The following is a 144,179-nucleotide window of genomic DNA, read 5'->3' as shown; positions in this document are numbered from 1 at the left end:
GTGTATTAGAAGATATTCCCTGATGAATTTTCATGAGGACTTAAAAAAACAAAACAATAAAAATCTATGAGAAGTGAACTTGAGACGGGGGGGATGATAAACTGAGAGAGACTGAATTTGACAGACTCCCCCATACCTATCTCCCGGGGGGGGGGGTTGAGACAGCCTTCTAAAGCAGGCTTCCTCAAACTTGGCCCTCCAGATGTTTTTGGCCTACAACTCAAATGATCCCTAGCTAGCAGGACCAGTGGTCAGGGATGATGGGAATTGTAGTCTCAAAATATCTGTAGGGCCGTGTTTAAGGAAGCCTGTTCTAAAGCCATGGCTTGTCATAATATAGACATTTCGGCATAATCTATATGGTGCTGCCACTGCAAATGTATGGGGTACCTCTGTTGCTTTGTAATATTGCTGCTGACTTGCCCATTCTCCTAAAGCTGGCATTCTCATTTTCTATAATTGTGAAAACAAGAAAGTATCAAGAAAAACAAGTGGAAGCAGCTCTGTGCTGCTTCTGCAGGAAACACTGTTTTCACCTTTAAGGAAACCAATCCCTTGTATAAAGTGCCAAGTCAGCAGATCTCAAAATGGAAATGCATTCTCTACAAAAATGGGACCAGCATCGTTCCAATAGCAAATGCTTCTTATCTCTTGCTTTGCCAGAATCTGGAGGCTGCCTTGTATGCGTAACTGCTATTGTAGCTGATGGATATGATCATGTGCTGAAGAAGAAAAAAATGAGGGGAATTGTTCCGTAAACGCTGCTGCTTATTTTTTGTGATAGCCAGATAATTCTTTTTATGGCAGTATTTCTAACAGATCCATACAAAATATCTGTAGCTGGAGACAATGTAATGGTATATATGTGTAATTTGTGTTACCATCAAGATATTCAAATGCATATTTATCAGCTAGGCTGTTACAATTACTGAAACACACCAGAAGTGTGAAAAATGTATGATTTATCAATATTGATAGCATCTTTGTCCTACTGTTAGGAGGTTCTGGGATCTGTGGAAAGCTGCCCCCATGTGGTAAGCCACTGAACTGCGGCTGGCAGCTTCTCTGTGCCTTCAGGTCCGGCACAAAGCCCCCACAGGCTGTCCATTGGATCCTCTTGTACAGGACGAGGTATAAGTGGGAATCCTCTTGCAGCTGAGAAACAAGATCCTCCAGAACTCTACCCTGTCCCTCTATTGGTGGGTGTCACTTTCTTCACACAATTACATGGAAAAGAACGACTGGGGGATGCTTCTAACAGCTGTAATGTCCTATGAACTTTTCTGCACTCAGGGAAGATTAGAGTCCTTAACAGTGTATTGGTTATTACTTGCCAGAGCTCAGTTGAATTTTTTCATACAGTAAATAGGCAAGAGAAGAAGAAAGCCTGTTATTCTTTTTTTCTGATTCACCTTTAATATATTTAGTTCAGAAAACTTTCCACCAATGCAAAATTGGCTCTGAACGAGGCATGCTTACTTACTGAAAGGATTTTAATCCTAGCAAAGTCCTTTATTTTAAAACACCACGATGGAAGAAGCCATAGTTGCAGGACTTCTTTCTGCTTCAGGTCTCTTGAAGAAATTAGTTGCTCTGTCCAGGATGGACTTGGGCAGCCCCAAAGGTTGCTTGCCTTTAGTGATAAGCAATAAACAGCACAGCCCAGCCTTGTGACAACTCCATCTTCTAAGCTGTATATTCACAGCGCACACAAGTTATTAACTCAAGCTGCCAAGGTTGACTGCTTTCCACTTCAGGAGTAGACACTGCTTTGCCCCCCACCCACCCTGCTCGCTTCTCTTCTGGCAAGTCAACGGAAAGAAATGGTGAGTGCATGTTTGAAGGTTTTAACAAAAGCCGTTTAAATCACTGCTTCTTTCCCATATCTGAAAAAATGAATTGGGGTTGGGGTTGGGAATCTACATTGACGGATGGAGCTGTTCTGTCCTTGAGTTGCACCTACTGGATAGGATCATAGCTAACAATATAACACAATCCTATTCATGTTTACAGAGTCTCATTGAGTTCAAGGAGGTTTACTCCCAGGTAGGGATGGAAGAATCTGTTGATTATGGTTCTAATTTTTCCAATCTTAAGTTCAGTTCTCCACATTTTTGTGTCAGTGTGTGTGTGTTTTTAAAAGACTCGTGGAATATAATCAGCATTTTAGTGCAATTTTCTCCTAGTATACATTTTTGCTGATACACAATTTTCCTGATATATTCTGTTAGGCCATTTTCACTAATAGATGAATTTATAGGGACACTTTACCTTAGCATATGGATTTTTGTACACATTACCACCTGCCTCCTTGATCCGTGCCCGTCTTGGCTGATTAGGGAGTGTCCAGATGTTGCGCGGACCCCCCTGGTTGAAATTATCAATTTGTCCCTTGACACGGGGACATTCCCAGGGGAACTGAAGGAAGCAGTGGTGCGTCCACTCTTAAAGAAAACTTCATTAGATCCCTTAGACCTATCCAATTACCGCCCAGTTTCAAATCTTCCATACCTGGGTAAGGTAATTGAGAGAGCGGTTGCTGAACAGCTTGGTAGGTTTCTGGAGGAAACATCAGCATTAGATCCATTTCAGTCCGGTTTCCGTCCTGGTTTTGGGACGGAGACGGCTCTGGTTGCCCTAACAGATGATATCCGTAGACAACTGGATCGAGGCGGGTCAGGACTGCTGATCCTTTTAGATTTGTCAGCAGCCTTTGACATGGTCGATCATGATCTTCTGGACCATCGCCTTGCAGACGTGGGGATACAGGGCATAGCCCGTAACTGGTTGTGCTCTTTTATCTCTGGTCGGGGACAGAGGGTGGCACTAGGGAAGGAAATGTCATCACGCCACTCCTTAGTGTGTGGAGTGCCGCAGGGCGCAATTCTCTCCCCAATGCTTTTTAACATCTTTATGCGCCCTCTTGCCCAGATTATCCGGAGCTTTGGGCTGGGCTGTCATCAATATGCTGATGACACTCAGCTCTATCTACTGATGGATGGCCACACCAACTCAGCCCCTTACACACTGACCAGATGCTTGGAAGCTGTGGCTGGATGGTTTCGTGGGAGCCGATTGAAACTAAATCCTTCGAAGACAGAGGTCCTATGGCTAGGTCGGGATAGCATGGGGATGAGGGACCAACTCCCTTCTCTTGCGGGGGCCCAATTAGTGCCATTGCCTTCCGTTAAGAGTTTGGGTGTAATCCTTGACGCCTCCCTTTCCATGGAGGCGCAAGTCACAGCAACAGCCAAGGCGACATTTTTCCACCTTCGCAGCATCAAGCAGTTGGTCCCTTACCTTTCCCGCCCCGACCTGGCCACAGTGATCCATGCGACAGTCATCTCCAGGCTTGACTACTGTAACTCGCTCTACGCGGGGCTGCCCTTGAAGCTGTCCCAGAAACTCCAGCGGGTACAGAATGCTGCAGCGAGGCTCCTCACAGGGTCTCTGCCATGGGAGCATATTCATCCAGTGCTTTTCAAGCTGCACTGGCTCCCGGTGGAGTACAGGGTCAGATTTAAGGTGCTGCTTTTGACCTTTAAAGCCCTTCACGGCCTAGGACCCTCGTACCTACGGGACCGCCTCGCCTGGTATGCCCCACGGAGAGCCTCAAGGTCCATAAATAACAACACCCTAGTGGTCCCAGGCCCTAAGGAAGTTAGATTGGCTTCAACCAGAGCCAGGGCCTTTTCAGCACTGGCCCCAACTTGGTGGAACGCTCTGTCTCATGAGACCAGGGCCCTGCAGGATCTGATCTCTTTCCGCAGGGCCTGTAAGACAGAGTTGTTCCGCCTGGCCTTTGGATTGGAGCCAATTTGATTCCCTCTGCCCCCTTTTTCTTTTTTCTTTTCCTTCTCCTGCAATGAGGCTCCATTTTAATATTTTAATGTTCCATTATTTTAATGTTGTATTTTATTTTTGTTTTTAAGTTGTAATCACTCATCTTGTTTTTATTATTGCTTGTAAGCCGCTCTGAGCCCGGCCTTGGCTGGGGAGGGCGGGGTATAAATAAAAAATTATTATTATTATTATTATTATTAAAATACACAGATGTGTGAATCTTAAAGAATGGCTGTGTTTCAGTTAACATATTATTTCAGGAAGTGTGAATTTCGTAGATTCACCTTAAAATGGGAACTAACAAATTTCTCTCCAAGCCCTGCTTCCAAGCATGTGGATATAGGATTGCCACCCTTATCCTCTTGTGCTGGTGGAATACGGTACAGAAATAGAATATAAAACTTAATGCACATGTTTTTAAAAAGTATTAAGGCATAAAAGCCAACAACTATTAAAACCTACAGGATTATTTATTTCAACTGAAAAACCAAGCACGTGCTTAAACCTCTTCATTTCAAATCAATCTGACTTAACAGCACCTAACTTTAATTGACCCATGCTTGTGATATTGATAAAATAGTAACTGAAATCTATCTTGCAACCCAGGCCCTACTATGTTTACTTGGTTATTTCAGTGGAAGGTTCTCCCTAGTATGCATGCTACGGTTGCAGCTAAAGGGACTCATGTATTAGAGCTCTATAAGCAAGATATCTCAGTGACTCTCCTAAATATTCACCATCTCCCTTTGCCATGAGTATTACAGTGGTACCTCGGGTTACAGACGCTTCAGGTTACAGACACTTCAGGTTACAGACTCCACTAACCCAGAAATAGTACCTTTGCTTCAGGATGAGAACAGAAATCGTGCAGCGGCAGCGGGAGGCCCCATTACCTAAAGTGGTACCTCAGGTTAAGAACAGTTTCAGGTTAAGAACGGACCTCTGGAACGAATTAAGTTCTTAACCTGAGGTACCACTGTACAAGATTGAGTTATGTTCCTGTCTTACTAACAGAAGAAGTGAAGCACAAAAAGTTATAGCGTGGTAGGTCAGAGTACAGAGAAGCTGCAGTTGCTCTATAATTAACATTTCAAGAAGATGCATGTTCAGTACAAGCCTGATTTTGTTCCTCCTAAAATTGGCCTGACAAGGACACATCTGCTGCAGAACTTATAGCTGGATCTGGTGGAGTCAGAGCAAACTTTTGTAGAAATTTGATGCAAACCAAGGTTGCAAAGACTGAAGGACCTATCGCTGGATTCGTGAAAGGAAAGGATGCATCTCTAGAGTCCCCCAGAGTGGAGCTGAAACAAATTTGCTCCCACAAATCCTGCTCAATATTCTCTTGCCCAAATTTACATCGCCACAACAGAGCATTCTGTAGTGAGCATGCTCCGTGTAACAGCTTTGGCATGTGTGAAACATTTGTGTTAGTTGGACCAGATGTGAGCCAGTGAAGGGTGCGAATCCTGTAATGTGCAGTGTTTGATCATATAACTAGATGTGACATCTTGAAAATGAAATTTGTGCAGTTGCTGTCTCCCAGGACCATGGGGATTATCGTCCAGAGAGTCCCAATTGACTAGGCACATGCTATACTCAGCCTTGTCTGACTTCTGCATTTGGTTGATCACTGCAGCTGAATATAGATTGAAGAACTGGTGACAGAATAGCATGACTTTATACATTACTAGTAAGGGGTGAGGTTTTGCAAGCACTGAGCATAAGAATTGTCATCTCAACACAGGTTAGAAGCAGAACACAAAAGAACATATGCTAGCATATCTTTGCATTTTCTCCTTAATCTTTTCCATATATACAAAAACAACAACCACCCTCTAAATATTTGATGTCTCTGTTAGATACCCAATGACATTAATATTTGATCTCCAATATTTGATAAATTAAAATATTTAATTTTTGAATATCACTTTCTACCTTCAGAGTATCACAGTAGGTACAAATGTCCTCTAATTGTACGTACAATCCAGCTTCTTCATCTTCCAATCAAGCTGTCTCTCTTTTCATATCTATGTCACACTTTCAACAGCAATGCCTGCTATTAAAAGTCTGCACATGGCACAGGATTTTGTGGCATGTTTCACAGGGTACACCCAGTTCACAGGGGACCATGTTGGCCAATGTAGTTGCACATTGTGGACTAAGTGCCATTATGGGCTAGAAAAAGCCAACATTCCCCTGAGAGTGCGCATTGCAGAGGAAAATCAGCAGATGGCAGATTTGTCTTTTAGCTGTTGAGGAATTCCCAATAACCTTCCACAGAATATTGTTATTACTGCCTATATATCATATTTTGCAGTAGCTGGTGGTTGACATGTAACATGATAGTTAACATGTTAGGTAAGCACTTGAAAGTTAACATGAAATGGTATTTAGTATCTGACAGCATTTGATTGATACCATATAGTTGTCGTAACTTTATGAGAGTCATCTTTGAAGTCTACCAGGATCAATAGGATCAGTGAGTACTAGCAAGCACTTGCATGTTAAGGCACAAAAATTCACAGTCAGAATGTGAATTTGAAGTTTGTTTAGAAAAGTTTCATTTAAAATATAGACAGGCATATGAATATTTGAGAATGTCTGATTAGTTTAGTTGCAGTGCTTTTCTTTTTGGTATGGATTGTTTTGATTTGCATTTTTAATTATTGTAAACCACCTTATGAACAATTTTCAGCCAAAAGACATTCTATAAATATTGCAAAAACAAAATTCATGCCTGCATATTATAGCAAAGGAAAAAACAAATACTTATTTTTTTGCAGGGGGGTGATGGGCACATTCAGAGAGTAGTTGGTTTATTCCATCTGGGAAAGAGATGAGAGAACCTCAGAGTTCATGGTACAGGGTGGCTTCATGAGAGACTTGAACAACCTAGGAGCCTGACAAACTACTTGAAGCATAAGAAGCACAGTTTAAAGCTATTAATCCTGACACTACTACAGGACAACCATGATTGAGGCAAATTCCTTTGTCTAGTCCAATAAGAAGAAATGTGTAGAACAAACTGTCCTCATTATTTCAGAGGGAGGAGATCTATTTGTGGCTGCTGAGATGTAGGATGGATTCTGCTTTTGTGTTTTGCAGATGTTGTTAAGCAAGCAGCAGATATTAGACACCAGTTCATTATGAAATAGGGGAATGTATTGCAGGGTATCAGTGTTCTCAAGACTTGGGGGGAAAGTAAATCTCAGACTAAACCTAAGATTCACAAAACTCCCTGATGGACACAGCAAGGGCCAAGCCATGATATGGAGTGTGGAAGATCTTTTAAAGATTGCCAATAATGTAGGCTTATGGGGACCAATGCTACAATTTTAAGATCAACTATGCAGTTTCATAGGGACACGGGTGGTGCTGTGGTCTAAACCACAGAGTCTAGGGGTGGCCAATCGGAAGGTTGGTGGTTCAAATCCCTGCGATGGGGTAAGCTCCCATTGCTCAGTCCCAGCTCCTGCCAACCTAGCAGTTCGAAAGCATGTCAAAGTGCAAGTAGATAAATAGGTACCACACCGGCGGGAAGGTAAACAGCATTTCCGTGTGCTGCTCTGGTTTAGCCAGAGGCAGCTCAGTCATGCTGGCCACATGACCCGGAAAAACTGTCTGTGGACAAACGTCGGCTCCCTCGACCATTAAAGCGAGATGAGCGTCGCAATTCCCAGAGTCGTTCGCAACTGGACTTAACTGTCAGGGGTCCTTTACCTTTTCCTGCAGTTTCATAGTGTCATCGCTGTTGCTGTCAAATGCATGAACATTGTTTCTGGGGCCAACGCTGCAAATGATTATGCTGTGGTTTTTGAAGCATGGGGTGATCACAAATGTTGACCTAGACAACACACAGAGCTAATTATAGCATCACGGATGGGCAGATTAGATCAGAGAAACAACATGAACTGGCAGACAAATTCATGCAGAATAAGGATATCATTGGCTGTTCATTATGAGGGCTATAGACTAAGATCAGATCTCCAACAGTTTGACTTTACATACACTCCCATCCATTGTCTCTCAAGACAGATGGATGCCAACACACACATAGGTCAACAAAAGAGGTTTAAAGACTGTCTCAAGGCAAGTCTAAAAAAATGTAGTATAAACACTGACAACTGGGAAACACTGGCCTGTGAGCACTCCAGTTGGAGAAATGCCTTTACCCAAGGTGTCATGCGCTTTGAAGACACTTGAATTCAGGACACAAGGGAGAAATGTGCTAAGAGGAAGGCACGCCTGGCAAATCAACACTGTGATCAACTCCCGCCCGGAAACCAATGTCCCCACTGTGGAAGGATGTGTGGATCCAGAATTGGTCTCCACAGTCACTTACGGACTCATTGTTAAAACCGTGTTTATGGAAGACAATCTTACTCAGCTATGAGTGATTGCCAAAGAAGAAGAAGAAGAAGAGGTGAATCAAGTTGCTTTGCCCTGACCCTGCAGGGTATCAGATTAAATACCCCTTTCCTCACTGCTGCTGCTCTGATAAAATTCAGAAATCCATGACCCTATTTCAAAGCTGTTTAAATGACAACAACACCAGGAGATCCAGTTAAAAATTCCCACATTTTGTATGAATCGGCCTTTCATTTCAAGCAAGCAGAACAAGCCGTATTCTGAAGTGCCTTATAGAAACTTGCCCATGGATGAAAACAAACAGTAATCCCCATTTTCCAGATGGCTCAATTTGATTTCGTCTGACTCGGAATCTAACCATCAGTCCCTTTGAAGTAACTGATCTAAAACTAATAGAAAGTAAATGGTAGAGCTGCGTCTCCATGAACCAAAACAGGCAAATAAAGTTGACAATTTGCCGTGCTTTGCTTATATATTATTTATAAAGATATTCAATGGTTAAGATACGGCGGCAAGTTAGTTGTTTGCTGTTTTCCATAAATCTAATTAGGTTTTGACAGATTCATCCGTTTCCACTGGAATTCTTTCCGGTGAATTGAAATTGGTTCCTGCTGGGGTTTGGCGTCGTCCTAACTGATCATATGCCTGTTTAATCCACTCATGGGATATTTAACAAATTGTTCACTATTTCAATGTGCAGTGAAGTGTAGCTGTAACTATTCTTTCTCTCCATCATGCCAACGCAACAGCTTCCCTTGTGATTTATTTTGTGGAATAAATCTGAGGAGTTTTCAAAAACAACCCTACATCATCCTCTCCACCCAGTATGTAATAAGGTCAAAGACATTTTCAGGTTTGTAGGAGAAGAAAATCAGAGGCTTTGCTTTTGATTTATGGAGAATGCTGTGTGTGTTACTTACTGGAGACAATGAGCTGCTGCAGAGACAGGCATATGTCATGAGATAATTGTGTGATAATTCATTCTTGTTGTGCAAACTGAGCACCGAATTGGCGGGGGGGGGGGGAGACAAAAAACAGACACGTTTACCCAAAGTTTGATGAATGAAGATCAATTCACAGGTCACGCCGTAAAACCTGATGTTTCGTGAAGATTTTGTGGTTTGGGCTAATAATATCTAAACTGTCCGATTATAGCTTATAGATGACTGTAATGGAATTGGGGTGTGTGGACAGATGCTGATTTCATGAAGACATCTCCCTAAGTTCAGAACTGGTATCTCTAGGAGGCCATCGCTGGATGCATCATTTCACAACTGATGATCTGTTGCCTCAAACCAAGGTTGGCAGCTTGAGCAAGTGGTACTTCATGGCAAGTTCTGCTCTCTCAGTTGCAGATGGAGAACCATATAAAATGGTCCTGCATTTGCCATACACCTAGCGGCTCGCTAAGCCCACCATGTGAGACTTGCTTCCAATTAATTTTATAGCCATGCACTTGAGTGAGTCACGTACTGCATGCATTGTCCATTGTGCTTTTGATTGTTTGTCACCAGAACATGTTCAGTCCTCATTGGGCTGTTAGCTTGTTTTGTTGGGGGAGGTTGCCCACTTACTTTCCCCCCTCGTGTTCCTTTGTACTTCTGCACACCTTGGGTTTCCTCTGAGGCTGCTGATAGTATCCTCTTTTATGTATGTGGCGCCATCTTAGTTACAGAGGCATTAGCACTCACCCCATGAAGTTGGGAAATAGAGGGAGGTATCTAAATGGGGTGTCCAGCACTTGTGAATTCTGCTAGAGCCAAACAGAAGCAATGCAAGAAGAGAGCAAGCAATATTCTGAACTGGTGCAGGCTCGGGACCTCTGGAGGAGGGTGGAGAGAGAGAGAGGAGGCTTGTGGGAAAATCTAGGGCTTGTAGCTTAGAAAAGCATTTATGCCAGCCTATGTGACATGCCTTCTTGAGAGCTAAAATTCCCATAGTCTCTTAGTTCCTGGGGATATTTCCTTTGCATGTCCTGTAGCTTCCTGCTGATGTTCTGCAGCTTTTCATACCACAAAAACTTTGGGGTTCATTTGTTTGTCCTGCTTTCACTGTGTTATAGTGCAAGAGTGGCCCTCCTGCAGGCAAAAATGCTTTAACATTGGGGAAGAGCTGCAGAACAACTGATAGAGCAAAATGATGTGTAGACGATCCAGTATAAATCCACTACTAATGCACATCAATAGCACACCTGCAAACATTACACCTGTCTGGAGAAGACCCAATTCACTTTCGTAATCTGGGGGAGTCTAACAGGGTAATTGTTAGAACATTTAGAGGTCTGCGTTTACAGATCAAAACTAAGTTAAATTTTAAACTATGTCAAGCTTTTTGATGCAGAGGTAGGAAAATGAGGCCAAGGGTTTGGAAGCCACCTGCAACTTGGTGCTGTGTCCTGCAGTGGGCCATTCATTTGCTGGTAGGAGAATTGGCACATAATGTTTTTATATAAGGTCACATTTCTTTTCTGATTTCAGCGTGCATCCCTCCTCTTGAGGCAGCCCAGACAGGGGTTTTGTTTAATTAAAGGGAGCATTTGACATGCTAATGAACATTTGATTGAGCTCAAGACATTTTTACAATTCTGACATTTCTGTTTCACCAGCAGAGAGTCAATCAGGGAGCTGACCTCTTCCAATGCCCTACCATTTGAAAGAAGCAAGCACGGAGAGAGCAGTATTAATGCGCTTAGAAATGGCAACGGTAATTGTTTCGGGTGGTAGAAGGACGAAAAGGAGCCAAGGGATGAGTAAATATCCACAGGGAGTGTAATGTCCCTGACAATGTTTTAAGGAGAGTTGACTTTGTGGCATAAATGACAAAATGCTGCTTTATTCATTCATATGGTAGCACAGCGAAGGCTATTAATTGATACAGGAGCATAACGAACTAGAATGCAAGGACTCTTCTTCTCCTTGACATATAACCTTAAAAAAGGACAAGAAAATCTGCTTCAATTTTCAGAAGCGCTTCACATATCAATCCTGGATGTCATTTAAAACTATCATAGTCTTACCCTCCTTGAATTTCCCTAATCTTCTATTAAAGCCATCTAAATTGGTGGCCATCAGTATGTTTTGTGATACTAAACTCTATAGCTTAACTATGTGCTCCGTGAATAAGTACTTCCTCTTGATTGCTCTGAATCTGACTCCCACATTCTGCTTCCTTGGATCAACTCATTGGGTTTCAGTATTATGAGAGAAGGAGGAAAATGCCTTTCTATGCATACTCTCCACACCAAGAAAAAAATTGTGCGCTTCTCATGTCCTCTGGCCATTGCCTGCCTTTTTTCTGAATTAAAATGCCCAAATTCTTATGGCTCTCTTTGATTTCCGACTTAGAGAAGGCAATGGAAATTAAAGGGCACTGATTTCTGCATGTTTACATCTCTCCAGACACATGCAAAAGACTGATGCAAGGACACTTTCATGTGAAGAGCACAAAGACACACACCCCTTTATAGTTGTTTGTACGTTCCGAATGTCCATACTTTGATGTCTTTTAGGCATTCAAGATGGTCCTGTTCTTGCCTAATTTCACTATATGTCTGCAATGAATCTCTGTAATCTCCACTGCTGCCAGTGACTAAGTGGGGAGCTCTATCCAGTGCAAGTGTAGTGTTTGGAGCATCAGACTGGGTCCACTACTGTACTTGCACCACGCCAGTCTCCCTGGGGCGAAGGAAGGGGGTGATGAGGCGGCCCACCCCAGGTGTAATCACTGAGGGGGTGACATTCGGCGTGCCGCCCGCCTGCAACTCCCAAGCCTATCCTGAGCCACTGGGGGAAAGGGCAGAGCTGCGCCGCCTTGGTGATGGCCTTCCCCATTTCCCCCTTCGTTTTGACAGCTCAGGGGAGGCTTGGGAGTCGCGGGCAGGCAGCACGCCATTGCCCCCCACTCCCAGGCTGCTTCCTGGGGGAGGAAGCCTCCCCCCGAGCTGTCAAAAGGAGGGAAGGGAGGAAGGCTGCTTGCAAAGTGGCACAGCTCCCTCTCTCCCCTGCCCAGGAAGCAGCTCGCCATGGGTGGCTCGCTCCACACCCATGGGCATCTTGTCTCCTGGGACACTTGCCACGAGCGGCGCCCCCCTTGGATGCTCACTGTGGGCAGCGCCCCCCTGGGACACTGGCCCCACTGCCTAGGATGCTGGCCCCGCCCCCATGGCCTCGCCCCCCCCCGGGTACGCAGCTCCGCTTCTGCCTCCCCCTCTCTTTCTCAGAAACCAGCAGTGATACATGGGTGTTGGGAAACCACGTGAGCAGCACCAGCCTGCCTGCACTGCTCCGCTGGCTACTACTGCCACAGACCACCTTCAAAAGGGGAGGAACCAGGAGCAGGACCTCCAACATTGACATCAGTACACAGGCAACTTCATGCTGGAGAAGGAAGAGGGACCCCAAACAGCCTAATGTGGACTGAGCATGCTCAGTGGGCATGGATGTTAAGGAAGGAAGTTAACAGGTTTAATTCTCCGTGAGCCAGCAGAGATGACTGATTCCTCACAATGCACCTGCAGATATTTTGTGACTCTCTTGTCTGTGTTACCGGGCAGATCTGGCAACTAACTTTGTGTGTAAAAAGGTCAGGCTACAACATACTGTGTGGGTCACGGTAGGAGATTGCAGGAATTGTTTAAAGCTATCTGTTGGAACTGTGGATTTGAGAGAAGACTTTTTTTAAGAGATCGCCTGAGGAATAAATTGGAAAATTGCCAGACTTTAGAACTCAGAGAGCTCTATCAGTTGCAGGACTTTGAAGCAACTGAACTTAGGACTTGGCTCTGAACTTTAACACAGCAAGGACCTTTTAGCAAAGAACCCTCTCTGGGCTCAGAGAGAGAAGACAACTTGTAACATAAATAGTGTGTATATGTATAATGGTGCATGCTGGCGTTGGCCTAATAAAGACAACTCTGCTAAATGGCTGAGTTTAATCATTTGAATGAGCTTCCAAGAAACATACACCCAACGTCCCAACATGGAATACCAACTGATTGTAGTATGGGAGGGATAGTAAACCTAAGAGAGTGAAATGGATTAACATGGGAGAAGATATGGCTGGCTGAAATCTTGAAGAGGAGCACTTCACATTACAACATTTTGTTGCATGCCCTACTTGTCCTCTGCAAACACACAGGGTTTCCTCAGCAGGGGAACTGGTGTTCCTAAGGTGCCTTGAAGACACAAAGCTTGCAAATCACCTAAATGGAAGATGGATGGAGATTTAAACATAAATAAAATGAAAGCCTGATGTTTAGTTAACAGACACATTAACAAGAAAAGGGATTCTAACTGGAGTGAGCCATCAGCCATTAGTTGCCTAAAGTACTTATTAAAACAAACACAGGCAATAGGTTATGGCTAATTAAGCATCAAGGACCACATTCAGCATTAATGAGCCTTTCAACCATATCTGTGCCTTTTATATAAGGCTTCTACCTGCATACTATTTCAGTTCTAGCTTTCCAGTGCTGTGTAGTATACATATATTTTCAATTTATTTACATGTAAATTGCCCCTCTTTCCTGTGAAAACTGGTACTGGGGCTGTAGCCTAAGAGGTTTAGTTCTCATTTTGCAATTTCAGTCTCATATCTAAATTGTTAGGGAAAGGCTTTAAAAATACGCTTTATCATAGATCAAATATTTATTATAATACAAATGCACCTTGAGGTTCAACACAATACTCGAACAACCCTATGCATGTCTACTTAGAAGTAAATCACATAAGTGTATATCAGACTGCAGTAAAAAAAAAAAGAGAGTGTTCAGGAGTGCTAGTAATAATCTCTAATTTTTTATATACTGTAGCTGTGGCCAGGATATAGGGTTGTCATATGTCCTCTTTTTCCAGGGCATGTCCTTTTTTTCATGGGTATCTAAAACGAGAGTCGTCACAGCAATCCATAGTTAAAAGGAGAAGTTGGCAAATATGTCCTCTTTTTTGCTCCTCAAAATCTGGCAACCCCAGAGGACTTTAAGCAAGACCAATAATGCCATTATCCAAATCTATGGTGTGATAACATTTGGAATGCTGTATACAGTTCTGGTTGTCTCACCTCAAAAGGGATATTGTAGAGTTGGAAAAGGTTCAGAAAAAGGCAATGAAAATGATCAAGGGGATGCAAGGACTCTCCTGTGAAAAAAAGTTACAACATTTGTGACTTTTTAGTTTAGAGCAAACACAGGCAAACTCGGCCCTCCAGCTGTTTTGGGACTACAACTCCCATGATCCCTAGCTAACAGGACCAGTGGCCAGGGATGATGGGAATTGCAGTCCCAAAAACATCTGGAGGGCCGAGTTTGCCTATGCCTGGTTTAGAGAAAAAGCAAGTAAGAGTGACATGATATAAATTTATAGAATTATGCTTGGCATGGAAGAAGTGGATAGAGAAAAGTCTGTCCCTCCCATAACAAGTTGAAGGTTGAAAGATTTGTGATAGATAAAAGGACTTCTTCACACACCGCATAGTTGAACTATGGAACTCACTCCCACAGGAGGCAGAGGTGGCTTTAAAAGAGGATTAGACAAATTCATGAAGGAGAGGGCTCTTGATGACTACTAACCATGTTGACTATGCTCTGCCTCCACAGTTGGAGGCAATAATGCTTCTGAATCCTAGTTGCTGGAAACCACAGGAAGGGAGAGGGCTCTTGAGTTCGAATCCTGATTGCGGGTGTTCCACGGGGATCTGATTCGACACTGTGAGAGCAGGATGTTGGAATGGACCATTTGCCTGATCTAGCAAGCTCATCTTATTGTATTAAGAGTAACAATGCTGCCTTTGATTAGATGCCTCACTTGCATATAATATATTTTGTAAGTTATGTACAGTGGTATCTCAGGTTAAGTACTTAATTCGTTCCGGAGGTCTGTTCTTAACCTGAAACTGTTCTTAACCTGAAGCACCACTTTAGCTAATGGGGCCTCCTGCTGCTGCCGCATCTCCAGGGCCCGATTTCTGTTCTTATCCTGAAGCAAAGTTCTTAACCTGAAGCACTATTTCTGGGTTAGCGGAGTGTGTAACCTGAAGCGTATGTAACCCGAGGTACCACTGTATTTTATAAACACACACACATATGTATATATAAGCAGGTGGCTGATAGAAGTAGTGACGGGACTTTTAAACTGTTTATCTATGATTTGTAGAATGTACGCATTTTGTCTTTCATCACTGTGCATAGATGTGTATTTAAGCCCTGGGTCTGATTATGCTGAGATTATGCTAATCAGAGAGCTATAGCAAATTAGGCCAATACAAATATGTGAACATCAATATGCAGCACTGATCAAAACAAATATTTTGCTATCAAATGTATTATTATTCTCTTAAAAATATCTGTTCAATTCCAAGGGTGAATTAGGTAAATTTGACCAAATAAGGCCCACAGGGTTCATAATTAAATTCAATAGAAATTAATACTCCTGAGCAAAATCCATTCGCTTGGAATGCAAATCTGTTTCCTGCAATTCCTACCCAGTCTGGCCTCTTTTTTTTAGCCGGAATTAATCGGAACTCAGTTCTGGCACCTCTCAGCTGGGCGTCATTGCCTTTATAAGAGAACAAGGGAGGCGTTTATGTTGAGTTCCGGCACCTCTTTTTCTAGAAAAATAACACAGTACCCAGTGCTATTTCTACAGTATAACACAATAGATAACCATAAATAATTATAAAAATAAATAAAATCAGTCCCCATCACTTTCCACAAGATCAGTATTAAAATAGCTGTGTGTAGCAATTGTATACTGCATCAACACACTTTTCTTCCTTATTAACTGTTTTCTATTTTGTAATGTATGCAAACCTTTATTTTTAGCCCTTAACTGTGATTTGTGTCCAGCCCTGTTATTCGTGAAAAGGGCAACATTTCTATGCTATAGCGCAGTGCCTGTAGGCCAAAGGTTTTAGAAACCCTGCTTCAGTCCGTTTTATATGCATGTGTGTGCATGTGCGCACATGTGTGACTGACCAAGGTCCTGTGTTAACAGGAGGGCTGGCACCAGCAGCAAGCCAGGCTGAACACCTTCATCCTAGTTCTCAGTTTATGGAATGTCCCCCTTATGAAGTGCATCAGTCTCCTTCGTTATTAACTTTTAGGAGGAATTTTAAAACATCCTCGTTTACCCTGTCATTTGATAGCTGAAAAACCTGCCCCTCGCAACCCTGAGATTATTAGTTTTGAGAGCAGGTGATTGCTTTCAGAGTTTCTAAACTGTTTTTTAATTGCTTTTAGCATTTTGCTTTTAATTTTTTAAAGCAATTTTAATTGCATTGTTTTGGTGTTGACACGGTTGCTGCCTGGGCTCCTTTGGAGGAAGAGCAGGATATAAATGTAATAATGAAGCTAAAGTAAGGAGAAATGATAAATGAAAGATGGAGACTGACGTGCACTACTGAGGAAAGGGGTCCCCCCGGGGGGGAGAGGTCCCACTCACTTTCTTCAGATCCAAGCAATGCTTAATTGGGAGGTGCTAAGTACCTGAACCCCTTCATGGATCCCTGCCTTGTCGTGGCGAAGGGGCTTGAATAACTCCAAGAAGTTCTGAGCTATGCCGTGCAGGACCACCCAAGACGGGCAAGTCATAGCCGAGAGTTTAGACTAAATGTGATCCACCTGGAGAAGGAACTGGCAACCCACTCCAGTATTTTTGCCATGATAACTCCATGGACATTAAAAAGGAGAAGCTTTGAGAAGAAAGTGAGAGTTTCCAAGGCATGCTCTGGTTCATGGGGTCATGTAGAGTCGGACATGACTAAGGCGACTAAACAACAACGAAGTACCTGAAACCACAGCCTCTAAGGTCCACAAGGTTAAATGCACAAAAGAGCCATGAAAACAGCAGAACACAAAGCAAAGGTAACTTCACTATCTATATGACTAGGTTATTGATGTCTTCAAGCGATTCCTAACTAAACCAAGAGCTCCAAATTCTTCATGTACTGTACATCTTGGTATCACAAACAATTACCAAGTGTGTTGCTCTGAGCAAAGCACCTCTCCATTTTAAATATAACATTTAAAATGAAAGTGTATTCAGTAGCAGTCACTTTTCTTCCTGTATGCCACATCTCAAGAAGATGCATCTTTTAATAAGCCTTTCAGTTTCACATAATATTTTCTGGCTTTTAGCAACTAAAATCTTAAGTTTACTCTTTCTTTCTTTCTTTTTTCTGTAGTAGCTAAAGCAATTTCTGCACCACCTCCACTAATTACTGCCAAGGAGATTAGCTGCATTAGTTTTGCATGTAATTATTTGCTAATCAAAATGATTAGCACATTTTGCTAATCAATCACTCGAACCGCACTACAGCTTAACAGAATGGAAGGGAGGGAGATCAACAAAAACATACCCAGAATTCCTGGAGTCCACAGTGGAAGCAAAATTCATATAAAGTACTTCAACTGGAGATGAAATCACCAGTGCCATCAGTGCCTCTGCTCTTTGGCCAGGAGCGAATAGTGACAGCAATACCATTGCATTGGTTAATGGGTTCCAATTCCATTTTCGATTAGTGGGTGTATCTATGATCAGTAGAAGTATCTGGTTGGTTGTAAAGGGGAAAGCTGGAATGCCACATTAATTTTGTATAGGAAGACTGAGGTATACAGGTAAAGCAGTGGTTCTTAACCTTTTCGTGGTCACAGACCCTAAGCTATGGACCCCCTCCCCAGAAAAAAAGCATATGAACACATATGCACACAGTTTTGCTTAGTGTCACACACCATGGTGCAAGATTCCAGGGGTTCCAGGCCCTTACCCACGGTTTGTGTTTCCTTTTTGGAAAGGAAGCACAGCAAAGACTGTGGTGTCTTTTAGTATATATGGTTTATTTACACATATATCCAACCTGAGCCTTCGATGAGGGGTTCTAAGCATCAACACCTCAAGAGGGTGTTGCTTCTTCCATAGCTGCAGCCTTGGATTCAAACAGACATTAAACATTGCTCTCTGACATTGCACTCCCTCCCTCTCTCCAACTTGCTGCTTTCCTTCTAGGTCACATGTGGGGAGGCGAACGGGGAGGTAAAGTTCTTTTGTGCACCTGCAAACTTCACGGTTGTCCCAAGTCTGACGATGTCTCCCTCTGGTGCCTGAGTGGTGCCTTTTTGGCTACTCTAGCACACAGTGAACTGTGATTGCTATTAGTACCATATTTCATTTTCTATGCATTTTTTAAGAGGCATGAGAAAGGTATGGGAAAGCAAAAAGGAGAACATAGTGTTTCCCAAGCAAAATCATGTTAGCCACAAACTGAGTATATATGTCTTGGTTTTTTTTAAGTTTATATAAAATTATATGCATTGGCATTCACATGTATATATTTATATGGGTTAAAACTAAATTATTAAACAAAATGCATTCACTGACACCTTAAATTAATTAAAGGGGCGATTCTTAGCTATTTCCCTTTTACATAGCATAAGAAATGCGAATGAAGTATTTCAAACACCAATAAAGTGCTAGTTATGTGAGGTAATTGTAAAGATTACAGGTGCCCACTTTACATATATATACAATTAACATTTACTTCAAAGGAAATCCCGGCACTTTTATCTCCCAGCAAATTGGCAGTGAGTAGATAAGAAGGAGACTCCTGTGCTATTATCAAATTAATAAGCATTGCAAACTAGGCATATCAAGAAATGGCATGTTTTGCTAAATGCATACATTAACTTCTGCTGGTGACCTGCATGTTTAATAACTCAATTGTGAATAATTATTAGCTGCACTAGATGCTTGGCTGTATCATAGTATTAGCAGTTTAGAATTTACAACCAGCAACTGGCAAACATTTTTGGCGAGGCCCTCAATAAGATTAAGATATGTGCACATACTGCCCTCTCCCTAATGTTTTGTTATGGTTAGTGACCACACACAGAAATTAGAAGCAGCTCCTTCTAAGTAGCTCAGACTAAGAAACCAGACATGAATCAACAGCTTGATATTACCAGGTAAAACCCTATTGGACAATTGTTCTATAAGTTCCTTGCTAGCGTGTATCTGTAATACCCACTCTGACCACCAGAAGTGGTAGTGCTATTGTGCAGCTAAAACAAACCAAAGGCTCGTTTCTCCAATAAGGTGGCACAGAGTATATGGGCTGGCTGGCTGCAGAGGAGTGGTGGGAGACAGCACCTGAAGAACCCCCAAGGGGAAAAGACTCAGATCCAGGGGATTGGTGGTGGAACAAGGACAAGGGGTCAGAAGCTGAAGAGGCAGCAGGGTTTAGTGAGCAGTAAGGGGCTGGGGCAGAGAGCAGTTCAGAATCAGAGGCAGAAGAAAAGAGGGGTCAAGAGGCAGAGTAGAGTCAGACTGCTGAAGAATCCAGGGAGTCTCCCCCTCCTGCTGCAACCAACTCCCCTTGCCCTGGGTCTCCCAGAACACGCAGAGAAGGGAAGAGGGTGAAACAACGAGAGACAAGATGACAGAGCCTTAGGCTGCTGGCAAAGCAACCAAAGGAGGAGCCTTAGAGTGTGGTGGGAAGGCAGGGACCTTCAGTCCTTGCAACTTCCTCATTGGGGCAAGACCTACTGGAAAGAGTTGCTGTCATCCCTAGACCTGCACTGTTTTCGTTTCCTTGAATAAAGAGTTAACTTCACTAACACCAGTGGGGTTTTTTGTTGCTGACCTTCTCCTGACACGCAGCTGGGTCCTCTTTCTCTTATCTCCACTGTTGAGACCTCTGTTGAATTCCATCTTTTCTGCTCTCTCAACTTTATCATGGACTCATGTAAAATTTGGATTGGACCTCAAGGCTCTCTTACTCCATGCCCCTGCTGATGTAGAAAGCAAAGCAGAGCTCCCACCACATCTTGCTGTGATACCTGGTAACCCAGTTAGGACATGTTTGAATCCCTTGCCTTCTCTTACAATACTGCTTCTGCCTGTTGCGTCCATATACATTTGTATAAATGAGGGTCAAATTGCTACAAATTCCTGCCGCTTGCCTTTTCCACACCTCCCATTCCATACATATGCACATGTCATATAATATAGAAATAGCTACAGTCTCAACACCCCAGTCTTCCTGTATCTCCATCACTGCCCACGTCAGCTGGAACATCCCACTTTGTACTAAAGCAAGCACTAAAAATTAGATTTGTGCTGGTTTAGAGGTAAAGCAGCTCCAGCTGCCGTTCAGTTTTTGTTTTGCAGAGCACAGTAGGCTTCTATTGATGCAGGTTTTATGTTCATTTAATGAACACCATATGCCACAAAACCTCAGACTGAAATTGAAGAAGATTTTTATGCTAAGGGCTTGCAAACTTTTTATATTTATGAACCTCTAAAAAAAATAAGAAGTTCAGGCTCACACTCCATGTTTGCAGAAAACTTCTGCTCATTAAAGATTATCATAGAGAGTTATCGCTGCAGGTTCTAAGTTACTGTCATTTATCATCTATAAAGCAATGTCGATTGGTAAGGGCTTCTTAAATCCTTATTTTGCTTTATGCACATATAAAACACCCTCTGGGGTAAGTCAACACTCCCATTTTATAGATAAAGGCGAGAGGGAATGACTTTGCCACGGGTCCCAGTGCAGCCATGATAGAGAAAAGACTGGAACCCATGTGGCAAGGCATAAGGACCTGTGAATCTGGTGGGCTACTGAATCGACCTTCTCAGTAGAATCAGATGGCCTCAGACCTCATTATCAACAGCCAACTGTAAACATCATCCTGGCTCTGGGATTGTAGCACTGGAGAACCTACATATGCCACCCCCCAAGAGATAAATGATTGCTAGCTAATGTGCCTTATGCATACTATTGGTCTGATCCAGACTTAGTCATACAAAAAGTTCATCCACGCTGTTTTTTAATGTGGATTGTAAGTTCCCTGTACCCCCATTAATTCTCCATTGTCCATATGACATTCTCCTCTAAATCACAACCTTCCCACCCTTTCCCCCCTTCTCAGTGTTAGGTTTCTGTGTGTTGCCACTGTGCAGTGCTCTTGGAATCACAAGACTCTGATTTGCATTCCAGAGACATTCCAGGCTGTTGGAAGTCTCACGGAAGACAGGAGACGGATGTGATGTTACTGGTTTCCTGTTCCTTTGTTTTTCAGTTGCTCTCTGCTTTCACAGAGAGAGCATATATATTTCTTTTCTGTCTGCATAACTAGAATATGATGTAGCTCATATTATCTCTGCTCCTTCCCTGAGTGCTGGATACTCTGCGTAATGGGGGAACGTGCTTGGAGTCTCATCAAAGGCTCAGGTTGTTAATCATGTTGGAGGACTCGACTGGAAGAGTCGCTCGGTCAAACGCAAGTCCGACACTCAGTCTGGATTATTTCATATCAGAGATACAAAAAGGGGAGAGTATGAGAAAATCCAGACCAAGGGAGGGGAAACGGTGGAAAGGCAGTGACTTGGAGGAGAACACCATGTGGACAATGGAGAATTAATGGAGGTACAGGGAGCTTATCACCCACGTTAAACAACAGTATATCTGAGCCCTTGGAGTACACTCAGTGACTGTCTTGATTGCCACTGGTCTACTCCAAATATGACTATGTCTGGATCCAACGCTGTATTTAATAGCACTGGGCAATGTATCAATGTGTACCGGCAAATTAAATCTAAGAAAATATCCCAAATATACAGGGCAGGTGCTACTCTATGATCAAGAGCAATAATACTGGGTCACCATAAATAGCATTAAATGAAGTCATCTTGAGATTAATTTAATAAGTTATTTTCATATAGAGGAAACAGCTCAGGACCGTAGGTGGTTCTGCAAAACAGAAAGAGGAAGTTCATATATATATACAGATAGGTAGCCGTGTTGGTCTGCCATAGTCAAAATAAAAAAATTTCTTCCAGTAGCACCTTAAAGACCAACTAAGTTAGTTCTTGGTATGAGCTTTCGTGTGCATGCATGTATCTGAAGAAGTGTGCATGCACACGAAAGCTCATACCAAGAACTAACTTAGTTGGTCTTTACTGGAAGAAATTTTTTTATTTCACACACATATATATATATATATATATATATATATATATATATATATATATATCAGTTTTTTACATTTCAAAATAAACATTTTACAAACTTTAAAATATCCAATGACTTCCCTTTTTCTCCTTCCATGGTTCATATTACATATAATACATTCCTGCATATTTTACTCTAACCATTCAAATCAATTTTCCACTTTTACATCAATCAAATATTGTTTACTCTGTTGAGTTTATCTTAACGCTGCCAGCGTTTTCAGCTGTGTACAATTATTTTCCATATATTCAATAAATATTTTCCACTCTTCTTTAAATATACGTTCTTATTGCTTTCTTATTCTGTGTGTTAAGCCTGCAAGTGCTGCATATTCTAACATCTTAAGCTGCCAATCCTCTTTACATGGGACCTTGCTCACTTTCCATTTTTGGGCTAACAGAACACAGGCCGCTGTTGTTGCATACATAAATAAACTTTTCTGACACCTGGGGATTTCTGATTGCGTTAGTCCCAACGAAAAGGACTCTGGTTGCTGCTTTTTTGGAAGGTAAATTTTTTTCAACTCATTATAAATCATTTCCCAATATTCTTTTACCTTTCTACATATCCACCACATATGAAAGAAGTTCCTCCCATTTCTTTACATTTCCAACACGTTCTGCTTTATACATCTTAACTAACCTACTCAGAGTTAAATACCATCTATGAATCATTTTCAAACAGTTCTCTTTCAGAGAATAACACATGGTAAACTTCACTTTTTCAGAGTTTCTTCCAGAGATTTAGGTATATATTGTGTCCTATATCTATTGCCCAGTGTGCCATTGATGCTTTAACTGTTATTTTTCAAATTGTGAGCTTTGGTCCAAAACCCCATTTTTATTTTTATTTTGTCTACCATAAGCATATGACATATCTGGTGGTATTGTAACCAGTTCATAACTTGGCTCCTTAAGTTCTTCATAGGTTCCAGTCTGGATTTGCACCCTGCAAAGTCCAGCAATTCCCTGTAAGTCACCCATTGTCTGTCCATATTAACTCTCTTAATTGTAATTGCTTCGATGGGGGATAACCATAAAGGTGTTTTTTCTTTCTAGCAGATTTTTATATTTCTTCCAAATTCTATACAAATTCTTCCTGAGAATGTGGTTCATAAAACTCTAATAAATTTTTGCTTTCCCATACCAAAGACATGCATGCCACCCGAATTTTAAGTCATGGCCTTCCAAATCTAAAATGTCTGCATTGTCCAATACAATCCATTCCTTTAACCAACACAAACAAGCTGCCTGCAATTGCAGGTCTGGCAGGGCAAAGCCTCTTCCTTTTGTATCTATCAACATTTTAAATTTAATTATTGGCTTTTCCCCTGCCAGATAAATTTAGAAATATATTCTTTCCATTCTTTGAAGTAGTTTGCATTATTTACAATCGGAACAGAAAGAGGAAGTTCTTGAAATTGGATCTTGTTGTGCATCTCAAGCTACAGACCTTCTTGGAGGTGATACAGAGCAGCAGCCACTGCCAAATGATTAGACAGTGAAGGTTAAAAAGGACCATAAAAGATAATTGCCGAAGCCCAGCCAAGCAGTGATTAAGACAAAAGTATGGAGTTCAGCCAAGCTGGAGAGCAGATAAGGGCGACTCCTGGTCAGGATTTTGCCATTGTTGTGGTACAGAGATAATGGAGTCAGATGGTCCCAGAACTGCCACTTTGAAAGTTAAGAGATTCTGCTTAGAGGGAAGGAGATACCCTTGAGAGGTATTGCAAAAGACAACTTCAGCACAGGCCTGCACAACTTGTCACCCAGCAAGCAAAATGCAGCCCACCAACTCAGTGTATGTATGTCTATACTAAATCTGTTTTTGAAACCTTCCTAGGATGGCGAAAACACATCAGCTCTCATGTACTTGCAGGCTGAAATTAATGGCTGATGGACTCTGTTTGGCTTGGTAGGTCTTGAGTTGTGAAACCCTCACAGGGAGTCAGTAGCTCAGGACTGATTAATGTCACTGTTTTTCTTTCCACTGAGAGCTTTATAATGTAATTCAACATTATGAGTGGCTCAGAGTGTCCTCTGAACATAAAATAACCTACAGCGGTCCACCTTGCTTTTTGAAATGCCCAGCTCGGACGTTTTGGCTTTTGGGATTTGGTTTTGGGCCAGGGGGGGTCTGGAGTTGTGGGGGCTCTTAACTTTGGAGGGACTTTGAAACATGCTTTTAAATACTCTCTGGATTACAGTGCTGACTGTGGAGAATGGGCTGACCTGTCGAGGGGGGACGGAGATATTGTTGGGTTGGAGTCGCCCCGAGACCTACTCCTCAATGAGAAAGGAAAGAAATTAAGAAAAGGATCAACAAAAGACAAAGTAAAGTGCAGGTATAAACAAGAAGAAGATCTGCAGAAGGGACATGGAAAAGAATTAAGAGCCTCGGACACAAGATCACCAGGTTGATGGACTAGATGGAATGGATAGAAAGGACTGACATAACCCGAGACCAGGAAGAAGAGACGTTGGATGAAGATTGGAAGGAAGTTTTTAAAAAATTATTTTGAGAATTAGTGTAAAATTAATGAGTGTTAAAAAAAATGTTGGAATGAAACTATTTGGCTTTAGTAGAAATGATATAAGGAGTTATGTATAAATAAGTATTAAGTTTTAAGTTTTAAGGCTTTTTATGGTAAGATAAGGTTAAAATAAATTAAGGTAAATTTAGTGACAGAATATAGTGAAAGATGGAAAGGATTTGCTGAGTTAATTAATAGGTTAGACCGTTAAGATAAATTATATAATAAAAATTGAGAAAGATGGAAAGAATTTGCTGAAACAATTAATTAAACTAGAATACAAAAAGGGAGGTGTGAGGAGGTCGATGAAACAAGTAAATGAAAGATAATGATATGGAATATTGGATGTGTGTTTTAATGTTATTGGTTTTTTTTGCTGTATTGTTGTATTGTTTTTCTTTTTATATATTGTAATGTATGTCCTGTCAAATTTCTTGTTGTTTTCTTTTCTTCTTTTTTCTGTAATTTTTAAACTTCTAATAAATATCATTTAAAAAAAATAAAATGAAATGCCCAGCTCATGCTGGCCAGTGAATCAACTATGCATTTATCCATGGGCAAGGCTCTATTTGCATCCCCCAGCTATCATCTGCTGACTTGAAAAGTTCACCACAATGTAGGGAAATTTTCATTTCCCACCACCACTAGGTGGAAATGTTGAGACATGTTTTGACAGATAACCTGGGAAAACCTTCAAGTGGTCATTTCCCTTAATCTGAACTGCTCTCCATTTATGCACATAATCCAATTTGGCTCCGAAAAGATGCTGCTGTTTGACGACTTCCAATGAACAAATACAGCAACTAGCTACCTGGGACTACCAGCTATGCAGAACATCAGTTCACCTGTCCTTGAACAATGCTGCCTCCCAGTCTGTTCCCACGTGCAAATTAAAGTGCTGGTGCCACGGATGGCCCCATACACTTTCTACCCAAGGTTAACAACAAAATGGCATCTCTCTCTCAATTCCATGTACCAAAGCCAACCTGACTGACAACGGAATCTTTCTTCAACATAGGTGATGAGGTAACGTCTTCCACTGCACCTGAGCACAGCAGGCTTATTTAGGGACTCAGGCCAGGTCATGTAATGCAGATAGTTCTGCCCTCCCAACTGACACACAAACGCATACGCCTTGGGATCACACTGGCCTGGGTTGCTGCTCAACCCTAAAATCCTAAAAACCTTGGAAGCTTTCCTGAACGATGCATTCATCACCACAGTCTCTCTTCTAGATCCATCCATCCTGTCTGATATGAGCTATGTGATGATCAGCGGGAGGGCCTTTTTTGGTCAAGACCCCCAGTTTATAGAAAGTCCTCTCCATACAGTATTAGATTTGTGACTGCGTTTTTGCTAAGTATATTTTCTCCATTGATCATTTTTTGAAATAACACATAGGAGGTAGCCACATTTTAGTTTCCTGCTTATGCCGTAGGCTGCAGAGTAAGCCTGGCTGAACTGTGTAGACCTTATTTCTGAATAGACATGCAGAGCATTATACTGTTTGCTATACTTTCCACAGGGGGCCAGCACACCACCTAGCCTTGCCTTATCAATGGTGGAGAGGAAATGGCAAGAAATTGATGCACAGCCTTACCCACCACCTCCCTCTCCCCTGGCAACATAGGCCACATTCACACCAGACATTTAAACTACAGTGACACCATTTAAACACTCATGGCTTCCCCCAAAGAATGCTGGGAGCCATAGTTTGTTAAGGGTGAGAGTCTTGAGAGTCCCGTGGACTGCAAGAAGATCAAACCTCTCCATTATTAAGGAAATCAGCCCTGAGTGCTCACTGGAAGGACAGATCCTGAAGCTGAGGCTCCAATACTTTGGCCACCTCACACAGTACAATTCTGTATGTGGCTACTTATAAGTAAGTCCTGCAGAGTTCAATGGGGCCTACTCCCAGGTAAGCAGGTATAGGGTTGCATCATGAAGTAGTGATGCATATCCTGATTAACACTAGGTCCAACCATCCCTGAACACTGGCCCTTCTGGCTGGAAATTAGGGGAATTGCAGTCCAACAACAAGTGGGGAACTAAGGTTGGGGGAGGTTAATGTCTCCTCCCATATGACCTCCACATTTCTGAGACCCTACAACAGATGAACTAAAAACAGATCAGATCGTGAAGCTGAGACTCCAATACTTTGGCCACGTCATGAGAAGAGAAGACTCCCTGGAAAAGAACCTGATGTTGGGAAAGATGGAGGGCACAAGGAGAAGGGGACGACAGAGGACGAGATGGTTGGACAGTGTTCTCGAAGCTACAAACATGACTCTAACCAAACTGCGGGAGGCAGTGGAAGACAGGAGTGCCTGGCGTGCTCTGGTCCATGGGGTCATGGAGAGTCGGGCACGACTAAATGACTAAACAACAACATAGGAGCCAACTCCTAGAGGCCGAGGTTCCTTTCGGCTCCCCCAAAAAGGTTTTGAGGGGGCCAGGGCCCCCAATGTTGGTGGGCATAGCCATTCAAATGGTGTGTGCGTGCCATGTCATGTGATTGATTATGGGGGTAGGGCTTATCTGTGCGCCCCCCCCCCGGCCAATGTTTTATTCAAGTTGGCTCCCTTGACCCCTAATGAACTGCACAGTTCCCTGAACTCTTTGGGGGAATCTATGAGTGTTTCAAATGGTATCAAAGTGCTTTAAATGCAGTGCTTTTTTCTGGGGGGATGCAGGGGTACGCATACCCCTAAACAGTTTGTGAATCTTTGTACTTTTGTCCATTTACTGTATTTATTTTTCCCAATTTGAACTATAAAATGATTATTTTCTTGAGTCAAAATAAGAGTACCCCTAAACATTTTTTAAAGAAAAAAGCACTGTTTAAATGTATGGTGACTTCTACATTCTTTGAGCAAGTAAATGTTCCTTGTTCTTTTCCCACCTCTGAAATTGACCCAACCTACCAAGATCCCTCACAGGAACTACTGCGGAATGAGTGGTTGGATCCAGCATTATGTAGTATAATTGCATAAAGCATATTCTTTTTTAAAAAACCCTGCACCTTGTTTAATCCATTCACATTACCGTTAGGTGGCACAAAATCAAATGGACAAAAAGTGTTATTGTTTGGCATCCAACCCAAATCAAGTTAAATATTTTGATAAATTTGTACAGAGTCGTATTTCATGTGTGTTTTCCACATTTGTTGTTTAATATTATTATGTACTGTCAACTCCCTGGAACATTTCATTCTAACTGATGGCTTCTTTAAGACAGATCTTAGATATGCAGAGGGCCTTGGATATTACAAATGCCTAGGTGATTTGTATTGCTTTTATGAAAGAAATATAATTATTGCCATCCAGGAGAAATAACCAGTGGACAACAAATGGAACTTTGATTTCACCCGAACAGAACAGTCAGTGCCGTGTTATATTTCAGTTTGCTTTAGCAAATAATTTTTGCAGGTAACACTCCCCCCACCCACCCCAACCCCAGAGCAGCTAAATTTATTTATGACTATCACCCATTTATGGCTTCAGATCTAACTTTCCATTAGAGCGGGAACTGATCTTGCACAACAACAGACCCATCTTTACCTAAGCTTACTGACAGACTATATTCCTTGGGAGATGCCTACAGTCAATCACAGTAATTACCCCTCAGCCTTTTTCATTATGTAGGATCCGTGAATATCTATCTATCTATCTATCTATCTATCTATCTATCTATCTATCTATCATCTATCTATCTATCTATCTATCTATCTATCTATATCTATCTATATCTATCTATCTATCTATCTATCTATCTATCTATCTATCTATCATCATCATCTTCTTCCAACAATCTCAAGGTGATTCTGCCTGTCCCCATTGCATTCTCACTGCAACCCTGTGTGGTAGGTTAGGTCCAGCCTTCTCTGAGACAGGGAATGAACCTATTGAAGACCTACGCACAATTCTAAGGGAGGGAAGGCATTGAATTCAGTAAGACTTCCTTCCAAATAAACATGGATAGTGTTAAGCTGAAAGCCTTGCAGTGCCGGTGCACCATAAGGGTTTACCTGTGTCAATGTTTCATTGCACAAATCAACATATGCCCATTACATCTTTCCCCCGCATATCTTGCATTGAGGTTGCCCTGTTGCTGTGCTAGATACTGCACTACATTTTTAGACCACCACTGATGTATTGAATTTGGTGGGGCGAGAACGATGCAGGATGTTGTGAGAGAGGAATATGAAAATACAAAGCCAGCTGTTAAATAAAATACAGGAGGGGGGAGAGAGAGAAATGGAATGAGGGGAGGAAAAGGATATGAAATAGAATGATCGAATCTGATTTGCTCATTTTCTTTTGGCCACATGGGGCTATATTCACTCCAAGAGAACAAGTATTTGATTATCTCCAGTATATTCCTTTAGTGCCACCTTCAGGTTTTTTTGGTCTTCTCCTGCTACAGTTCTTCTGATTCTCTGAATAAGGGCTTGTGCCAGGAGCAGGAAACATTTTTCAGCCAGAGGGCTGCATTACCTTCCAGGCAACCTGTAGGGTTTTTTTTGGGGGGGCAGGGTGGAGAACGACATTCACCGGTGGTAGGTGGGGTTAGAAGCAACAGTGGGTGGAGAAAATGATTCCGCATGAAAATAGGGACATTCTATTCCCTCTAGAATAGAATGTCCCTATTTTAACAAGGAATGTTGGGGGGTATTTAATTAGTATTCTAATTTTACCTTTATGCAATAGGCTTTTTTCTACACACACAAATCCAGGCAAGCAAAAGGCATTACCAGAGTTCAGAGACACATTCTGGTAAGCAAAAACATTCAAGAAAGTAGCAAAGTAGGTTTAGTGAAGGTCCCACTGCCAAAATGCTCACAGGGTGTTGGGCAGATCAGGATCTGGCCCACTGGCCAGATTTTGTACTTCATCCCTTTCTCATTCTAATAATCCATCTATAACTTCTAATACATTTTATCCTTTATCCTTTCTTCTTCATGCATAGAACAAACATCTCTTTAAATATATGTTACTTCCACATGTACTTCATTTGTTGATCTTAACTGCATTTACCTGAACTCTCCCCCATTTCACTACAAAGATGGCTCTGGGAATTCCTGACCCATGGGAAAAACAGAGGCACGGACACAAACATTTTTCTCAGTTCCAGCTACTTTTTAAAAGTCTGCACCAACACTTTGCCTAATGGCAATGTAAACAAACAACAGAGTGAAGTTACTGCTATGGATAAAGGTAGTGAGAGGGGGAACCCACACTTTTGCTCAACAAAATCTATACAGGAGAAGAACAGATCAAGACAACTAGTTAAATAATGCTGTTCTATATCATTAAGAGGAGGCAGAAGAATGAATGTCCTGCTTTGATTAACTTTGTTAACTAAGTGCTGGGCTCAAGGGTTTGTTTAATTTTGCCTCTCTCTGGTGGAGAGGAGAACTGCCCATGTAATCTGTGCACCAACGCAAGAGATTAAACAGAAAGCCACAACACTTCCTTGCTTGAGTGTCAGAACCAGTTCTTACATAACAGCCATTGCTCGCCCAAGAAAGGAATGTTAAGCATTTGATGAAGCAAAGCCTGTTGAGATTTGTAAATAAGACATGTGTGCCAAAGCCTCATGCAGGAAAAATACTAGAATAAGCAGACAGTCAAGAATATGAACACAATTGTCAGAGCTGCTTGAAGATCCTAGCTCACAGAGGACCACGCTAGCCAGCGATCATTAAGTAAAAGTCTTTATTGAATTGCAGTTTCCATTCTCACGCTGCTGCGCGCAACTCTACGTCTAGTAGCTAGATCGGCGAAGCTCCGTCTGAGTCTCCGCCCCTTGTGCACCAACTTAATATCCTAGCCCTGCTCCACCTTTTCCGCCTGACTGTCCTCCTCTGGGTCCCTCTACCCCCCGGGGTTTCTTCCTTCCTGGATTCTTCTGACGCTGACCCGGACCCTCCTGCCTCCTTGCGCCGGGCTTTAGGACCTGGTTCCCTTTCCGGGCTGCTTACTGCGCCGCCTTCCTCTGCATTTGAACTTGGCGCGCGCGCCCAACCTTCCACTTTCCTCTTAACCGTTTCTTCGCTCCCCGATGGAGGTGTGGCCACTCCTGACTCATGCCCTCCCTCCTGTGGTGAGCTGCCAGCGCTTGCCCCCTGGCTCCCTTCTTCTTCCCTGCTCTCTGGCTGTGACGCTGGTCCCGATCTCCAACTGCTCTCCTCGGAGTCCCCTCTGGCTCTATCTTCCTGGGGTGCCCCCCTAGACTCCCCCCTTGCCCTGGCCACTGGTGCTCCTTTCTGTGAATCCTCTGATTCACTGGAAAGACTAGGAGATCTCGGGTCGTCGTCATCACTCATCTTTTCTTCTGCCTCCTCCCCTTCGCTCTCTGTTTCCTCCCTTGGCCTTGCCTCTGCTCCTAAACCCCTGACATCCATCCCCCCCTCGAAGCCCCCCATTCCCCCCTCCCCTCCTTCCGGTGCTGGAGCTGGGTGCTGCTGTTGCAAAGGGACGAACGTCGGATATCGTTCGCTTCCCGTGGCGGGACTCCATCTGAAGTCTCGCGGGTCTTCCTCCCTGCTCTCGTCGACGACGGTCACCTCCGCTTCCATCTCTGTGCCGCCGTGCTCGAAACCAGGGTTGTCCCCGAAAACGTCCATGTCCGTTTCTCCCTCACTTCCTCCTGGCGGCGTTGCTCGTCCTGGGCCTTCCAGCCACCTTCTGCGGAACTGCTCCTCTGGTCTATCGTCCCACCAATACGAGGGTTCTGATGCAGATCCCGAGGGTGACCCCTCCGGGGAACGGACGTCTTGTGTCGGGTCCTCTTCCGAGTCGAACCCCCGGAAAGTGCTGGCCGAAAGCGTGGGCGTGAAAAGCCAGTCGTCGAAAAAGTCTGCTGGCATAGGTCTATGTGGGAAGAGGGCATGAAACTCGTCCTTGAGTAGAGGTTCGTCCAAGGCGTAGCCCGGCACCCAGCTGTTCGCACTGGCCGGGGTGCCCTCCTTGGCGAGAAAGTATTCTACCCCCTCTTCCCCCCATCTGGAGTCCAAAATCTCTGTGACTTCGTTGATGCGCTCCTTCTGTGCCACTCCCGCGTGCCCTGTTCTGTCTCTGACTGGACTCGGCGCCGTTCCGGGTTCCTGGAACCTGTGCGGTGCCTTGTAGGGAGTGAGCACCGATCTGTGGAACACCGGATGCATTCTGGAACCCTCCGGAAGTGCCAGTCTGAAAGCAACCGGGTTGACCTGCTCTTCGACTTGGTAGGGCCCCAGTTGTTTATGCCCTAGTTTCTTCTTGGCCAACGACCTGGCCGGCACTGCGTGGGCTGCTAACCAGACCCAGTCTCCCACGTGGAGCTCTTCGCCAACCCTTCTGTGTCTGTCCGCTTGTACCTTGTATGCGTGTTTGGCCAGCTCCAGGTGGCGCCTCAGCTGATCGTGGACTTCCTGCAGCTCCGACGCGAACGCATCCGCCGTCTGCGGCTCCCCCTCCCCCATTCTTTCCAGTCCCGGGAAGGTTCTGGGGTGCCTCCCGTTGTTGGCGAAGAACGGCGTGACCCCCGTGGACACGTGCTTCGTGTTGTTGTAGGCGAACTCGGCAAGCGGCAGGTAATCCACCCACGTCGCAGGCTGTTGATTCGCATAGCATCTCAGGTACTGCTGCATGATGGCATTGACCCGCTCCGCTTGCCCGTTGGTCTGCGGGTGTCTCGCCGACGCCAGGTTGATCTTGACGTTTAGGAAGCCCATCAGCTTCTGCCAGAAATTCGAGATGAACTGCCGCCCGCGGTCGGACAGAATAGACCGTGGCAGACCGTGAACCTTGAACACGTGGTCTATGAACAGTTTGGCGGTTTGCTCCGCCGTGGCCACCTTAGCACACGGAATGAAATGGGCCATCTTGGAAAACAGGTCCACCACCACCAGCACTGCCGTCTTGCCCCTCGAGCTGGGCAGATCTGTGACAAAGTCCAGAGCCACCCTTTCCCAAGGTTCGACCGGAGTTTGCAGCGGTTCCAACAGTCCGGCCGGCGGTCTGTGCACTGGTTTGGCCCTCTGGCAGGTGTCACACCTCGCCACGTAGTCTGCGACCTCCCCTCTCATTCCAGGCCACCAGAAATCCCTGGCTACTAATTCCACCGTCTTCTCCTTGCCAAAGTGCCCGGCCGTGGGCGCGTCGTGCAGCTGCTGCAGCACCTTGGCGCGAAGGTCGTCTCCCGGCACGTAGATGGCCCCTTTACGGATGAGCAATCCATCTCGCAGCTGGAAACCGTCGGCCACAGCCTTGCCCCTTTGTACCTCTGCCATCTTTGCTTGCGCGAAGGAGTCATCCTGCAACGCTCGTCGCACCGCCTCCAGGTCCACGGTGGCCGCGGCGCACGCCCATACTGTTGGTGCGAAGATGTGCATGGCGGCCGCTGGCGTTGCGTCCTCCAGATACTGTGGCTTACGGGAGAGGGCGTCCGCCATGATGTTAGTGTCCCCCGGGACATACTCTATGCGGAAGTCGAAGTTCGCAAAAAACTCAGCCCAGCGTATCTGCCTCTGGTTTAGGAACTGTGCCGTGCGCCAGTGCTCCAGATTCTTGTGGTCCGTGCAAACCTGCACCGTGTGCTTGGCGCCGATCAGGAAGTGCCTCCACGCTTTGAACGCTGCATGAATGGCCAGCAACTCCCTGTCCCAGATGGTGTAGTTCTGCTCGGACTTGCTGAGCTTCCTGGAGTAAAACGCTCCCGGTCGCCACGCCCCCTGCTGGTCCTTTTGCAGCAGGACCGCCCCCACGGCTCTGTCCGAGGCGTCTGTCTCCACCCTCATCGGCCTGCTGGGGTTGACGTGAAGCAGCTGCTCTTCCGACGCGAAGAGACGCTTGAGTGCCTGAAAGGACTGCTCCGCCTCCTCTGTCCAAACGAACTTCTTTTTCTTGGAGCTAAGCGTGTCTGTGATGGCCGCTGTCTGCATAGCGAAGCCCTTGATAAACTTGCGATAGAAGTTCGCAAAGCCGACAAACCTTTGGACCTCTTTCCGGTTGCGTGGGCTCTTCCAGTCCAATACCGCTCGAACCTTGGCGCTGTCCATGGCGAGCCCCTTGTCAGACAACTTGTAGCCCAGAAAATCCACCTCCGTCACGTCGAATTGGCACTTCTCCAGCTTGGCGTAGAGCCTATGTTGCTTTAGTCTGGTCAGCACTTCCTTGACGTGCCTGTCATGCTCCTGCTGCGATTCCGAAAAGATCAGGATGTCATCTAAGAAACAGACGCACGTCTTGTAGAGAAGTCCCGCCAACACGTGATGCATGAAAGCTTGAAAAACGTGGGAGCCATTTTGCAGTCCAAAAGGCATAACTCTGTATGCGTAGGTACCCAGTGGCGTGAACATGGCCGTCTTCCACTCATCTCCCTCCCGCATGCGAATGAGGTTGTACGCCCCTCGCAGGTCTAATTTGGTGAACACTTTTCCCTTCCGCACCTTCGCCAGGAGGTCGTCGATTCGGGGCATGGGGAAGTCCGATGGCTTGGTCACACTGTTTAAAATGCGATAGTCCACTACCAGTCTTTTTTGGGGCGTGTCTCGCTTTTTAACAAAGAATACAGGACTGCCCCCCGCTGCCTTGGACTCTCGGATGAAACCGCGTTCCAAATTATGATCGATGAACTCTTTGAGTTCCTGCAGCTCGTCCTCCGACATGGAATACAGTTTCCCTTTAGGCAGCGCCGCCCCCGGCAGCAGGTCAATTTTGCAGTCATATGGTCTGTGAGGGGGTAGCCTGTCCGCCTCCTTCTCGCAGAAAACTTCCAAAAATTCTGCGTACTTGTGGGGAATCGCTTGCAGCGTGCCTAGTAGCAGCTGTGACTCCTCTTCCTCTCCTTCCTGCCGGTGCACGATGCAGTGTTCAGCACAAAAGGAAGAGCCGAAGACCAGCTGCCTCTGGTACCAAGCCAGCGTTGGGCTGTGCTTGTCCAGCCAACTCATTCCCAATACAATGGGCGTATCCGATAGTTGAGTGACATTGAAGCTGATGATTTCTTTGTGATTCCCAAGTCGCATCGCCATTGGCGGCGTCTGCTTCACCACTTGCCCCCCTAGCAACTCCCTGCCATCCACCGTGACAACCTGCAGGGGCAGTGTGGCCGGCAGCAACTGTATAGCGTGCTTGTCGACAAAGTCCTGCCCTATAAAGTCCACGTTGCTGCCCGAGTCCACTGTGATGGGCACGTCCATGGTGATTCCATTGGGCAGCTGGAGAGATGCGGTGAGCCTCACCACTGGTTTGGGCGGGAGGGGGTTCACGGGCTGTAAAATCTCTGGGGACTGCGGCACTAACACGTCTGGCTGGGCCCCAGGGCCTCTTCCTCCAGCCAGACTGCTTCGTTTCCCTGCTGTGTTCCTCCTTGCTGCGTTGCTGCAGTCACCATTGCCGAGGCTGCAGTGAGCTTGTGGAGCCTCTGGGGACACTCTTTCGCCATATGCCCTGGCTCCTCACAGACGTAACACTTCCTGTTCCCTCTAGGAGGCTTCGCTTTCACTGCTGCCGGTGCTAGGGCTCTGGTTGCTGACTGAGCCCTTGCACCTCCAACCTCCATAGGTTCGGCTCCTCCTCCTGGCGGAGGCGTGGATTGCGCCCGCGCTGCTTCTCTGGGAAGGAAGGAGGGGCCCCTGGCTGGTTCGCGCCCTCCACGCCCTTCGTCCCTGTTCCACGGACGTTCTTCCAGCCTCACCCCCACTGCCAGTGCCCTCTGAACGACCTCCTGGGTGGTTCGGGGTCTCTCCCCCCTCGCGATCTCATCTTTAATCGAGCTGTGCAACCCCTCCCAAAAGAGGTCTCTTACAGGGGCCGAATCTCTGTCCCATTCCAGGGCACTGACCAAGGCGAAAAAGCGGGCATGGTACTGCCTGACGCTGGCCCTCCCTTGTCTGAGCCCATGCACCTCCTTCCGGGCAAGATCCACGTCAATGCTTGATAAAAAACACCCATCCATCACTTTAATAAAGGCATCCGCATTCTGGAGTGCCGGATCCTTATCTCTCCATAAATTGCGTAGCCATGCTTTAGCATCCCCATGCAAATGAGACATGATGAATCCCACTCTCTCTTGCTCATCTCTAAAGTCTTTATGCAGCAGTTGCAGTGCGCACAGTACGTCTGCTCTAAAGTTGGGATACTGTTGCAGGTTCCCATCGAAGTGAGAGACCAGCCCGCCTGTGCGTCTCGCCAACCCAATTCCCTCCTGCCGGGGTGTCTGCTTTGTCAGCACATCTAACCTGACCTGGAGATCCCTGCAGGCGGCAGCTGCCTCCTCCTCTCTCTTCCTGGATGCGAGAGCCTCGGCATTCAGTTGTGCCACTGCTTTTCTGAGTTCCTCTATCTGCTGCTCAGCCGTCATGTCGTCTGCCGTTCGTGAGCTCGCTAGTGGGCACCTGCTTCTCTCCCCTCCTCGAGGTTGTAGATGCCCACAATTGAGTGAGACGGAGCTTACTGTCAGAGCTGCTTGAAGATCCTAGCTCACAGAGGACCACGCTAGCCAGCGATCATTAAGTAAAAGTCTTTATTGAATTGCAGTTTCCATTCTCACGCTGCTGCGCGCAACTCTACGTCTAGTAGCTAGATCGGCGAAGCTCCGTCTGAGTCTCCGCCCCTTGTGCACCAACTTAATATCCTAGCCCTGCTCCACCTTTTCCGCCTGACTGTCCTCCTCTGGGTCCCTCTACCCCCCGGGGTTTCTTCCTTCCTGGATTCTTCTGACGCTGACCCGGACCCTCCTGCCTCCTTGCGCCGGGCTTTAGGACCTGGTTCCCTTTCCGGGCTGCTTACTGCGCCGCCTTCCTCTGCATTTGAACTTGGCGCGCGCGCCCAACCTTCCACTTTCCTCTTAACCGTTTCTTCGCTCCCCGATGGAGGTGTGGCCACTCCTGACTCATGCCCTCCCTCCTGTGGTGAGCTGCCAGCGCTTGCCCCCTGGCTCCCTTCTTCTTCCCTGCTCTCTGGCTGTGACGCTGGTCCCGATCTCCAACTGCTCTCCTCGGAGTCCCCTCTGGCTCTATCTTCCTGGGGTGCCCCCCTAGACTCCCCCCTTGCCCTGGCCACTGGTGCTCCTTTCTGTGAATCCTCTGATTCACTGGAAAGACTAGGAGATCTCGGGTCGTCGTCATCACTCATCTTTTCTTCTGCCTCCTCCCCTTCGCTCTCTGTTTCCTCCCTTGGCCTTGCCTCTGCTCCTAAACCCCTGACAACAATGTACAAGAATATCTATCTACTTTGCTTTTGCTATGTTTTGTTTTGGTTTTTTGATGTCATCTAAGCTGGATTAATGAGGGTATGCACAGGAAGGAGATAGCTGGCTGGTAAAAGACCCTGTGTGAGAGGCAAGAAGAAGAAGAGGAGTTTGGGTTTGATATCCCGCTTTATGACTACCCTAAGGAGTCTCAAAGCGGCTAACATTCTCCTTTCCCTTCCTCCCCCACAACAAACACTCTGTGAGGTGAGTGAGGCTGAGAGACTTCAAAGAAGTATGACTAGCCCAAGGTCACCCAGCAGCTGCATGTGGAGGAGCGGGGACGCGAACCCGGTTCACCAGATTACGAGACTACCGCTCTTAACCACTACACCACACTGGCAAGGAAGGGATGATCTCCCAGGGTGGGGAAAAGAAAGAGACACTCCCAGGTGAGAGCTGGGAAGGTCCACCCACTTCTGTGTGAGGCAAGGGTTAAGATCTACCTTTGAAACAGGGATTTGCATTTTGTTTCCCACCTTCTCTTTTCCTTTCCCTTTTTTTTTTAAAAAGTTTGTTTTTTATTGTATTCTACAATGAAAAGTTTCAATGAAGAAGAAGAGGAGGAGGACAATGTTAATGTTTTACTGCAGTTCTGGAAGAACATTCTTCATGTATTCAAACATGACTTTGCCTACCAATCATATTTCACACACTGCCTTAGAGAAACAGCTTACACACCCTCACATTCCATTCACAACAGGAGGCTAAAGAACAGAATCCTGGCGCGATGTGTTACTGCAGCCTTGACCGCAAGCTGATGAAAGGTGAAAGTGGAGTTACTAATCAACCAAATCCTGTGAAGCGAGTTACACTTGTACAAAAGGTGGCGGGGGAGGATGGTGCACAATAACAAATCCCCAACTGACATCAGCCCAACCTCTAGAGATCATCAGGTCAGTGGGTATGTTCCCCAGACAAGATGCTCCTCTGATCTTCACTGCTGTTGCTCCTCACTGCTGTAATTGCATCCTTTTCCCTCTGAGAGGCTGCCCATCTTCAGCCCTGTCCAAATCTATTTCAGAGTAGATTTGGGGGCTTGCAGGGGACTGCAGGGGGAAGAGGGGACAGTAAAGTCCCATTGTCCAAGTAGAAGTCTATTCCATTCACACCACCAGATTTCATCCAATATAAAATACCTTTCTAATAAAACTGAAACCTCTTAGTCCTGAAAAAATGGTTATGGCTCCCCAAATGATAATGTGAACGCGTTCCAACCATCGAATATCTCAATCTGCAAGTGTTGTTTTTGAGAATTTGCCATGAAGAAAACCATATGGCATCATTTGAAAAAAATGTCGCATTGAGAGAGCCACCATGATGGCCAAAGTCCATGCAACATTAAAGAGGTAGTTTACGTGGCTAACAGAGAAGAGGAAGACTTAACCCTTTTCTCCTGTACCACAGTCCCAAGGCTTCCCTCCCTCCAATGCCAAATAGCAGCTGGTGGTGGGAAAGGCGGGATTTTAATTGGGACCACAACGAAAGGGGTGGTGTAGGGAAGGGTTGTTTCCAACAAAGTCTTAGTGCAAGTGGAATGCTTCTGCTCACACAGTGGAACTTTCACTATGCTCCCCTCACACTCCTCCCCAGATTGGATTGGAGGAAATCCCAGAGCAGATTTGGGAGGGTGCAAGTTGGGGAGGGGGAGAGGGAAGGTAAATTCCATTGTGCAAACAGAAATCATTCACCTGAAGCAATGACTTCACTGAATACAATCTTACATGTTTAACACCATGTGTTTTTTGGCTCTTGAGGTACCTTTTACAAGATTACGCTTTTAAATTATTCTACCCAATGGCTGCTATTTAAATGCCAAACCACGTGTTTAACATCATGTGTACATTGGTAAGGATCATTGTGATGTCAAGTCATGGGTGTTTCTTTCTTTTCTCCTTAACCAGCCTCTTGTGGTCCATCATATTAAATGTTCTGAAAACTTGTGGTGATGCAATATGAGAAAAGAGATTTACACTATGTTTATACAACTGACAACAGGCATATATTGCTGATAGATTTTAAATACCACACCTTCTGCACATGCAGAACTTAACAAGGAGGGCTGAGTAGATGTACCCAGGAAACACAAAACTCCCTCTCCTTTACCTGTCCTATTTGCTTCCTCTTTGCTTTGCTTCCTCTGAAATTCCTTAAGTATTTTGTCTATGGAGGAACCAATTGCCTTTATCTTCTTAAGGCAAATCTTAGAATCAGCTTTACGATGCACAGACACACACAGCTATGAGTAATTAGTCTCATTAGAGCTCTCTTTGTCTCCCGCAAAATTCCTCAGATGTTTTGCCTGAACAGGAATCTTCAAATTCACTTAAAATGTTTTTGCTTTAGGCAAAAACTGAATGGGGTGGCAACTCTACAAAGGATGGAGGCGGTTTTCTTTTGCCAACAATGTCTTCCTCAATACGAATTTGGACTTCACTGACACTGCTCTCGTTTTGCCACAGAATGTTTTGTATGAAGAGGATAGTCAAAATGGCCAATGTGGTAAAGTGACTACCAGGCGGACATACTAGGATTGGGGAGAAGTGGATTTTGATTCTGAGTTGGTCATGATGAATGGTGGGTGACACACATGGGTAGCTCAGTTGGTAGACCATGAGGCCCTTAATCTCAGAGTCATGGGTTTGAGCCCCACATTGGGCAAACAGATTCCAGAATTGCAGAGGGTTGAACTAGATGACCCTTGTGGTCCCTTCCAATTCTATGAGATACCAGTGTGACACACTTTGAAGTATGTTTACTCCGAAGTAAGTCCCACTGAGGTAAATGAGGCTCAATCTCTAGAAATGTACATAGGATTACAGGCAGATAATCACTTCCTCTCAGTCAAATTTACCTCATAGAATTGCTGCAAGGGTAAAATGGGAAGAGGGGAGACACCATCTATGGCACCTTGAAGGATAAAAAAGTAATGAATAAAAGAGAGAGAGAGAGTGATTGTTTTAGACCACCATTAATGGGAACATTTTGTTGCAGGAATCCTGCTGAAATGAATGGAAGCAGTTTGAGAGCACAGTAGTGTTTTAACTATAAATGCTTTTGCATTGTTCCAGTTAATTTCAAAGAGACTCATGCAACAGAACTTTCTGGTGAACTATGCACTCAGTGCTTATTTATAAAGAAGTATTTAGTTTTGTGTGGAGAATTATATGCGGTGGTGCTTTAATAACATTAGAAACAACAGCTGGGTAAGTTAGCCCACCTTAAGCAGCCAATTTGGGAATACAATATCATTAAAAAGGACAACAAATTGCCTGTTATTGTATTTTACGGTAACTATCGCACAAGACAGCATTCAGATTTTCTGCCAAAGTCACCAATATGACTTGAGCCATTTCTGCTGTCAATTTAAAACAAAGCCTTCAGATATTGATTTAAATATTCGGAGCACTGCTGCATACTATAATCCAACAGTAAAAGGCACTGTGTAAAGTATTCCCATTCTTACTTCAAATTTACTTCTGTTTCCCTGTTATCTGGCATTCCCTCCAGGCTAGAGACCTTCAGATGAAAGGTTAACAGTGACATTTATGGCTACTCATTTTGTTTAGATGAATATGTAACTGCATAAAAACAGAACTGTCTAATTTCTCTATCCACTGAATAGGACAACTGTCCCCCACCACATTTCTTCTACAAGGGAAAAGCACATGTTTTATCAATGCCATTCCTAGATGTGATGATAATGAGTTAGATAACCTTTAAACAGATGTATTGAAAGGAGTGCAAAGCACATTATGCAAGTGGGTGAACTTACCAATACTGGATTAATACCGCACATATAATGGTTCCTTTCTCAGCACTGCTGATGATTAGAAGACTGTTTTGTATGCAGCAACCACTCTTGGAGTACGTAAAATGTGATTTTTAGTTCCATCTTCCATCATGAGAACAATGGTTTGAAATTGAAAGCCACATGCAGTTCAGGTCTGGGCTTTTTCTGAAAATAAAATAAAGGCTTGTTTGTTTCTCTCCTTGGAAGTCAATTTTTAAAGATCTAGGTTAGAACTAGAATTTTTAAAGATCTAGGTTAGAACTAGATCTAGCAAATTTATGTTACAGTAAGTAAAACATGAGGACAAAATTCTTGATTGTAAGAGGAATTGAACGATAGAACTAACTATGTAAAGGGGTGGTGGGCTTCCCCTTGCCAGAGGTCTTCAAACAAAGGCAGGATAGCCAACTCAAGGGCCATTAAAGAAATATTATACCACTTTAAGCAGTCATGGCTTCCCCAAAGAATTCTGGGAAGTGTAGTTAAGGGTGCTGAGATTTGTTAAGAGACTCCCTATTCTCCTCACAGAGCTAGAGTTTCAGAGCAGTTTAACAATCAATCCCATTTCACAAGGAACTGAGGGAAATAATGTGCTGCAAATGTGCTTTAAAGGGTATATGCACAGCTAGAGAATTCAAATTGAAAGGGGAAGAGCTCCCAAGCAGTTTTGGGTTAACTCAGGATCAAATATCAGACACTTGAAGGGCATTTATTGTAAGATGTTTAAAAGCGTCTCATAATGATAGCAATACAAGGCGAACAGCACCTTTTCTTTTCTTTTCGTTTTAAGCAAAGGAGTTTGTGCCTGGACTTCCGGGGTGGCGCCATCGGCAATGGCGGACTCCCTCTGAACCGGAGGGACCAGCTCCGCGTGAAACGCGTCCTTTCCGCTGCGGCGAAGCGGGGACCCTTTCAGAAATCACAGGCGGATGAAGCCTGTGACCGTGGGACTCGGCGGGCACCCTTAGCGCCCCCCCAACCCGCAAAGGAACCCACTAACGGGCTCCGAAGCAAAGAGGGGGAAGTGGCGCGGTGCTGTGAGTCAATTGCTTTTCCCGTGGAGCGAAGCCGCATAGCCGTTGCCGGAGAGCGCTGCCTTTTCCCTGGGACAATTTGGCATCTAAAATAATCACCCGTGAGTACTTAAACACTGAACAATTGGACTTCAAATAAGAACTGGCGATTAGAAAGGATTTGGACTTAAAATTCACCTTAATTTGGTACTGAAACGGGAAGGTCTAAACAGGAAGTCAGCCTTCCATTTCCTTGTAGTTAGAAGAAAGCAAAGATAACGTACACTAGAGCTTAGAAAATCACTTTCAAAGGATCGGTTTTCACCATTTAAAATCGTTGAACCCCCCTTCGGTAGCAGGAGAAGAAGGGGGATCTTTATTGGACTGTTTAAACCTGCAGGAGTGAGTTTAAAGTAAAGTAACTTTCCACCGTCCTGACCCTGGAGCGGGGTGTCAGAATTGACGTTTTGAAGCTCATTGACCAGAGACAAAGGTTTTTGACAGATAGTTAAAAGAAGAGTAACATTGTGATTCCATTGTTTCCTTTCGCATCTTAAAGGAACAAATATTGACAAAATATATTTAAAAAGAAACTTTGTTGCTATTGTCCTTAAAAGAAAGAACAACCAGAAGTTTTCCCACTAGAGGGGGACCGTGAAACTGTAACCAATTCTAGGGAGCTTGCAGCTGCTACAGATTACAACCGTGGGAAAGGACTTGTGACCTTGCAGGACAATGTTTTCAGAAGCACTGTTGGGTGCTTTCTGTAAAATAAATGCCCTATTGGATCAGTTAAGTCAGAAGACGGATTTGATGACTAATGCGGCCAGAACATTTGAACAGGTAGTGGGAAACTATATGGAGCCCACCCAGGATCTTAAACAGGAGTGTGTCCTGACAGAGCAGATGAGAGAAGAGGATGTTGCAGAATCTGGGGCGCCAGAGATGGAGGGACTTTGGCCCAGCAGGAAAATGAGCTTTTGGATTTGACAAATGAACTTGGAAAAAACCAGATTTGGAAAGACAAAGTTTGGACTGATTTGGAAATGGGGGGTTGGATTGACCCCCCCCCCCCATGCAGGGATGTTTGGACTTTCCGAGTCTGGCAATGGGCCGTCAGAGGTTTGGAGCTGTTGGGACTTCCAAATTTGGAGGGAATTTGAAACATGTCTTAAAATACCACATGGAGTCTAGTCTGGACTATGGGAAAGGGGATGATTTGTTGAAAAGGGTCAAAAACACTACCAAGCTGGAGTTCCCACGAGTGAAAGGAAAATATGAAGAAGAGCTGCGGAAGGGACATGGAAGAGATTTGAAGGCCTCGGATATAAGATCACCAGGTTAATGTGCCAGACTAATGGGATAAAAAGGACTGACAATCCCGGGACTGGGGGGAGGGGACGCTGGAAGAAGATTGGATTGTTTTTATTTTCGTTTTTTATCATTAGAAATGTTTTATAAAATTGATGAACGTTGGAAAAATGTTGACATGAAATTACTTGGCTCTTGTAAAAATGTTTTAAGAATTAGGCAAAAAGGTAATGGTTATGAGAAGTTGGTAAAAATTAAGATTTAAGTCTTAAGTTTTAAGGTATTTTATAAGATAAGATGAAAATAGAGTAAGGTAATGTAATGACAGAATATTATGAATTATGGAAAGGATTTGCTGCAACAATTATTAATCAAGATACAAGAGATGGGAGGAGGAGGAGGTCGTGGAAAGAAGGTAATGAAAGTGGAGAATTTGAAAATGATGGTTTTATTTTTTATTTTTATTTTTCTGTCTTTTTTCTTTGTAACTTTAAAAAAAATTCTTTTTTCAATAAATATCTTTTTTTTAAAAAAGGAGTTTGTGCCTGGGGTTTGCACAAACCTGCAGGCCCAATAAATAGGTCTGTTTCATTAGTTTACAACAATAGTAATTACACTAAAGATGAGAATGTCAAAACCGGTGAGCTGGCAAATAACAGCACAGCACATAGGGTCAAACTGTGTGTGGGAAGGGAAAAATGACACACACACTGTTAAAAGCCAGACATATGAATTTCCCATACAGTGTAGATCTGATGTCTGTCAGCTCTTTGAGTGGGATAGGCCAGACATGGGGAGTGTGTCTTCAGGTGTTTCTGGACTGCAATTCCCACCATCCCTGGCTATTGGTCATGGTTGCTGAGGATGATGGGAGTTGGAGTCTAACTATATCTCGAGGGCCACACATTCCCCATCCTTGAGACAGACAAATGACTACTGAGGGTTGCTACTGGATGTCCTTTATATTGGGCTGAAAATAAGAAAATGAATGAGCACTATCTGAGGCTCAGGGTAAAGCTCTCAGCACTATAAAGTTAATCTGCAAAGCCAGGGCATCCATTACAGTGTGGTTCAAAGCTAGCCCAAGGCATACTGAGGTAAAAAATTCAGATGACTCTTCTGCACTTTTGCACATTGTAAAAATATATTTATACTGAATAACTTACAGTCTGCCACTCTTGAATGATTCCCCTCCCCCCCCCCAAAATATAACCTAATACTGCCTGAAGCAGCCCCTCACTTTATCTAACGGCATCAACCTCAGTTTGGGAGTCCAGCATAAAAATAAAGGGCAGCAAGTTGTCAGTTTTTTATACAGAGAGAGAGATTACTGTGTGTGAGATCATAGTTGCCAATGAAATAAACAAACAGTGAGGCAGAAGCTTCAGCTTCAAGGAGAGCTTACTCTGAAAACTCATATCTCCCTTTGAAAATTAGTCTCCTTTTGATCACCCAGACTAAGAAAAGGAAATGACAGTTATTCTTTCAAGTTAGATAAACCAGCTCTATGTGATTTTTATGAAGATGTCCCACTATTCTCCAAAGAGAAAAGTTTCTGTTAAGAAGATAAAGGAAGACGCTCACTTTTGTGGAAACACAATCATACCTGGCTTGCTAGAATATCAACTGCTGTTTTGTTATTTCAGTTCTAATGAACGGCTTCATTACAGAACCACATTTTAATTGGTAAATATTTTCTTGTCGAGAATAGGGCCAGCATACCTTTGTTGTGCATGGTTACTGCTATAGTTGCAAGTCCAGGCAACTATTATGGGTTAGGACTAGGTGGATGGGGTCATAAATATTCACCAGAGATTTTAATGGGATTAATGTTTTTTGTGATGGGCAAAAAGCAGATGGCCCAACCCTTGTGGCTCATTCTCCCTTCCAACCTCAGTTGCGAGAGAGTTAAATCATCCCAGACCTTTGTCCTCTCCTCTCCCACTCTCTGTGGGTGGCTGGAGAGGTAATCCTTGCTTGCTGGTGCCTGACCTCCTGGTCAACAAGACCTGACAGGCTTGACAGGACTCCACCCACTGACGCCTCCAGGCAATGGAGGAAGTGTCCTCATCACCATGGCAAGGGAGATGCTCACCTTCCTGCCACCTTGTTCCCTTCTAGCCTTATCTGTGGTTCTGTTGAGGCAACAACTAGGACACTATTGGGGCTGTTGGCCCAGCCCCTCTAGAGTGGCAGAGGACTCCATCCCAGATAGCAGGCAGGGAGCATTGTTTAGGGGAAGAGATAATAGCTCAGTGGTAGAGCACATACCTTGCACGCAAAATTTCCAAGAGTCAAGTCTTTGGCACCTCCAGTTTACAGGCCGCAGATGATGGGAGGACCTTTCTCTGCTGAGACACTGGAGAGCTGCTGCCTATAAGTGGAGACCATACTGGGCTATATGGACAAAAGGTGTAAGGCTGCAATCCTATCCCCACTTTCCTAGGAGTAGGATTGTATTATAAAGCACCTCCATATGTTACTCTGGCTGAATCTTGACACATCCAAGTGGTTCAGTTAAACACGTTGTAAACGTCATACAAGGAAGTTCCACTGGCAAAAAATGGAACTCCACAGCGTCATCTCGTGTCATGGTGTTATAACGCATATAAAGCATATAACGCATATAACGCATGTAGCTGAGTCGTCTGACAGAGGAGCCCCATCTTTCAGTTTCTATTTGTCTACATATCTACAATGGTGAGGAGAAAGGAAAGGACGAAGGAAGTGTTATAAATATTGCAAACCACCCTGAGCCAATGTGGTATATAATAAATTAAATCAAATGATTAAATTCCTTGTGTTGATGTTATTCTTGTCAATTTGCATATGGACTTCCACACCAAAAGTAAATTGAAGGCACAGATTTTTACCAGATGCATGGAAGGAGGAGAGGATCCAGAGGAATTTGTATTGAGTCATGTTTGGCGGCAGGTTATAGCAGGATTAATGGCTATTCCAGCAGCAGCAGGAAGAATGGGATTTACAGGCCTTCCTTTCCCTGTTGGTAATTCAATGACAGCAATGGGCAGCCTAACATTGCATGAGGAGCCTCCGTTTTAACTTGGGACATTCTTTGATTTTTGAACACCTGATACCGTCCTATCTCGGCATCTCTCTCTTACACTGTAGAACACTTGGTGTTTTATCATGCGGGGTTTTTTGGCAGTGGACCTGCTTTTTCATTCACATTTATGGTTAAAAAACATCCCCTGACTCCACCTCCAAATTACGTAAGATGATGACATAACTTTATAGGGCTTGGTTCAGCTAAACATCCTGATGACATGGCTCATCACGTTATCTGTGATACTTTAGGCAGAGCTGTAAAGAAATCAGCTCATTCTGTAATATGGCAAAATGATGTTTGTTTGCAGGGCCTGCAAGATGGAGCTGTTCTGCCAGGCCTTTGGTTGGGGTTCAGTCTGACTCCCTCTCCCCTTTCATAAGAACTTGCATGAAAGTGGCCTCCCAATTTTTCTCACAGGCCTATATAAGTTCAGCACAAACAGTTGGGCCTGGTGAGCATTTAAGGTCCCCAACCCTAATCTGCGGGTTGCCATCTGATTGGATTTTATTCTGATCCTGATCTGATTTGAGGATGTATTTTAATTGATTGTCTGATTTTATGTTAATGTGTTATACATTTGATGTTAGCCGCTCTAAGCCCGGCTTCAGCTGGGGAGGGCGGGATATAAATAAAAAAATTTATTATTATTATTATTAGTTGGAAGCTTATGAAACTTGGTCCCCACCATGCTCTTTTCAAAATCCCAGTTGACTTAACTTTCCATGCTTACAAAGTCTCGCAGATTTCAGAGAGGTCTGCTTCCAAGCATGCATAAGATCACAGTCTCAAGATGCAATTCTTTGTACACGAGAATGAATGTTGCTGGGCTCAGTGCTCTTTGGGGCAAGGGGAGCTTTTTAAATCAGGAATGCAGCATGGGGAGAAATTATTAAGTCCCCTCCCCATGGTCCCAGTCTTGATTTCCCAGACACAGCTGCAATTTAAATGTGGAAATGCTAGTAGCGATCAAATAATTAACATCCAGTTGAGCCGTAAGAGGTGGGGAAAGTGCAATACTCCATCACAGTAAGTGTGAACTCAAAGACACATAGCCAAATTCTGGATTTTGGTGTGGCAGACATGCTTTCATTGTTTTTATATCCCCTTTAGGTGTAGATGCTGAAACCAAACAATGCTACTTGGTAATCTTTGGCCAATTTGAAATATTTGGTGCAAACATTTCAGTAGCTGAGAAACCTAAAATGCTCACTCAGGAAATATAGCTGCTCTATTTAATTAATTAGTAAATCACTAGAATATCAAGCAGATCAATAATTTTATTGTAATTTGTGCAATTAACAATAGTTCCTGATGAGAACTCCAGCAATAAAATGGTTAAACTTTCCCATCCACCTCAATTATTCAGGTCCTACAACTCCCATGGGAAAAGACAACACTAAGCAAGCAGTGTACCGTATTTTTCGCCCCATAAGACGCACTTTTTCCCCTCCAAAAATGAAGGGGAAATGTGCCTGCGTCTTATGGGGCGAATGCAGGCTTTCGCTGAAGCCTGGAGAGCGAGGGGGGTCGGTGCGTACCGACCCCTCTCGCTCTCCAGGCTTCAGGAAGCTCTGCGCAACCCTCGGGAGACCGGCTCCGAGGGTTGCGCAGAGCTGCCTGCAATCCCGGAACCAGCGCAGCTCTGCCCGGCCACCGGGAGCCTGGGGAGAAGCTCCGCCCCGCTCCCGGTGGCCCTGCAGAGCTGCCTGCGCTCCTGGGACCAGCGCAGCTCTGCCCGGCCACCGGGAGCCGGGGGAGAAGCTCCGCCCCGCTCCCGGTGGCCGTGCACAGCTGCCTGCGCTCCTGGGACCAGCGCAGCTCTGCCCGGCCACCGGGAACCGGGGGAGAAGCTCCGCCCCGCTCCCGGTGGCCGTGCAGAGCTGCCTGCGCTCCTGGGACCAGCGCAGCTCTGCCCGGCCACCGGGAGCCGGGGGAGAAGCTCCGCCCCGCTCCCGGTGGCCGTGCACAGCTGCCTGCGCTCCTGGGACCAGCGCAGCTCTGCCCGGCCACCGGGAACCGGGGGAGAAGCTCCGCCCCGCTCCCGGTGGCCCTGCAGAGCTGCCTGCGCTCCTGGGACCAGCGCAGCTCTGCGCCGCCATCCCGAGCGGGGCGCTAAGTCCCGCCCCGCTCGGGATGGCGGCACAGAGCTGCCTGCCGTCGCGGGACCGCAGGCAGGTCTACGCCGCCATCCCGAGCGGGGCGCTAAGTCCCGCCCCGCTCGGGATGGCGGCAGAGATCTGCCTGCCGTCGCGGGACCGCAGGCAGGTCTACGCCGCCATCCCGAGCGGTGCGCTAAGTCCCGCCCCGCTCGGGATGGCGGCAGAGATCTGCCTGCCGTCGCGGGACCGCAGGCAGGTCTACGCCGCCATCCCGAGCGGGGCGCTAAGTCCCGCCCCGCTCGGGATGGCGGCACAGAGCTGCCTGCCATCGCGGGACTGGTGCACTTCTCCCCATCGCCAGCCCCACAAGCTCGGGGGACAGCGGGGAGGCAGAGCGTGCCTTCCCACTGTTCCCCGACCTGGTTCTTCCAGCCCCGCACCTGGGGGGGAAATAAAATTTTTTTTCTTTATTTCCCCCCAAAAAAACTAGGTGCGTCTTATGGGCCGGAGCGTCTTATGGGGCGCAAAATACGGTATATCCTTAAAGTTCTTGCCCATCAATTTATATCACTACAATGAGCTCAAGACATAACATTTCCCCTTCATGGAGTCAATAATTAATGATCCCTCGACTCCAGAGTGCTATGGTTTTAACCCCAGATTACTCAGTCAAGAAAGACAGAAACTGCAGCTATTTACAAAGGTGGCATACCTCCTCTGACAGACATGCTTCCAGTGGATCACAAAACCACCTCAGAGCATGAGGTGAAACATTGCACAGAGGGTCAAATCTATGCCATATTTATGATCAGTAGTTGTGCATAATTACTGTACAGATGTCACAGGTGTAAATCTGAATTTGAAAATATTGCCTATGCTTTGGAGGGATGCATATATTAATGTCATTTATTGGTTGTGTTGGAACATTCATTCATTCATTTAATGAATTTATGTACCACCTTACTGCCATGGCACCCAAGGTGGTTTGAAATTTCAAAACACTAAAACAAATACATTATATAGAAGGCTGACAGTACTCTCATGCCAGCTGGGAGCGGGTGGTGCAGTGGTGTAAATCACTGAGCCTCTTGGGCTTGCTGATCAGAAGGTCAGCGGTTCAAATCCGCGTGACGGAGTGAGCGCCCGTTGCTCTGTCCCAGCTTCTGCCAACCTAGAAGTTCGAAAGCACGCCAGTGCAAGTAGATAAATAGGTACCGTTGCAGCGGGAAAGTAACAGCATTTCCATGTGCTCTGACTTCCGTCATGGTGTCCTCTTGCACCAGAAGCTGTTTAGTCATGCTGGCCACATGACCCGGAAAGCTGTCTGCAGACAAACGCCAGCTCCCTCAGCCTGAAAAGCAAGATGAGCACTACACCCAATAGTCACCTTTGACAGGACTTAACCATCCAAAGGTCCTTTATCTTTACCCTTTTTTACTCTCATGCCAGCTGGGGGAGCTTCTGTCTTCCATGAGGGCATGCTGGTCTTAAGCAGCCTGAAGGAAGGGTAGGGCAGGGGCTGTCCCAACTGTTAATTCAGGCCATTGATGCTTCTGTCAAGAGCTGGTGGTCTGTGTACTGACATTGGTCAATAGGAAGTCCTATGAACAGCATTTCACAGTTCCCTATGTGCTGTCTGACAAGCAATTTCCACAGAACATGTGAGCCTTGCAAATCACAGCACAGGAAGTTATTGTGATGTAAGGTCTAGCGCCGAGGAAATTCCCTCTCTGCGAGAAGCGAAGTTACAGAGAACCAGGCAGAGGGCCTTCTCGGTAGTGGCACCCGCCCTGTGGAACACCCTCCCACCAGATGTCAAAGGAAAAAACAACCAGCCTTTTAGAAGACATCTGAAGGCAGCCCTGTATAGGGAAGCTTTTAATATCTGAAGGACTATTGTATTTTAATATTTTGTTGGAAGCCACCCAGAGTGGCTGGGGAAACCCAGCCAGATGGGCAGGGTATAAATAAATCATCATCATCATCATCATTTAAGATAGTCAATAGCTCTAACATTGCATTATTCCTAGGAAAGTGAGCTACTGAAAGCCATGACTGGCTTCTGATAAAGCTACTGATCGTGTTGTTTAGTCATGTTGAGCATATGGGAGAGCATCTTCCACATCTCCACACAGTTGTATGAATGTTAACATAGTCTGCAGCTGCAGGAAAGGACTTTAGATACACTACTGTCTACATCGTGACGGTGGCAAGAAAAAGGTTTACTCAGGCACTTCCAAGAACAAGAAGCATGCAATGAGGCATTAGCCAGGTTTGTGGAATGCCATTCAGTCAGATAATTGAAACATTTAATACAATATGGCCATGGAATCAGATGGAATCTCAGACCAGCCTACTTTGTAATGCTGGGGCCTTAGCCTTTCTCTTTCCAGCCAGCTTAGGAAGGGAAGCCCATCTTGTGTAAGATATGATGGAGAAGATAAGAGTTCAATACATGTTTGCAACACACATCTCACATCTGATTGTAGAATACCTTCAAAACGACATAGTGAGCACCTGTTTCGACATCAGTGTTGAATATGTGCATGGTGGGAGGAGTTTGTGCTCAAAAACATGCTTAGAAGTGAAATATTATCAAGAGTTGTGGATACTCCAGAAGTAATAGTGATCAATGGTTGTGTTATATTATGGACTCTCCATTGGCTTTCAGAGGGAGCAGTTGCTGGGGAAAGAGGCAAGTGTGTAAAAGTATGGAATATGTAATCTGCAAGCTTGTGAACAATAGTGTCTGTTTTTAACCCTTTTTAATTTTGCAACTATAACAGAAAAGTAAGATGTAAAACCATTGCTAGCTGATTTAACAGTAAGGCTATTCTATCCGTTCTATCTTAAACATATAGATTAACATAAGCAATTCATATGCCCAATTGGCATCTATACAACATTGATAATTATAAGCCATGAGTTCAAATGTGGAAAGGGCAGTGAGATATTCAGATCAGTGAGAAGTCAGTGGTGGGCAATTGTTTTTCCAGCCTTGCAATATAGATCTTTTTGCCACTGCTTTTTTTGTCCATCTGTTAGCCCCACCCACCTGCACCACAGGAATGTAATTTAAGAGTGTGGTTCATATTAGGACTGCAGGTATGACAGCGTCAATATACCTCAAACTTTCGGAACAGGTTCTGTTACAATAGAATGAGTTGTGTAAACAAATATTGAGAACAAAAAGCAAACGGTTCAGAATAATATGTTCAGAATTTGTACGGTATGTCAAGGGAAAAAGCATTGAAGATATGCTTGTGAAAACTGGAAATTCAGACTAGCCATGTCAGGTCCAATGCAGTACTGTATCTCAAGAGTGAGACCTTAAAACCACACACGATGAAGCAGACATTATTACATTAGAGCAAGTGATATATGGTACTACTGCGTGTCACCACAAACATATCCGGGTGATTTCAGATGAGTGATGTTTTTATTTGCTAGTATACTACCACTGGAAGTTTAATATGTCAGGGAAAGGAACTATGGAAGTGACAGGCAATGGGAAACAATTCTGTGACATAGGTCAAACTGCATAAAAATTAAAGATAAGTCTGTGAGTGGTCCATGCTGTAGCTAGCTAGGGCACCGTGACACACTGCTAAAGTATACAAAAGGAGTTATGATTAAGAAGTTGAAACAAAAGTCCAGACTTCAGAGTGTGGGAGTGGGTGGACTAAACTTGTAAGATGTTCTTAGTGAGGATGCAACACTGGCTATGAAGTGCTATGGCCACATTCATGGATGGGGAACCCTTTTTTAGCCCAAAGTCTGAATTCTCTTCTGGGCAGCCTTCCTAGAACTACATGGTAGTAGTGGGCAGTGCAAGTGGAAAAAGGGAGAGAAACAAATGCAAATTTCATTTTTTGTTCAGTATTTTATCTTTGTACAACCTCCCCACGTTCCTACAAACCACCAGCTCTTGATGCAGTGCCCATTTTTCCTTTCTGATACCTCTTCCAGCCTTTCTGTCAAATCTCTCCCACTCCTCCCATCCCCTTTCCCCTGACCACATCCTAGGTTTCTTGTGCATTCCTAGGAATGCTGATCAGAATAACTCTTATAACAGTTTTTAACTTTCCTAAATTCATACTAGTATCAACACACTGTTTATTGAATATTTTAGTATATACCAGTAAGCTAATTCCCTTTTGATATAACAACATTGACTTCTGACTTATCTCTGTGATCTGTGTTAACTGTTGGGAGTGTCAAATTCTGGTGTCCTAGTCTCAGTGCCAAAAGATCCCTAGAATTAAGTGTCGGGATTACATGATGTGCAGGATGGCACGTAGACTGCACATTTAACAATACAACCAGCTCCAAAGCAGTATTAGAACTCTTCAAGTGTTAACTGCATTCTACACAGCTTTACCATATCAACTTGTGTAAATGTTCTACAGTTAAAACTCTCTTGTACATTTCTGTACCACGGCTAGGAAAATCATGGGTTGGATCTAAGCTAAGGTTAACTTAGATTAGACCCATTTAAAATCATGGGCCTAAGTTACAGTGCAATTCTAACCATGACTACCTGAAAGCAAAATAATAAACAGGAACAAAAACAGAAGCCCTATTAAATGGAGCTAAAATTCAAGCCCATGTCGTCCATTCATTTCAATGGGACTGTGCAGTATATAAATTAACATTGGCTAGAACTCCATGACAGTTGCTCTAATGAGCACACACTTGCAGCAGCATACCCTTTATCTGGAGAAGAGGGTGAAGATGAAATTGCTTATCTGCACTACTTTGATATTCACCAGTTGAAATGTGAATTCCCTTTATGTCCTAGTTGTTTACTATGAATTCTAACTACTGTTGTTGACTGAATTGGTTTTTTTAATCTGAAGGATTTAAAAATAAATACCACCACTTGCATAGGCATTTTCAGCTTTGCTTACCAAAACGTTGCAGCCAAATGTTTCAAACTGCCGATTCTGGCACCTACACACCTATAAAGCCATGCTTGGCACACCAAAATACCAGGTTGGCCTCTTCAGCACCCAGACTAAACATGAATGAAGAGATACAAGTAGAAACAAAATGCGTGTTTTGCAAGCTTTCATTTCATTATCTGGAAAGACCCTAAGGAATTTGCAGTTGATGAAGTTCCCGAAACAAGCCAGAACAGGTTACTTGGAACTTCCAAAGCTTTTCACCGATGGGGAGGGATGGGACTGGAAAGGCTGTTTGTTCAGTTCTCCAAGTGAGCCAACAGGATGGCTGTGTTTGTTGCAAAGTATGTTCCTGCCTTGACCTACTTCCGACATAATTTATACCTGGCTCTGCAGTTGGAATTTTCTCATTAATCAATGAATAGCATGGCATCTGCCCAATGGAAAAACCTTGCAATAATGTGCAGGTAAAAAAAAAAAATTGTAGTTCTATTGTCTCTTTCTTTCACGAGAATGACAATTAAAAACCCCTCTATAATTTCAGCATACAAAATAAAACATTCCCATGCACATGTGCACATATCAACACCAGCTGGACTAGAAAAATGTCTGTTTGGTGATATGCATTGCATGAAAACATGTTACCATATTTGATTCTCCATTCATTCGAAGGGTCTCTACTGCCTAAGCAGATGGAAGAGACAGTGGCTACTTACTACAGTTGTGTGCTTCAAGAATACATCGTCCGTACCACTGCCACAAAATATTTCAAGAGCAAGTCTCACTAAACTGGATGAGACCAGCTTGGAGTAAAGCAGACTAAGACCAGACTGCATACAATTAATTAGTATTGCCCCAGCTGTGCTGCCTAAGGTTATCTGTCACATTCTGCTTATGGAAGAGCCAGTATGTGGGAAAACTGGAAGCTACCACTTCAGAAAAAAACAAGTTCATCTGATGGTTAGCATTTTTACACCAGGCTTTGACATGCTGGTTCATGTCACTTTAAAGCAGTTAATGGTGATTCAAAGGTAAGCACACACTTGGGTTGAAAACCAAGGGTGTTTTGCTTTTCTCCTGCCACAAGCCATGGTTTGGCTTAGCATTAAATCCAGGTTCGTGGTTTGTCTAAGTTAGCCACATATTGTAACCAAGGTCTTTCATGGCAGAAATAAACCACAAACTTGAGTTCAGATGTTGCTGGCTAAGTCAAACTATGGCCTGGCTCCCAACAGTATGACAGGAACAACAGACAAGCAAAGTGGCTGCGCGTTTTAGTGCCCTACTCACTAGCACACTGCATGTTCACCTTTAAATCATGGTTAAACTTTATGGCTCAAAGTGACATGCCAATGCTTCCAGCATATGAATATTTGATTTGAAAAATGACTGCCACATAGTTAAAAGAAATCTTGATTTAACTGTGTGAGTATTAACCAATGAAGCCTACATACAGTTTTGAAGGTGGGAGGGAAGCATACTTTGTTCTTAAATGATGCATGAGAGGAAAGGGACAAAATGAGTGATTATGTCTCACAATCAAGCCTGAGAAATCTACAGCTTTCCAGATGTTACTGAACTACAACCTTCATCATCCCTGACCACTGGCCATGTTGGCTGGGACTGATAGTCTAACAACATCTGGTGGGTCACACTTTTTTTTACCTTTGCTCTAATGATCAACTAAACATGGCATACACACTTGAAATACAATCTTTTTTTCTTTTCTTACATTTATATGCCCCTTTTGTACCTATGCAAGTGCTAAATATTGTTGTTTGAAGGTTGTATTTAATTTTCTCGAAGTAATCATTGTCTTAATTTATTAGTGATGGATGCCATTTTCAAAGAATCAGAAGCATAGGGGAAATATGATAAATACCTCAATCAAATAGCCAAAAAGATTCAGGACAACCAGAGTACTTATTCTTGTGCCACTCGTTAATTAATGGAATAGTAATGCCCTCTCTAACACAGATAATGTTGAAGAAGGGTTAAACAAATGCATGGAGGAAAGTTGTAAGTCAGCCTTCTAAGTAAGCCCACAAAAGCTACTGGCTTGCTAAAAGATTTGCAGCCTGCATTTCTATGCTGTCAACAGAGAAGGGAAAGCTTTTATTGGTATGGAAACATAGGCAGGCCTCTAAATAATGCTGTTCTGCCTCTACACCTCGCAGAGAACGACAGTTACAGGCAGGATGAAGCTTTCTGACCATTTCCTGCCATCCCTCAAAGGGCTAGTACAAAACATTTATTAACGTTTGTCAATTTACATACAATACTAATATATGATCAAGTATTAACATTTCAATTAATACTCTTAAAAAGGGGCTCAGTTTGAGGTGGGCTCCCCCCCCCCATTGTTTGTATGTACCATAAATGCAAAGAAAGAAGCACAAGAACAAAGAGAAACAAAATGAAATATGGTAAGGAAAGATGGTGCAGAAAGTGGCAATGGGCAAAGCAGAAAAAAAAGGTACCAGCTCAGAGGCGCAGGGGAATGGAAGCCTGAGAAGAAAAATCTCCTGGTGACATCTCCTGACCACATTTAAGCAAATGCTCACAAAATATCAGTTCATGAGCTTTATAAATGAAATGTTATAGATCTAAAATTTGTTAAAGGAGTTGCAGCCAGAAAATTTGTAAAGGTGGGAGTTCTTCCAAATTATAAAACCACTGCCAGCTCTCAATGCTTGAAGTTGGACAATTATCCTACAAATTAACTACTAATTGTAGCTTCTCCCCCTCCCCCTCCCATCTCCCATCTCCCCCTTCCCATGGCACCATAATGACCGTAAGTAAAGCATGATCTTGCTTCCAAACCTTTTGAGAAGCAAGTTTAGTGGCAAGGGAGACATTCTTCACAGAGAGGAAAGGGCTTTCTTCTCCTCTTGTGCAGCCCAGCCACCAATCTCAATTTTGAAAGGGCACACATTTTTACTCCACCCCACCCTGATTTGCAAATGTTACTCACTGACATAAATCCAAATGTAAATCCAAGCAAAACTATACATTTATTCCAGAATAGCTAAGAATATTCCTATTATACAAATACAGTATAAATTCAAGTCACACAATAAAAAAGTACAAACTCCATTACTGAATAAATATATCTAGCTATTTCATTTTAATTGGAAATTAAAGAGGGTAGCTTTTACCTTGAATGTTTGACCCAGCAAACCATACAAACTTAGTATAAATACATTTTTACATAATACCAGAGTAAACCCATTATTAATGATTAGAAAACGTCTAAAGAACAGAATGTGATAAAATAAGCCTGCTGGTGCACTGTCAGAAGGCAGGCAGCAAGCATGTAAATTCATTAAAAGAACAAGACCACAAATCAAGGCCATTCTTATGGAGTGATTTAACCATGTCTTAACATTCTAAACCAGATAATACTAAAAAGGAAAAAGATGGCACTAACCAGGCAATAAAATGAAAAGCCAGCTTACACTAGTCAACAACTGAACACAGAAGAGTCACAATTGCTCTCTGTATCATTCTTGAAAAAGCCATGTTCCAATTGTCTGAAGAAATCCTGCCCTGCAGAGTGGTCAATTTACTTTAAAACTTGCGACTTAAAAGTTAACTGCATGTTGTTGTTGCTGCTGCTGCTGTTGTTTTAAGCAGCTGAATGTTCTTTGCTTTCATTTAATGAGGAAGAGTGGGAAGTCAGTGAACTAACACACATTCCCCCCCCCCCTTTGTTAGAATGTGTGTAGGTTTCAAAATGCAGCATAAAACTACTGTTAAACCATAAGCCGTATTAGCACAGAAACCCTAACAAACCTCTTACTAACTTATTTTTGGCGGTAAGTCAGAGGTAACAGGTTAAAAAATGTTGTGCAAAAAGGGAAAAAACCAACCCTTATAGAAAAGAAAGAGTGTACTGGAAATAGAACAAACATATACAAAAGAACAGAATGGTAAATAACCAGGATCTGAAGGTATATACACAAAGCACTCATTGCAAATCTCAGTCTAGGTTTGTTCCCCTTCACGTTCTTGCTCAGCTTAGGGCACGAATGCTGGATGGAGAACGATAAGGCACCAGGACAGCAGGCAACTGATGCTGTGCCCATCTCAGGAGCAGGCATTCTGCTCAATGTACATCTTCGACAGAGATATGGCCATGGATTTGGCCAGCTCCTCGTCCCTCCTGCGCTGCACCTGAGTCTGCCGGCACCATTCCTCATACTCCGGATTGGGGCACTGGCGATCAAGCACAGCGTCGTAATGCCCGTTGCTAAGCCAGCTCAGCCAGATGCTGCGCCGGCTGGGGTCCTCGGGCCCCAGGTAGTGGGCCATGGTGGAGACGGTGGGGCTCTCGGGCCGGCCGCCGGTGGTGAGGTGGATGTTGACGTTCAGCATCTGTCCCATGGCCAGCAACTCCGGGTAGCCGGCCCAGGCGCCGTCCTGGGCGGCGTTGATGAGGAACTCGCCCACATCGCCCTCAATGATGGGGCTGAAGTGGTCCAGGTGGTCGGCGATGTAGTGCACCGTCTGCTCTCGGAGCTCGCCGTGCAGCCGCTGGTCCCCGTTGACGGCCTTGCAGACGGCGCGGTACAAGCAGTTGCCATCGGGGATGATGTGGAAGCGGAAGCGGTCCTTGTGCCGAAGGTACTTGTCCTGTTTCTCCACCTCGGCCAGGTAAAGCGCCAGCTTCTCGCAGCGCTCCGTCGGGCGCACCTGGTAGGGGCTCTCCTCCTCGGCGGCGGCCTCCAGCTCGGCCTCCCGCCGGCAACCGCCAGGCTCCAAGACCCCGGCAGCGGCGGAGGGCGCCTGGCAGGCGGGACGGGCCTCAACGGAGACGCCCGGGTAGGCGCTGGCGGCAGCAGCAGCCGCCGCCGCCGCCGCCTGCATGGCCTGGCAATGCTCGCTGAAGCGGAGGCCGTGGTTGCTGGGCTCCTGCTGCAAGCCGGGCTGGGCGGCGGCGGCAACGGCCGCGCTGGCATCGCCCCCGCCGCCGGTTTCCAGCAGCAGCCACTGGTGGGCGTGCGCCGCGGCCGCCGCCGGGCCCAGCTCGGCCGCCACGACGACGGGCTCCGGGCGCGGCACCAGCCGGATAGGCACGACCCTTTCCAACGGCCTGCGGCGGATCATCTGCGCGCCGGGGCTGTAGCACTGCGGCGCCGACTGGTGCTGCGCCGGCTTCCTCTGGCCGGGCCCCGCCGGGGGCAGCAGCTCCAGGCAGGAGAAGGCGGGCATGGCGGCGGCTGCTCCCGCTCCGACGACGGCGCTCGAAGTCACTCCTCCTCCGCCTCCTCCAACCGAGTCGCTCTCGACTCCCACCGGACCTTGTCCCGAGGGCTCCGGCGAAGGCAAGACCTTGAAGACGACGCCCGTCGGCCCACTCGCTGCGCTGCTCGCCGCTGCTGTGGCTGCGGCCGCCGGGTAGTGAGTGACGATGGTGCTGTAGAGCTGCATCCTCGGCTCTTTATAGGCGGCGGCGGCCGTAACAGCAGCCCGGGGAAGGCCGCAGGGGCCGGACCAGGGAGCGACCACGGGGCCCGCCGCCGCCGCCCCTCCTCCTCCTCGCAGGAAGCCAGAAAGGATGAGGCGCCAGAGTAAAAATAAACACGGGCATCACCCTCCTGTCGTCACCGGCCTGCAACTGCCGCCCCTCTGCCCTTGCTCCTCACAGAGGCCGCGACGGAGCCCCAAGGCAGCGGCCCCCACTCTCTTCCCGCTCAGGCCGCGCCGGAGCGGGAATTCCTTCTGCGCCACAGCTCCGGGCGGGTTCCCTCCTCCTCTCTCTCCTAGGCCCAGAGCCTCCTGGAAGGTACTGGAGGCCTTGTCGCTCACTCGCGCGGGCGGGGGGGGGGGAGGAGGCCGGGCCTTGTTTACTTCCCTCCCTTCAGCACGTTGGAAGACACACGTCGTCAAGGCGCGAGGGAGAGGGCGTGGCTTGGCGCTGAGCTCTATGGCTGCGCCGCTGCGTCGCCGTAGGACGACAATTTGAAAAATGAAAATAAAGCCTTTTGCGCATGCGTGTCTGTCTTACCCTCTGCTCGGGTCAGTCCGTCTGTCAGCGACGTTACCCCGTGGACGTGGTTCAGTGCGTACCTAGCTGTACTCAAACGTTAGGAGTCTGATCGAGTAATAAAGATCTTTATTAGGAATTGGGGGTACCCGTTGGTGCAAGCGTAGCATATATTTGAAATGCATAAGCATTTCGCGTTTCATATTTTTTTAAATACAGTAAGTGAATTAAATAGTATTGCCTATTTAAGACAGTGGCTCTTAATTAACATTCAGTCAGTGCATATTCAGTGCACAGGGCTCATCCACACACAACTACAGTGCCCACCACCCTTAACAAAATACAACCCCCGGGATTCTTTGGTGGGAGCAATGTGCATGAAACGTCCTTTAAATGTATGGTTTTGGATCGTCCCTCAGTTTTATCGTGGGATGGGTACTCCTTATCCATGCATTATTTTTTTCCACAGCATCTGCATGACGTTGGCATCAAAATGCCAGCTCATATTCCCTGCAGGATTTATCATTTCTGTTAAAAATAAGTTAAGCTAAAAAAGAAAACACCTGCTCTAATTACTTGTTTGCAATATTTGAACAACCCATTAATAATATTAAGCATCTGGAAGCACCATGAAATTACTTAACGGTTCCACTGACTGAAATGTAAGACAGCAGTGAGCAACGTTTTTAGTTTGGGCATGATATCAAAGCCCCAAAGTCTTCAGATTGGTAGTAGTCATAGGTAAAATGAATCACTACGCAAACTTGCTTCTAAGCCAGCAGTCACCAGTATTTTTGGACCAGTGGGTACATCTCTAATTTTGAGAGGGTCTTCTGGGTGCCAGTCACAAAATGGCTGCCATGAGGGGGGCATAACATAACACATAATGAGACAGTACAGTCATGGTGAAACTTTCCCCACAGTTATATTTCCATACTACAGAAGACTTTACCTGCTGAATTTCTGCCTGCTGTTAAAGGCACAGCAACCTTCTTTTCCCATAATGCCAACCCTAACCTTTAGCTCATGGATAGGCAAACTAATGCCTGGGGGCTGGATCAATCTAGCCTGCAGACGGTCCGGGAATCAGTGTGTTTTTACATGAGTAGAATGTGCCCTTTTATTTAAAATGCATCTCTGGGCTATTTGTGGGGCATAGGAAATCATTCATATATTTTTTTTAAAATATAGTCCGGCCCCCCACAAGGTCTGAGGGACAGTGGACCGGCCCCCTGCTGAAAAAGTTTGCTGACCCCTGCTGTAGCTCTTACACAACAGGAGGCATGCCCAAGCCTCTTTGACTTTTGCATGGAGGAGAGATTATGTAACAGCCAGCTCATACTTCCTGTGGGAAAGAGAGCAGGCAAAAGAGAAAGGGGGTGCCTCTCTCTAGTTCAGGTTTTAGCTCCACCCATTGCTGCTCTGACATTTCCCACCCCTACTCTTGAGGTCCCCAGCCTCAGATGAATGTCCCTCACAGCCCTGCCATTAAAAGAAATCCATGGGGAAAAGGGCATTCACGATATCCTAATCCATATATGAATTAATAGCCAATGATTCTTAGGGTTACATGTAGCACCCAGTATTATAGTACTTATCAACACAATAAGCCTACAAAGAGTGCCTTGACAGACTGGTCACCAAGCTAGAGTTTAGCGCTGTCCTTGAAGAACCATTCCTTCAGTGACAACAACAGTGGAATGATATTGATGTGAATATTTAAGTTTCCGTTCTAGTGATTCATAGTTAGCTTAACTGCCTCTGCGGTGTTCATGAATCAAGTTACAGCTTTTAACACACCAATATATTAATAGACATTTACCTAAATCACTTGTGATCAGAAACAGGTGCCATGCAGAGTGCAACCCGATTCTATTCTGACATAAACTAGCTGAGCAATTATTTTTTGTTCACAGAAAGAGCTGGCGCAAACATTTTAATCCTTTTAACTGCTGAATTGGAACCAGATATTGACATAAAGTCATTTTCCTTGAAAGACAAGTCATGCATTACTGAGGGAGAGACATAAGGATTAAATATTATATATATTTAATTATATATAATTACATTATATAATAAAATTATATATATATTCAAAATAAAGGTTTTTAAATTATATTCATTTTACTGTTTACAATGGTTTTCCCATGTCATCTCACAAATCTTCCGTTGTCCTAGAATGCAGCTGAATCAGAACAACACATCAGAATTCTGAAATGCAGAATTTCTCTTCCATTTTTACAGAGCAAACCTATGCATATTTATTCAGTATTGAGACCCACTGCATTCAATGAGACTCCCATTGCATGTAAGCATGCACAGGATTGCACCCTAAATCCCTGACTTATGCAACAAGATCCCCAGTCTTTATACACCCACTGAACAACCAAATGTCTATTGAGTAACCGGATTTGGAATTATGGATGTGGGCGGTAATTCTACAATTATTAACAACCCTGAAGTTGCTTTTGTTAAAAAAAGAAGTTCAGCCTCCTATCACTAAAATGATCTTAAGACTGGATGTTCAAGTTGTTGCTGTACTGGGACAAAGGCAAAGAGAAAGGAAATCAGGCTTTAGTGGTAGGTGGTTTGGTGATTTGCAGATGATCAGCAAGGTTTTCTTACTCCCAGTAATTTTCCAACAGCAAGTAAAACTGAATGAAGAAGAAAAAAAATCTCTGCTGTTGTTCACCTTGTGCTAATAGCTTATCTCTTAGCAGGAGCAGCCAACACCCTTCAGATGTTTCTGGACTATAAATCCCATTATCTCCAGCCATTGGCCATGCTCCCTCTGGTTGATGGGAGTTGTAGTGCCACACTGGTTACAGCTGTGGCCATACTTGTAAAATAAGACTATTAATTCGAACAGATCTTAGTGCAACTCTTCTGACCACATTGTGACTTTTGCTTTGGATCACAAGTAACTCTCAAGATGCACATTTGTATTTGTACAGCTTAAGGGGCACAGTAGGTAATTGATGCCACTCCCCTCCTTACCTACTGTTCCACATTCCTTAGATTTCTGAACCTGGTGGTCCTAACGAAAGAAAACTGCAGATTTTGCAAGTCTGGAGGTTGCCCACCTCTAACCCAGGAGGAACCAAAGATGCTCAAGTCTAAGCATTTGTTGCCATCTTAAAGCCTTCACTTTGGCAAGGAGATGTCAACTGACAGTGCACAGCGGCAGGCAGTGCTGACTACCCTGACCCTAGTTTCACTCTTCCAGGTTACCTTCTTCTCAAGCACTTCAGTCTTTCAGTGCTCTGATCCCAGTGGCCTGAGAGAGGGGGGAGGGGGAGAGATACTGGGAAATGGGAAGGGGCTGCAGCTCAATGGCAGAACATCTGCTTTGCATGCAGGTTCAGTCTCTGGGAGAAACCCCTGTCTGAAATCCTGGAGAACTGCTGCCAGTCATTGAAGACCATGTTGAACCAGCTGTACCTATGACCTGACTCGGTATAAGGTAAGCTCCTGTGTTTAAAGCAGGGAAATGAAGGGTATCTCAGAGCACTAATTCAGCCACGTTCCTATCTATGTCACTTGCTGTGTCCAGCGGCCCTCCATTTCTATCACACATCAGATGTAACAGGACAGAAATAGAAACACAGGAGCATGAGAATCAAATATAAATTATTATCTCACAGGTCTACTGTGAGGCTGAACGGTAAGGCTGTAATTCACTCCACTTAGAGGTGTTATATAACTGGCTAACAGCAAATATTTCATAAGTTAAATTCTACCTTTGAGTAGAAGTTAAATTACTTAACATAATTCTCAATTTCAAAAGGAATAATTTAGTCACCTGCGCTGCAGTTGAGGGCATTCTAGTTCTAATACATCAGGAGGAATTTCAGCTGTGGATGAGCTTTGGAGCCAAGTTCTTTGGTTACATTTCTTTGAGCAAAGGCAAGAGGGTGAATCAAAGGAAGAGTGTGGAATTTGTAATGCTTTAAAAATTTCCACTCTTTAAAGCTTCTGTATAATCTTTTAAAACTGGAAAACATTAACACATTTGTCACATTTAAGGAATTCAAAGTAGTACTTGATGTGACTTCATTGAAAGCATACGGTGACATTATGTTCCCCCTTGAATATCTATCTGAATGATTCAGTGTAAAAGTGATCCTCGACATTCCACTGTCTCTTAGCAACTGTCCTGACTGAGCTGACAGACTTGGCATCTCTAGGAAAGCGATACTTTCAGAATGAGCGTCAATGACATCACAGTACCTCACTCAAACTGAAGGCAACATTGGCTTTTTTTTTAAAGCAGCATACGCATGCTACCTTTTTTTACATGTTAAAAATAGGAAATGCACAACAGTAATTATTTTGGGTTTTTCACATCTTGTGTAACTAAAAGAAAAAGAAAAAAGAGTATACATTTCCTCCCCAGGGGACAGCGCGCACACCTAAACTCACAAACTTACTTTGAGTATTTCACAAGCATGAAAACAGGAATCATAATAATAGAATCAGAGACTCTTAGAGCTGGAAGCTACCAGGAAGGACATCTAGTCCAACCCCCTGCAATGCAGGAATCTTTCACCCAGCATGGAGCTCGAATCCACAAGTGTCTCATGCTCTACCAACTGAGCTATCTATGGTTAGGAGTTTCAATTTACCTGTGCATCTTGTTTGGGGGCTCCTTAGAATATTCCAACACTCTAACTGCTAGACAGCAGACTAGATTATCCTATGAACAGGTTCCTTGGTAAAGGATGGACTACGAGAGTCGGTTAGGGTGGCCAGATGCAGAAGAGGACAGAGGTCTTAACACTTTTCTACAGCTGTGCAGAAGAGGGGATTTAAGCATGTGTATCTTGGGCTGGGGTTCAAAGTGATGAACAATGCTGACCTGAATTCAGACCCTGTTGACTTCCCTTACACTCAAACAGGGTGTGAGGAAGGCCAAAAAAAGCGAGTGACCTTAAAATGGACTCTCCTGTTTTTATACAAATGCAGTACAATCATTGCTGGTTGCATTGCCAGGTCTCCTGTGTTGCATTGCCACAGATCCTGTGCTCACTTGCTGTCTCTTCTATGGATGTGAAAGGGAAATTTGGGGGCCTACTTAGAGTAGTGTATGTTGACTGTCAAAAGTCTTCAAAGCCACCATCTGGACAGGCCAACTAGGTATCTGAATGAATCTGCTGGATCAAAGAATTGTCTCAGAACAGACCAAAATATAAACACTCTATACAGAAGTTGCTCCTTTTACACAGTAGTCAAAGCATGTCAGAAATGTGAAGCTGGACATTTTAAAGAAATTGTGTATGGTTCCGCAATTCGTTGAATTTATTTACATTTATTCTTATGGCTTTGCAATCCATAAGACCTATAGCCTTAAACATATAAAATCTCTGAACAACTCAGCGCTCGCCGCAACGTAGCGTTCATGAAGGGACGCAGTGACTGCCAGCAATGCCATTGAAATGTCACTGCCTGTCAGCTCGCCAGACATTCTTTGTGACACTGCAACTATGCTACGCATATACTTAGAATCAGCATTCCCACAAATGATGTAAGTTACATACTCGGTGGCAATATGCGTGTGCCAGTATCAAGAACTGGTCTTTTACGAGAAGATGCGCTTTTTATTTCTAAAGCACAAGTAAGTTAGACTGGGCTTCCAGTAACATTTAAGAGTAACGGGGCAAGGATGGAAATAGGGTGAATTAAATAAATAAAACCACTTCTAGCCTGCATTTCCTCAATAAGCCCAACATGGCTCACAGCACAAGTTTTTTTTTTAAAAAAGAGCAACTTAACCATTTTAAAAACAATTTGGTATCAGAAATAAGTAACTGGCTTCCTATCTCCCTGCCAGGGAGAAGGTTCAACTCCAATTACCTGGTGCCCGGGGACTGCAGGAGAAAGGGAAAAGGACACTCTGGTCCTGTCCATCAGCCAAAGGACCCTGAGCAAACATTTGTTATTGAAGCAAGAACAGCAGCCAGGGAAGATCAGCTGGAGAAATAAGACCCACTTACAGCATACGGCTTCATTTTGGTCTCCTTTCTCCTCCTTTGTGTGTCTTTTCAAGTTTGCAGCTAGACTGACAACAGGGCCAGCCTCTCTTGCTTGATGTCAGCCACTTTTCGGAGTTAATGGTTGTCTGAAAAATGGGATAAAACAAGATAAAAATAAATAAATTCAATAAAGCAGCCATAAAAGATGAAAACAACAGAGCGACAAAAGATAAAAAAGGCAGTAACCATTAGAGGGCTTGTCCACAGGCTCTGCTCACCCATCATCCATCCTGATTCCCTTGCACAAAGCCTAGGTGGGGCTCCAGTTTATATGGAACATTCGCTCTTGAGCTGTTTACAGGGAGGCTGTATGACAATGAGCACTCATCCTGCATTGATCCTGATTTGCTAGTAGGGTGTGTATTACACATCTTCCCATTAATCGCTCAATTGTCCCATATAGTTCAATGCATTTTCTCATCCCTTTCCAAACCACAAAAAAAACCATTCGGAAAAAGTGGATGTGTTGCGCTAGAGCAAAGTATCACTTTAATTGTGCAAAGCTAAAGTTCCAGTATGCACTTGAATGCATCCTGCAAAACATAGTGTAGAGCAGTGTTTCCCAACCGGTGTTCCGCGGCACACTAGTGTGCCGCGGAACGTTGCCTTGTGTTCCGTGGGAGGGAGGCGGGCGAGGCGGGCGGCGAGAGGCGGGGCGGCGGCGGCGAGCACACGCGGGGCGGCGAGCGAGCTCCCTCCCACATCCCATCGCCGCTCGCTTCGCCTGGGACAGCCCAGTAGGCCGGCCGAAGCGAGCGGCGATGGGATGCGGGAGGGAGCTCGCTCGTCGCCCCGCGTGTGCTCACCGCCCGACTCGCCCGCCTCCCTCCCACGGCACACCAGCCTACGTCCGTGGGAGGGAGGCGGGCGAGTCGGGCGGCGAGAGGCGGGGCGGTGGCGGCGAGGAGAGGCCGCCCAGCGCGGGGCTCTCGCCGTCTGCCTGCCTGGCTGCCTGCGAGCTCGGCGGGCAGCGCTTCCGTCCACAGCGCCCGCCTCGCGGCTCTCATTCCCTGCCCCGCCAAAGCTCACCCAGCCAAGCCGCGCTCTCCTTCCTGCCTCGCTTTGCTGCCTCCTCCCCCCCCCCCACCCCCAAAGCTTGGAGGTTCCCCGGCAGGAAGGAGGGAACTTAATCCTCTCCAAGGGCTGCGGAAAACAGACATGCAAATGGGGGCTTGCCAGCTCTTCAAGCGCCGCCGGCTTTCTTCGGGAATTACCGCCCGCCGAGCCCGGTAACGCTGACAGGCCGAGCCGCGGGGCTTGGCAGCGCAGCCGGCAGAGTGTGGGAAAGGGCGGCCGCCACGCGCCGGGCAAGGCGAGACTCGACGGGGAGGACACCGGCAGCAGCGCCCCCCCCCCCAGAAACCCGCTCCGGGCAGGTAATTCACAGAGAGTGGACAGAAGGAAGCCTTAAAGGGCTTCAGCCTCCCAGAGTGGCGGGGAATAATAAATAATAATAATAATAATAATAATAATAATAATAATAATAATAATAATAATAAAATTGACAGGTGGTGTTTTTCTAGGTGAGGGGGTGGGGACTGTAATAACAAAAAAATCAGCTGTATATCAACCGCTGTTTTGCAATGAGGAATTGCAAATAAGGAAGATCAAAAGGAGAATGTTTTTTTGGGGGGGGACTCTCTTCCTCTTCTTCCTCCTCCTCTCGTTCTTGCTCCTCTTCCTGGCAAAAGGGCTGCTGAGACCCCTTCACTCTTGGGTGCCGGTGGGTGCTGTGACGTTGACGCTGCTGTGGCAAGTGCCTTTACTTAGCAGAGTGCATTCCCCTTTACACAGGAGGGGAGGGGAAAAAATTGAAACTTACACTTTCGTGCGTCCCTCCCGGCGCGACGCTGCGCGCTGACGTCACGGGGCTGTAATGGTGGTGTGCCTCGAGATTTTTTTCATCAAACAAGTGTGCCTTTGCCCAAAAAAGGTTGGGAAACACTGGTGTAGAGGTAGCTTAACCACAACAATTCAAAATGCTTCCCCCCAAAAGGGAGCAATCGTTCTACATCTTGCCATACACCTTTATATCTTCTATGAACATGCATGAAAATATCCATGCTGTAGTCACTAGAAGGGCCACAGAAAATACTGGATTTTGTGAAAAGCGATTTCTCTGATGTATGCCACCTGCCTCTCCACCCCACCCCTGCCATTTATGCAAAAAGTCTACTTCTCTGCTGCAGTCAGGGAAAGAAAGCATATTATGTGCGTAGGCGCAGTCTCATGGTTCTGCTAATAAAGAAAAATGTCTCCCACACTTCAAAGTTTCTGGTGGTTTAGTAATCATTGATTGCTGGGCACATTCCAAGGAGCATTTGGATTATACAGGAGGAAAACCACAACAGAGCAAACAACTCTGGCAAAACACTGGTATCCAATGACGCCAGCCGCAATGCTGCGCTAACAGCTACTTTACTAAATATAAGACGGGCAAAGACTACAAGTGGAACATTTGCAAATAGTGAAGGAGGGAGCTATACTTTCCTTCACTCTGCCTGCTCCCTTGATGAATCCTGACTTACGCCAACCCTTTTCCCTTAGCAGTTGTTATTTTTGCTTATCCAGCCTATCTAATTTATATTGCAAATAAACAGCTTGGACAGAGATGTGTCATCTGTGTTCTGTAACTACCTTGCACAGTGTTGCAAGCAATTGAATGTTGAGCAGCAGTTATCACACCAGCAAGGAATGTTACGTATTGTTTTGTGATATACCCACTTCCACAAAGGGCAACAAGCTCCTGGAGCCACTGTATATTGCAACCATTTTCTTGTGTTTTACAAATAAAAGTACAGGGCCCTAATGAAAGGAAGGGAAAGAGTGAGACTTGCATTAGAAGAGGCATCTGCAACAAAATGTTGCATTGTGGATGTAGTGTTCTCTTGCCCAGGAATTCAGCAATGCCCCTTGCATGGATACAGTGGTACCTCAGGTTAAGTACTTAATTCGTTCCGGAGGTCCGTACTTAACCTGAAACTGTTCTTAACCTGAAGCACCACTTTAGCTAATGGGGCTTCCTGCTGCTGCTGCTGCTGCTGCTGCTGCTGCTGCTGCGCCGCCGGAGCCCAATTTCTGTTCTTATCCTGAAGCAAAGTTCTTAACCTGAAGCACTATTTCTGGGTTAGCAGAGTCTGTAACCTGAAGCGTATGTAACCCGAGGTACCACTGTACTCCATTCTATTCACTCTCAATCTGACCTTCTATTTTCCTGCCCTCTGCCTGCCAGCTAGCATGAACTTTATTAGCCCTCATTGGGCTTTGGGGGTTTTCCCCTGCCCCAAATATCATGTAGGTTTCTTTTTCTCTAAAGGTTTTTATGTGCTCCTGCAAAGCCAGGGATTTCCAGCCGGCTCTTCCTCAGTGCATCTGGCTTTCAACCAGAAGGTTGGTGGTTTGAGCCCAGCCAGGGATGGCTGTGGGCAGGAATCCCTCGGGATCCCCTGCAACTCTACAATTCTATGATTTAATGCTGATGCCTCTTTTTGGACATGGATGATGCTGTTCTGGCTACAAAAGAACTGGCATCCGAAGAAATGGGCTTCCTATTACAGTAGTATATATGATGATGATTATATCCAGGGCAGTTTAACCATATTGTTTTGTCTCCTAGGTAACAACAGGCAAAAATATGATTAACCATTATCAAATTTTAATTATTACATAATTAATGGAAACCATTATTATTTATTTATTTCCTTGTTGCAAAATTGTACACACAAAATTGTATGGACTTAAATCATAAAACATGACGTGCCTAACAAAAAACGGGTCACTAGGGGAATAAACTACTCAACGTATTATTTTACAGTACATAATAATGAGATAATTACTGTAAACTGGTAAAATGAGTCATTCAGAAAATCAGCCTGGAAAACAGGAGGGTAATAGGAGTGAGCTAATGAGTGGTGACTGCTTATCTATGCCATGCTGCAATATATGCTGCAAGTATTTCTCATCTCTGTGTTGTTTCATTTGTATATTTAATAAAATCACACCATACAGTGTAAAAATTACATTTGTTTTTCTCTCCCCTTGCCACCTTCAGTTTTTGCAACAGCTTTCCCATTATGGCTGTTTGCCAGATTATATTATACCACTGATCAATATTCATCAAGTGGAAAACGATTCTAAATTATATTTAATTATGTAACCTTACAAACATGCTCCAGCACATCATCCATGTTGCCGCTCAAATATTCCAAAATCAATCACATATCCTTCTGAATTTTAATTTGAATACAATGAGGCTGCCATGTCCAACTTTTTTAAAAGCTCCTCTGATTTCAGTAGGAAAGTTGAACGCTGATTAAAACACCATTCACATCAGGAGAACTTTGAAGACATTAACTTTGGCTAACAGTGTTCACGTATAGTTAACAGTGCAATCCTATACATATTTACTCAGAAGTAAGCCCCTCTTTGCTTTCAACAGGGCTTACTTACCTGAGAGTAGAGGACTGCCCTTTCCTGGGAGTCTGAGTCCCATCGATCTCAATGGGGCTTAGTTTTGAGAAGACACACACAGAACTTCAGTGCCACAAAAACTTTTGGGAGAGGCTGTAATTCAGAGGTATCAGGCTGGGAAACATCGCTGTCTGCAATTGTGAGCACTATTGCCAATCAGATTAGGCAGCACAGAGCGAGATTAACCAGTGATCTGATTTATGATAAAGCAGTTTAATATCTCATAAATACTCTTCCATTAATGGGGGCAGGGAATGCTTTCATCCTTCTTAGAAACTAGGAATCACTCTGTGTGGTGCTATAAATATGTCCCAGGGATTCAATAAATGGTAAGTTATGACAAATAACAAGCGTTCTCCAAATTCCAGTTCGCTCTTGCTATTCCTGTGCTAACGTTCCACTTTGAAATCTAGCTCAGCATCCTGATCTCATGGTGGGCAACCAGGTCTACTCGTGGGAAATCTGCAAGCAGGACATGAGCACCAGAGCACTCTCCCCTTTCACAGTTGCCAGATACTGGAATTTAGAAGCTTTACTACCTCCGACTGTGGAGGCAGAGTGTAGCCATCATGACTAGTAGCGATTGAGAGCCTTATTCTCCATGAATTTGTCCAATCCTTCTTTTAAAGCCACCCAAGTCAGTGACTCTGACTCATGTCACACCAGGTGAAGTGCTAGCTCAGTTGGTGGAACATGAGGGTTGTGGGTTTGAGCCCCACGTTGGGAAAAAGATGCTTGCCTTGCAGGCGGTTGGAGTAGATGACCCTCGTGGTCCCTTCCAACTCTACAGTTCCACAATTCTATCCAACAACATATGGCTTCCCCTGTCCTAGTCTACTTGAGAGCTGACCCCATTGAATGCAATAGGACATTTTTCTGAGTAGACATGTATTGGATTACACAGTAAGGCTGCAGTCCTGAACACAAGTACTTGGGGGCCAACCGCAGTGGATGAATTGGGACTTACTTTAAAGTAAACATCCCTAAACTGTTCTGCTAAACTATCTTCCTTTTGGGTAACTTTTCTATTGCATACCGTATTTTTCGCCCCATAGGGCGCACCGGCCCATAGGACGAACCTAGGGTTTTTTGGGGGGGGAATAAAGCAAAAAAAATTATTTCCCCCCCCCAGGCACGGGGCTGGGGCGGGGGCAGCCCGAGCTTCCCCCGACCCCAGCCCCCAGAACAGGGGGCTCCCGCCGGGCTCCCATGCCTTGCGGATATCTGCCTGAAGCCCAAACCTGGTTGGGGAACAGCGGGATGGCGGCGCTCCACCTCCCTGCTGTCCCCCGAGCTTGTGGGGCTGGCGGCGGGGAGAAGCGCACTTCTCCCAACCGCCAGCCTCCAAACCAGGTCGGGGAACCAAAGCCCGGGGCGCGTTGTGCAGCGCACCCCAGGCTTTGAGATGCAGGCTGCTATCCGCAAGCCTAGGGAGCCTGACGGGAACTCCCGCGGGCTCCCAAGGCTTGCGGAGAGCTTTCTGAGGTGCGCACCGACCCCTCTCGCTCTCCAGGCTTCAGCGAAAGCCTGCATTCGCCCCATAGGACGCACACACATTTCCCCTTCATTTTTTGAGGGGGGAAAGTGCATCCTATAGGGCGAAAAATACGGTAATTTGATCCATCAGTCAAGTAAATGGAAATAGCACAGTGAGGCCTCTAGCAAGCACATGTCCTAATAAGTGCTAGAAAAATATCCCTATAATGAGAATAATAATACTTTGAAGACATTCCACTCCACCAAGGATTAGACAGCACACCCTCTACTCTCCTGGCCAGCAAATAGTTTTGAGGGTTGGGATGCTTTAATCATATAACACTTACATTCCTAAGTGATGTACATAGGTAAAAAAACAACAAGACAAACATATTTACATTCATGCATGGCATTTTAATGTAACTATATTTGTGTTTATCTGTCCGGGTGTCTATAGAAACTTTCTGTCCAACAATGAATAACTAAAGTCAGTAGCTGCTGGGAAGTGGTTCGTTTCTGGTGTGAAATATGCTTCATAAATTTCACTGCAATCATTAATATTAATAGTTAGCACAATATTTCTCTGTGACTTGATCGCTATAACTGATTGCTATCACGGTGTGCATATTGGGTGAGGTGGTAGTGTTCAAGTGTCATATTCCACCTTTCTCCATACATAAATTATTATGAAAGTATTATGCACTGCCTATGATCACTGGAATCCTCTCGCTGCCTCTTGCTTTGCATTACAGTGGGAGATATTGGAACCTGTTTGCTCTGCAAGAACTCATGGAAGTGCAAAGGGCAGGGTGGAAGAAAAGGATCATTTACAGGCTCAGAGTACAGTAATCCCACCCATACCTTTCTTTATGTTGTCATAAACTATTGTACAAGCTGCCTGGCTATAATGCTAGACCTTCTCCCTCTCTGCTCACAACCCCAAAATACAGCACAAGTGGGTCCTGCAACAAAATGTTGTATTGCGCCCCCAGACACTGATTCCTAGCTAGGCAGGTCCTCAGGGAGCAGGGAGTGTGGGCTGAATATGGCCACAACCTTTTTGGTTATAGTTATCTCAAAGTTTGACACAAAGATCCACTTATCAAACAGCCTGTCCACTGGAATATGCTGGAGCTAGCCTACCTGCTGGACCCACCAAGAGGTGGTTGCTGGACTCTGGGTCCCACCAGTGTTGCCCATTGATTGTGGTTCCTGCTGGCCCACCTGGGTATGGGGCAACCTGCCCAGTCCCCTGAGGCATTCTGTTCCTACCTCCTCCAGACCACCTATAAGGATTCCTTCTCAGCCTATGGATCCTGCCTAATGCCCACCCCACCAAAGAGTCGTGGCAGGTGCACACAAAAATCACAACCAGCAAACATACACTTGCTATAGGAAAGGCAGTTGGGGATAATTCAGACTAAAATTCCCAAGTGTCAAAAAAGGTTATTTATGTATACCACTACTGTGGCTCATGTTTTGTTAGCCCAAAAATGGAAAACGAGCGAGGTCCCAACTGAAAAAGAATGGCAACTTAAGCTGACAGAATATGCGCAGCTTACAGATTTAACATATAGAATAAGAGAACAAGAAGAACATGTGTTTAGAGAAGATTGGAAAATTTTTATTGAATATATGGGGGGAAGTTGTGTACACTTCAGAAAGCTGGCAGCATTAAGATAAATTCAACAGTGTAAATACCGGTAAGTTTTGATGGATGTAATAATGGAATACTAAATGGTTTAGTTTTTGTAAAATATGCAGGGAATTATGATACGCAAAATGAACCATGGAAAGAGAAGAAGGGAAGTCATTGATATTTTAAGGATGTTTAAATGAGTATTTTAAATTGTAAAACAAAATTATACAAAAATTATACAAAAAAAAAGGAAAGGCAAAAATATAACCTGCAGTGTGAACAAATATATATATATCTCCTGGTTCCATTAACCAGCCACAAACTATCATCCAAGCAAAAACAGTTACAAAGGAGAAAGGGTGGGTGGGGAAGAAGGCTGGGTCATGGCCAAGCTGGCTTAAATAACCTAGGACCGTGCCCAAGCCCTGCCCACTGCAGCACAGCAGACACTCTAATTATCCCGCCCCCCTGGCAGCCTTGTGCCAGGCTGGTAGCACAACTGGGGCGCTCTGTGGAGTGGCAACAACTCAGGAACTGTTGGATGCTGCTGTTGAGGATTAAAGCTACTCCATCCTATTATTTTTTTCTCTCCTCCCCCCCCCCCCATTCCACTTGCAACTGCCAGTCAGCACTGTATGGTCACTGAGCATTCTCAGTCCTTACTTGCCTCTTTGGGGAGTTCCCAGCCCCTTAGGGATTCCCCCCACCCATAAAGATGGTTTGTTTGCAAGCGCTGGGGTTTCTCAAGTCTATGGGTACCTCTCTCCAGTGAAAGGGTTTTGGCTACATAAGTAAATGCCCTCACAGCCTGAACACTAGAAATTGCAGGAGCAATACACAGTTATAGCAACTAGTCCTAGAATGTGTAGGCAAACTAAGGCCTGGGGGCCGGGGCTGGCCCAATCGCCTTCTAAATCTGGCCTGCGGACGGTCCGAGAATCAGCGTGTTTTTACATGAATAGAATGTGTCCTTTTGTTTAAAATGCATCTTTGGGTTATTTGTGGGGCCTGCCTGGTGTTTTTACATGAGTAGAATGTGTGCATTTATTTAAAATGCATCTCTGGGTTATTTGTGGGGCATAGGAATTCGTTCATATTTTTTTTCAAAATACAATCCGGGCCCCCACAAGGTCTGAGGAACAGTGGACAGGCCCCCTGCTGAAAAAGTTTACTGACCCCTGTCCTAGACTCACCTACAAGGGTTGAATGCTTGTGCCAGCATGCTCTAGTATGGAGGATCTGGCAGCAAATATATTACTCTCCTTTAAATACTAGGGCCAGCATTCCCCACCCCTGCGCGTTTCATAAAACTGAGACCTTTCTGAATAGAGATCTGTGCTGGTTTTCAAAAAGTGAACCTCTAAATCATGTTCACACCCACGCCAGAAATTATTGCAGATATTATAGCTTTTTTACCCATTCCATTAATCATGTACATTTGCATTGCTATAGTTACATGCCTCTTTTGGAAGGAAGGACGGAACCATTTTGTAAGTCACTTTTCCTCACAGGACACAATGAAAGATTAATAAAAGAAATGTTGGGGGGGGGGAGACATTCAACACCAGTAAATACAGGAAGACACAATTATGTCATTAATTCTGTTTGATGTATCTAAATTCAGACACTGCATGTAGACTCATCCTAAGCTACCTTTAAGGCAGAAAACTGTGTCATCAGAACGTACAAATGGGTGGTTATTCAAGCTTGGTGTAAGAAGGCCTTGTTTGATCTGCAAAAGATTTGCTGCAAGACTCCTGCTCTGGGTGCAACAGGTCTGAAGTGGAGTTCAAATCCCATGCAAACAATATAAAATAGGTGGTATTTGGGCGGGAAGGGCCTAAGTTTGGCGATAGAGCACCTACTTTGCATGCAGGGGGTCCCAAGCTCAGTTGTCTGTGCCTCACAAAGCAACGCTACAGAAGAACCACTTTACCACAGCAATGGAGGAACCTCAGACCTGGGGGGCAAATTCTGCCCTCTTAACATCTCTATCTGGCCCAGGTGACCCTGCACATGCCACACACCCTTCTTCCCTAGCCACACCTTTCACTGGTCCTGCTTCACATTTTCCCTAGGTGATTTTGCTTGGTTGCAATGTGTCCTTGAGCTGTGGCAATGCCTCCTGTTTCCCTGGATGGAGGAACGTGCATTGCGGAGCTGGTTAACTCCCTGACATTTGGGTGGCTGCAAAGTAGCTTGCTGTACCGAGGTAGGAGTCACATGCATTGCTCTGCCTACTTTTGCCTTCAGCCTCACCCACCCTTGGCATGTGGACACAGAGGGTTGTCCACAAAAGAACAGAACCCGCCCCCTGCAGCCAAATAACCCTACAATGCTTCTGGCTGTCAGAAAAGACCGTACTGGGTTAGAGGCCAACCTGTCGCCTGACTCAGTATAAAGTACCTTAATTCTTCTGTCTTGTCAACCACAACCTCAGTCCTGTCTGTAAAAACAGAACAAAAATTGTACAGTGGTACCTCAGGTTAAGTACTTAATTCATTCCGGAGGTCTGTTCTTAACCTGAAACTGTTCTTAACCTAAAGCACCACTTTAGCTAATGGGGCCTCCTGCTGCCACTGCGCCACCGGAGCACGATTTCTGTTCTCATCCTGAAGCAAAGTTCTTAACCTGAGGTAGTTTCTGGGTTAGCGGAGTCTGTAACCTGAAGCGTATGTAACCTGAAGTGTATGTAACCCGAGGTACCACTGTACAGGCTTGAGTAGGCCCAGAAACTGTGTTCAGTACTGCAATAACATAAAAAGATTAAGAGGGTTTCTTTGAGAACGTGCAGAGTACACTCCCTCAATCAGGTGGGAGGGTTTGAGGACATGACTCTCAACTTGCACAGACTCAGACCCCAAGCAGCCAATGCAGAGCCTGAGGGAAGTGGCCTCAAAACCCACCCTCCATTTTAGCCTTAGGCACAAGAGTGATGTGAGGCAAACTCTGCATCCGGGAGAGTAAGGTAAAGTTAAAGGACCTCTGTCCAGTTGAATTCACCTATGGGATGTGACACTCATCTCGCTTCAGAAAGAGGGAGCCAGCATTTGTCCACAGACAGCATGTGGCCAGCATGACTAAACCGCTTCTGGAGCAACAGAACACTGTGACAAGTGCCAGAGCGCACGGAAACACCATTTACCTTCCCACCACAGCGGTACCTGTTTATCTACTTGCACTGGTGTGCTTTCCAACTGCTAGGTTGGCAGAAGCGGGGACAGAGCAACAGGAGCTCACTCCGTAGCGGGGATGCGAACTGCCGACCTTCTGATCGGCAAGCCCAAGAGGCTCAGTGGTTTAGTCCACTGTGCCACCCACTCCCTGAGAGGATGGGCAGAGGTGCCCCTGGGTGATTCTTCATGCCCATTCGTGGCTCCATGAATGGAGGGGGAAAGTAGGCAGAAGGGGAGGGAAAGAACTCTGCAGGAAATCATCATTCCTCCTTCCTAGAATGGAGAGCAGCAGCCCCTCCCTTTGAGTGCGCCCTGCTTGTCGCCATGGCACCCCCACCATTAGCTCCTGGCCAGCGTTGTTCCTCACAGCACTGGAAGAAGAGGAAGGATGGCCCAGTCCATATCTCTCCCCACCGTCCTCGTCCCTGAAGAAGAGGACATTGGTGCCACTGAGCGCGCACGAGCCCTGCAATCCACGCGGAGGCTGAGCATGTACCCCAACATCCTTGAGCTCCTGACACTGTATAACAGCTTTGATGAGTTGGAGCTGGACTACCGGTAACGCATCAGAGCTGCCTGCAGGGGGCGATGGGGAGGACGTGTGAAAAGGGAAGCGAAGCGAAGGCATTCTTCCTCTCTTCTCCTTCCTGTGAAGCTCTGTGGAGAATTCAAAAGCTTGCCTTTATATCTCACCGCCATTTTCTCCTAGTGGCTCAAGGAGGCGTGAAAATGATTCTCCCCCATTCTGTCCTCAAACAACCCTGTGGGGAAAGCTAGGCTGAGAAGCTATGATTGGCCCCAAGTCAGTCAGCTTCATGGCAGTCTTACTGCCATACCACAATATAATACACCACATGTAAGACCCTATTGGGTCTGACTCTGGAGCAGATGCTGCTGGCTATTCATAGCTGCTAATTTGTGTTTTCCTTTTAAAAATATTGTTTTTATTTATTTATTTATTTATTAGAAATATATAACGCTTAATTAAAAATATGTAGTTTACATGAAAAATAATAAAATTATAATAAAATTTTCTTAAAGCTAGATAAAAACCAAACAAAAGTATATACCGTATTTTTCGCCCTATAGGACGCACTTTTTCCCCTCCAAAAATGAAGGGGAAATGTGTGTGCGTCCTATGGGGCGAATGCAGGCTCCTTGGCTTCAGCGATAGCAATGCGAAGCCTCTGAAGGGAGGCTTCGCGTTGCTTTCGCTGAAGCCAGGAGAGTCTGCTCTTTGAGGCTGGCGGTGGGGGAAAGCAGCGGTTCCCCCCATCACCAGCCCCAGAGGATCGGGGGGCAGCGGGAAGGCGCGTGACGCCTTCGCGCTACTCTCCGACCTGGTTTGGAGGCTGGCGGTGGGGGAAAGCAGCGCTTCCCCCCACCGCCAGCCCCACAAGCTGGGTCAAAAAGCCTGCAGGAGCCGCGCAGCCTTTAAAGAGCGCACCGCTCTTGGGGACTTTTCCCCAAGGAGGGAGAAGGGACTGACTGGCTGAGTCAGTCCCTTCTCCCTCCTGTGGGCTTTTGCGGGAGATGGGGGAATTCCCCCACCTCCCGCAAAAGCACGCAGAAGCCGCACACTCTTTAAAGGCTGTGCGGCTTCTGCTGGCTTTTCTATGAGGGGGTTGAATTCCCCCACCTCGTAGAAAAGCCCGCAGGAGCCGTGCACCCTTTAAACAGTGCGCCGCTCTTGGGGGCTTTTCCCCGAGGAGGGACAAGGGACTGACTGGCCGTTTCAGTCCCTTCTCCCTCCTGGTCGAAAAGCCCGCAGGAGCCGCGCGCGGCTCCTGTGGGCTTTTGCGGGAGGTGGGGGAATTCCGCAACCTCCCGCAAAAGCAGGGAGAAGGTCTTGGAGTAGCGCACAGGCTGCGTGCAGCCTGTCCGCTGCTCCCAGAGCTGCAAGGGGGGGGGATCATATTTTTCCCCCTTGATTCCCCCCCCCTTGAAAACTAGGTGTGCCCTATGGGCCTGTGCGCCCTATAGGGCTAAAAATACGGTATTCCAAAATGAAACTGAACAGTGTTCAAAAGAGAGAGTTAATAATTAAAGAGTCAGAGTCTAGGAAGTCTGGATAAATATAATTTATAAGAGACCTTTAAAGGTCATTACTGTCTTATCTCAAACTACCTGAGAGTGTGCATTCCAGAGGAGAGGTGCATATCTTTATTCTGTGCTGCATATTCTATGTTTGTGAGCCGCCATGTGTTCCTCTTTTAAAGGAGGGGCAGGATATAAAAACTAGATGATAAATAAATGGAACATCTCGAATGAGGCAGCTTCCCATATATTTCTTCAGTTGTTTTCCATTGAGTCTTGGAACCAGAGAATTGTCCTACCAGCTATCCCTCAATTAAGTATTAAATAGCACAATGTATTGCAAATCCCGTCATACTGAACGACTACATGGATACTCCAGATCTAATTGGCAACTCCATGCTTCCTTGTGCAATTCCTGTGGCATCAGGCCGTTAGTATGTCCCATTAATGCTGTTCACCATAGTTAGTTTCCTGGCATCTCCAGTTTATTCTCCCAGCGTAGAATGGTTTAAAACTGAATTGTATCTCTGAGCCACTTTCTGAACCAGCAAATGCCTCTATCATCCTTGCCATTAAAAATGAATGTTAAACTTTAACACATTGCTATTTAAAGAACTTGTAGATATGATGAGACTTACAAGCAGGGAACACTTGCATGTTGCAGAAATGCGATCAGGGGAGTGGTTCTGAGAGATGTTAACGCAGAAGGCTATTTTTAAAAATCGAACTGGCATTTGTCCCCATTTTGCATTAAGAGTTCCCCCTGCAAATGAGCCAAGTTTAGCCTGGGTGACGTACACATTGACTCAGTCTCATTCTACAGCCAAGAGACTAAGCAGCTGCCTTGACCACCTGTTCCCTGTTGCTGGAAAATCCAGTCATGTTTAGAATAGCAGCCACCTCCCGAAGATTTGCGTGTTGTCATTTCATCCACCTTGTTAACCTGGGCTTCCAAAACACTGCCACAATGGAAGTCCAGGGAAGGAAGTGGGGGACCTCTATAGTACAACTGAAGAGTGCACATGGCAGATGTAACCAAATGGCAATCCATCTGTGCTCCCCAGAGAAATAACATTTTGAAATCTAAACAGGGCTTAGCTTGGCCAGTGCCTTGATGGGAGACTGCCTAGAATCCCCTATGCAAGCTGCTTTGAAAGCGGGTGTGGGATAAAAGTGAACCCAGTAACTGTGTGAGTGATGGGATTTCCTTCTAGAATTATTCATTATTGGGGAACATATATAGACCCTCTTTGGGAGTGTCACTTTTTTGCTCCCCAAAATTTAGAGGGAAAACTCTGTAGCAGGGAGCTTTCTGTACTTTGTGAAGGATCCCCGCACAAGTTAAGACCCTGATCTATGCTCTACATTGTGCAGGCAGCTTCCACAAGTAAAGGAGAAGAGACTGCTGGATCAGGCCAATGGCCTATCTAGTGCCGCATCCTGTTTTCACAACCAGTGGCGTAGCGTGGGGGGTGCCAGGGGTGCCGGCCGCACCGGGCGCAACATCTGGGGGGGGCGCGAGTCCAGAGGGCCCAGCCCCGTCGTGCCCTCGGCCCGCCCCTATTGTCAGAGCAGCCGGCCAGCCTCTGCCTGCTCCTACCTTGCCCACCCGAGGACTGCGGCAGCGCCTGCCCCCGTGGCCACCTACCCCCGCCTCGCCCATTGGCTTGCCTCCCTCGGCCCCGCCTCTCTCCGATGGCCGCGGGGGTGTCCTGCTCGTCGCCATCGCCTTTTTTCAGGAGGTAGGGAGGCTGGACGGGGAGGTGGGGTCGGAAGCGGGCAGAGAAGGAGGGGAGCTCGTAGCCAAAAGGGCTGCACCGGCCGGCAAAGGGCCGGGGAAAGTTTGGAGAGGAGAAACGCACCGTCATGATTTCCCGGTGGAAGCGGCAGGATTAGGGATGGCGAAGCGTAATTACGCACGAATTTCGCTGGGTGAGAGCTTCAGGGATCGATCGGCGGAAATGGGAATCAATTGGAATATGAGAAAAAGAGAGAGAGAGGGACCATCATTCATAGGCATAGATTTGTAGGGTTAGGGGGCGCAAATTACTTGCCTTGCCCCGGGTTAGGGGGCGCAACTTACTTGCCTTGCCCTGGGTGCTGACAACCCACGCTACGCCGCTGTTCACAACGGCCAACCAGATGTCTCTGGGAAGCCTGCAATCTGCATCTGAACATCAGAGAACTCCCCGCTTTTACAGTTTCTAGCAACTGGTATTCAGAAGCATGTAGGTTGGTGGCCATGATTGCCTCCTGTGGCAGTGAGTTCCATAGGTTAACAATGCTTTGTGAAGAAGTACATTCTTTTATCCTGAATCTTCCACCTTCAGCTTCATTGGATGTCCACGAGTTCTGGTGTTATGCGAGAGAAAGAAAAACTTTCCTGTATCTACTTCCTTGCTGCTGTGCAAAATTTTTACAGACTTCTGCTTCAGAAGTTCACCCTCCAGCTCATGATCAATAGGGAGCGGAACGGAGCTTCACATGCCTGTCCCCTCTCTTGCATTGCTTTTACACATGAGTAAAACACCTGAACGAGGCAATATCTTTAAAAGCTTAATGGGTAGTTTAGCAGATTATTGCTACTTTAAGATTCACATTTGTTCGGTATAGTATCTTTGCTGTTTCAACTAACTATATTTCAACAAAAAATTCCATAGGCACACAATTTCAGATAACCTGAAAATAGGTTTTGGGATCTCAGATCATGCTACGCAAACAGATACAAGTGAAATAGGAGATATAAAGGTCTTTATAGAAACGACAAGAACTTTATTACAGGTAAGCTGTTTTCTGCCCATCTCTCAAGCAGAGCTTTGCTGGAATACATATGTGGCACTGTAGCTATTTACATGGGACGCAGGTGGCGCTGTGGTTTAAACCACTGTGCTGCTTGGGCTTGCCGATCAGAAGGTCGGTGGTTTGAGGCCCCGCAACGAGGTGAGCTCCCGTTGCTCTGTCCCAGCTCCTGCCAACCTAGCAGTTCGAAAGCACACCAGTGCAAGTAGATTAATAGGTACTGCTCCGGCAGGGAAGGTAAACGGTGTTTCCGTGCACTGCTCTGGCTTTGCCAAAAGCGGCTTAGTCATGCTGGCCACATGACCTGGAAAAACTGCCTGCGGAAGCAGACAAATGCCAGCTCCCTCAGGCTGTAAAGACAGATGAGCACCGCAACCCCAAAGTCATTCGCAACTGGACTTAAGTGTCAGGGGCCCCTTTACCTTTACCTTTAGCTATTTACAAAGAGTAGCCAGTTCTTATTTTGTGCCAACAACAGCCATTTTTAACCATTCTAATTTAACATCTGCATTCATTCTTGCTTCAGAAATCTTGGCTATTTTTTTCATTCCTTTCATTGTCAAAGTCCTTATTGCCACTATTATCAACCGTAGAAAGTGAGATCAAACTGTTTACGAGGCATGTGTGCACAAGCCTAGAGGAAGCTAGGCTCATCCTTGTAATGCTAAGCCTTAAAACTTGTAATGCTTAGCTATTAGCCCAGGTGTGAGAAACCTCTGGTCTCCTCCAGATGTTGCAGGACTACATTTCACATCATCCCTGACCGTTGGCCATGCTGCCTGGGATTGATGGGAGTTGTAGTCCAACATTATCAGGGTGCCCCAGGCTCCCTATCCCTGGTTTTCACTGTTCTGTCCAAACTAACCCACTGAAACAGGTATGCAATTATGGCAGGTGTCTGAGTATGGTTGTATTGGGTTAAGATGCCCCTTCCCAGGCCAACTTCATTGAGATTACACACAGACTGGCACAGACTGTGTGTGGTGCTGTTCATTTAATGTGCTGAAACAGCTTGTTTGGTAGCTCCATTCTGTTCAACAGCCACATAATAAATCGTTTTGAATGAGCGTTCCATTAATCCTTTTGTATTTTCAGTTCACAGACAGGCTCTACAATGATTTTGCTATGTACCGAAAGATCCTTAAAGCACAGTATGAGGAAAGAATACAGGAAGAGGCAACCAAGCTCTGGCTAGCCATAAATGACAGGCTAAAATACATTGAGGACTTTTACAAGCAGGTACAGGGCAACTTTCCTCATTCCACTTCAGGCATCAAAGTGCTGAAGTAATCAATGCGTAATCTGTGTGAAGGTTTTGTGTTTGCTATTTGGTTAAAGCAGTGTGTGTGTGTGTGTGTGTGTGTGTGTGTGTGTGTGAAAGAGAGAGAGAATATCATATGCTGGCAGCTAGCATGCAATACAGAAAGCACATTTACACCACCATTACCCTGTAATTCCCTCGCTGTGCTATAAAGCACTATAGAACCCAGCCTAAGAACCAGCCCCAAACTGGAGCTCTTTTTTGTTGATGGCAGGGTGGTGAGAGAGAGATTGTTGAAAGGGTCTCCCTTCTTTTTCCTTTCCTCTCTTTTTGAAATAAGTGATTACATTTATATGTTTTTGTTTATTTTTTAAAAAATCAGCCTTTCAGTTTGGGCATGTGTTACAGCAATTGTCAGCACAATCCACTGTTCACTGCTTAATCAAAAGTAAGCATGAGCTGAGTTCCATAAGGCGTAGTCTCAGGTTAGTTTCCGTAAGGTGCTCTGCACCATTATTCTGCAATGTTCCAATTGCATCCAGAACAGTGGGATATACACTATGGATATGATCCAGGGATTGATTGTGCTGAGCCCCAGCAGAGCCAGCACAGGCAGCTGAGACCTGGCAAGCCCTGGGCATGGTCTGATATCTGCAGGGTTCATGTGCAGTCAATGCTGACACAGCAGAGGACCGGACAGAACAGCCGCCTGGTCCCTCCCTGACCAGAGAACAGGATGCTGTGGGCTTGTGGCTCCACCTAAAGGCAATCCATTGTAACTGCTTCTACTGTACCAGTCACAACCTTTCTCCAGAACTTGTGTGCTTGGGTGTTGCAAAGGCTAAAGGTGTTGGAAGAGGCAAAAACACACCTGAGGATTGTACCTTTGCTCCAAAGAGCAAAGATAATGATGGAATTGTTTTCTTTCCTTCCTTCCTTCCTTCCTTCCGTCCGTCCGTCCTTCCTTCCTTCCACATTCTCTCCTTCCTTCTTGTTGCATTTCTGTCTCATCTTTTTCTCCAAGGAGCTCAAGGTGGTGTACACAGTTCCTCCCCCCATTTAAGCCCCACAACAACCCTGAGAGGTAGGTTAAGGCTGAGAGGTAGTGATCACCCAGTGAGCTCCATGGCTGAGCAGTAATTTGAACCCTGATCTGCATGTCCTAGTCTGACACTCTAGCCACTGTACCACATTAGCTTGAATACGTCTTTTTTATTTTGAAATTTACAGTTGGGCAGCTGCTTTTTTATAGGGACCAACCAAAACGTCCTAAGAAAGGCACTGCCCAACAGTGGACTTTGAAACATTTCCTTACGGGCTTTGCCTTTTACCGTTTTGATAATCTGTAAAAAGTTAAATCTCACCCTTCAATTACAGAAACAGGAGAAAATGCGATATAGCTACCAGCAACAATTATGTGATGCACTTGCAATTCTCAAAACAAACTATACAGTGAGTTTTTGAATTATCGCTACTGTGTATATTTTATTTATCTGATGTATCGTGGGGTGCAGCACTCTGAGTTCCTTGCTTGGTTAAGGAACTCAGAGTTGGAATGCCCCAGCTAAAAACCTGGCCCCGTGAGACAGGGCACAAAAAGAGCAGTTCTTAGGGTCAGGTGCAAATGTCATACAAGCAGATGTGTTATCCTTGTGCAAGCTTTGGGATTCACCCCTGCTCCCGGCTGAGCTGTTTGTAAACAGCAGAAGCAGCTACTGGTACTGGGACGCAGGTGCTCCCCACCTCTCCCTTTCACCTATCTGATCATCGCTGGTCATATAGTTGTAGAGTTGGACCAAATAGATCATCTAATCCAACCCCCTGCAATGCAGGAATCTTTCGCTCCACCTGGGGCTCAAACCCATGACCCTGAGTCTCATGCTCTATCAACTGAGCTGTCCGTCCAGACACATCCCTCCCTTCCACCACACCCTTCCTCTGCTACCCCTAACTACTGAAAGAAAGCAAGAAGTTTGCTTTTGTAGGTAGCTGGCATACACTGTGTGCCCAGGTAGACTATGGTGTCCATTCCCCTGTTCTCCTCCCAAAACTGCAATTCCCAAAGCTCTCTGTGAAGAATCTGGGAATCATAGCTCTGGGAGGAGAATTGTGGGGCGGCCTACTGATAATGCTCAGCACCCTAAACTACAGCTCCCAGGATTCTTTGGGGGAATGAATGACACCTTGTTTCGAGATGAGGAGATCCATAGAAAGGCCCAAAAAACTTTAAAGGACTATTTTGAAATAAACTTAAAGGCTGATGTAGAAAAAAGAGTGATCTGGGACGCAAGTAAAGCTGTGATGCGAGGATTTTTAATTCAACAAAACTCAATAAAAAAGAGAAAGCAAAATGAGAAGAAGGAAAAGATCTTGGAAAAGATAAAAGAAGGAGAGAAAAAATTAAGATCAAAACCAAAGTCCCAGGAAATTTTGAGAGAGATTAAGTTATATCAAACACAATATATGGAATTGATGAACCAAGAGATTGAGTGGAAGATAAAGCAAATGAGACAAAAGACATTTGAATCTGCAGATAAATGTGGTAAACTTCTGGCTTGGCAATTGAAGAAAAGACAGAAACTAAATACAGTTACAAATCTAGAAGTGGATGGAAAGAATATATCTAAACCCAACGAGATCAGAAACTGTTTTCTGAGTTATTTTAAAAAGTTATATTCACAAGGACCACAGAATGAAGAGGACATAGATGAATTCCTTAAAAAATATGGATTACAAAAAATCTCTCATCAAAGTAAGGTGGATCTAAATCAGAGAATAACAGAACAAGAGATAGAGGGTGCCACTCAGAACATGCAACTGGGCAAATCTCCAGGACCAGATGGACTGACTTCCAGATACTATACAGTAAAGCTTTGAAGGAGTGGTTGGTTCAACCATTAAAGGAAGTCTGTAATGAGATTTTAGAGGGGAAAAGGGCGCCAGAATCGTGGAAAGAAGCTTATATTACACTCATACCAAAGACAGAGACTGAAAAGACTCAACTTAAGAACTACCGCCCAATATCACTACTTAATGTGGATTACAAAATTTTTGCAGACATTTTGGCAAAAAGATTGAAAAGAGTATTGATGGAGAAGATTAACAAGGACCAAGCAGGCTTTCTCCCAAAAAGGCATTTATCAGATAATGTGAGGAATATAATAGACATTTTGGAACTATTGGAGGTGAATATAAACACTAAAGCAGTGCTGATATTTGTGGATGCGGAGAAAGCCTTTGACAACATTTCTTGGAGTTTTATGAAAAAGAATCTTCATGGGATGGGGGTAGGCCAAGGATTTGAGAATGGTATGGGTGCGATATAGAATCATAGAATCATAGAATCATAGAGTTGGAAGAGACCACAAGGGCCATCGAGTCCAACCCCCTGCCAAGCAGGAAAATACTCTGAACAAAAAGCTAAGTTGATTGTAAATAATGTGATAACTGAAGAATTTAAGATAGAAAAAGGGACACGACAGGGGTGCCCAATTTCCCCATTGCTTTTTATTTCTGTTCTGGAGGTGTTGCTAAATATGATTAGAGATGACCAGCAGGTTAAAGGTGTACAGGTCGGAGCCAAACATTACAAGTTAAGGGCCTTTGCAGATGACCTAGTTTTGACCTTACAAGAGCCAGACACTAGTACAAAAAGGGTGTTGGAGATAATACAACAATTTGGCCAGGTGGCTGGATTTAAATTGAATAAACAAAAGACTAAAGTTTTAGAAAAAAACCTGACAGCCATGGAGAGCGAGAAATTTCAGAATGAAACAGGTTTGACAGTGGTTAAGAAGGTGAAATACTTAGGGGTTCATCTGACATCTAAAAACTTGAATTTATATAAAGACAATTACGAAAAATGTTGGTCAGAAATCAAAAAAGATCTTGAAATATGGTCAAATTTGAAATTGTCAATGTTAGGCCGAATTGCAGTTATTAAGATGAATGTACTGCCTAGAATGTTATTTTTGTTTCAAACCTTACAGATTCTGGACAAGATGGATTGTTTCAAGAGGTGGCAGAAAGACATCTCGAAATTTGTCTGGCAGGGCAAAAAGCCCAGAATAAAATTTAAAATACTGACAGATGCTAAAGAAAGAGGGGGATTTGCCCTGCCGGATCTAAAATTGTACTACGAAGCAGCAGCGTTTTGCTGGCTGAAAGAGTGGATGCTCCTCGAGAATACAGACATTTTGGATTTGGAAGGTTTTAATAACGCATTTGGTTGGCATGCATATTTATGGTATGACAAGATCAAGGTGCATAGGGCCTTTAAAAACCATATCGTCAGAAAAGCATTGTTCAATGTTTGGATAAGATATAAAGATCTGTTGGAAAACAAAACCCCTAGATGGTTATCACCTTTGGAGGCTAAATCACTGAAAAAACTCAATATGGAGGCCAAATGGCCGAAGTATTGGGAAATTTTGGAACAAGATGGAGATAGGTTGAAGTTACAGAGTCATGAGAAATTGAAACCTAAAGTACGAGACTGGCTCCATTATTATCAAATAATGGAGGTGTACAAACAAGACAGGAAAATTGGCTTCCAGGTGGAGAAATCAAAATTAGAAACTGAATTGTTAGAACCCAATACTAAGAACTTATCAAGAATGTATAATTTGCTGCTGAAATGGAATACACAAGATGAAATAGTTAAATCGGCTATGATTAAGTGGGCACAGGACATTGGTCATAACATCATGTTTGCTGACTGGGAATGGTTGTGGAACACCAGTATAAAATTTACGGCATGCAATGCTTTAAAGGAAAATATTAGGAAAATGATTTATAGGTGGTACATGACCCCAGTCAAGCTAGCGAAGATTTATCACTTGCCTGACAATAAGTGTTGGAAGTGTAAAGAATCTGAAGGTACTTTTTATCACCTTTGGTGGACATGCCCAAAGATTAAGGCCTTCTGGGAAATGATTTATAACGAATTGAAAAAGGTACTTAAATGTACTTTTCCTAAGAAACCAGAGGCCTTCCTCTTGGGCATTGTCAGCCAATTGGTGTTAAAGAGAGATAGAAACTTTTTTATGTACGCTACTACAGCAGCAAGAATTCTCATCGCAAAGTATTGGAAGACACAAGATCTACCCACTCTGGAAGAATGGCAGATGAAAGTGATGGACTATATGACATTAGCTGAGATGACCGGCAGAATCCGCGACCAGGGGAAGGAGACGGCGGAAGAAGAATGGAAGAAATTTAAAATCTACCTTAAGGACTATTATAAACTTGATGAATCTTAAAATGTCGAGGCTTTGAGAATGAAAGGGTTACAGCGATGTAAGATTAGATTTAAGGAAAGAGTAGGAAGACATATTTTTGATAGAACTAATTAGAAGTTGCTGAAAAATTTTGGACATTGGGATGCAGAAAGGGGAGGTATGGGGGAGTCCGAGAAACAAGGTTTATGAAAAAAAGGTCATGAAAATTATATGTGTGTGTATGTCTTTTTATATGTTTGTATTGTGTTAAAATTTTTTTGTAAAACCAATAAAAATTTTATTTAAAAAAAGGATTCTTTGGGGGAAGCCATGGCTGTTTAAAGTGGCACCATAGTGCTTTAAACGTAGGGTGCGGATGTAGCCAAAGTCAGGCATGATTTAGTGTTACAAAAGCCAATCCAGCTGTTGCTGCTGTGCCTTCTGACTGCGATCAAGTGCTTTGTGTCTCTCATTAATGCTCCTCTTTCCTTGGCAGAAATATTTCTTACTTGACCCATCCGAAGAAGGTGGAGAAACCGTACTTTCAAAGTTACAGATACTGAGGGGCAAGCTTGAGGAGCAGGCTGCTACAATTGAAAATTTGGAGGCAGAGGTAACGAGGCTTAAACAAATGTCCCCTGAAAAGGTAGGTTTTCCAAAGCCTTTAGCACATGGATGTGGGCTTCCAAACGCTGTTGTTGTTGTTTGTTGCATTTATATCTCACCTTTTCCTCCGAGGAGGTCAAAGTGGCTTACCGGGTTTCCCCCTCCTCATTTAATCCCCATTGCAACCCCGTAAGGTAAATTAGACTTAATGGCCCCAAGTCACCCAGTGAGCTTCATGGCCAAGTGGGGATTTGAACCCTGGTCTCCCAGGTCCTAGTCATATCAGTCTGCCTCAGGACACCCATTCAGATCCCCACAGGAAGCTGCACTTAATGCAGAATGCTGCAGTACAATTGCTGACAGAAGTGAGGCCTTGTCAGTGTATGACATTTGTGCTCAGAGATCTGCACTGGTTGCTGATTTACTACTGGGCCAAGTTCAAGATGTTCTTTGTCTATACAGTGATACCTCGGGTTACATAAGCTTCGGGTTACATACGCTTCAGGTTACAGACTCCGCTAACCCAGAAATAGTACCTCGGGTTAAGAATTTTGCTTCAGGATGAGAACAGAAATCGTGCTGCGGCGGCACAGCAACAGCAGGAGGCCCCGTTAGCTAAAGTGGTGCTTCAGGTTAAGAACAGTTTCAGGTTAAGAACGGACCTCCGGAACGAATTAAGTACTTAACCCGAGGTACCACTGTAAAGCCCTTAACAACTTGGGACCAATTTACCCACGTGTGCCCACTCAACCACTCTGATGAGCGGAATTGGCACTACAACAGGGACCACATTTTTAAGGATTCAGTCGTTTAGTGTGGCAGTGTGGGAATGTTGTGGATAGTAGGGAGGATATATTGATCAAATATTATCCTTCCTTACTTGCGCTAGTGAGCTAGTACCAGAGCACACTCCCTTGCACATTGCTGGAAGCAAGTTGACGGATTCGTTAGAATCGTTTGAGTTTAGCAATCCAGTCTGGCTTGTCCAGATTGGATTGTTCCTGGTAAATTTCCCCTTTAGTTCCCTCTTAAAAACAAGGATGACACAACAGTCTTCTTCTAAAAGTAATGATAAAGTTTACTTACATTCAGTTCACAGTATTGTCCTGAAGGCAGGCTTTAATCTTGTAGTCACAGTTACAGTTGTAGAGAAAAGAAGTCTGAGCTAGGCCTCACACTTTCTATCTTGCGGCTTCCATCCTCTGTAAGGATGAGTCATGTGCTGCTGGCTAAGAGCCAGCAGAGGAGTCCAAAAGATGAAATGGGAAAAAGGCGAAAAAGAGTCAAAATAGGAAGATAGCTGCTTGACTGGCCCTTTTATAGGGTCTGCTAGGGCCACGCCCATCTACCTGGTCTCACACACAGGGGGAGGAGGCTCCAGAACAGGTTTGAGAGGAAGTCCTCCCTGTCTGGAGCAACATTCCCCTGCGTGTCCACTCTAGGAAACAGGAAATGTTGTACTTGATTGCTACAATGAATGATACATCCTACAGGCAGCACCTTGTGCTGGATTACCAAATAGGCAGACCAAATAGGCAGAGTAGGCCTTGGTCTGTGGGCCCTACGCCTTTTAGGGGCCCCACAACAATGGATCAAAATAATATTGATTTGATCTTGAAATAAAATTACAATCAAGCTTTCTTAGTTCAGTGTGAGGGGGGCCCTGAGATTTTTGACTGCCATGGAACTCCCTGCCTATTGAGACCAAGCCTCTGCTGAACTCCTTTCGGCACCTGCTAAAAACCTCTTTGTGGAGACTAGCCTACCCAGATGCTTAGAAAGTTAAGGTAATTTTAATCTTAGTATTTTAACTTTGGTATGTTTCAAAGTATGGTTGCAGGTTTTTCTTGATTTTATTGTTTTATCTTTTTGTAAACCGCTTTGCGGTTGTTGTGTTTTAAAAAATAATCAAGCAGTGTATGAATTGTATGAAATAAATAAAATAAAAATAAATAAAGAGTAGCTGTTAAACATTGTTAGTGTAGAAAGGCAAATGTATTTCCCTCTAGGACTGTGAGTTGCTACAGGGGGATCATTGCATAGTCGTAGCTGTACTTATGTTATTCTGATGATACTCCATTATGGAAAGTCTTTGGACTGGGTTGTCTGCATGGTGAATTGGGTCTCAGTCCTGTTTCTAAACGATAGATGATTAAATAGCAAATGTACCCTAAATTTCATCAAAGGACTCAACAAGTCATACTAAGGTTTAAAGAGGAAGTTTTTAAGCACTTTCTTATAACATACAGTTTTGCAGTGGGTAAATTGCAGCATGAAGTTAGCAACTCAGAAACTACATAGGGTGATAAAGCTTTGAAGCCTCCAAAACGATGTACATTCATATTTCGTATCTATCTTCTAAGCCTGGTTGGCAAGGTTTACCTTTCTGGCACCGCAGAAGCAAGTCCCCGCGCTGTGCCAGTTTAGCACAGCACGCAGGGACTCACCAAGCGGGCGGCTCAGTTCAGGGGCGGCTCGTAGGCCTGTTAAACAACCCTCATGGGCCGCTTGTGGTCCATGGGCCTTAGGTTGCCAACCTCTGTTCTAAGCAAAAAAAACCCTGTTGCTGTGGGCAGATGGTAGGGAGAGCCTCACCACAAAGCCTTCCTCCCAATCTGTGACAAATAGCTGCAGAATGCTGCAGAAAACCCTCCCTTTGCTCATTTTGATAGTGTCCTTGCTGCAGCAATGTTAATTGTTTTATTTACAGTTCTTATTTATGACAGATGGTGGCGCTAGAGCTATAGATTCACCATTCAAAGCCCACAAAACAGAAGCTATAGCACAACTAGATTTTAGAGAACTGTCTCTTACAAACAGACCACATTTGATTGTAAAACATCTTTTTTCAATCTGTGCAAATAATAGATTACAAATAGTTGCTGTTGTTAATTATGATGGTGCTGGCGACAAGCATTGTTTTCAGTATTGTTATTACTATTATTACTGTTATTATTATTGATATCCCCTTCCTCTCCTCCCACCACTGCCCCCATATACTCTCGCTCAGATGGGAGGGGGGGAATGTGGAGCGCTGCTGTAGAGAGGGGGATCAATTTTGCTATATAGTAGAATTATAGAATTGTAGAGTTGGAAGGGTCATCCAGTCCTACCCCCTGCAACACAGGAATCTTTTGCCCAACATGGGGCTTGAACCCACAACCCTGGGATTAAGTGTCTCATGCTAGTAGTAGCAATAATAATCTATATGCCTCTATTTAGCCCAAAGGCCCCCAAAGTAATATGCAGCGGAATTCAAGGCAATAAGATAACAAGATAAAATTAATTTCAGTTATGATCCTTGTGGCTCACAGCACAGTGAGCTGTTGATGCGTGAGTTCTGCCACAGCTAAGGAGCTAGCCTTTTAAGCCTCTTAAGTCCTGAAACAGTTCTTTAAAAGATCCTTTGAAACCGTGGATTTACTGCGTAACCACATAGAGTGGAACGATGTCTCAAGGGACTTTTGACTAATCGTTTCTTTGTACTGTGTGATGTTTATTAACACCCTCTAGCAGATCCTTAACTGGAGAAATCCTAAAGGGTTTGGGGAAGTATTTGGAGGAGTTAAATAAAACAAAAGGGAATTTTGAAACTCATGGCTTATACCAAGGGGGGGGGGAGGATGGTAGGGACTCACTTTAAATTGCCTGTTATGAGCCCATGTGCTTTTGGAGGGTTATATACCAATTTTAGCTTCAATAATTGATGCTGCTTCCTAAATAACTGTAATTATTTCTAAAGAAGAACAGCTGCAGATTAATATAATGAATGACTTCTCACATCTCTGCATTTTGGCCACTGATTCCCATACACCTGAATGGATGATCACTGTGATCCTCACCTACTCCTGTACTTACATGATCGTCAGCACTTAGAATTTACACAAATGGACAGTATACAGTACCATCCAGAGATGGACAGTATACAGATGATGATGGTGGTGGTGGTGGTGGTGGTGATGATGATGGTGGTGGCTTTTTATTGTAAACTGTGTTTTATTATCTGTGCCCAGAGAACTTGGATAGCATACAGATGATGAAAATAAAAATATAACCTTGAAACAGTCCTTTTGATTTCAATAGGATTAACTCAATAGCAGAACTCTGTGTACAGCAATATATGTATATCCTACTTCACATCCCAACCCTAAACATATTTTACTTGGAGTTAGTCCCATTTTGTTCAGTAGCACTTCCTTCTAAGCAAGTGTGTTTGTATTTTAACGTAAGTTACTCAGATTCTCCTACAAATTATTCAACTTGTTCAGTTCTGGTTTGCAACCAGTTAAGCCAATGCAGCCATTTCACAACATGGGAGAGAACTGTAAACCATTCCATGGTCTGAGCTGATCTTAATGACAACATATACCAGACATAGCAGCGTTCTGAGCCAGCATTCGACACCCAGGTGTGTTCTGATAGAAACACCTTGTGGCTGAGACAGCCATGTGAGCTGCCGTGGGAAATTATTTGAGGTGATGAGTAGGAATCCCCATATGTCATAGCCTGGGCAGATGAAGAGGAATGGTGGAGACCGCCTCCCCAGGGGCCTTCCAGAGAGGAGGAAGGGGCAGATAGTATAGATCTAGAGGGCACAGGTCACACCCTAGGAGAAGAAGTTGGGAAATAATGGAATATGAGGAGCAGGAACCAGGTAGCATAGAACAGGCAGAGCCTGAGCAGCAGCTGACTGACACTTGAGAGTACAGTGGTACCCAGGGACGCGGACTTATAAAAAATATTAGGGGGGCCCGGGAAAGCTCATGAATAATAAATAAGCTCATGAATATGCAAATAAAGTGGCGCCGCCTCCTCGTGAGCGAATAGGGGAGAGCGTGCTGCGCCTATTAATCAGCTCCGGAGCGGAAATTGGGTGGAGCTTTTGCTCGGGAGGGAGGGCAGGAGGCATGGATGCAGCCCGACCCTGTGCATTTTGGGCTGGGGGAGGGCGACGGTGGCGCTCTGCTGGAGGGACGCCGGAGATTATTGGGGGAGCCCCCCCAAACGAATTTTTGAGGGGGCTCGGGCCCCCTCAAGCCCCATGGAGTCGGCGCCTATGGTGGTACCTCAGGTTACAGACGCTTCAGGTTACAGTCTCTGCTAACCCAGAAATAGTACCTCGGGTTGAGAACATTGCTTCAGGATGAGAACAGAAATTGTGCAGTGGGCAGCAGGAGGCCCCATTAGCTAAAGTGGTACCTCAGGCTAAGAAGAGTTTCAGGTTAAGAACAGACCTCCAGAATGAATTAAGTTCTTAACCCGAGGTACCACTGTATCCCAGAACCTGTTCCCTCTCCAAAAACCAAGTTGAAAATAGCAGAGAAGAGGGCTCAAAGGTTGGTGGCACTTAACAGCCGCCGTAGGAGGGAGGAGGAGTCTGAGGAATAGGAAAGTGCAGAGAAGAGGAGGTGGAGGTGGAGCTTCACTTGAGACAACTTCACATAATGAACAGTGTGGATGGAATTTTGCCCTGGTAATTCTAATAATAAAAAGGAACTGAAAAGCTCGCTTTCCCCCTGTCTCTCTGCTTTACTGGGCAGGCGGCCACTAGCCACTGACAACACCCTGACACCAGGGATAGCAATAAAATTAATTGATTAATAAATTAATAAAATGAACCAGACTCTTTGAAAAGTTGGTGCTGCACAGAGCACAAGTCCGAATGCAAGGGACAGCCACCCACTTTCCCCTGCACTTGAATCTTGAGGCCAGCCTCAGCTTGGTGGCAAAGTTGCACTGCTAGATTGTAAGCAAGCTTAAGATTTTGTGATGGGGCTTTGCATAAGTGGGGAAGTGGGGCCCTACCACCGGGCCTGCCCCCAAAGTTGTGTCCCTTCTTCCAGCTCCAACCAGTTCCTTCTTGCATGGCTGATCTCTGGTGCATACCTTGGCTGCATGAAGGTTCCCATCTTACATGTGCTGCATGCATAGCCAGGAGTAGGGGAGAGAGCTTGGTTGCTGGATGTGACCCCATTCATCCTTTGACGCATCTTGTGAACACCCCTGGTTGCACGGGGCTTCCGATTGCATAGAGGAACTCTCACAACTACAGGTAGTAAACCGTGCAGACCTTCCCTCAAGGCATAGAGGCCAGGGGTGATGGATCAGGCAGACAGGTAGGTCAGTGAGGTGGAGCTGGTGGACACCATCCAGCTTGGCTTTACTCCGATGGTGTCAGGGTGCTGCCGACGGCTGCTGGCTCACCCCCCAGGAAATCAGACTCAGAGAAAGAGGGAGCTTTTCAGTTTTTTTTTATTTCTACAGGATCTCAAGAAGACACAGGAAGAGCACCTTACTCTAAAGCCCATGTTCCTCATAGCAAAGCTCCGCCCCCCTCTGGCCATTAATTCCTATCAATCAGACTCCTCCTGCTGCTAACAGCGGGTACTAAGTGCAAACTTCCTTTGGGCTCTCTGTTCAGTGATTCGCACAGAACAGGGGTCAGCAAACTTTTTCAGCAGGGGGCCAGTCCACTGTCCCTCAGACCTTGTGGGGGGCCAGACTATATTGGGGGAGGCATGAATGAATTTCTATGCCCCACAAATAACCTAGAGATGCATTTTAAATAAAAGGACACATTCTACCCATGTAAAAACACGCTGATTCCCGGACCATCCGCGGGCTGGATTTAGAAGACGGTTGGGCTGGATCCGGCCCCTGGGCCTCAGTTTGCCTACCTATGGCATAGAACATCTGCTTCTCAGAGAGGGAGAGGGCTCTGGTAAACTGTTCAAAGACAGTGTGCCACTTGGCTGCTGCACAGATTCTAACACGGCTGACTCCTGCCTCTGTTCAATGCCACCTTGCTCCTGTTTTTCATCACTCATTATTTCCCAACTTCTTTCTTCTTCTTCTTCTTCTGGGGTGTGACCTGTCTCAAACCACAAGTATAGGTCTATACTCTCTGCCCCTTCCTCCTCTCTTGTGAGAATTCCTCTATGCAATCGGAAGCCCTGTGCAACCAGGGGTGTTCACAAGATGCGTCAAGATGCCACCAGTCCTCCTCACCTGCCCAGTCCCTGGCAGATGGAGCCATTTCATGCAATACACACATGGAAGGGGCGGGCAGGAGGGAGGGAGACAGGCCAAAATCTGTGACTTGAGCACAGCCAGGCCTTTCCCTTCATACACAATGGATGCCTGTTGAATGCATGTTTTACCTGATCCAGCACAACAAGCAAACAGGGAGATGGTTGTGCTCCACCAACTTAGGGCATCTGCAGCCAACCAACTGAAGTTCCCCCCTCCCCCCCCAAGATATCAAGCTGCTAGAATTTTATCTAGTGGAGAGAGGGTGGACAGTAGCAGTTTTAATGAAAAAGAGAGTCCTCCCTCCCCAAATCCTCAAGGGCTCGCAATCTAGCTAGCTAACATGAACACCAACCAGGCACAAAGGAGGACAAAGAAACAAAGGAATTGGGACTTTTTAGTAGTGAAGAGTAAGTGAAGGGCCTCTGTGGATGCTCTCTGTATAATAGTGCAACAAACACACAGCTGTTGTACATCATTACTTTTTTTTTTAATGTCCTGAGATGGCAGAAGAAACCGAGAGCAGGGGGAAATACCAAGAAAATGTGCAGAAGGAATATGTTTCCCGGGGACAGAGTTGCTGTTGCATGTTGATCATTTTTTCCTAGCATTCAAATGTCAATACTTTGTTGCTGAAAAACACAGCTCTCCCACTGATCACCATTTAGTGCACCTCTTGCAATAATTTGCAAAGTTTGGTTCAGAGAGTTTGCCACAGATACTTGTCCAGTGGCTGGAATGTTCATTCCCCCTCTTCTGTTCTGAAGTAAACCTCTTCTGTTGATGGCAGAGGATGTTGTTGTTGCTGCTGCTGCTGCTGCTGCTGTTATGAATTCAGATTATACAGGGCAGTTTTTAAAAATGCAGGTGATTTACTACATAGCTGTCATCAATAGTTAAACATCACAACAATATTTTTTTAAGGTCCATTCTCAAAATGTATTGCAAAAATATCGCCAGCAGCTCAGAAGCATCACTAATATATGAGCCCATAAGAACCAGCTCATCATATTTCAGCAAATTCCCTGGGAAAAGATGAAAGTCCTGGCGCTAAAGTAATATTGATGTCAGCATCTGGCAGGCCTTGCATGGGAGAGCATTCCCTACATGAGGGACAACTGAAATGGCCTTCTCCATTGTTGCCACCTTCCAAAATTCCCATGTAAGAGGCCACCTGAAGAACATAGGTGCCAATCTTAAGGTCCAGGAATATCCATGTCAAAAGATGTGTTTCATCGAGTATTTGCGTCCCAAGTTTGAATATTGTTTAATAATATTTTAGCCTTTTTTGAAGGATGGGATTGGCTTAGGCCCTCCTCTTTCTAACTCTCACTCTCTCTTAGCTCACTGCTTTCTTCATGTACCAATGCCAACTCGGTTTAATTCAACATGAAGTGAGGCAAGACATTTCAGAATATCATTATCTGAGAAAAACAATTGGGGAAAATTCACCTCTCCCTTCAGAAATATTCAGCAACATTTCTTCCCACCCACACCACAGTTTTTCTGCCCTAAATAGAACAGATGGGGGGCATTTCCCCTTAGCTCTGAACTGGGCTATGAATTGTACTTATAGCAAGCACAAAGGTTGGAAAACGATATAAATTATTACATTTTAAAAATGGCACCCTTCTGTAAAGAAGCATCTCCTGTTTTATCTCACAACAACCCTGTGGGGTAGATTTGGCTGAGAGAGGGTGACTAAGTCTAAAGTCACCCAGTGGGGTTCATGACAGAGTAGATATTTGAACTCAGATCTCTCTGGTCCCAGCCCAGCACTCAAGGCACTTAGAATGGAGGGGGGCAGGCTTGGAAACCATCAAGATAAATCACATTTCGGTATAAATATGTTGCAGGCATTGTCTGCTAGTTTTCTTTCTTCTATATCTTCAGATGATCTTAAAAGGGGAAACCTGCTTTCGAAACTAATCAGAAAGACATGTTTCCTTTAAATAATTACTAGCCATCATGTTAACTAGCTTTGGGACTTTTTTCCCATAAGGATATCAGAAATCCACATGATGTTCTAGTGGCCATTGCAAAGTCGCGTTTCAACTTTCTTCTGAGAGCTTTTTTCCATCTTGTTGAAAAGAAATATGCGGCAGTAAAAATCTCGACAGCCATTTGACAATCTATGCAAATGTGTTAAATAGCTTTGAAGCAGACAAGAAGAAAGGGTGACTCTCCCAATAAGCTTGGATGCATACGAAGTCCTTTCCATAATGAACGTGGCAAGATTTTAACAAAGGGCATGCATAATAAAAATGTAAATGAGTTTGCTTTACCAAAAGTATAACTTTAAAGTCTTTTGTTGCGTGCTGTCCTGGAACTTTCCTACAAGGTTATCACTGTTCGCATGGAGATTTAAACCAGAGTCTTCAATGGCATTAAAAAAAAAAGGAAACCCTTGGACGGCCTATGTGTGACGTGCATGCAAAGTTATCTTAATGTTCAGAATATGAATTGCCTCTGGGTGGCTCCGGCATGAAGCAGAAAAACCAACTGTGTTGGTATCAGGCTGCCTGATGGACTCCATGTGGCTCCCAGCCTGGAAATTTCACCGATTTGACGTCTGATGTGCTCCTCATGGCAATGGCAGTGCTGTCACCGAGAAACGGCACAAAAGCGACAAGCCCCCCCCCCTTTCTCCTTAGCCGCGCACTTTGCAACCCCCTGGAGTTGCCTGCCCATGGCTTCTCTTGCCTGCCTAGTTACGGACAGCACTTCATAAGCACAGAGAGAAGTGTGGGTGGATAGGCCCCAGCTGCCTTCCTGGATGCAGGCCCCACAATAAATTGGCCTGAATGATGAGGGCAAACAAACAGTATGATATGCATTATTCCTGTCAATAACGTGTCCCCATGTGTTACAGTCTTTGTATGTAGGGTTCCGCAGCCTTTCTTCCGGAAAGTTTTATTTAGTCCCCTTAGTTCCCCCTCCCATTCATATTATAACTAATATGACAGGATTCAGAAAAACGATATGATCGCTTGCATTGTATAATTACTGTGTGTGCCCCCACCCCCCCCACCCGGCGGCATATTTACATTGTGTGTTTGTGGTGGTGTTTTTCCTCTTACGCCTCACGGTTTTGAGAACAGGCGGCTTCTTAATCTTTCAGGTCGTACATGATTTAATGATTGAAAAAGAGTTGCTTCAGCAAGCAAACTCGGAGTTGAAAGGAGAAAACGCTACCCTGCTTGACAAGCTTAAACGCCTTCAAGAAGTTATAAAACTCAAAGTGAAAGAAATGAATAATTTAGGTAAACTTTCCTTATAGAACAAGAAACTGATTTTATTTTATTTTATTGAAATTTTGTGGAAATTATTCAGAGCCTAAATTGAGCCAAAAAGCATAGCATGGTATTTATTGTTTCCCCCCCATTTTCTCTGTAATTTGAGGTGGTCTTGAACACTTTCAGTAGTAGTAGAAAGTAACCTTGTTTCAGTGTATGTTTTCCTTGTATTTACCAATGGGGGGGGGGAGAGAGAAAGGTTTGTTATTTACACAAATGTTGAGACTTTGTATATTTACAGTTCCAAATGATTATGTTGTACAATACTGTGAAAGAATTTTCTCCAAAGTCTTCATTTTAACAAATACCTATTCTTGTAATAAACCAATAGCTCATACTTGCTCCTATGTAGTACCCATCTGACGATGAAGTATAAGAAGAAATCCATTTTAGTGAGGTGTATAATAGACATTACAGCACATCTGCTGCGGGGTGATCTGCTATGTTTTGCTAGTTATTTCAAGGCAGAGCTGATGTCCCAGAGCCTTAATTAATTATATATTTTACCAATTCCTCTTTTAGAAAAGGCTTGAATTTATGACATCTTAAAATGTGTGCGTATTTCTTTTTTTATTTCATAAAATTTATATTCCGCTTGAGTATTTTAAAAACCCATCAGAATATAAATATGCAAGTGCTAACATGCTTTTTATTGTTGCAAGCTGGAAAGCCAGAAATGTCTGAGTATAGAAGGGTTGTTGTTTTTTAACCTTTTCTATAAAAAATAAAATAAAATATATTGCCTTCTGGTCTTCTAGGGCAGGGGTCAACAACTTTTTCCAGCTGTGGGCCGGTCCACCGCCCCTCAGACCATGTGGTGGGCTGGACAATATTTTGAGGGGGGGGGCAATGAACAAATTCCTACACCCCACAAATAACCCAGAGATGTATTTTAAATAAAAGCACACATTCTACTCATGTAAAAACATGCTGATTCCTGGACCATCCGCAGGCCTGATTGAGAAGGCGATTGGGCCGCATCCAGCTCCTGGGCCTTAGGTTGCCTACCCCTGTTCTGGGGGCTCCCAATGCAGCTAGCATGCTTTACGGTGGTAAAGTGCTTTTATTTATATATATATATATATATATATATATATATATATAAAGTAAGAACATCCATCCTAACAATACAAATGAAGTCATTACGACAGCGTTAATGGAATTAAGGGGGATAAAAGCAGCAGTGCCGTTGGACAAGAATAACGCATGAAGCCAGAATTACGGTATACTCAGTGCTTTTTTTTTTTTCTTAAAAAAATGTTTAGGGCTACTCTCATTTTGACTCAAGAAAATCACCATTTTATAGATCAAGTTGAGAAAAATAAATACATTAAATGGACAAAAGTACAAATATTCACAAAATGTTTAGGGATATGCGTACCCCTGCATCTCCCCAGAAAAAAAGCACTGATTATATTGATGTAATTTCATCACCTCACATTATGGTGTCTTCTCCCCACCCCACCCCCCAACGCTGCCCAATGCTCAGAACCTTAGTCTGAGCAATAAAGAACCACCTGCTAAAGCACTTTGTATTAGCTGTGACTAACAGCAAGGATGGGCAAGGCTAGTATTAATGAAAAGCAATGGGCGTTCAGACACACTTGGCTCTTGAACTTATTTCTCCCTCTCTCTTCTCTGGCCAGCCAGCTGAACAGCGGGGAGAAGGGCTGCGAATGTCAAGGGCAGTTATGAAGGTCACCAGTCTGCCACTGCCTCCATCCACCCTGCATTCCAGTGGGCTCACAGACTGACCTGTAGTGCACAATATGAATCTCTTTAAATAGCCATGTAATTTCATGGTCTGCTTTATCCCACCACCCCTTTTTTTCCTGCTTCTTTCAGAGTCTGAAATAAAACATATGCAGGACAAAAGGCAAAACGATATGAAGACAATCGAGAAGGTACTGTATTCCTTTATTTATTTATTTTGTTGACAGTGATGGATTAACTCATAGAAAGATGCAAGAGCCTGGGAGTCATTCGCCCCCATATAGCCGAAAGGATGTTCAAAGGCTGGCCATCCTCCTGCTCCAGCTTTTGAGCTATGTTTTATATTAGCCCCCTTATTGTTCGGAGAGCAAACAAGCTGGTGTTCTTCCTTTTAAAAGATGCAGCTATTGAGGGGCTTGAACTGGGAAATCTCAGAGTCCCAAAGCTGGAAGTTACCTGGGTCAGGTGTGCAAGGGAACAAGCTTGTGAAATTTCAGTGCAGTACCTGCAATTAGCAGGGACAGTGTGAAAAATGTGGATTTGACATGTCTAATATCATTCTGTCCAACAGCTAACTCAGGCTGCTGAGTGTCTCTTGTGAAAGTGAAATGGCTCCACCACAAAATAACAGGGTGGTTTTTTAAAACTTCATAGGAATGCAGTTTGCAGATCAAATGAAAAATAATGTTTTAAAGTCCCTCAAAAGGCCTGACAAGCACCTGTGTAGTCTCAGAACTTACAAAATGTTGATACTAGCTGGGCCTATAGAGTGGGGAGAATGCAGAGGGTGGGGAACCTTTTTGAGCCGTAGGGCTGCATTCGCTTGTAGGGAACTTTGCAGGAGACAGAGATTTCCCCTTTCCCATGGGCTTCCTATCGCTGCTGTACCAGTTACACTGGCTGCCTGACTATTTCCAACATGAAGGTTTACTAATCTTAGACAACACTTGGATTTTGGTGGGTCTACAAAGGCATGTTGAGTTATAAAGCCTTACGCAGCTCAGGAACTCAATACCTTAAGGACTGCCTCTCTCCATATTAACCAGCCTGGACCCTGCTCTTGTCATTCAAGGCTCTTCTCTACGTCCCCTCTCCTCGAGAGGTTCAGAGGGTGGCAACACGAGAACGGGCCTGTTTTGTGATGGCCCCTGCATCTGTGGAATGGTCTCCACAGAGAGGCCATCATTACATGTCTTTAGGCACCAGGTGAAAACATTCCTGTTACCTGGGCCTCTGGCCATCAAATAATCTATGGTCTGTTAACACTGTGTGGCGGGGGGACTGTTAGTATGACTATTTTATTATTATGCTGTCTATTATTATGCTTTGTTTTATGTTTTCATTATTATTCTCCATAAAATATGTTTTTAATGTTGTACACCGCCATGGGTTCTTTTAATAAACGGCAGTATATAAATCAAATATAAAATAAAATAAAATAAGCCCCACCCCCACCACACGTCCTTCATTATTATTTGTGCTTACGATGGTATATGCGATCCCACTTTCAATACTGTCTGCTTCTGCAAAAGTTTTGGGGATGGACATACTGCTTAGTTCCCTATCAGTGCATGTCCCATAGATTCCTGCTGAAATCCTGTAACTTTTAAACCACAAATGTTACAAGGTGTTTTGTTTTGTTTTGTTCTCATTTTCTTGTGCTCCTCCAGATGGCTATAATGTGGTAACATTGGGGAAGCATCACAAAAATAATAAAGCAGAATGATGACATGTGGATGGTACAGTATGAATCCAACTCTAATGTGCTATTATTGAATACACCTGTGGCGGGGGACGGGACACCAGTCTAGAGGAGCTCTTTGGATGCAGCTCACAGTGGTACCCTCTTATAATCTGAAACCTCACAGTCATGTTTTACATTTTAGCTTCAGAACTCTCAAGAAATCATAAAACTGGAACTTGACAGGGAGAAGCAGAGAGTTCTAGCTAAAGCTCTGGTAAGTTCCTAGAGAAAAATATTAAGCTACTAAACATCACGTTTGCTGGGTCTTGTTCAGATATTGCATTATCGCACCTTGTGCATTTTTCCTCGTCTTTCCCTTCCCAGTAAAATGGCTGGAAGGATTGAGCTGGTGTCCCAACGTGAAATGGAGAATTCATTCATAAATTTAGGTCAAGCTCCATTGTGACCTCTCAAGCTTATCGGCATTATTATATAACAAAATGTGCTTCCCAGCTTTCTCGGCCACCTTGAAAATGGGAGCAGAGGTGGTGTGTGATCCTGAAGTTTAAAATTCCATTCTGAATATGTACATGAGTATCAGATTACAATCCCTTAACTGTTTATTTTGCGTCTTTCTTCAGCTCTTGAAGACAAATCCAAGGGTGGCACTAGAGTTTGAACTTGGAAATTAGAATTCTACTCTGAGTGTGCATGCCAGATTTAATCTTCACTTCAGAAAATCACATTGTGACATATTCTGCATTTTTTACCTTCTCCTTTAAAATATGAGTGAAGGGTTTAAATGTGAAATACATAATTACATTCATCATTAATGTACATATGGAGTCTCATTGTGATATCTGAGTGTCCAAGGGTATTCTATCCCAGTAGTCCCAGCCAGGGAACAAAGTTCTAGCCCAAATGGGGCTATGTAGTAGGCACAGAGTCCAGAGACACCACATCACGTGTCAGTAGTACCAGTTCAGGATCCATGATCAAAGTCTGGACAAGCTAAGGCCAGGTTCCAGCAAAGCAAGGTCAGACAAAGTAGAGAAGAGATGCAGCAAGCAAAGTCAAGCAACTGAGATGACAAGGTCCAAACGTCAAATAAGCAAGGTAGGCAGCACAATGGATAGCTCCACGTGGCTCCTAGGCTTAGGCAAGGCAGGCTTGAGCGTTGCTCCAGACACCAGTGAACCTAGGCTGAGGTTTTAAACAGGACTGCAGCTTCTTCTCAGCACCCAACTATTTCAGAAGCCGTTGACACCTGTGGCATGGAGGGGAGGCCAGAGTTCTACTACGGCCTCTGGGGAGGGCTATGAAATCTCTTTCGGCCAAAGAGACAGTGTCATTGTGGACACCTCCAATGCTGAGGAGGCAAGACAATCAAAGGTTGGTTCAGAGGGCAAATCCTTTTCCTTATCTAAGATGAGGCCTCTGAATCCGTCCTCTTCCCTCAAGGATGGGGAGTCATTGCCTCTGGGCATAGCAAAGGGAGAGATTGTGTTCCAATCTGTTTTATATCTAACCTGATCCTCTGGAGAGCTATGGTGCCACCTGGGCAGCACTTAAGTGCAGAAGTTTGAGACCCCACTCAGCAGAATGCGCAGGAGGACCTCCACACCGAAAACTGGCTTGCTGCATTACCACATTTGGATGTGAGCGATGTAATGCACGGTGCCATCTAAAGAGCCTAGAATTACCTAAATGAACTGCTGCTCGTAAATAGTTTGCACATAACACTTGGCCAAACCAGGGCTTAGCATGAATGATCAATGTGCAGGTTGATCCAATGAAGCTGAATGTTGGAACATTCAGGACAAACCAAAGAAAGAACTTATCTACATATTGCATAGTTACACCATGGAAGGTGCTCATGTAAGAGGCAGTGACGGCCACCATCTTGGATGGCTTTATATGAGGTTTGTTTGTTTGTTTGTTTGTTTGTTTGTTTGTTTGTTTGTTATACCACCCTTCATCCAAAGATCTCTGAGATTATACGACCTGATAGGGGATATGGCTATGAATGGTTACTATCCCTGACAAATGTGTTCTTCCTCCATTGTCAAAGGCAGTGTGCTTCTGAATGCCAGTTGCTGGAGGGAAGAATTCTGTTGTGCTCAGCTCTCGCTTCCCATAGTTCTCTGGTTAGCTGCTTTGAGAAAAGGGTGCTGGACTAGATGGGTCACCGATCTGATCCAGCAGGCTCTTCTTATGTTCTTAGCCAGGTTCCCAGATCAAAGGTGGCATCCGATGTGCTCCTCCCCCAGTCCTGCTGCTGCCCTGCTGCTGTGGTTTGGCTTAGCGTTATAGCTGAACCCGGACTCTGTTGACTGGACTCTGTTATTCATGAGCACAAATCACCCCATGCATGAGATAAGCCAACAGGTGCAAGGTCAGCCAAGCCAGTTGCTATGGCAATGGCCCAGTGCTAACTATATAAATGATTAAGGCATGTCACTCAGTGGGTTGAAGTCTGCGTTACATCTTGAATTGCTGAAGCAACAGAATTTATATTGGTGTGTGTGTATCTGCATAGCCTACAAGCTGAATGTATATATCAACATCTGGAACTGTATTACTGAAGCCTTTTCTTCGGTAGCAGCAAACTATTTGCTGCCTCTGTGTGGTGACTGGAATTGGGTGACAACTTGTGGGTGTCTCACTTCAGCACAGTAGCAGCAGAACCTGGGGTGGAGTGCAGCAGCCACAATTTTCACTCCACAAGCCTGCCTGCAGAGAGTGGGAACACATTCAATGTGGTTCTCATTTAAAGGCAAACTTACCAAATTTTCATTTTTAAAAACGGTATGTGAATTGAAAAAGAGCTATCCTTCAAAATTCACACGTCTAAATATTGCAATCCAGTTCTCTGGCCAAGTAATGTGTGCAAAAATGCCTATACAAGGGTAAACTGTGCATGCAAATGCATATATTAGTGAAAACAACATACACAAATGCACTGTAATAGAGGAGATTGTTTTGCAAAATGTGTAAATTAGGAGAAATTGGACACAAGAATATGTATAGTAGGAGAAATTCACACAAAAATGTGGACTACTTTTCAAGCAGGATCTTTTTAAAAATTTGCAAACTGATGTAGAAATGTGGAGAAATGAACTTTTGATTGGAAGAATGAGAACCTGAAAGAAAACAAATTGGACATATTTGTCCATCGCAAGCTTTCCTTTCTAGTTCTTGAACTTTTATAAACAATTTATTCCCGCACCCATGTTGAATTTTCTTTTGTCTTTGTATTTTTAAGGAAGTGAAAGAAGCACAAGAAGCTGTAAAAATGGCAGAGGCCGCTGCTGCGGCCGCTGCTGCTGTACCAAAGGTGATTTTTACTTTATTTGTTGTTTATATTCTTATTACCTAATGATATGGGATGTACCTGATATACATTGTATGGTATGCTTGACTTTTGGGCTGGGAGATGGAGGTGGAGAAAGGATTGGAATGAATATTGCCTAAAAGCACAGCTGGTTGGCTGGCTGGAATCCTCGCACACCCAAACAAAACAACCTGCATGCAGCCAACCATCCCTTGGGACCTCTGATCTCTCGCTCTGCCAGCAAAAATAAGACACCTGTCCACATGACACTGATAAAAAAAGCTCCACTCATATACCATGTAAAGAATGAAAGTTTAAAGTCTCCCTCACCTCCTCCGCTTTCCGCCCTCCTATTTTCCTCTTTCTCTGTTTTCTCCTCTCTTTCTCCCTCAGCCCCACATTGCCTGCAACAAAAAATGTATCAAACTGACTGTAAATGACATGAATGAAGGATTCTGTGGTTTGAAAACAGAGACACTGAATGTGCTTTTCTTACTTATGGAATATCTTACAATAAAAACTGTGTGTGTGTGTGTGCGTGTGTGTGTGTTGTGATAGAAGTTGTTGGAGAAAGCCTGCTCTCTTGAGGGTTGCTCTTCTCCTCAGCCGCCTCCACTGTTGCTGCTTTGCAAATGGCACCGCCCACAGCCTGCCTTGTGGCAATTCACTCGCGGCCCATTTCAGCCAAATTCTTGGCTGCCTGCCTCAGTGGCAGCAATGCAACCTAACATGGTGGGACGCAGAGCTGCATAAGGGACGGCCAGACAGCAGGGGCCTCTTCCCCGCAATGGCGGGCAAACTTGGAAAGAAGGGAAAGGAAGGAATGGAAGAAAGGATGGAGACAGATGGATCTTCCACATGAGGGAAGGGAAAGTGAGGTGAGTCTCCTTCAGTTAATTGGTCTGCCTGGTGAATGCATTTCTCAGCAGAGATGAGGAGCCGAAGGACCCCAGTGGACGCACTTCTTCTCTTGCCCTTGGTTCCCTCTGCAGCTGAGACTTGCTTGCCAGCCCAGAGCTAAAGACTTCTGAGACACAAGACTCCCTGGAAGCCCCACCCTCTGAACTTGACAGCCTCAACCTCAATGTTGTTTATTAGGGTTGTTTATTAGGTGGCAAGGGAAAGGCGCTAGCACAAGTAACATTTCAACCATGAATTTTCATGAATGGGAGGTGGCCCCGTTGTCCCTTACTGGTGTCACACACACCACCACCCCGCTGTGTCGCCTCATCCTCCTGTCCTTGCAGTCAGACACTCTGGGCAACGCCCAGTGCTTTCCCGCCTTCTTCTTCCTCCCTCTTTCCTCAGTGGGCAACTGTGGTGGCAGCACCCTTCCTGTCCCTCCCTCACAACTGGCAGAGGGGCAGGGCATGCACAGGTGTCTCTTCGCAGCCATGAGAAGGAGGAGGAGGCACCGCCCCCGCCCCAGAGGCTCGGCCCAGGCACAGTTTGCCTCCCTGTGACTTCAGTCTTGATGAGGGAGCCTGTTGTCAGGGCGTCTGGTTGCATCCCCTTGGAAATTTGCGAGGCCCCACCACCACCACTATGCCACTGCTTTTAGATTTTTAAAGTGAGAGGTTCTTGCTTAATTGTTCATCTTCTCAAACTCTAGTGAGGTTTCCAAAGATAGTTTTGTACACAAGGCATGTTTCTTTCAATTGACCTAGTATAAAACAAATATCTCCATGAGATCATGTGACTCAGAGCCTTATCTGTTGTGGTCTCTGTTCCCTGGCTGCTCTCAGTGGTGCTTAACTTAAAAGGTGGATGCAATGGTTGCCTTTTAAATAACAAAATGTTACTTTTATATTCCTTCACAAAAGACAGGGTGAATTTAGAGCTGATAAACACTGACTAAAGGTTATTGTTACCTTACATCTTCCTCAAACTTCAAATAGTGGCACTCAGCAAGCCAAGTACTCAAAAGTTAACATCTAAATTCATTTATAAATCTCCCTGGCTCTTTGAAGCTGTATTGCCCGCAAAAGGTATTTGACTTCCTTTATTAATCAAACTGATATTTGGGGAAGTGTGACATTCAGTGGGAAAGCCGCACATGCTGAGATTAGCTGATTCTAAAAACTGTTCCAGAAGAAAGGACAGAAATATGACCAGTTAATTATAATGTGCAAATAGTTTCAAAATATCTGTAGTTTGTACTGATAAATATAAAATGCAGTGTGTTATCAAGCTTTCTGTTTGCTGTGCTTTAGGAGGCAAGCTAGTAACCCCATGCATCAGTGTCATTAATCCCTTAAAAACTGTTCCCCAATAAATTACCCTGCAGGATCACCAGCTGATAAAGTATAAAGCCCACTGAAAGTAATATGGCTTAGGTGAGTCTTAACTCACTCGCTGTGTGGATTTCAGTAGGACTTAAGCATCACTAACTTTCCCTGGATAGGGTCCAAAGGGTTAATTTTTGGGGGGAGGGAATCTATGTGATTAATATTTTTAGACCAACCAACAGAGCAAAGAGATGGTAGTGACAGCTGGAAACTTGGAAGTGTGGCTCATCTGTAGCTAGGGGTGTACCCCTGACCATTAGGTCCAGTCGTGACCGACTCTGGGGTTGTGTGCTCATCTCACTCTATAGGCTGAGGGAGCTGGCGTTTGTCCGCAGACAGCTTCCGGGTCATGTGGCCAGCATGACAAAGCCGCTTCTGGCGAACCAGAGCAGCGCACGGAAACGCCGTTTACCTTCCTGCTGGAGCGGTACCTATTTATCTACTTTTGACATGATTTCGAACTGTTAGGTTGGCAGGAGCAGGGACCGAGCAATGGGAACTCACCCCGTCGCGGGGATTCGAACCACCGACCTTCTGATTGGCAAGTCCTAGGCTCTGTGGTTTAACCCACAGTGCCACCCGCGTCCCAACTAGGGGTGTAGGAAAGCAGAAATTTCTGTTCCAACATGTATTTGCCACAACTGACAGTTTCCATTGGGATTATGGGAATTGTAGTTCAGCAACACTGCGGGGGGCACCATGTTGGCTACCCCTGCAAAAGGGAGAGTTTAAAAAGCAGAACATCGTGGCCAGGATCCGAAGGACAGTAAGCTGAAGGGAGCCTCGGGTTTATATTTCTCAAACAGCTCCACCATGCCACATGGCAAAGCTCATATTGTTATGAAATGTTGATGTATATTTTATTACCTTATTATTTATTTTATTTATATACCACCTTTATCTCCCAGCCATGTCAAGGTGGTGTACATGGTTCTTCTCCTTCGCCCCATTTCATCCCCTTACAACAACCCTGTTGAGGTGGTTTAAGCTAAGTGATGGTGACTGTCCTAAGGTCACCCAGTGAGCGTCACGGCAGAGTAGGGATTCAAACTCTGGTCTCTCAGGTCATAGTCCAACACTCTAACCATTACACCAAAACTGCTTAGAGCTTTTGATGATTCAGCGGTATATAAATCCTGGTAAATAAATCAGTAAGAATAAATAGGAAACTAAAAAAAAAGTTTCTTATATGATATGAGAGAGGGGTTCAAGGAGGCTGCTGTTTAAAGGAACTGGGAATCAAAAAATCCTACTGGGCATGACCAAACCATTTGGGTGCTCCTAAAGTAGCTTTTTTGGATCCTAGCCGTCCTGTTGGGATTTTTTTTTGTATTTATGCATGTATATATTATTACATATATCCCACCTTTTATATCCCCTAAGGAGCTCAAGGTGGAATACATGGTCCTCCCCCTCCTCAATTAATCCTCACATGACCCTGGGAGGTAGATTAGTCAGAGGGACAGTGACTGGCCCAAGGCCACCTAGTGAGAGCTTAATGGCAGAGTGGGGATTCAAACTCTGGTCTCCCTGGTCCTAGTGAGGGCCATCCCTGAGAAGTGGCCATGGCTGCTGATCTGGTGACGGTGTCCTGAGTGGGGTTGTCTATCCAGGGCCGGAAGTGAGAGCTGCAAGGAAAACTGGAGCAGAAGGTGTGAGTGAAAGTGAAAGGAAAGTGATAACATTGATCAGATAATGCTGAGGGCAATGCCGCCTGAACAGTTTCAAAGTAAGAAATATATTATGAGGCCATAATAAAATTATGGGGCAGAGCATTCCATTATTAGATTACACCATCCTTATAATGAATTTAATGGTCGACTTGCAATGCTTTAAATTATCATTAATAACTTGAAAAGGAGCACTAGCTCGTATCTGACATTAGTCATACTCAAGAGTCGACCCATTCAAATTAGTCACCATAACTGACTTAGGTCCATTAATTTCAATGGGTTTACTCTAAAAGTTAGCTTGATACAACGTTTCACTACTACATGAATGCCATATTCTTGAATAATAGAGACGCTTCAAGGAACCATTCCTTGTTGCAAGCATTACCTAGAAATAATTGGCACTACCTGCTGTTCCTGCTGTTGCACAGCAATGGGGCCAGCAGTGATTGGCCTAGTGTAACATGCTTGTCGATTCCTAGATCAGGGAACTGATTCCCCTCTGTCTAGAGCAGCTTTTGCCAGCCTGCTGCCTTCCAGATGTTTCAGCAGTTGGAAGCTGCAGTCCAAGACATCTGGACGTCACCATGTTGGCAAAGGCTAGTCTGGAAGCACCTGAATGACGAACAGATTAGGATCCCTGAGCTGAAGCCCACTTCATGCACACGCGTGGCAGCATGGCAGAAACTTCCCTATGGTTTGGTCTCACAAAGCTCAGGAGTGTGAAAATTTCTCAACCATGTATGCAGAATTGACTGTGTGGGTCTTCATCACTGCTGTGTACCAATTGTGAAAAGGAGGGCAATCTTTAACCCCAAAGAAATAATACACTAGTAACAGGAAACAGGATAAGGTATGGGTTGCACTCACCTCTTTCGCTGTTATATCAAGAAAAAAGTATTGGTTCCGATCAGAACCTCATAGAGTCCCTGGGCCACTCTCCCCGCACCCCAGCATCCCTGCTTAATTTGCTGATTATGTCCATTGCTACTGTGGCCTTTATGTGAATAAGTCAGCAAATAGCACTATCTATCTGGGTAATTTTGGCTGGTATTCAGAGGCATACTGGAAGGCATCCAACAAGGTTCATAAAGCAGCATGAGAGAAAATAGAATACAATTACTGTTAAGCACATATGCACCTTGTTCAATATTTATCATCTAACACAGATTTGGCGAAGTCCCTTGAATTGTAGGCAGATACAGTGGAGGGCACCTGCAGCCATTTCAAAAGGTTTGCAAAGCCTTGTATTTGTATATATCTGAGTTGTGTTTGCGCAAGGAAATTTGCTCTTTTTTTTAACATGAAGATATAAAAAAAGCACAACAGGATTCCTGCGTTTCGCAGAAAGTTCAGTCACCTCTAATGAAAATCTTACTTTCCGCTAACTACTGAAAACTGATTATATATTTAAGAAAAAGAAATGGGTTTGAAATATGATATAATAATCTCATTCACCTAAGGACCAGTTCTTAACCTACCTGAGAGTTTCTCACATGTTTATAATAACAAATTTTACGGTTTTGTTTAACTCTGAGCAATGCCCGCTGTCCAAAAAAGGTTAGCCTAAGGATCTAGACAAATGAGAAACAAGCTGCTATGTGTAAATAAATAGCTCATATACCTCATGCAGTTCAATATTTCCTTGACAATTTCAAGTTGCGTGTTTGATGCATGTTGTTAAAACTTTAAGGCAATGTCCATATAAATGCTATTTGTTGCTTTATTGATAAATTTCTGTATTTGTCTTTGTGTGCTTGCATACATTAGAATTTTTTTTATGTAAACTGCTTAGAGATTCTGTATATTAAGTGGTGTAAAATATAATGCAATACCAAAACAAAATACAAATAGATGTGTTCTGTATTCTCCAGTAGCTTTCAGCACAACCCTATACATGTCAAGTCAGACAAGGCCAGCTGGGCTTCCCTTGGGAGGGCATCCTGATTCTGAACAACGCCATGGAAAAGGCCCTGCTGCTCATGTCTACCTGTCATACTCCCTGTTTGCAGAGCAGGAAGACAATGGATCTCAGTGGGGAGGGGGATCCCTCTGAGACAAGGTGTTCCTTGAAAATCTCCAAGTGTGGTGTCCAAAGTGCGCAACAATAACTCAGGTTTGTTTATCGCTGTTATTTTTTCACAGGTGCCCTCAGTGCAAGAAGAAAAGCTAGTAAAGAAGGGAAGGAAAGGACTGAAAGGGAAAGTAAAAGCTGCTGCTGTCTTTGCTGCCGTTGCCGCTGCCACCTCCACCAAAGAGGCCAGACAAGCTGCCGCAAAAGAAGCAGAATTGTTGGTAGGTCTTGGTGATAAGGTATTGCTTTATTACTCTGATCTAACATAACTTGGGGGAATAGACACCAGGCCATATAAAGGGAGAGTCGTGGTTTATTTTTTTAATGACACTTCCAGCAGAAGGTAACCTGCATCCTCACCTGATATTTTTCATCAGTTGTGTGTCCAAAACAACCGGTGTAACCCACACACCTCATCTCACTACCATCCTTAAGAAGAGCACCACATCTGGGTGCTTCCTCAAGAATACAAGCATGCCTTTGCTGAGATTTTTACTGCCCGTGCTTTCCTTCTTCGGGTTTCAGGACAGATAGACCAAGACATACTGGTTGTGCCCATTCTAGCCCTTTGCTCAGGGGTTGCAATCCTATGTCCAGTCAGTTTTTATGGAGACTCCAGAAGATGATGATGTCAAATCTTTACAAAAGATTCCCTGCTATTTTGCTACTTGGGAAACTTTGGTCTGCGGGCCTAATTTGGTCTGGCCCAAGTCCCAGTTTGACATGTGATGCCCTTCCCCACAAGCCATGCCCACCCGTCCCACAGGAACAACCAAGAACTTAAAGTGAGTTTCCGATTGTTCCTTTGCAAGCGGGCTCCCTGCAACTACTGATCCTTTGCAAGTAGGGCTCTCCCAAGTTGGCCGGATAAAGCAGTATAGATTCTAAGTGCTTCCTCTAGACAGGGCATTTTTCTCCCTCCTCAGAGGAACCCTCATGCTAAGTTTGGCGATGATATCTCGAGAGGTGGCTGACCCTATAGAGAAGAGATGGACTGACAGGCAGACAAACCACTTTCCAAAATTTATAGTATATTTGTCATTGCAAGATATTTTAGAATATATCGCTATAGAAAAATTGAGATTTAAGTCATTGATGGATGGATTGAAAATTAATAGCAGTGGCCAACTATTATTGTGTGTGTGTGTGTGTGTGTGTGTGTGTGTGTGTGTGTGTGTGTGTTTAGTATACAGTGGCAATCAATGCATGGCTCTCTTTTGTAATACACTTGTACAGGAAGAGGAGAAAAAAGCCTTACAAGAAGAGATAAAGAGGCTCAGAAAATCTGAACGAGATGCCAAGCTGCGCGTAAAGAGGTATATGCACAAGAATTTGCTGTGTACCCAAGGATTTGTCACATATATTATAAGATTTGTTAACTTCCACGCTTACAAAACATACCAATGCTATTTTTGCCTCTCTGTTTAGACTTGAACAGGAGTTAAGTAAATCGAGTCAATCTTGGGAAATGAAGTTCGAAATTCTAAAGAAAAGGTATTATTACATTCAAGATGATAAAAGGTCTGGAAACCAAGCCTTATGAGGAACAGTTGAGGGAGCTGGGCATTTAAGCCTGGAGAAGAGAAGACCGAGAGGTGATAGGACAGCCATCTTCAAAACTGAAGGGCTGCCGCATGGAAGATGGAGCAAGCTTGTTTTCTGCTGCTCCAAAGGGAAGGACTTGAACCAGTGGTTTCAAATTACAAGAAAGGAGATTCTGAGTGAAGGTTAGAAAGAGCTTTCTGACAGGAAGAGCTGTGTGACAGTGGAACAGATCCCCTTGGAAGGTGGTTGGCTCTCCTTCACTGGAGTTCCTTAAAGAGAGATTGGATGGCCATCTGTCAGAGATTCTTTAGCCATCATTCCCACATTGTAGGGGGTTGGTCTAGGTGAGCCTTCAGCTCCCTTCTAACTACAATACTTTGATCCTATGCAAACAATTGTGGGCACTCTCTACCCACAGTTAAACATTTCTCAGATCCATTGATTTCAGTGGAAACATACTTTTGCATATGTCTTGATCATACAGTTAACATAAATATATATTTTGGATTGGATCCAGAACTATGTTAATTGAATCTAGTCCCACTGAAATTGATGGGAAATTAGTTATGATTTAATCTAAATCCCATTGGTTTCAATAGGAAGTAGGAGCAACTCGGTCTGGATCTGAACTTCTGCTGCTAATACTTACAGGTGCGAGAGAGAAACTGTTAAGTGGATATTGGTGCAACTAGCCATATACAGTGGTACCTCGGTTTGCGAACTTAATCCATTCCGGAAGTCCGTTATTAAACCAAGGCGCGCTTTCCCTAATGAGGCCTCCCGCTGCCGGTACCCTTCCACCTTTCAGATTCCATTCATAGACTGAGGTAAAGTTTGCAAACTGGGACACTACTTCCGGTTTTGCAGAATTCATAAACCGAATCGTTCGTAAACAGGACTGTTCTTAAACCGAGGTACCACTGTATAACCTTAATTCATATAAATGAAGCTTCCACAAGAAGATAATGAAAAAATCTGTTGTACATCATCCATATTGCATAACTGGCACTAGGAAGCGTCTGCTGGTTAAAGGGAGTCAAAACTCCCATTGGGTACATGGAGGCTTCTGTAGCTCTTTGGGTCCCAGCTTTATCCTTGTTTAAAAATAAATGTTTGGGTTTTTGTTTTTTGTTTGATTTTGTTTGGGTTATTTTGGTTTTTTTGAAACTGCCTTTAATTTTAAAAATACAATTTAAACATTCCCATTTATCTTCTAGCTTACATGCCATTAAGGACGAGATGTTTCTTAGACAATCATTGCGTCAATCAGCAAAATTTAGACGCCCTTCGCTGGCTGATAAGGTACGTTCAGATAAGCAGCCACTAAGGGCAAACACTTTTTAGGTACCGTACTTAAAAACTTGGGGCGTGGGCAGAAATTTTGCATAAAATTTGCATATGCTAATTCACGTGTTTAGATGCCTCTGGGAAATTAAGTTGATGGTTGGCTGAGGCCTCTCCTGCTGCCCTGTAAGGAACTTGTTTTAAAAAAAACGGTTAATGGAGGGAATCCCCTCTTTCAAACCTCAGGTGTTGGCAGGGGTGAGGGATATATATATATTTCTGTTAAGGACTGCATTTACTTGGGGGTGATCTGGGCAGGGTGGGGAATCAGATGCCAGTCGTGGGTAGGGCCAGAGCCGTAAGTGCTCATGAAACCATGATTTCTGAACTGGGTTGGCAAACCATAACATTGAAAGTACTGTGAACAGCACTGGCCATGGTTTATAAATAACAGAAACGCTTACCCTGTCTCCTATGCTCCTTCCAGACAGCTCCTCCTCTGCACATCCAGCACCCTACAGGCAAATTGGCTTCATTTACGAGCAGCTTATATATGCAGTATGCTCCTCTGGTAAGTAGTTTGATGTGTGTCTATAATATATGTTGCTTTGCTTCAGTGTACTTCTCCTCACACCTGCCCACACATTCCAAACAGGTAAACAGGCCCTCTCAAAGGTGATACGGCTTTGGCAGCAGCCTGTACACGATCCCCCTTTGCCCACAGAGCTCCTGATCCAGGAGGGGATTCTGAACTTGGGCTCATAACTTGAAAGATAATTTATATTTATAATTTTATTAGTTGTGTATATATAAGATGGTGAACAAAACTGCTGGTTCCTTTGGATTCCTTTTATGATGTGCATCATAAGCATTGATAGATGCCTGCAGGCACACACAAATGAACACACACTGTCCTTTTTTATGTGAACAAAATATGTTGTTACTGAATCACATCATTAGTCCAACTAGGGCTGCATATATACCAGGCTTCCTCAACCTCGGCCCTCCAGATGTTTTTGGCCTACAACTCCCATGATCCCTAGCTAGCAGGACAAGTGGTCGGGGTGATGGGAATTGTAGTCTCAAAACATCTGGAGGGCCGAAGTTGAGGAAGCCTGATATACACCATATATTTAAAGTGCATTTAAAGCACACACACACAAGAATCCTGGAAACTAGTTGCTTAAAGTTGCTGGGAACTGAAGGGTAAATGATAGTTCCCAGGATTATCAAGGTGACAGGGTGCTTTAAATGTATGGGGGGCGTGTTAAGTATAGTTGTTTAGTTCACACTGAAATGGAGAATGCCTGTACGTATGAAAATTCAGTTGAAGCTAGGGTTGCCATATTTTGAAGAGCAAAAAAGAGGACACCCAAGAGAAAAAGACTCCATGAAAATTAAAAGCGCTGGGGGCGGGGTTTGGATGCAGAGGAGAGGTATCATATTAAAAAAGAAGGGAGGGAAGAAAAGAAGGAGGGAGGGAGCAGGAAGGAGGAAATCGGGAGTGCAATCTGGAGGGAGCCGTTGCTTCAGTCCTGGGCCTTGATTCACCTTGCTTCCTTCCCCTCCCCTCCGCCAGGTCTGTGCCCAGCCTGGCCCCAGCCACTACCTCCATCTCACCAGCAGACCTTCACTGCCCAGCAGATGATCCAGCAAAGGAGGGGACAGGGTGGGGGAAATGCTGGGAAGGAGGAGAGACAGAGAGAGGGGCAAGGCAGGCAATCCAGGCAAAGTGAAAGCCTCCTTGCCTCACATCACTCAGCAACCAGAGCAAAAGGAAGCGGTGGGGGCAACTAAGGAAGAAAAAAAACACCCACAAAATTTTGTCGAATTCTAAAAATCCACCTGGACAGAATTGTTAAGCCTGAAAAAGAGGACATCTCTGGGAAAATCCGGACATATGGTAACCCTAATTGAAGCGTACTGAAGCTCTCTGAGCTGTAACAGGTTGATAATTAACTATTGATGTTCTCCTAGCTTATACATGAGTGTTTAACCTTAGATCATGTGATTAAGACATTCAATTGCAAATCTCCATTTTGAAAGGGAGTTGCCTTTGCCTTTTGTCCACAGTCAGAGAAACCTTGTGATAATGAAGCCTCTCCAGGAGCTGCATAGCCTTAGGCTGGATGCAGGCTAATGCAAGCTACGGGGGAGAGAGCTTTGATTTTTGCTCCGGTCGTCATTATGTTATATACTTTAGAAGAAGAACCTATACTTAGATAAGCATTTGTTTTATGGAATTATCTGGGTGTATCATTGATCGTTTTTGTATGTGTTTTGCAGAAGTTCTGGTTAGTAAAGCTTTGAATCATTTGCCTTCCAAAAGGGGTCAGCTTTTATGCATCCAGTTGCTTCATGCTGCGCAATATTAATATCTGCAATAATGTACATAGCCTAGCTTAGTACCACAGCACTGTCAGGTATCGAATAGAAGCATTTTCCGTTCCATCATTCAAGCACCCACTAAGCTCCTTTTAAGTAGAGATGCCCAGGTGTGAACAAGGGACGTTCCACTTGTAAAATGTGTGTGCTGCCCCCCAAGCTATGTGATTATAGGAAACTGCCTTATACTAGGTCAGCCCAGCATTGTCTACTCTGACTGACAGCAACTATCCAGGCTCTCAGGCAGAGGAGGTCTTTCCCATCTCCTTATTCCTGGAGATGCCAAGGACTTTACCCAGAGCCTTGTGCCTCTGAAGCATTTCTTCTACCACTGAGCCAAGTCCCTTCCCATAATCAGGTTGTGTTTATAAAATTGCTGATACCAAACTCATTATTTTATTAGAAATTTCTGCAATTTAGGAGGAGTCACTGCCTTTATAGTGTAAGCTAAGTCTGGGTCTTTCTAGCGTGAGATTTCTCAGAATGTTCCTGTGTGTGAGAAAGGTATTTTTGTGTAAAGAATGGTATCACAATTCATATTATTCATAACTGACATATTTCATGATGATTAAGATGTTACAGTGGTGCCCCGCAAGACGAATGCATCGCAAGACGAAAAACTCGCTAGACGAAAGGGTTTTTCGGTTTTGCGTTGCTTCGCTAGACGAATTTCTCTATGGGCTTGCTTCGCAAGACGAAAACGTCTTGCACTTTTTTCTTAAAGCTGCTTGAAGAGGCGCAGTTGCGACGGACCGTGCTTCGCAAGACGAAAAACATCGCAAGACGAAAAGACTCGCGGAACGAATTATTTTCGTCTTGCAAGGCACCACTGTATGTTAGTTACCATCCTGGTTAACCAAAAGATGCAGTTTAATTAAAAGGTTCCTTTAATTTAACTGTGCAATGGCTTTTGAGTGACTTTAAAAATAAATATTCCATGTTCAGCCCAAGATAGGTTCTCAGGCAGATTCAGGTTCAAATGAAGATGAAGAAGGCATGGATATTGAGAAAATTCCAGTTCTGATTAAAATTCCCAGCGCTTTTGAAGCTGGTAAGTAATGACATAATTATACGTTGCAGAAACTGTTTATCTTCAGTTAAACATTATATTTTTTTCTGTCTTCTCTCTTGCTATTAAAACTGGATTATAGTTGGGGAGAATGTGTCCAAAATTATATAAACAATGGAACCAATAAGCTTTATTCGTTTAAAACTTTTATCCTGCCCTTTCAAAATAGTACAGAAGGCTGTGTGCGAAAGCTAGTATCATAACCATGCCAGAACATGTTAAAATATATATAACAAAGCTACCATCCACATCTATGTGGGAGTAAGCACCACTGAGATCTGTGCAGCTTGCTTCTGAGTAGACCTGCATATGATACACCTGCATAAGACTAAAAGAAAGTGTTGGAAAAGATATGGAAACAAAGTCAGAAGATAGGATTCAGACAATAAGTAGGCACCAGAGACTGAGTCAGAAGAGTTCAGTTTAATTTTATTTCAGAAGTAGTTCAGCAACAAGTAGAGGACCAAAGGTTCCCAACCGCTGAGCTAACAGCTGGGAGGTCCCATCACACAGGTTGCGTTCCCATTGGCAGGCGACAAGCTAATAGCGAGATTCTATAAACATAAGAAGAGCTTGTGGCCCATTTCGTCCAGCATCCTGGTCTTACAGTGGCTAACCAGATGCCTACAGGATGTTTCAAGCCAGAACCAAACACAATATCACTCTTCCTCTCTTGCTGCTTCTAGCAACTGGCGTTAAGAAGCACATTTCCTTTACTGGGGTGTTACAGGTGGGGTAATAGCTCTGGTGAGGGACGTTTGTGCTCCTTCTGGGGTACTTTGCCCACCTTTGGTCTCCACCCTGAACTCCGCTCTAACCTGTGGCTCCTAGAAGCTGTCAGCATCCAACAGCAGCCAAACCCTGGGAATGACTTGGACTGGCCTGCTAAACCAGGTGGGTCTCAAACCCTCAGTGAGTTAGGGACTTCCCCTGCATGTAAAGACAGGCTCCCGCATATTGAGCAGATAAGACTAATACAGTGGTACCTCGGGTTAAGTACTTAATTCATTCCAGAGGTCTGTTCTTAACCTGAAACTGTTCTTAAGCTGAAGCACCACTTTAGCTAATGGGGCCTCCCACTGCTGCCGCGCCGCCAGAGCACGATTTCTGTTCTCACCCTGAAGCAAAGTTCTTAACCCGAGGTACTATTTCTGGGTTAGCGGAGTCTGTAACCTGAAGCGTATATAACATGAGGTACCACTGTAGTGGGTCCAACGGTCAAGCAGGCAGTTTCTGCATGTGCTGTCAAGGGAAGTGAGGGACATTCGGGGCTCATCGACCTGGGAAGGTAGCGCATCTAGAAAAAGGAAACTTCCTGCCTTGCAGGATTTCTTCGGAAGAAGAAAAGGCCAAGGAGTAAACCCTATAGAAATCTAGAGTGGAGTCCCTAAGATGCTTAGGCGGTGCCTTGAATGTCTCCTTTCAGCAGCTCCCGCAGCCAAGCCGGTACCAAATGTATTGCTCTGCTTTCCCTTGGACCACATCAACGGGGTTAAGAGGAGGGTCTTGTCATCTGGACAGCCCAGGACCTCCATACAAACTGCCCAGGCTTGCACCCAGGGGAGGTCCCTTTGGTGCTGCTAACACAGCAGTTTGAGTTCACCCCCTCTAGGCACACTCCATTGTCTCTTGAGACAGATGGATGCAAACAACTGCCTTTACTTGCAGGCAAATCTCATTAGGAATATAGGAAACTATCTTACATCAGGCCATATTATTTGTCCACCTGCCCAAGTGTTGTCTACTTACTGGCAATGGCTCTCTGGTGTCCTCAGGCTGAAGGCATTTCATATCACAAGCTGCTGGAATTGAACCTGAGACCTCCAGCTTGTGCTCTACCCCTGAACTGTGGCCTGTGTCAGGGTAGCCATTGTAGTGCCTTCCAGATGTTGCGGGACTGCCATTCTCATCAGCCCCAGCCAGCATGGCCGGTGGTTAGGGAAGACGGGATTTATAGTCCAACACCATCTGAAGGATGCCACATTATCTATCCCTGACCAATACACACTTACCTGGGAGTAAGCTTCTCTGTTCAGTGTGCTCTCTCCCAAATAAATGTGTACACAGGATTGCAGACTTTGCTCCTTTTCTTCCTTCCTGGGCCTTTATGCAATTGAGCAGTGTTAAAAATGGGATAGCATCTGAGCTCTTCATTGTGTGATAGAAACCTCAGTTTTGTTTTATGTACTCAAGGAGACTTTTCTCACAGTCTGGTAGAGAGGCACTATTTGCACTGTAATCTTTAGAGACAGTCTTAATGAGCAAGAAAGACACGAACCCCTAAGATAAAACCACTGAGGAACAGCAACTCTTTCCGTGGCTTGTCAGTAGGAGAGAGCTCAAACAGAAATATCTGATGCACAGAAGCAACTCCAGTTTTTTTCCTGATAGATTACACTGTTTGTTTCTATTTCAAATTACTTTGTCAGTGCAAGAAGAAGGGGTTAAGAGGAAGGTCACTCTTAACAGACAGTCACAGTGAAGGGAATGACATGGAATTTCTAATAAATTGGAAATCCATATCTCAGTCATTCTTGTAACCCCTTTGAAGTATAAAACTTAAAACTATTAAATCATTCCCATGGATTCCCAACTGATCTTCTCAAAGGAATGTTTTCAGCAGGTGTCATTAAGAGGAGAAATGCAACACTGCTAGCTTGAAGGAGGCGAAATATATGATTTAACCAAAATTAGGCTATCACTTAAAGTTTTGATGATATCCATAAGAACAATTATTTTTATCTATTTAGAAAGATGTATAAACTGCTTAATTAAAAAAAACCTAAGATGTATACATAAAACAATATGAAACAATAATGAATAAATCAAAGTTAAAGTTAGAAAATGTTAGAACCAAGTGTGCATAACTGAAGTATACGTCCATATAGCCTGTCTGAGGTAAATGAGTATTTAGCAGGCATCTTAAAAAAAAGTGAGGGTGGCAGCCTAATCGTAATAGACAAGGCATTCCAAAGCATAGCTGCTGCCACACTGAAAGGTTGACTCCTAGCAAATGTGGAACAGGTATTAAATGGCACTTGTAAAGCTGAACTTAGCTGCCTACTCAACCAGTTCAATCTTTGGAAGTACAAGGTATACTTATTATATGGGACACCAAAAATAGTATTTGGCCAGAAAGAAATCTGTAAGCTGTCAGGCCAACACTGCATCAAACAGAAGTTGATTAGCAGTGTTTGTGTTCCATAGAATTGAATGTAACCCCCCAAAAATTCAAGCCAACTCCTATCTGAATAGTTCCAACTCTGTGCTCTGTTTCTTGATCACACTGGAGTCTGGCGGAAGGTTGGAGTGAGACAGAATGATCCGACTCATTCTGCATGATGACATATCATACCTCTATCTACATCTGCACAAACGCATTGGCTCAATTCTCCAAGCGCTATCCTTTTGCTGTCAAAATGGCAACTAGCCACACATAAGCAGGAAGTATGAGTGGGCTTTGGGAACTCCAATATTTGCAGAATTATATATTTAAACCGCCCACAAATCTTTAGGGGGAAGTCAATATGTGGGGGGGGGGGTCAACAGCCCAATTCAGGCAGAGCATGCTCATAATGCCAATTGCCTGTTGGCGGGAAAACAAAAAAACTGCATAGGGTAGAAGAATGGAATGAAGCATTCTGGGAAACTGTGCACAGGAACGACCCCCCCCCCACTGCAACATCATGTTGCAGTTCCACTTCTCCTTTTCTATTGCTTATAGGAGCAACATCATGTATATAACTTGCTGTCTAACATACTTTCCGTCTGAATTTTCAGTCATTAGTTTGTGTTAAGCTCATTGACATAAATGGACCGGATATGTAGGCAGTAGAGACTGGTCAGTCTGCCAGCTCCCACCTGTCCGTCTTCTTAATGGCATCCAGTCCAGGAGGTACCCTTGGCTGCCAGCTTCCTCTTCTTTAGTCTCAGTATTGTCCTTGCAGTATTGTCCTCCAGCAGAGAGGAGGATGGGAACAAACCTGAAATTAGTTGGCTCCACCTGTGATTGGCGCTTGCTCCACCTACTTTTGGCCTCCTTATCTTCTCCCCCCCCCCCCCCCGCAGTCCCAAAGGGCACCAGCCACCTCTGTATTTGGGGGAGGGGTGTATCAAAGTTGCACAGCCACCCTAACAACTCTGATTGTGGAGTGATTCTAGCAGGGATAGAATCTGAGCAGTGGATGTGTACTCTTAAAAGACCAGGCAAAAATTCCTCCTTTCCCCAGCAGCTCCTACCTCCTAATCCATTTGTCCGTGGTTTCTGTTCACCAACAATATCAGCTCCACATATGCTTTAAAAACAGGAAACGGAGAGAACAATTTTCTCTATTTAATCTGTGTCAAAATAAATCCTTAAATATTTGTCAAAGTTTTCTGAACACCTAAGAACTGTAACCAATTGCCTAGTAAAAATGAAATCAAAATCAAACATCATTTACTTGCTAAAGGCTCTAATGAAAGTAGTGGAACTTGGAGAAGGGCACATGTCACTCTGGACATGCCAGTACCGTCGAGACTGAAAGATTGATAAAGCTTTGGCTTCTGGTTTTTCTTTCTGAAAAGAGCTTATTTATTACATAAACTGATCTCTTTATTCCAGCACAGGAATGTCAGATCCTGGAGCTGCAGTGACAGTATCTTATTGAAACATTATAGTGATAACTTTATCAGCAGTGTGTGACACAGGGTGACTCCAGACCACAACATGTGCCTTTGTCATAGGTGTCTACAAACATTTCAGATAAATTGTTTCTTTGGTCTGGAAAAAAAAAACATCCAATGTCCCTTTGGCTCTCTCCTCTGCATATCTCTTTAACTTTTTTTCTATCTATATATATATTTACAGCGATTTGAATTTGCTGAGAGATAAAAAGCCAGGCTGAATGACCAAAAAAAACCCAACCCCCCAAAACCCTCACACATAACATTACTAGTGACTCTTTAAATGGAATTTTTCATTCAGACTTTGACATTAAACTAGAAAAGCCTTTTGGCTGTGACCATACAAGCATAATAAATTGTGTATGTTTGCGATACTGAATGAATCTTGCCCATATGCTGCGCTGCAAGGCTACATGAATGAAGCATTTACCAAATCAGGCCCACCACATTAAACAGAAAAACAATCTTTATTCATGGTAACTTATCAGTTTCAATTAATCAACCTTAACAATGGAAATTCTGATGTGTTCAAGCAACTTGAAAGCAATAGGTCATCTCCAGGGCAGCCATGTTGTGTCTTTGTGCCTATGGCTTCAAACAAAGCAACATCTCCAATAAATGTCCACATACAATTCCATATTGCCAGCATAGCTACTTTTAAACATCTAAGCACGCCTCGGTCTCTAATGTACTGGCTCTGCAGATATGCACTGAGTTTGCCTCGGGTTTTGCTGTTCCCAAATATAATTGTTTTCTAGGATTTTTTTGGGAGCTCTGTTAAGTTCAAACAAAGGAAAAGACATTTCCATTGGATGACCATCCTTTCAGTTCCTCTGCTGCTATGTGAATAAGCATTGTGCAAACCATTCCAATGGTATTGAAAGGGGGTAACCATTGGTTTGATTTGGTTACACGGTTTCCTAAAGCGCTCCCTCCCACTGCCTTAGGGTCTGTGAAAGGTCCGTGACCTGTTTAGAACTGCCAAGTGAAATGTCATGTCGCCCCTCCCAAAGGGGAGTATCTGCATTCATTTGATCAGTATAAAAAATGATTGGGGATGGCGAGATCAGTGCTTTTGAATTGCAATTTATAGCAGTTTACAAAAATGCACATTGTTGGAAAAGAAAACATGGAAGTGTTTCTTTCTAAATTGCATTACCTGTGAAATGTCATTAGTCTTTTTAGGATATTTGCATCCAATTTTTACTATGAAAAACTCAAGAGAGGCTTGAAGCGAAGAAACAGGCTCCCCCTCCCCATTGTATTAACTCTTACTCCTCTTGTTCTTATTCTGTATTTAATTTTGGCATCCAAGTATCTGGAAACTAGAGTTTCATGCAAACTTCCTGTTTTATTGCTGCCTTCTTTATGATAATAGCATGTGGTGCTGATTTCTCCAGCATGACACGATGATCATATCTTCCTACATAGAGTCTATGCAAAATCATTGTTTAAATACATTTGGTGTATGTGTGTGTGCTACAACAGCATCTAGATTGATATTTTCTCTTTATTCAGTCCCCATACTCTGAGATCTACGGATGATGAAAGGTATATAAATTTAATAAATAATAATAATACTCTTCCCAACCCTCCTTTTTTTGTAAAAAGCTTTTCAAGATATTCAGGCAATTTGTAAAAAGTCATTTGTTGCACTGGAACAAATTGTTGTGACCAGTGTTTCATTTATAACTGGAGGCACAGCAGTTGAAATAGTTTGGAATCCCATTTTAGGCTGCCTCTGTGTGTGTGTGTGTGTGTGTGTGTGTGTGTGTGTGTGTGTGTGTATACATTACACAGAATATCCATGTGGTTTATTCCCTATTTGGAAAAGATAGGGTATCTTAATACATACATATTTTAATTGCGCGCGCGCACACACACACATTATAAATTCTGTGTTATTTTCCTGAACCAGAATGGAGAGCTCACATTACAGATGTGCCAGAAGTAGGCAAGTTTCAGATGGGTTGGCTACAGCTAACTTCTGCCCTTTCCCTGCCCTAGAATGAGAGGCTTACTTGTTTCACCTCCCAGCAGAGACTGAGGCTGGTTATTTATAGGGATTCCCTCGGAGGCACCGGAGGCACCTGCTTCCCAAACTCTGGAAGGTTCAAAGTAGGACAGCAGTATTTCATTAACTGGTGCATAGGTGACGTCACCTGATTAACTGCTAAGCCTCAAGACGTCACTTTCCACACAAGCAGCAACATGTGGGTGAACAATGAGAGGTTTCCACAGCAGCTGGAATAAAAACTAACATGTAAATTAATGCGGCACGTGAAAGGACAGCATTGGCTCCTTTTCTACAGCGTTCCCCTCTGCCTGAGAATTTTCAGCTGGATCCACAATAGAGTTGCCACCTTTCTTTTTTCCTTTTTCTCTACTCTGAACAGCTGCATCGTGACAGAAGTTCAACAAGTGTAACTTTACCTCAGCATGACGGGAAAGGCTGCACCCATTGAACTTCTGCCTTTTGCGCAAATCTCATCGAGGCGAAGGCTCTGCCAGGAAAATATAACCACCCTGATCTTACCACATTGTACAACAGGCTGTGCCTCTTGAAAAATCAGCTCCGCCTGTCTCCACTTTAAGGACAACTTTTCAAAATCCCCTCCCCTGTGTGAATGTTTGAACAGGTGAAACAGCCCTCACTTCCACTCCCATCACAAATTAATTCCTTGCATGCAAGTCTCCCTTGCTTAAAACAGAATGTGTTTCCATATGTGTTTAGTGCTCAGGTTGACAGTTGGCACAATCCTATACATGTCTACTCAGAAGTAAGCCCCACAGACTTCACTGGGACTTACTCCCAGGTAAGTGTGTATAGAATTGCAGCTTTAAAGATAGTGTGTTTCAGGGTCTGTCTTCAGGTCTGCATAGGATAGTAGCCTTTCATTATGTGGTGTCTATTAGCCCTGAATTATCTGTATTCCATTGGAAGCTGCCTTATACTGGGTTTAGACCATCTGTCCATCTAGCTCAGTGGCTGGCAGGGGCTCTCTAGGATTTCGGACTTCTTTCCCTCCCAGCCCTATCTGCAGAACCTGGGACCTTCTGCATGAAAACCATGTGCTCTACCACTGGTGCACAACTACCACTAGCACTTAACGCAACCCTTTATTGTTTTTGCTGCAAGAGGCTAAGGTGGCTAGCCGCCTGGAAACTGCAAGCGAGCAGTTAGAGGTGTGCAGCCCAATCCCATGGATGTGTTCATGCAAGGGAGTCTTGCCCCTTTAAAAGCCAATGGAGCATCTCCACGCCATCAAAATAATATACCATTTTGATGGCCCATTGATTCCAGCCTGTTTTGTGTGTTTTTAAATGAACTTGAAGCACAATCAAAATGAGATAAGAGAAAAATACCAACAAAATATTCAGGAGAAGGACCTGAAATCTCTCTGACGTTCTACCAGGTCTCCTTGTGGCGCTGGCTTAAACACGGCAGATAGTATAGAGTTGGGGTTGGGGTATATTAAACCCCTCATGAAATCTTCCTGGTCTTAGCTCATGAGCAGGTGATGTCCTGTCTGGTGGCAGGTGGGGGAGCATCTGGTAGTGCGTGTATTGCTTTGACGGTCTATTGTCAGAGGTTTTCGACCTTTTTGAGTCCATGGCTCCCTTGACCAACTACATTCTTTCTGCGGCACCCCTGTGGGGCTCAGGAGCCCAGTTATGAGCTGGCAGCCTCTTTCCCTTGTGGAGTGTTCCCTCGGCCTCCTCTCTTCTCCCCTTGGGAGTCCTCTGGGCAGCTGCTGCTGCCGCCCCTGGTCTCTGAACTACCCTTCCTCCCGCCCCTGCCGCCCCAAAGACAGGTGCCTCCTCACACTGACCCAAAGGGGCCTGGGACTTGTCTGTCCTTTCCCAGCAGCAAGGGCTGGCGGGCAGGCTGGCTGAGCTCCCTCGCTTGCTTGCTTGCTTGCTTGCTTGCTTGCTTGCTTACTGAGGCTACAACCAGCACCCCCTGACCAGCCCCAGAGGCACCATTCGCCTGCAGAGCCTATAGCCAGTGTTGCTGCAACAAACAGCTGTGCAAGCCTTTGGGAGGCAGAGACGCAAGAAGGCATCAGAGGAGAGGGGGAAGGAAAGAGGGACAAAGGCCAGTGTTGCCCACAGCACCCCTGGTCTATGTAGTAGGTGCTACTGTTTGGGGTTTTTTTAAAAAAATAGTGTTTTGTGGCACACAAAATAGCTAATAGATTTGTGTGGGATTGTTGAGGGTGGCAACAGGGGCATAGGAAGGGGGGGCGGGTCACCCTGGGTGCCCTCACTGAGGGGAGTGACATTTGTGCACCCCCTCCGCCTGCCCAAGCCTACCCTGAGCTGTTGGGGTAAGGGGGGAGCTGCACCACTTTGCCAGTGGCATTCCCCCCCTTCCCCCTTCGTTTTGACAGCTTGGGGGAGGCTTGGGAATCGCAGGCGGGCAGTGCGCCAAATGTCTGCCATGGGTGGCTTGCTCCCCCCCCCCTGAGCGGCTTGCTCTGTCCCTGGCTGCAGGGCGCATGCACCACTCCAGACACCCGAGAGGCTACCCCACGCCTGGGAGGGCATCCTCTGTGCCATGCCCCCCTCGGGAGCACACCCTGGGCAGCGCAGGCATATGCTCCACTTCTGGGTGGCAGGAGAGGATATATTGTTTATTACTATCCTTCCTAACTTGCAAGTTTCTTCACTTAGCGGAGTGCATTCCCTTTCTTACACAAAAGAAAACTGGTTGCAAACTCGTGTAATTTTCTTAAGACAATAAGCAAGTCATTCTGGCTTGTCCAGATTGAGGTATGTTTTAATATTCCTGGTAAGACCCCTTTTGCATCCCTCCTAAAAGAATAAAGATACCACAGTCTACTTATGAATAAGTAGCAAAAAGGAGTTTTACTCACGATCAGGCAGAGCACAGTGTGATCCCTGAAGGCAGGCTTAAGGCTTAAAGTTACAAACATGTACAAACAGGTTTACCCCATATGGAAGATGATCAGGGGAACTGCTGTGGAAGCCAGCAGTACAGTCCAGATGATGCAGGAAGCAGGCAGGACGAACAGGAAGGTCGAAAAGAGAGGATGGTAGTAGCATGACTTGGCCTTTTACCAGGTCTGGAAAGGTTGTGCCCACCTACTAGTCCCATGCAAGGAAGGATGCTCCAGGCCAAGAAGAACAGGAAGTTTCAACTGGCTGGACCAAACATTCCCTTGCATGTCCACTCTAGCAAAACAAGGAATGTTGTATTTGACTGCTCCCAGTGGATTACATCCCACAATTTGTTGTGGTGGCAGAAGGTTGTGTAGACTTTATCAAATGTGGAATGTGCTCTTCAGGTAGACTTTATCAAATGTGGGACGTGCTCCAGAGCCCACATCAACAGATGCATGAAGTAGTATCCTCTCCTTGAATCTGATGTAGACTCTGGTCCACACTAAAACTTATATGCAGTGTAATCCTACACGTGTCTATTCAGAAACAAGCCCTGCTTTCCTCAGTGGTGCTTACCTCCAGGTAGGTGATGCAGTGGCTTGTAAGCCTTACCCTTCAGGGTGCAGCAATCATTTCTGCAGCAGACTGATTTGGTTTAGAAGGGCTCATCAGTCCAATGAACAAAGCGGTGGGAAGGCAATATGCCAAATGCTGTTTTTATCATAGTCTTCCGACAGTGGAAAATAGCTGTTTATAACCCCCTCCAAATTGACCTGTATGGAATACAGCGCTGCATTGAATTCCAAGGTGCAGTTTCAAGCTATCTGTGTTCTCTCTCTTCCTCTTCTCAGCTTCAGAGTCCGCGGATGAGGAAGAGTTTGATCAATTGCCTTCACCCTGTTCATCTATACGCTGATAGCTGGGGTAAGAGCCACCTGTGGGAAGAAAAGGCAAGAGAGAAAGCAAGAGTCCCCCTCAACATCTGGTAACATGCAGAGGATGTCCTGCCCAGCTGCCCTGTCCAGTGAATGCTTTCAGTTCTCCTACCAATCCCATGGGGTGCGCAGGAAACCATCTCTCCTGAGTAATGGAGACCTGCCAAGCTGAATAGTTTCTACTGCACACACTTTGTGTGCAAGTTTGTCCAGAGAGTTGGCTTAGGGTTACTTTTTTCTGCCTTAAAGTACAAACAGCCTTAAATAAAGAGTTAACTTAAGGCACATCTTTCTGAGCCTTTACATTACACTGCAACTGCTTTCAGTTAAAATGTAACTAGAAGTTGGTCCTTATATTCAGCCTGAAGGCTGCAAATCCAGTTTTGGCAAGGAGTAAAACCAAATCCCATATCATCATTCTGCAATCATATTAGAATGTGCGTGCGCAGATTCGGTGCTGCGGGTTGCGAACGTGCCTCCCGCACGGATCACGTTAGCAACCCAAGCGTCCACTATAGTTAAAATCTTATGGTAATGTTGGTAACCTTTTAATGGCAGCCTGTTCAGAATCAAAGGTTTCTTTAATTATTGCAAACATGAAAAACTACTTTACATAGACTCTGCACCAGACCATTAGTCTTTCTATCACATTACCCACACACTGACTGGCAGCAGTTCTCCGGGGACTTAGGTAGCATGTCTGGTTTTGTTTTGTTTTTACTTATTTTGAAATAATAACATACAGATGCCATTTTATCTTCACTCAAGTTGCAACAAGGCTTACGTAGCCAGGAATCTTCTTCCTAATGCAAATATATTTACCTTGAGCCTGTGAGGTTCATGTGGGAATGTTCAAGGTGGCAGGAGAGGATATATTGTTTATTAATATGCTTCCTAACTTGCGCTAGCAAGTTCCTTTACTTAGCAGAGTTACATCCCCCTTTTTGCATGCACAGCAGACAGCTGGTTGCAGGCCTGTGTACTATTGTACAGTTCAGTCTGTCTCTGATTGAATTGTACGTTCCTGTTAAGTTCCCTTAAATCCCTCTTAAAAGAATAAAGACTCCACAATCTTATTCAAAGTCAATAAAAGGAGTTTACTCACATCAGTTCACAGTTGGATTCCTGAAGACAGACTTAGTTACAAATATGTACATGCGGATCTACCCCATATGGGGGAATAATCCCAGTGCTTCTGCTAGCTGAGAGCTAGCAGAGCAGTCCTAAAAGCTGGTCAAAGGAAGAAGGAAATCAAAAAGGTGTGCTGTGTGACTCGTCCTTTTTTTGTCTGGACACGCCCACCTCCTATTACATGCAAAAGGAAGGATGTTCCAGCCAGGAGGAACAGGAAGTTTCGACTGGCTGGACCAAACATTCCCTCGCATGTCTTCTCTAGCATTACAAGGAATGTTGTACTTGACTGCCTCTCATGGATCACATCCCACAGTTCAGGTGGGTGAGGAGCTTTTACTGCCCCTCAAGCACAACCAACCACACCCAAACGGAATGCCAACAAGAACCACCAGGTGATATGGGAGGTACTGCGCTCTTTTAAGAAGTGACTTCCTCCATCCCTTAAGCCAACCTTTTGAGAGACAAACGGTGGGTACAGCCACAGGTAAAGGTGGTTAGAACAATGAATGTGATGCTTACTTTGCCTGGTAGGTGACATTCCACTCACATTAAAAGAGGCATCGTGAGGGTTTAAGGACTCGTTCCAGCCAGGTAAAAGGCCTGCAACAGGGATGGTGATGGATGTGGCTTGGGGAAAGGGACGTGGTGCAGGGATAATCCCAAGAGCCCAATCAGAGGGCCCATTTGACCACCGCTGACCTCAACCATCTACATTCAAATCCAGTTGCACAATGTTAACAATTTTCACCTTTTTGGATTGTTGGGACTCCAAGCGCCAAGTCCTCCACTGAGGACCCCCTAATAATGAACCCTGAGCCTGGATGGTGGTGAATTGATTGGAGACTCCCTTGTGGTTTGGTGGGGAGGGAAGTGCTTCTCCCCCACGTCCGACCCACACAATGGCCCCTCTGCAGCAGCCCTTGCCATTCTTCAGGCATCAGCTCCTTTTGCTGTGTGTGCCACAGGCGCTTCCAAAGGATTGTTGCCCTAGAAACTTGGTTTCAGCCTCCTGCTATATATCAACAAGCTTGTTTTAGCAGTCCCTTGGCTGAATTACAGTTACACAGTTTGGCGCTTCTTTCAAATTTCCTCCCATCACTTGGGCCAAAGAAAGGAATTTTTTCCCTCCTTTAGAAATGAATTGGCTTAATTAGTAAGTAGATTAATGGCAATGGCTGGTGAGTTGGTTTCCAGCAGAGTTTCACCAGAGAGGGTTAATCGGAGTCAGGGCTGGAATCTTTCCCAGAACTGGCTGCCAGCCATTTTTCCACCAACCAATCAACCCCAGAAAACAAACGCTCTAGTCGCAATACCTACCCGAGAAATAGAGCTGGTGGGGTTTTGCTTTCAGAGACACCAGCAGCAAAAGCTGCCCAAATAAGCGACTTTGCCTAATGTTATTCCAAGGGGGGGGACCCAGACCAAATGGGATACAGTCTGAGAAATGGATAGCTAGAGGGTTGGACGCGGAAATGAACGCAAACCTCAGCTCGTTTGCTGCCTAGGGCAGGTCACTCTTTCTCCGTCGTCTTCCTCATTTGTAAAATGTGGATAGGGCTTGCATGCGATAGTGAGGACTGATAACATCAAGAGTCCGAAGCCTGGAATTGTACTTAGGGCGTGCATAACCGCGTCCTTCTAAGATAAAACCTCGTCCTTTGATAAGTCCCACCGACTTTAACTAAGCGTAGGGGCTGATTCACACATGCATGTACACGTCCCTCAGCACCGTATGAATCAATGTGGGTATTTGCGTGAACGCCCTCTGTTGGAAAGCATTGCGTTTGAAGTGGTGTCAGCTGATAAGAGCTATCTCTAAGGCGTGTTGACTTTTTGTGACGGCTGTTCCACATGTGCAAGTAACCCCCTGGAGTCATGTATACACTTGACCTTACTTTCAAGGCATCCCTACTTAGCCCATTACCTCATGAGAAGTCTTGGAAACTGCACCCAAAGTGTGAGAGTCTACAGATGGACGCAGCCACTCACCCACGCGATCCCTTTGCTGTAGGCTTTTAGCAAGGCTTTTGAGTTTCGCTGGTACTTGGTTAGAGAAATCAATATGTTGCATCCAGCTAACCTACACTAAAAACAAATTACTCTGAGAAATGAACTATAAAATGAAGCTGGATCCTTCCTTGTTAAAAACCACACACCAAAATATAGATTGTTAAACTGGATCACATATTTCCATTTCCCCTAAATATGGAACCACCACCACAAAACTCCTTAAAATTGAAGAGTGCACAATGAGAATAGGCAACATTCACTCTTATTTTTCCCATACTGATAAAAATGCATTCATAATTTAACTGGCAGCTGCAAAAAAAAAGTCTTGCAAAAAGAAAAAACCCTGCTGAGAAATGCATATAATAGGAAAAACAGGTCGCCTGGACAGCAGTGTAATTAATGCCAGAAAAGGCCAAGCCGGTTTCATAGATTCTCTTTTGAGGATATCAAGACGAGACCCAGTGAAAAATGACGCATGCTTTAGCATTTCAGAAAGCTGGCAACTGGCAGAGCTTCTCTTTCCTTCCCCCCTTCCCCACTCCTTTTTCTCCTCTTTAACTTTCTGCCTCCGAACAAAGGGGTCGGCAGAACTAGCTAGGTTGTAATGAGTTCTGTGTCCCTAGCCTATTAAGGGCATCATGGAAACATATTGTATCGAAATAGTTTGGAGGAGAATACTGGGGATGAAAGAGAATGGGTGCTTTGATCAGCTCCCTGGGGTCCTGAGTGCGCACAGACCGGCTTGCAAGGTCTTATTCAGCTCCAGCGAGACACACTTACAAGACCATTCAATGTGATTTGCATATCTGTAATTTATCACATTGGGTCCCCCGAACATTTTTTTTTGCAAGGTAAATAAAAGTTGGGTTGAATAACAAATATCAATCATCTCATAGAGAGAAGGGAGGGAGAGAGGGAGAAGGAACTGTCTGCGCAACCCACAGTAACGCTGAAGAAGTCTGCAAAGAGAGGCAAAGAAAACGTTTAGCCCAGCAAAGAGAAGTTCAAAGAGTCCGTTAGACAACAGGTTCAAGGCTAGTAAAAAAAAAAAATGAAGCTTTTGGCAACAGTTGCCATCCAGCGCTGTCCTGACACTAACAAAGCTTTTGGGAACCGAACTCGTAAAAAGAAATCGCCCCCAGGCACCTAGGAGGGAAGGCAATGCTTGTGCCTTGCCCTGCAAAGCGAAAGATAAAAAGTTGGCACCTTGCTTTAAGGGAAGAAAGTGTCTTGGGACACTCAGAGAACGCCCTTCGCCTCTTTCCATCTTCCTTAACTGGTTGTAAACTTTTACTGGAGACCGAGAGGGGAGCATTTCTTTTTTTAATCGCTCTTCCCTCCCCGCCAGCCCATAAGAGACATCAGTAAGAAAAGGTTTTTTTGGGGAAGAGGATGAGATTCCTCTCCAAAACAAGAGGCAAGTTAACAGGCTGGCATTGTTCGGCGCTCTCACAAACTTCAGCGCAACAGCAAATAAGAATCTTCAACTTGACCTTGGAAAAGGGCTCCGCGCCTCCAGCTAATCTATCAAGCCACCCCCAGTGACAATGATGTATTTCCAAGTATTGTCAGATCATGAAAAGATTGATAAATTCGCGCTGCACACCCAGACGGAGCGCTCCTCTTTGCAAGAAGGAGGCACGCTGGAAAAAGTGCGCCTCCTCGTCCGCAGGTCTTGGGGAGGGAAAGGGGCGAGGGGGGAGCAAGAGCCGAGAGAGGCGCTCAAGGGAAGAGAAACGAGCTCTCTTGAAAGCAGACCGGTCATATTTCTTGGAGGAGCACGAGAAAGCTGGAGACAATCCTTCTCATATTAAACGCAATATTTCTTGGCTTTGGCGAGGAACAAAAGTCATAGCAAGACGTCTTTGTGACTAATTCAGTCAAAGGGCCGGCTCTGGTTCCCCCTGCAGAAAGGTCACTGTCGTTGTGTATGGTCCACCAAGGGGGGGATTTCACAGGGAAAACGGAGCCAGCTGTCCCTGTCACACTCTCCGCACTGGGGGAGCCCACACTGTGCATGGTTGTTAACTTCATTCTACACACCTGCAAAATCTACCCATTTCCAAGACTTTTCAAGGGGCTTTTTTCTTCTTCTTTGGAACTCCCCTTTTTTTGCCTTCTCCACTTTTGACAACAACTATTCAAGTTTTTCTTGAAAGCGCTGGGAGGGAAGGAAGAAGGGGGGCGCTTTCTCAGCTTCGGGTGGGTGCCCATTGAGCGCCTAGCCAAAGGAGCTGCCTTCCCACAAAGCGAAGTTTGACAAAGTCCCAAATAACTTCGCACCGACGTGGAAACGGCCTGTTGCTAACGGAAGTGCCCTCTAGCCAAAGCGCGAGCTGCAAATCGCGAAGGCTGCTGCCCGGGCAGGCGCTCTCCCGCTTCCCCCCGCGCGCTCCTTGCACTCTCGCCTCTTCGCTTCGCTCCAGCGCCACAAACGGCATCACCTTTCACTCCCTTCTCCCTTCCTCGCTTCTGCACCTCCAAAAAAGAAAAACACTCAGCCACCCTCCAGGGGCTTTTCAGATTCCGTCGGGGCTGAGAAAGGCTCAAGCTCCCCAGAAGCGATCGCTTTAATTGGAAAGGAATGTAATGCCCAGCCAGTGGGGCCACTCTCTTTCCCAACTTCGCTCTAGAGCAAAATGAGGAGCCTGGAGAGAGAAGGAGTCCTGACGGGGTTTCCAGTCATGGAGTGCCTCCCGCGACCAGCCTCTTGCCCCCACAGACTCCGGGTTCTTCCCCCGGCCCGGCAGCATCCCTCCCGCGTCCCCATTTAGCCTCCTCGAAAGCAACGCTTTCGGCATAGGCCTCGCTAGGCACTGGAGGCCCGTCAAGGCGCCGTTGCGCCAAAGGCGACAAGAACAACCCCCTTGCCTTAAGGAGAGGGGGAAACGGCTCCCCGAAAGGCCATTCCCCAGAAAAGGCGGGCGGAGGTGTGCCTTCGCCCGGGGCTGGCAAGCCCAGGCTGCCTCAGGGAAGCTTTGCGCGGGACAGCGGCTCGCTGGCAGCGTGACAGGCGTTCCGCGCAACAAGTTCCCTCGGAGCAGGTGCGCGGCAAGGGGAGGGGAAAGGAGCTGCCGGCGCGACGAGCGAATGAGCCGGGCGGTTCAGAGAACCCCAACGGGGCTCCGGGGTGCGGGCCGAGGTCAGGGACGAGGCACCCTTTGCCTGGGCGCCTCTGGCCCGCGAGACGAGCGGCCTGGAGGCAGGAGTGGGCGCGGAGCTGGCAGCGAGCGCCAGCGACACAGTTCCTGTCAGGGGAGCCCGGTTCTTCTCCCTCTGACAGGCGCTTGGAGGGCGGGTGGCGGGGCCGAGGCGACGCTCGCCCCTTCGCCTTCCCCTCAGGGTGTCCGCAGCCACCAAGCCGCCTCCTGCTCGCGAGCCCGCGCCTCAGACCGCCTCGCCTTGCTGGGGGTCCCTCTTGGAGACCTCCATGCGCAACGAGGCCAGGGCAGGCGGACACCTCTTGTTGGAGGTCTCTTTGCCGTCTCCTGGGGCCTCGTGGGCAAAAGGGAGGGGGCTGGCTCTGCGGCAGGGGGTCCTCTGCTCTCTGGGGTGCCGCGAGCGGGCCTCTCGCCGGCTCCCCGGAGCCACAGGCACTGCGGGGAGAAGAGGGGCGCATGCGCGTCTCCAGCCGGGGACCCTCCCCAGGCGCTCGCTCCACAGTTTGGGGAAAGTTTGGCCAAGCTGCCCAGAAAGGCGCCTGGCCCTCGAGCGACGAACGTGAAGCGCCAGAGAGCTGGGCGGAGGCCTCCGGAGGCTCCCCGGCTCCTGCTGGGGGCGAAGTGGGGCCGGGGGGGCGCTCGGGGGGGTGAGGAGCGAGGCTTTTAGGAGGCCCACCGAGGCCCCTGCGCACCAATCTGGCGGCGCGCTCGGCCGAGGAGGCTGCTCTCTTGTGCAACCGCGCGCGCCTCATTCGCCGCGCCAGCCACTCAGGCGCCCCCCTCCCCCCGCCCCTTTGTTCGCCTTAAAAGTAATGCTGCGAATTAAAAGAAATGACAATGTTTTCCCCCTGCTCGCAAGTCCCGGAGAAGGGCCCTTGAGCTTGGCAAAAATCAGGCGAATCATTCAGCGTGCCACCCCGCACCTGTGATCTTGGCATTGAAAACCCCGCAGACCTATTCCCTATTAAACTTAATTATTCCCCCCAGGCACACAATGGTTGAAATGGAGCAGGTTGGAGTCTGTTTATTGGTCGTAAATGTTTTTCTGAAGATCTTCTGAATCTCATTGTTAGCTCGTTGTTTGAGTCTGCCCTCTTTCTTTCAGCCTAGAGTAGCCTTGGACTTTTCAATTTTCAATCGTAACATCTGCTTAATCGTACGGATCAAAATATGGAGACACAAAACATATGTAATGGTGGATTTGTTAAATCCTGGTAATGAGTTATTAACAAGGGAAAACAATAGGCCAGGATGGTGAGAGCCGTATGGTAACAGAGTCACTTTATGCAACGCCTGACGTTCCCCTTCTTGATAAATGGAACTAAGGTCTGAACGCCAGGTGATAGCAAGAAAATCAATGTCTTTAGAGGCCAGCACGGAGACTTTTTTTTCTGTGTGAAAAATTAGGAGACATAAAATGTAATTGGCTGATCAAGGAGGGGGGAAAGTAGTGGTCTTAAGTTTAATTGCCCGTTGAAGGCTGAGCAAAGGCAGACAAAAAAAGGGGAAAAAGAAGCAAGACTCTGGGCCTGTTTGTTTGCTAGCATCTCGGCTCCCACTGCAAGTGCATCATTGAAAATGTGTTTTATTATAACACATGCCATGCTTTACAGTTCCCATATTGTGTCAAGACAATGCTTAATGGTACATTAAAGACAAGCAAACCATGCCAACACGTCTTGGAGACATTGTAAGGGCCTCTCTCTCCCTTTGCTTGTTTTAGGCAGCTGCAGCTCAGCACCCAGAAAAACACAAAAAGAACAAGTTTGAAATACCAGGTGCATCCGAGGGAAACCCGACAGGGATTGATATGTTATAGCCCAGGACATGAACCTAGCAATAAAGATATCATTTCGATTGTCTGCGGCTTCCACGCCATGTAAAAGGCAAGAGGCGCCCGGGCAGCCTGTTCTCCTGGCAGCAAAACTTTCTCCCTTCCCCAGCCTCCTTTCCTATCTCCCTCGGCCAAATCCGAACACCTGTTGGCCAGACCTCACATCCCGTCGTGGGAATCGCTGCCTCCTAAGGCTTCCAGATCTCGAAAATGCAATTTGTTGTGGAATGAGCGCGGGCCCATTCCCACAGGCCTTGGGGAGGGGGAGAAAGGGGGTGGGGGTGGAAAGAAAGAGGGATAAAAAAGGGGGAGGAGGAGGAGAGGAGTGAGATTTACCAGGGACACTCAACTGGTGTTTGTTCATCCTGGCAGCTGGTCCTCGGTGCCACTGCAAAAGAGACCTTAATGAAAATGGGATGAGTTCATGCCTAGCCGAGGTTTCACACCCCATATATTATAGGGGCCTTAATCCTAATATTGGCGGATTAGAAGGCCTGGGAATCCCAAGGGAGCAGGTTCTCAAGTCTCCCTGCAACCCTGCCTTTGCTTGCAGGAGGAGAGACACTTCCTTTCCCATACCTTTTCCCCAAAGAGATTGATGCTTCGAGGTTTTTAATGGTCTCTCTGCGCCTGCTTTGTGTACGACGAAATGGCCTTTTCAGTGGGATTTAAGGGGCATCCCGAATGCTGTTGGCCTCAGGGGCGAGGACAACTTGGCTGACAAGAAGCAGGAAAAGTTCAGGAGCTAACTTAAAAAAAAATAAAAATGCCTGCAGCTTTTGTGCCTGCTTTGGGTATTTAGAAATAACAAAATAAATAAATAACCCGAGGCTGCGCCTTCGCACACTGGGGAGGGGAGGGGCGTGCAAAGGCCACCCTGAGGCCAGTCCCGGAGCAGTCAGGGTTTGGTCTGGGTTTTTCATAGGCAACATAATGACCAGCATCGTTTTCATAATTCCCATCATCAACCCCCCCCCCCATTTGACTGGCAGGCAACTTTGAAAGGACTATTTCTAGTTGTAGATCAGGTATCGTGTGGTCAACCAGATCACAATAATCTTGCTGGAAAACCTGCAACTGGATTATTTTGAAAGCTGGTTCGGTTTTCTCTCCACCCACCCTGCTTCAGCAACGATAAATAAATGCTGCTTACTTCCGATCAGGCAGCTGAGCGGTGTGTGTGTGAGAGAGTGTGAATGCATAATTCATTTGAATACAAACCCACCAACCCAAGGGGAGGGGGCACATCTATGAATATTGTTATTGTTTGGGGGGGGCGAAGAGGGGAGGCTGATTTCAAAGGCTTGAATTGCTGTCAGTCATGCGAGCCCACACGCTGGTTCCTTCCAGTGCCAAGCAATATTTTTCACGCCCCCCCCCAACCACCCACTGCTACGGCTCCTCCATATCTTGATAGTTTTCTGCTGCAACTTCCAAGCCAGCAGGGCTTGTGGTGCGAGTTGGAAGGGGTTCTTTGGGGAGCAGACAGGGTCTGAAATGGAAGTTATGCAATAATAATAATAATAATAATAATAATAATAATAATAATAATAATAATAATAGCAGCAAAATTGCTGCAACTGGGCTGAATGGATTTATGAGCTGACGCCCAAGAACCTGTCAGCCTCTTTGAAGCCGGCCTTTTAAAGGGACTTGCCAAGTCAAGACGGGAGACTGACAAGATAGAGACCCTGGTGTTTTCCCCGCGCAGGCCGGCTCTTCCGCTTGATCTGCACCATACTAAAGGAGGGTGATGAGGCATTGAATGACAAAAACCACACACACAAGTGGCACGGCCGAAGAAAAGGTGCCCCTTAACAATGCGTGTAGTGTTTGAATTGTGCAGTGCCACAGCAGCACGTCCAATCGAGTACACACACACACACACACACACACACACACACACACACACACACAGCGCCAACGGGACCGGCCCTTCCCTAACTTAGATCCCCGACTATGCTGCAGTCCGACGACCATTTGACTTTCTAATGAGTGTAATGCGATTACATGCCTCCTGGAAGCGTTTGTGCCAAGGCGACTTTCTGTGTTTAATGAGGACCTAATACAGGGCAAAATCGAATTAGAACTTGGGCTGCTTCCCGCCCTCCTTCTCTCGCCCGCGCTGCAAGAGCCTCGCTGCATTTCTCCAGCTCGCTCTCGTTCCTTCCTCTTCTCCTTTTGCAGGGATTGCGGGGAGCAGACTGCGTGGGCCCCATCTGATGTGGCCAAGTGGGGCTCGCGGGGGGTAATTGCTCTTGGAAGGGATCCACGAGGCCGGTGGGGCTGGCCTATCTAGGTTAATGCAATTAGGCGAGAGCCGGAGCGCAAGGCCAGGCGACCATCTTGCTCCCCCTAACCCCAAGTTACCGGAGTGGCGGGCGGGAGGGGGGCGCGATTATCCACCGGGGACTCCGCGCGGTTCCCATCCGCTCGGCTGAGCAGCGCAGCCCGGGGCAGCTCGCAAAGGCTCCCGGCTCAAGCTGCAGGCCTGGGCTGGGCATCTGGGATCTTCTCCCCGGGGGGATCCATCCTGCCCACCCAGCCGGCCCGCCAGGCCTCGCAAGCGGCGGGTACCACGGGAAAATCAGCACCTGCGGCCGAGGCAGCAGCAGCCCAGCGCGGCCAGAAGGCGCTCTCTCTCTCTCTCTCTCTCTCTCTCTCTCTCTCTCTCTCTCTCTCTCTCTCACACACACACACACACACACACACACCCCAGGCACACATTAACTCCCCCGGCACCAAGGTCCCACTCCTACAGGTGCAGAGAGCGGTGCTGCCCTGGTCTAACACCTCCTGGGCTCCGATCCTCTTTCTTATTTTATTTCTTCTCCAATAAATAATAAAAAAAGACCTTTTCAGGTGTTTGAGGGCTGCCGCTCAACACAGGGCTTCTTGTCAAACAAGCCACTTCTTCCTGGCCAGGGCAACACCATCATTCCCCGTTTTCACAGAATCATAGAATGGCAGAGCTGGGAGGGATCCCGAAGGTCATCTAGTCCAACCCCCTGCAAGGCAGGGATCTCAGTTAAAGCAGCCCTCCAACCTCTGCTTAGAAACCTCCAAGGGAGGCCTGAGAACGTTTTACCCTGAAGCTGCTTCTCCGGGCAAGAAGTTTGCATCCCATCTCTTCCTCCATCTCTGCATACGCTGCCCTGCTGCTTGGGTGGGAGGCGGGTTGGGGTAAGATGCTTATTTAGGGTTATTTCCCGTCGGTTGATGTTCACTGCTCTGAATCGCGTTTTCGGTATTTTAAGATGCACACTAATCTCGCCTCCATCTGGAGTTAAATCATGTTTATCCCTATTTTATGGATGAAAAACTGAGGCTGAAAGTAATCTGTGCTGCTGCAAGGATTATTATTGCTAATAATGATGATGGGCTTAAACCAAAACTTCTTTTGAAAATTGGTGCATTTTAATTGATTAATCAAAGACGTGCACAGTACAGAATCTTAATGAAGGTGTTCCTTAATTAACATGTCCTTTCAAAGGACAGTTAATTTTTAGAAGGAGATGATCCCCCACAAAAGGAATAATCTCTTGCAATAAGAACTTTTTAAACAAAAATTCAATACCCATCAGTATTGTGAAAAAAAAATGGATTTGAATGCATCCTCCCCATTGCAGCTGAAACAGCTAGAAAGGTTCTGCAGCCTCTATACTGTTCAAGAGGTCTGTGTCTTTACTTGCTTTCAGTCTCATAGATCCATTGATGGGGAAGGGATTTTAATTTGCAGTACAGCCTTACTTACTTATCTACAGATTCAAACCTTTGCCTTTATTGTTAAGAACATAAGTGGTGCTGATAATACCAAGGCTGCAAGTTCGACCCCCATATGGGGCAACTGCATATTCCTGCACTGCAGGGGGTTGGACTAGATGATCCTCAGGGTCCCTTCTAACTCTCTGATTCTATGATTCTAAGAAGAGCCACTGGATCTGGCCAGTGACCCATCCAGGCCAGAATCCTGTTCTCACAGTGGCCAGCCTTACTCACCATGCCCCGTTAGTGCTTTTTATCTCACTTCTTCCTAGTGCTCTTTGTCCAAAATAGCATCCAATATATAGAGACCCCATCTGCACTATATATTTAAAGCAGTATCATGCCACTTTAAAAAGTCATAGAATCCTGGGAACTGTAGGTTGTTAAGGGTGCTGTGAGTTTTTAGAAGATCCTCGTTCCCCATCTTTTTATACATATATGCATCTATATCGGTCCCAGGAGATATTTCTCATCTCACCTGGCCAAGGCTGTTTATGAACTCATTTGAAATTAATGGGTCATCAAAACGCATTAAAAATTATAACTAGGACTTTCTGCTGTTAGAAGAAAACAAATCTATAGGAAAAAGTATCACGGTAGAGAATAAAAATGTAAAACTGAAACACTAAAATTAATGTTACCCATTCTCTCCATGGTCTGTATATGTCTCCAAACTTTTTTTGAGTTCAACATTCACTTCTTTGTGTGTCAGAAGGAGAGCCAGACCCATGGAAATTTTGTAGGTGAAGCTTTTGCCAGGAAAGGTTGCAACACGAGTGTAATCCTATCCAGATGAGTCACTCTACTCTAGAATAAACTGGGATTAGGATTTTGCATCATAGATGTGGCCAGAAAACTGCTGATAGTAAATGCAGGATAAGTCTCCTGTTGCTAAATGCATAGGTACAGACCAATTCCCATCTCAAAGCAACTTCTCTTGTGATCAAGGTAGTTTTGTCCAGTTTAAAGTTATAGCTGAACACTGATGCCCTCATACACACATATACCACCCATTCATGCACACACCCCTCCAAATAAAATCACCTTCAGATTTAATCAAAGTTTATTAATAATAAAATATAACTGGCATATTCGACAAATCGTAATAAATTATGTTCACATTTTCTGGGATGTATGTTTCTTTTTCCAACAAAGAATTGTGCCCAAAAGGTGCTGGTGGATAAATCTCAAATTCATTGCATATTTTTAAATTAGCATAAATTATATAAATTATACATTCAAAAGGACAGTTCTATTCCTGTAACTCTAAACAGTAATAAATAGATAAATAAAAAAAAAGTTGATTGCCATTAGAATACCTTTCTGTAAAGTACCTTCAAAAAATATATGCCTTTAAGTACAAATGTACACTTGGTAATAAAGATTATTGATATTTACAACCCAGTAACTTTCACATTTCATGCTACAAAGTCAAAGGGGGGTTCGTTTTCTATGTTGTTTAGGGAAGGCTTGCTGTTTAATTTCCTAGGGTCTTCAGGGGTCCACACTTTAGCAGTCCTAATAATGTTTTGTTCCTTCAGCTGTTTCTCGTCAGTCCAGGAGAGAGAATGCCCAGCCAAGGGAGGAAGTCCATAATCTGGGTCGCTTGGAGAAGGTGATCCTGGAGAAATAGAGAGGAAGAGGGGTGAATCACAATCGCAATATTCTCACCGAAAACAGGAAGAATCAACACCTGCGCCAAAGCGCCCCGTTTTCTCTCTAGGCGCAGGACAGCAGCAGGTGCTCTGGCTAACCTGTTGCACACAGCGGCAACGCACACCGCCCTGCGGTTATCTATCAAATATCGAGAGAACTCTTAATATCTGCATCCCAATTCCCCCCAAAAGGGTATTTTTCTCCACCCAGACTGCTCCTGGGTGCTTGGAGGAAAACACCGACTAGGAAGCGCATTCCTTTAGAGTGCGAAAGGGGTTAGGAGAAACTTTTAGCATAGCACGTAGGAGTCTCCCTTCAACCAGCCAGATTTCTAAATCTTTTCCTAACCACAATGAGGCGCCTTGTATTCGCGCAAAAGGCGCATATGCCTGTCCTACTCTGTAGGACGAGCCCTCCTGAAGCTAGGGCGCGCACATGAATCCGTGCGCTCGCTTGGCGGCGCGTGTGGTGAGAGAGAGAGAGAGAGAGAGAGAGAGAGAGAGAGAGAGATGCCTAGTCCTGGCGGCGATTCCTTTCCAACCTCTAGTCTAGACCTGAAGAGTTTGCGGGAGCGCACTTTAGAAACAGCGAGCGCCTGCTGTCTCCACGACCGCGCGCTCCTTCCTCTTTACCTTTCCGGGACTGCTTGCATTTGCGCCTGTGTACAACAAATGTGCCTGGGTACGTGCGGGGGAGAATTTCTGCGCGCGCGTCTGCGGGTCTCCCCGCGTGTGAAAGCGCCAACCCTAAAAGTCCGAGAGTGGGTGCTGCCGTTGGATATGTTTGCGTGCCAGGGTTGGCTCGTGCGCCCATGGGAGGGAGGGAGGAAAAACGTGTGGCAGAGTGTAAGAGGAGCATAAGGTGGAGTTTTCAGGGGTGGGTGATGCGTGTACACGTCTTCCTGGGGGAGAAAGCGAGGCAATCCCGAGCGCAGCGCTGGAACTAGACTGCGAGGGCGCCTGCGTCTTGAGGCGCGCGCCTAAGCTGCTTTCCGAGAGCGCCTTCCTTCCTCGGCCAGCGCCTCCCTCGGGTGCCGGACGGAGGGCGGCGCCCGCACTTACTTGTCCCGCGGTGGCAGATGATGACCTTCTTGGGCTGGCAGGGGCTCTGGGTGCCGGCGCCGCGCAAGGGCAGGTCGGACTGGACCAGCTCGCTGAGGAAGTTGATGTAGCCGATGGCGAGGCGCAGCGTGTCCACCTTGGAGAGGCGCTTCTCGTAGGGCAGCGTGGGGATGTGCGAGCGCAGCCCCTCGAAGGCGTCGTTGATGGACTGCATCCGCCGCCGCTCGCGCACGTTGGCCGCCTGACGCAGCTGCTGCAGCTCGGCCTCGGAGCGCACCCGGCGCCGGCGCCTCGCCGCGGCCGCCGCGCTCAGCGCCTTCAGGCCCGCCCGGGGCGACGCCGCGCTGCCGCAGCACTCGGCCCCGAAGCTGCTCGACGACGGCGACGACGGCGGCGAGAAGGACGACGAGAAGCTGCCCGGCGCCCCCTCGCAGCAGAAGGCGCCCTCCGGCTGACCCCCGGGCCCGGCGCCAAGGCAGGCCCCTCCGTCGCCCTCGCCGCCGGCGCGGTAGCAGGCCTGGAACTGAGGCGTCAGGAAGTCCACGTCGGCCTCCAGCAGCTCGTCGCCTTCCAGGGGGTCGCGGGACGACTGGTCGGTGAAGAAGTCCTCGTCGTCGAAGTAAGGCGCTGAGGTAAAAGAGTCCAGCCCCGCGGGGAAGTGCTCCAGCAACACCGCCTCCATGGCGGGCTTCTTTCCCGCCTCGCGGGACACTGTCCAGCAGGGAGCGGGACGAGGCCAGGCGCTGCCGCTGCCGCTGCCGCCTCCTTCTCCTCAGCCCCCCGCCTCGGGCTCCTGCGGCGCCTCGACTTGCCGCGACTCCTGCCTCGGGCTTTCGCGCGCGCTCTCTCCCCAGAGGGAGGCTGCGGACTTACACGAGCTGAGGGCTGGCACGCGAGGATTCTTATAACTACAACCGCAGGCGCGTGCCATTAACCAACAGCGACAGCCAATCAGAGCTGGACCAGGCGGAGGTGGAGGGGGGCAGTGGAGGGAGGAGGAGGGGGTCGCGCACACCTAGACGGCTCCTGGACAGGGGGCGGGGCCGGCGGGGGAGGAGGCCGGCGCGCGCGCTCTCTCCTGCCACTCTCCAGTTAGCGCTGCCTGCTGCCCGTCGCCGTCTCTTTTGCGCAGCGGATGGTCCAATGGGGCGCTGGTTTGTGGGAGCTACAGGTGCACGTCCGCCGCGCAGCAGGGAAGGCCACGGGACTGGCAGGCAGCGCGGTGCCATTGTGCCTCTGCTTCTGGAGGGCCGCGAGGAAAACGCTCAGCAAAAAGCCAACGCACTTGGCTAGCCCACCTTCTTGGCCAACGAGCCCAACCAACAACGCCCCCTTGCCTCTCCTCCGAAAGCAGGATCCTGCCCGTGGTGTCTTTATTAGCCAGTAGAAGCCAGACGACTTTGCGCCGCAAGCCCGCAACTGAACACCAGGAAACCTTTGGGAATGTCATTAACATGGGCGCACCAGTCCCTTAAACCTAGACGCTGTGAACTCGGGTCTGGAGCATTACACGAGGGGGAAGATCCTGACCATTCAGAGAGTGGTGGTTTTTTTATTTTTAATGTTGCTTTATTTGAATTAGTTTCTACTTAACCATGCGATCACACTCATAAGAAAAGGAGGTTAAGAGGAAGGCCTCCCCTTTCACTTACGTTGTGAAGCTGGAGAGTCTCGCCCACTTTGCTGACTGTGAATGTGGAGCCACCAAGAGTAGTTACTGCGAGTCAGTAATCCGGGGTAAAAGATTACTGATGCCTGCGTTCGGGCTGGAAATTAAGAGCAAGTGAAATTAGTGGG

General features: G+C 45.3%; 3 protein-coding genes and 1 long non-coding RNA gene across 4 annotated transcripts; 2 read left to right on the top strand and 2 right to left on the bottom strand.

The window, feature by feature from the left end:
- Positions 1-56,169: 56,169 nt before the first annotated feature.
- OTUD1 (OTU deubiquitinase 1) lies at positions 56,170-58,721 on the bottom strand. The gene has a single exon (XM_081163277.1). It carries the CDS (start codon positions 58,609-58,611, stop codon positions 57,268-57,270), a length of 1,344 nt encoding a protein of 447 aa, XP_081019403.1. The 5' UTR covers positions 58,612-58,721; the 3' UTR covers positions 56,170-57,267.
- Positions 58,722-76,259: 17,538 nt separating this feature from the next.
- LOC308569379 (uncharacterized protein C10orf67 homolog, mitochondrial) lies at positions 76,260-128,042 on the top strand. Its single transcript, XM_081163227.1, has 16 exons — positions 76,260-76,518; positions 80,658-80,778; positions 81,892-82,035; positions 83,435-83,509; positions 87,773-87,922; positions 98,033-98,174; positions 100,053-100,111; positions 101,807-101,878; positions 104,870-104,941; positions 111,042-111,195; positions 112,211-112,286; positions 112,399-112,464; positions 113,733-113,817; positions 114,287-114,370; positions 117,130-117,235; positions 127,678-128,042. Exons 1-16 carry the CDS (start codon positions 76,349-76,351, stop codon positions 127,740-127,742), a joined length of 1,641 nt encoding a protein of 546 aa, XP_081019353.1. The 5' UTR covers positions 76,260-76,348; the 3' UTR covers positions 127,743-128,042.
- Positions 128,043-129,057: 1,015 nt separating this feature from the next.
- Positions 129,058-135,927, top strand: LOC308569821. The gene is made up of 2 exons (XR_014000886.1): positions 129,058-129,213; positions 135,790-135,927. It is a non-coding gene; the product is annotated as an uncharacterized lncRNA (long non-coding RNA).
- A 4,968-nt stretch (positions 135,928-140,895) lies between these two features.
- PTF1A (pancreas associated transcription factor 1a) lies at positions 140,896-143,230 on the bottom strand. Its single transcript, XM_081163399.1, has 2 exons — positions 142,383-143,230; positions 140,896-141,286 (listed from the first exon to the last, which is right to left on the bottom strand). The coding sequence occupies exons 1-2, from the start codon at positions 143,062-143,064 to the stop codon at positions 141,084-141,086; spliced, it is 885 nt and encodes a 294-aa protein (XP_081019525.1). The 5' UTR covers positions 143,065-143,230; the 3' UTR covers positions 140,896-141,083.
- Positions 143,231-144,179: the final 949 nt, after the last annotated feature.

Source organism: Podarcis bocagei (genome assembly GCF_964188305.1).
Source record: "Podarcis bocagei genome assembly, chromosome: 12".
Taxonomy (NCBI): Eukaryota; Metazoa; Chordata; class Lepidosauria; order Squamata; family Lacertidae; genus Podarcis; species Podarcis bocagei.
The sequence above is the reverse complement of the archived record's forward strand: the minus strand, read 5'-3'. Positions and strand labels throughout refer to the sequence as shown.

What these genes read in the sequence shown, in the direction of transcription:
- OTUD1 (XM_081163277.1), bottom strand. Translation starts at nt 58,611, where the DNA reads ATGCAGCTCTACAGCACCATCGTCACTCACTACCCGGCGGCCGCAGCC.
- LOC308569379 (XM_081163227.1), top strand. Translation starts at nt 76,349, where the DNA reads ATGGCCCAGTCCATATCTCTCCCCACCGTCCTCGTCCCTGAAGAAGAG. An exon ending in GAGTTGGAGCTGGACTACCG is followed by an intron (nt 76,519 to 80,657) that starts GTAACGCATCAG and finishes AAAATTCCATAG; the next exon opens with GCACACAATTTCAGATAACC. An exon ending in GCCAAGCTGCGCGTAAAGAG is followed by an intron (nt 112,287 to 112,398) that starts GTATATGCACAA and finishes CTCTCTGTTTAG; the next exon opens with ACTTGAACAGGAGTTAAGTA.
- PTF1A (XM_081163399.1), bottom strand. Translation starts at nt 143,064, where the DNA reads ATGGAGGCGGTGTTGCTGGAGCACTTCCCCGCGGGGCTGGACTCTTTT. An exon ending in CATCTGCCACCGCGGGACAA is followed by an intron (nt 141,287 to 142,382) that starts GTAAGTGCGGGC and finishes CTATTTCTCCAG; the next exon opens with GATCACCTTCTCCAAGCGAC.